General features: G+C 41.9%; 2 protein-coding genes and 2 long non-coding RNA genes across 8 annotated transcripts; 2 read left to right on the forward strand and 2 right to left on the reverse strand.

The window, feature by feature from the left end:
• Positions 1 to 16,293: 16,293 nt before the first annotated feature.
• LOC116423537 lies at positions 16,294 to 17,380 on the reverse strand. The gene is made up of 3 exons (XR_004234146.1): positions 17,031 to 17,380; positions 16,645 to 16,815; positions 16,294 to 16,505 (listed from the first exon to the last, which is right to left on the reverse strand). It is a non-coding gene; the product is annotated as an uncharacterized LOC116423537 (long non-coding RNA).
• Positions 17,381 to 18,028: 648 nt separating this feature from the next.
• Positions 18,029 to 52,738, forward strand: LOC100915694 (cytochrome c oxidase assembly factor 7). 5 transcript variants are annotated; one of them, XR_004234277.1, is made up of 8 exons: positions 18,029 to 18,171; positions 21,777 to 21,917; positions 23,799 to 24,248; positions 32,278 to 32,363; positions 34,175 to 34,445; positions 45,595 to 45,899; positions 52,054 to 52,182; positions 52,683 to 52,738. XR_004234277.1 is itself a non-coding variant. In XM_031969107.1 (3 exons), exons 1-3 carry the CDS (start codon positions 18,042 to 18,044, stop codon positions 24,245 to 24,247), a joined length of 720 nt encoding a protein of 239 aa, XP_031824967.1. In that variant the 5' UTR covers positions 18,030 to 18,041; the 3' UTR covers positions 24,248 to 25,049. The 5 variants fall into 5 exon arrangements, 1 of the variants encoding a protein (XP_031824967.1); XR_004234276.1 differs by lacking the exon at positions 52,683 to 52,738 and having other exon boundaries at positions 52,054 to 52,631; XR_004234278.1 differs by lacking the exons at positions 34,175 to 34,445; positions 52,683 to 52,738 and having other exon boundaries at positions 52,054 to 52,631.
• On the forward strand, positions 52,734 to 77,868 carry LOC116423754. The gene is made up of 3 exons (XR_004234280.1): positions 52,734 to 52,774; positions 76,725 to 76,817; positions 77,837 to 77,868. It is a non-coding gene; the product is annotated as an uncharacterized LOC116423754 (long non-coding RNA).
• A 9,253-nt stretch (positions 77,869 to 87,121) lies between these two features.
• SHISAL2A (shisa like 2A) lies at positions 87,122 to 104,102 on the reverse strand. The gene is made up of 3 exons (XM_031969109.1): positions 103,402 to 104,102; positions 90,443 to 90,582; positions 87,122 to 87,472 (listed from the first exon to the last, which is right to left on the reverse strand). Exons 1-3 carry the CDS (start codon positions 103,581 to 103,583, stop codon positions 87,285 to 87,287), a joined length of 510 nt encoding a protein of 169 aa, XP_031824969.1. The 5' UTR covers positions 103,584 to 104,102; the 3' UTR covers positions 87,122 to 87,284.
• Between the last annotated feature and the right edge of the window lie 33,956 nt (positions 104,103 to 138,058).

The raw sequence follows: 138,058 nt of genomic DNA on the forward strand, positions 1-138,058 counted from the left end.
GAGCGTATAGAGGCAGCAAAGCCTGAAGGTCAAGATTAACTTGAGAGAGAGGGAACCATTGCTTGAGATCTAACGTTTGCTTTTTCATTTCATGTTCAGTTTCAATTAAATGCTTTTGCTAACATTTCATTGTTTGCCTAGATATCTGTTGGTACAGAATAATTGAGCAGTAAATAATGAGTCAGTCAGCAGGTATGTATTTGTAAAGGAAGGAAACAAGCATTTATTAAGCATTTACTATATGTCAGGCATTGTCCTGAGAGCATTTTGCCAATATTATCTCATTTGGTCCTTGAAACAACCCTGGGAGGGAGGTGGTATTATTATTCCCTTTTTACAAATGAGGAAACTGAGGCAAACAGAGATCAAGTGACTTACTCAAGGTTGCATAGTGTCTGAGAATGATGGAATTTCTTGAATCCAGATCCAGCACATTTGCTATGTGCCAAGCAACGTGCTATGTCCTTGGGATATAAGTATATTTCCAATTAGTTTTTAATCAATTTTTCCCTGGCCCTTTATTGAATATAATTTTTTATTGTATTGTAATTCTGCAATACTATTTCTGGCTTTCTGCATTTGATTGTGAGGTTTTTATGCCTTAATACATGGTCAATTTTTATGCAGGTGCCATGTACCACTGAGAAAAAGGTACATTCCTTTCTATCCCCATTCACTTTTTCCTAGTGGTCTATCATATCTAAATTTTTTAAGATCCTATTAACTTCCCTAATTCTTTTCTTGTTTATTTTGTGGTTAGATTTATTTAATTCTAAGAGGGAGATATTGAGGGCACTGACTAATATAGTTTCGATATTCATTTCTTCTTGAAACTGGCTTAACTTCTCTAAGAATTTGGATGCTATACCACTTGTTTGGGCCATATATGTTTAGTAACATATTTTTTCTATATCTATGGTACCCTTTAAAAGTAGGTGGTTTCTTTCCTTATCTCTTTTAATTAAATCTATTTTTGCTTTTGCTTTGTCTGAGATCCGAATTGCTACCCCTGTTTTTTTTTGTTTCGGCTAAAACAAAATATATTTTGCTCTAGCCTTCTATGCTTACTCTGTGTGTAGCTCTGTTTCAAATGTGTTTCTTATAAACAATATATGATAGGATTCTGGTTTTAAATCTACTCTATCCACTTTGTGACAGTTCATCCCCTTCATAATCATAGTTATGATAACAGCTGTGTATTTCCTTCCATCCTATTTTCTCCCCTGTATATACTTTTGTTCTCTCTTTCCACCCTATATCTCCTTAGTGGTGTCATTTCTGACCACCCCCTTTCTCAACCTGCCCTCCCTTCTATCATCCCTCTTCCCTTCTTTTAGCCTTTTCTCTTTGTGTTTCAGCCTTCTCTTCTACTCAACCCCTCCATTTTCTTTCCCCTTTTCCCTCCTACTTACCTAAAGGTTAAGATAAACTTCTATACCCAACTGAGTGGATATGTTATTCCTCCTCTTTGAGCCAAAACTGATAGGATTAAACTTCAGGCATCATCAGACTCATCCCCATTCCCTTATTTCCCTCCATTGTAATAGGTCTTTTGTATCTTTTCATGTGATCTAATTTTCCCCATTTTGCCTCCCCTTTCTTCTTCTCCCAGTACAATCCTTTTCCACCCTTTAATATCTTTTTCTTTAATATCATCACATCAAAGTCAATTTATATCCATATCTCTCTAACTGCTCTAATAAAAGATACAGTTCTCAAGAGTTACAAGCATCATTTTCCCATGTAGGGATATAAACTATTTAACCTTTAAATTATGTGTGTGTGTGTGTGTGTGTGTGTGTGTGTGTGTGTGTGTGTGTATTTCCTTTTTTCCCGTTTACCTTTTTAAGCTTCTCCTGACAACTGTGTTTGTGGATCAAATTTTCTGTTTAGTTCTTGTCTTTTCTATAGAAATGATTGAAAGTCCCCTACTCCATTGAAAATCCACCTCTATCCCTGAAAGATGATGCTTAGTCTTTTTAGGTAGTTGATTCTTGGTTGTAATCCAATGTCATTTGCCTTCCAGAATATGGTATTTCAGGTCCTGCAATCCTTTATTGTTGATGCTGCCAAATCCTGGGTATCCTGATTGTGACTCCTTGATACCTGATTTTTTTTTTTTTCTCTTCTGGCTGCTTGTAGTAGTTATTCCTTGAGATTATACTTCTGGATTTTGAAACGAGTTTTCCTTGTGGGATCTTTTTCTAAATATGATAGATGATTCTTTCGATGATAATTTTGCCCTCTGGTTCTAGTATATCAGGGCAGTCTTCCTTAATGATCTCTTGAAAAATACTATTCAGGCTCTTAGTTTGGGGGGTGAACTTCAGGTAGACCAATAATTTTCATATTGTCTCTACTGGATCTATTTTCCAGGTCAGTTTTTTTTCCAGTGAGGTATTTTACATTTTCTTTCAATTTTTCCTTCTTTTCAGTTTGTTTGACTGATTCTTGATATCTCATAGTGTCATTAGCTTACATTTATCTGGTTCTAGTTTTTAATGTATGATTTTTTTCAGTTGGCTTTTATATCTCTTTTTTTAATTGATTAAGTCTACTTTTAAAGGTGGTGTTTTCTTCAATGGATTTTTTCTTTTGCATTTGATCAATTGTAGTTTTTAAGGAATTTTTTTTCAGTCAATTTTTGTCCTTCTTTTTCCAAGTTATTGACTCTCTCTTGCATACATCTCATTTCTTTTCCCATTTTTTCTTCTTCTTATTTGCCCTTTAAAATTCTTTATGAGCTCTTCCAAGAAGGCTCTTTGGACTTGAGACCAATTCATATTCCCAGGATAGAAGTATAAAGGATAAATGAAATAACCATTACTTAAAAAGAGCTTACATTCAAATGGAAAAGAGAAATACATAAACAAATATGCAGTATAAATATAAAGTGAATAATACCAGTAAATACAAAGTAGTTAATACAAGGGAATTAGGGAGGGCAAACACTAGTAGGAGCTCTGAGGATCAGGAATGACTTCATTCAGAGATAGTGCTTGAGTAGTGTCTTACTGAAAGGTAGAGACTCTGTGAGACTTCCAACTTGTGACTCCCAAGGTCAGACAAACATGCTTGTGAAGGAAAAGGGGACTCTAAAAGGCAGATGTAGGGGTTGTCTCCCAGGGCACAGTTAGTACTAAGGCCTGGGAACAGATAGAAGATGCAATATTGTGTGTAAGGAACAGAAAGAAGGTCAGTTGGACTTGTCATAGGGTATTGGAGGAGTGATGGCCAAGGAGCCTGGAAAGAGAGATGTGGGTGGCGGGCATACACTGAGACTTTCGGGACACCCCATATGAGGTGTTGTTGCCTCCTCCCTTGATTCATTCTGTTCCTTTTGAATGTGATATGTGCTTTCATCTTAATTACTTTAAAAAAATTATTTTACTTATTTTTGTTATATTTTGAGTTCTGAGTTATCTCCTTTCCCTTCCAATGATTCATTTTTTATACTTTTAAAATGACAAACAGTAATTATCCACAAAAGCAAAGATTTAATATACATTTAATATACAAAGAATGAAGAAGTTCATGAAACTGTGATTTTTAAAAAATATATTGATATCTTTCTGTTTTCTTTCTGAAATTAAGTTCTGAATATAGGGGTGTGTGTATATATACATACATTCATATATGTGTATATAAACATACATACCCATGTAAAAACATACAATATACTTATAGAATGAATACATATGCACACATGCATTTCTGTATATTCACACGTTTATACACATGTGCACATAAATGTGTATGTGTGTGTATAAACATATGTATATGAAAATACACATATTCATATATATATCTTCCTTTCCCTATCCATCCCTTGTAACAAAGAATAGAAAGAAAACAAACAAAAAATACAGCTTGGTAAAATTAATCAATACATGAATGTAATCTGAAAGCATAGACAATATTTGACATCTATAGTCCCTCAACTCTCCAAAGAGAAGAGAGCTACATTTTTTCTTCTCATGTCCAAGGGCCAAGAAACTAGATAGTGCCGTGTATAATGTGCTAGTCCTGGTGTTAGGGAGACCAGAGTTCAAATCCAGCCTTAGATACTTACTAGCTGTGTGATCCTAGATAGATCATTTGACCTCTAGGGCCTGCCTCAGTTTGTCTACTACAAAAATGGGGATGATAATAGCATCTACCTTCCAGTTGTTGTCAGGACCAAGTGGGACAAAATTAAAGCACTTGGTGCCATGCCTGACACTTAGTAGGTACTATATAATGTGATAGAGAAGACACTGACAAAGCACTCTCCTCTCTGGTACTTTTGCCAAGAAACCCCCAAATGGGGCGTCCGAGAAGCTTGAACTTCCACAGATGCGTTGTGAGCCATCACTGTTAATTACACAGTGTTCCGGCCTGTCTGGTCTCTCCGTGCACTTCATTGCAGTCAGTGTGTATCTAGGGAGGACTGAAGTGAAGCTTGCCCAAGGGAGTATGTTCCCTCACCCCTCCAATGCCCAGGGAGCCTTAGGAACAACTGTGACCAAGCCAGGAGGAAGCAGCTCCCTTTAAGGATGGACAGACGCTTGTCAGCGGCCTTTCCGGGTTATGTCATCTCGAAGCAGGGTGCTGGAGGGCAGCACTGGGCACTGGCCACTGGCAGGCACTAAACCTGGGTGGGGAGGGGTCCGGCTCCACTTGGCGAGTGAGGGGTGTTTACAGGTGACAGTGGTGGGATGGGAAGAGGAGAACAATCTGTTCCCAGGGCCCCGAAGGCGGCACTGTGGGGAGCGTGACCAGACACTGAAGACCTCCCAGGGCATCCTGGGCCAGTGCTTCTCCTTTTTGTTTTGTCCCTGGCCTTGGATGACTTTGGAAGAGAGAGCGGGGCTGACGATTTTGTGCAGCTCTGCCTTGCTGAAGTCCAAGCCATCCAATGATGACATCATTGGTTATCTTTGAAAACAAAGCCTGAGCCCCTCAGTGCTGAGTCACTTCCTTCACTAGAGTAGCCTGGAATCGCCATTTTCATTTCCATTGCCTGAGGGCCCAGGACCTCTCAGACTCACAAATAATTGCTTCCAAGGTTGCTCTTATGTCATAAAGATCTGTTGACTAATATAGGATCAGGTAAAGAAACCCCAAAAAGAGGTAGCCAGAGGCCCACATTCAAACTCACCTTGTTGAGGCTCATCCCCCTAGTTGTTGTGTGTCCAGGAGCTGCTATATAGACCCCCCTCTACCCCTACCCCATGGTTAGAGAAGAAAGGAGAATTAAAAAGTGATCTGAAGCTGGAAGAGAAGAGGGCAATTCAGGATAAGTTACTTCCTATTAAAAATACATAAAATCAGCTATTTTGGCTCAGTGGATAAAAAAAGCTTGCCTTTTTTTTTTTTTTTTTTTTTTTTTTTAATCTCCAAATTCAAGCCCTTCATTGCTGAGTCACATATGTCCCTGAAGGCCCTCAAAGTTTCCAAGGAAGTTAGTTCTAGCCCACAATCCCTGGTGTGCAACTTCCAATTCAGCCTCTACCATACTTATATGGTTTTCCCAGTTCTACCTTTTTTGTCTGTATCAGTTCATAAAGTTGTCTCATGATTCTCCGATCTGATCATTTTTATTTTTGTTTGTTTGTTTGTTTTTTACTGTGATTAATATTGTCTGTACTGTATGGGTATCGCTCCACTGAATGTGCAGTTTCTGTCTCATTGAATGCTTGGTTTCTTCCAGACATGACTTCCCTGAGTATACTATATCTGCCAATCACTGTCAGGTACCACTCCGACGAACATGTAATTGTGGAGAGACTTTCTATTTGCAGCTTTTTGACTTTAGGGAGAGTTCCTAGCTGGAACATTAGCTGTTCCCCAGGGGAAGAGTGGGCTCTGTCATGCTCCTTTAAAGTTGGAGGCTTTCCATGTTTGTTCCAGAGCAACAGCCCTTATTTAATGCATGTTACTTTGTGACCCGCTATGTATCTAGAGGAAAAAATTCTTTTTTTCTTTAGAAACCATCAATCATTTTTTCCTCTCAGATTCTTGGCTAGAACAGGTTTTTCATATCCCTCCATCAGGAGATTCCTTGCCCAGGGAGCCAAGGTTCAGCCAAATAGTCACCCCAATTAGTGCTTTGGGGCTTAAATCTCTCTTTGAAGTCTCTATTTCCTGGTCACCAAAGCTCAAATTCATTTCAATAGTATTTCTCTCTCTCTCTGTCTCTAGTAACTAGACCAGAGGTTTCAAACATAGCAGGGCAGCATGCAGCTCACAATATTCTCAAGTGTAGCCAAATCCCAAGTGTAGCCTTCCCATTTAGAGGAAGTGAGATGAAATAGGTAGGCAAATCAAAGCCAGGGGGTAGAGTCAACAGTATATTTTCCTGTCCTGTCTGCTTTTTTCAGATATTGTCAGTCAGCAAAGCCCTTCTTTGAACGTCCTTATGCCCAGAACTGGACATCGTGGTGATGGAGGGAGTACAGAAGCACCGGCCCTTCCTTTGCTCTCCCCGTTGGATGCAGCCTCAGATCCCATTCCCTGCTTCGGCAGCCACAAAGTCTTAACTCAGACCTAGATCATTTAGCAGGAAACATGAGCCCGGTGTCTGTCCCTGACCTTAGAGCTTGGCCCGGCCCTCTGGCTTCCCAATTTGTGCTGGGATAACCCTGGTCAGGGCATATGGGGATGATAGGAACGGATGTTTTCACTGTCCCACAAAAGTGTCACAATACCCTGCTCCAGTGGCTCCTGTCTACAGAGTATAAAGGTTCTTCAGGGAAGGGCAGGAAGGAGGGCTTAAAAAATATAAAGGGGGGCTAGTTTCTGACTTTAGGGAGGCTATGAGTTCTAAACAACCAGTTAACAGGGAGCAGTTGGGGGTGCTTTAAAGTAGGTGAAGCACTTTACAAATATCACCTCATTTAATCTTTACAACAACCTTAGGAGATAGGTGTAGTTATTATTCTCATTTTACAGCTGAGAAAACTGAGTTACACAGAAGTAAAATCACTTGTCCAGGGTCACAGCTAGTAAATATTTGAGGCTGGATTTGAACTTGGGCCTTCCTGATTTCAGGCCTAGAGCTCCCTATCCATCTAACTGCCTCGAGGACCACAGAATGTTAGAGCTATAAGGGCCTGAGATATCGTCTGGTTGAGGCCTCTCATTTTACACAAGAGAAAATGAGACTAGATACTGACACATCATCTTAGTGTCAGTGAGGACTTGAACCCAGATCTCCTGAGGACTAATACAGAGCTCTTCCAACTTCACTACCATTTCTTTGGCACAAAGGGCCAGGCAGAAAGTGCCATAGCATCTGTGAGCTTGGGATCCCTGATGATAAAACTGGAGCAATCTGGGCAGGGCCTGAGCTCCTCAATATCAAGACCTTAATTTTTTTTCCCTAAGGTTCTCAGTTAAAATGTCCATTCACTTCTACATTTCCTCCTCTGTGAAATGAGGTGTTAGATGATTTCCAAGGCCCCTGCCAGCCCTGACATCCCCTGTTCTAAGCCCCCTCCCAGGCCTGACATTCCCTGTCCTAAGCCCCTTCTTAGCACTGACATCCCCTATTCTAAGACTCTTCCCAGCCCTGATTTTCCCTGTTCTAAGCCCCCTCCTAAATCTGACCTTCTCTGTCCTAAACTGCCTCCCAGTTCTGACATCCTCCATTCTAGGTTCCCTACCAGCCCTGACATCCCCTGTTCTAAGACCCTCCCAGCTCTGACATCCCCTGTTCTCCAGCCCCTCCCAGCTCTGACATCCTAAGGGTTCCTTAGAATCCTAAGGGTTCTAAGACCCTCTTAGCTGATATTCTCTGTTCTAAGAGCCTCCCCAGTTCTAGCCTGCTACAGTTTATGATCCTAAATTGTTTGTTTGTTTTTTACTTAGCCGGTGTGCGCAGGCTTGCTTTTGCTAGTTTACACACTGAATACTGACAGCAGGCAGCCTGGAGAAGGGCCCTTCCTATTCCCACTGTAGAAGTGAAAGCTTTGGGATGGGCAGCTTTCAATAAGAGTAGCCTCTGTGTTCCAGGAGGGCTTTGATCAGGGTCTGGAAGAGCATTGTCTGGGGTGTGGGTCTGGGTTGGCCCGGATGACCTTCAAGGATCTTTGTATCTCTGAATCATCCCAGGGACCACTGCAGGTGCTGCCTTCTTGGACTGCTCTGTTTAGCCCTCAGCTATTTCTGCTGCTGCTGCTGCTGCTGTTATTGTGGCTCTTTCTAAGGTAAATTTCCTGCTGGCACTTTGCTGATCCCTCTCCTGTCCCCAAAGTGACCACAGAAGAAACCGAAATGACTCCTGCAGTCAGCATCCCTTTCACTGGGAAGGGGATCAATATGGCAAACAGCTTTGTGGTCAAACTAGAATGATCTCATCCTATGGAGTCTGAGAGCGCAATGGGGCTCCTCCATGGTACAGGTGAGTGAGTCAAGAACCAGAGATGGGTTGGTTGTCCATGATCACAGGATAGTAAAGTGTCAGGCTGTGTTTGAAATCAAGTCTGACTCCTGGGTCTGGTGGCATAGTGGGTAGAGCCCTTGGCTTGGGAAGAAAACCTGACCCTGGATATTGCCCAAGATACCTGCTGGCTGTTATGGGTCTGGGCGACTGACTGAGCCTGGGCAAGCCACTTAATTTTTATCAGTTTTCCCATCTGTGAAATGGGGAAATACTTGTGCTTTCCTCTTAGGGTTCTTGGGAGATAATATATACCAAGTGCTTTGCAAACCTTAAAGTGGGATTTCAGTGGTTGCTGGTATTAGAAAGCCATGTTACCTTTCCAAGATGATAAGACAAAATCACTTTGTTTTCGATAAACATTTTCAGAGGCTGAGTGGAGAGAACATGTGGCTAAGTGAGCACCCGGGCTCCCTGGAGAAGTATATGCATCCTGGGCTGGGGGTGGGGGCATTCTTGGTGTGAGAGCTGCTCATCCGCGCCCTATGTGTCCACGTGATAACCCCAGATGTGCCCCACGCCCCAGTTCTCACCCGGGGCTCTCATTGCACCAGGGCCACAGCTGGGTAAACCTCAGCAGAGGGGCCAATGCAGATGGAGGGTAGCTGACGTGTCTCATGTCTGCTCAGTGTGCCCACTGAAGCATATTTTTTCCCCTTCCCTTCAGAATATGGGTGATTGGAAATGTTTTGCATGATATAGACAAACAGTTCTCACTTTTTATAAAGGAATCCATCTGCTGACATCTAATTAAAGGATTTTTTTTTTAATAATGAAAATTTGCCCACTGAGGCAGGGAAAGGAGGGAGGGAGGCAGGTAGGAAGTGGGATACCAGCCAGTGGAGGGAGGCAGTGGGTGTACTTGGGCAGACATTGGGCCAGGCTAAACAGACAGGAGAGGATGGGCAGACATGGGAATCAAAGGATCCTCCAGGATCTCTCCTAGCATCCGTTCTGCTTCACTTGGAGGGCTGAAGTTTTTGGTTTTGTTTTTTTAGGATTTTGTTGTTTGGTTTTTGGTGATGTGGGGTGGGGGGGGGATGGAAGACCCCAGGACTGAATTGAAGACAGGAGGGGAGAGAGAACACCCAGATGTTGTGACACAGGAGCCACCTGACAGTGGTTACTGGAGTCCCAACCCAGAATGGGTCTCCTCTTGTGAGAGGATGACCCAAGGAGACTGAGAGGTCGTTGTGTTGTCTGACTTCTCTGACTGAGAGGCTATTGCATTGTCTGACCGCTCTCCTCTTCCCTCTGCCTCTAATTTGTCTCATTCCCGGTCCGCAACCCCTGTGTCAGCAAAGGCTGCCCCGCAGCTCCTTCAGATGCTCTGATCCACAGCTGTGGAGGCTCTTGGAGAACTGACCTGTCCCTTAACACTCAGAACTATTCAGTGAAGTTCTAGGTGTTTGGAATGAGGATTTCTTTCAGAATTCTTTACTCAGAGTTGAATTTGCAATGGGAATTTATATAAAAAAACTGACTACATATTTGTAATGGATTTTGTGTTGACTTCTCAATGGCTGGGCTTAGGGAGAGAATCTGGAACTGAAAACAGTTGCATCATAAAAATATAAAGTCAATTAACATAGACATACTAAGGTCATCATGGGCATGTGTATGTGTGTGTGTGTGTGTGTCTGTGTGTGTGTTTGTGTGTGAGTGTGTGTATGTGTGTGTGTGTGTGTGAGAGAGAGAGAGAGAGAGAGAGAGAGCGTGTGTGTCTGTGTGTGTCTATAGTCACATGATGGCTGGGTGGTGAACCAGGTGGAGTGATGAAAAAGGTTTAAACTCCAGGGATGGAGCTTTTCAAAGGTCCACTGCAGCAGTGACCAGTAAGGGGGTGTTTCCTCAAAATGAGGTTTCTGGGTTGTAGTTGGCAGAAGCAGCCAGAGACGTAAGATAAGGAGAAGGTGCATTTATCAGCACCCAGGAGGAAGGCCAGGGTCGGGGTCTAAGCTTTCAGTAGGAAGGAAGGCAGGAGTGGAAGTGACACGGTCTGAGCAGGAAGAAGAAGCCTTGAATGTTTTCTCCCTGGGAAGGGGGCATCCCCTGGGAAGTCTGCAGGGGGCTGGTGAAAACCTAGATTTGTGGGAGTGGAACCCAAAAATCCTCCACATCCCAGCCTGGTCTCCTTCCATCTCCTTCTGGTCCAAGCTTCCCCCCCCCCCCCCCGCCGAAATCAAAGGCTCAGTAGGGCTACTTGTGCCAGATCATCAATACCAAAGGAGCTGGGATGGGGGTAGGTGGCAGTAAATACTGGCAGCTGCCTTAAGAAGCCAGAGAAAAGACAGGTTGAACCAGACCAACTGTCAGTTCCTTGGCATCCCCCTCTGCCCTCCTGATTTAGCTCTGCCCTGAACATGCGCCAGGACTGGTTTTCCTTGGCATTCTTAAGCCCTTGATTTGTGGTACCCCGGTGCAAACCCGGCCTGGCTTTGCAGTTTATACTGGCTCTCTTCCCAGGAAGGAGGTGGCCTCCATGTCCCAGGCAGAAGCTGGGCTGGACGAGGCTCCTTGGCTTCCTTCTTGCCCAGGGGTCAGAACCTCTCTTACCTCCCCTGAACCTTAACCCTAAGCCATCCTCCTTTCCCCTGCCTTGAGACTGGTGCAGTCCTGGAAAGAACCTTCTAAGCCTCTGTCAGCCCTTCCTATGGACTAGGACTGCTAAGCTTGGGGACACAAACATAAGTGTGGTATCCCACAGTCCTCAGCTTCAAGAAGAAAGCAAGATCCTCCCAGACAATTCCTTTGCCAGGTGCGAACACCTTCTTGATAAGAGACAGAAACATTCAGAGGTGCAGGCGAGGGGGGAACAACCCCCAGATTCCTCAGTTGAAGCGGTCCACTTTTCCCTAGCCTATGTCTATAATGGTGAGATAGCATGTCCAAGGTTTTATGGTGTTTTTAAAACTAATTCTTTTTACTGTGTCATTTCAGTAAATACCTATTTTTAAATTAATTAACTCTGGATGATAAATTGATAATCAAGGGAGCTGAAGATCAATAGATCTAGAAAACCACTCGAGGTACCCCTAGAAAACTGAAGGAAGTCCATTGCCTTCGGAAGAATGAGCCAAGAGGAACTGCTACATAAAGAAAAAATATACAATTTTTGCCTTTTATGAGACTATATTCTAAAAGGGAGACAACATACAAATAAATAGCAGCTAGATGGTGCTGTGGATGGACTGTCCACCCTGGAATCAGAAGAATTTGAGTTCACATCTGACCTTTGATACTTCCTGTGTCACCTTGGCCGAGTCACTTAATCCTGTTTGCCTCAATTTCCTTATCTGTACAATGAGCTGGAGAAGGGCACGACACTGTTATTTCTGCTAAGAAAACTTCAAACGAGATCATGAAGAGCTGGACACAATTGGAAAATGGCTGCACAACAAACGCCATGAAATAATACAGAGCAAATATAAGATAATTGTTGAGGGGAAGGCACTTGCAGCCTGTCATGGACCAGGGATCACTTCTTGCTTCAGAAGTTTGTGTTTGAGCTGAAGTTAGAAGAAAACCAAGGAAACTGAGAGGCAGATGGAGAGAAAGCATTAGAGGCAGGGGTAACAACGAATGCAAAGGTATGGAAATGGGAGAGGGAGATCCATGTGCCAGGAACAAGATGGTCAGTCTGTAGGTCAGTGCTATGAAAGGAGATTGCACAGGTAGGAAGGACTTTGTTATTAAAGTAAAGGGGAAGGGCAAGCTGGTGAAAGAACATTGAATCCCAAGTCAGAATACCTGGTTTCCTACCATTTCTGGAAACTGCCCAGGTGGATCCCACCCAGGAGGCCAAGGGCTAGAAGTTGAGTCAGGAACTTGGGTCTGTGAGAATTAACTCCATTGGATTTGGGAGGAGTGAAATTAAAAGTCTTTAATTATACAACTGCAGAGGTGAGTATCCTATAGAACAGGAATATCTGGAATCAGTACTTTCCTCCCCTAGGTGCTATTTGATGTACCAGAGGTCACAACCTGGCAGGAGTCCTAATACCCTCATGTGAATGTGACTCTCCACCTCTCATTATTACTCCTTCCTTGGCAGTCACCTTAAGTGGATGTAGTTTAGTCCTTTTTCTGATTTCCTATTGGCTGAGTCCTATCATATTTGAAGTGTCTAGTTCCCCCATGTGAATTTAAGTCTTCTCAGATCACATCATTGCACCTGCCTCCCTCCCTTCCCCAAGTGGTCTCCACCTCTAGTTTTATTTAACAACAGATCTTCTTATTCTAAGTCTCCTTCTCTGATTGCATCTTAAAACAGTGTTTTTTATTCTAATTCTCCACCCCAGATTACATTCTCCTTTTCCTTTTAAATCTGAATCTCCCATCCCAGATTACTTTTTCCCTTTATTATTTTTTATTTCCTTGTTTAGAGTCCTAATTTCCATTTTCTTAGGTTTCAATATTATTTTTCTAATTTACTTTTATTTCTCTAATTCGATTTTTGTAACCTTGTGGAAACTAAATGCTCATCCAATTCTCACAGTGTCACATTCCAAATGGGACTCTCCACCTATTTGAATGAAGTCCACCTAGTTCTCCTTTCTGGGCTTCCATTTCCTCATCTATAAAATAACAGAATTATCTCTCAGGTTCAGTTTAGCTCTAAAAGCAGGGTCGTGTGTATTGAGTCTTATAGGGCCTTGATTCCCTTGACATGACGATGGATTGAAGCAACTGGAATGAAAGGTGGGTTGGGGAGGACATTATAGCTTGCAAAAGGAGAGACTGACTTTGTTCTGCCTGACTCAGAGAGAAGAACCAGGAGCCATAATTCCCTTTCTGACCCTTAAGTAATATTTTCAGGATTTATCTCCTGCCTCATATCTTATATCTTAAATCTGGAGATTCTTTGATCTGAAAGGCATAGAGCATTTGTAAGTGCTGGGATTATAGATACAAGTAAAAAAAGGACAATTCCTGCCCTCAAGGAGCTTCCATTCTAATATAATTTTTCAGCATTGACCACTGCAAAAGCTTTTGTTCCAATTTTTCCCTCCTTTCCCCTATCCCTTCCCCCAGATGGCAGGTTGACCAATACATGTTAAATATGTTGAAGTATATGTTAAATACAATATATGTATACATGTCCATACAGTTATTTTGCTGTACAAAAAGATTCGGACTTTGAAATAGTGTACAATTAGCCTGTGAAGGAAATCAAAGATTCAGATGGACAAAAATAGAGGGATTAGGAATTCTATGTAGTGGTTCATAGCCATCTCCCAGAGTTCTTTTGCTGGGTGTAGCTGGTTCAGTTCATTACTGCTCTATTGGAACTGATTTGGTTCATTTAATTGTTGAAGAGGGCCACGTCCATCAGAATTAATCATTGTATCATCTTGTTGTGAACAGAACCAGGAGAACAATGTACACAGCAAAAAGATTATATGACCATCAACTGTGATAGGCATGGGTCTTTTCAACAATGAGGTGATTCAAGGCAATTCCAATAGACTTGGGATGGAAAATGTCAATCACACCCATATAGACAATTAAGAAGACTGAATGTGGATCAGAAAGCATATATTTTAACTTTTTTTGTTTGTTTATTTTTTTCTTTCTTATGGGTTATTTTTTTCCTTTTGGTCTGATTTTTCTTGCACAGCATGACAAATATGAACATATGTTTAAAAGGATTGTACACATATAACCTATATGAGATTGCTTGTTATCTTGGGGACAGGGAGGTAAGAGAGGGAGGGAGAAAAATTTAGAGCCCAAAGTTTTACAAAAATGAATATTAAATGTATTTGGAAAATAAAATACTATAAAAAAATTTTTAAAGGATCTCAGCGGGTATCTCATCCAATCTCTTCATTTATAAAAGAGGAAACTGAACCCCAGAGAAGATGTGAATTGCCAGAGTATCAGAGCTGGAGTCATACTTCCCTTATTTTTATGTTAATTTGATTTGATTTATGCAATTTAAGACATTTTAATTTTCTTCTTCAGACTATTTCCAATTTTTTGACCTTAATTTTATTGTTTTCAATAAAGACTTTATGATATTAAAATTATTTCAAAAATTTTTTCAGTGCTACAAAAAGAGAATCCTCCCTTCCAAACATCATTTTCCTAACTTCCTGTCGCCATCTTGTGTTCACACGGCATATCTCACGGATAGAATTCACTTGTTAAAGCTGCAAGTGCCTTGGGTTTAGTCCAGTATTCTTTAATTGTTCAGCTAAGTTATGTGCATGTTTATTTTTTGTGCTGAGGCAATTGGGGTTAAGTGACTTGCCCAGGGTCACACAGCCAGGTAGTATTAAGTGTCTGATTTGATTTGAACTTGGATCCTCCTGACTTCAGGGCTGGTGCTCTCTCCACAGTGATCCTCAAAGTGTAGTCCAAAGAATTGTTGGGGTCTCTGAAATCCTTTCAGAGGGTCTACAAATTCAAAATAATTTTTTATTTCTAATATAGTAAATAGCTATAAATATAACCCACGTGAACAAAAACTCTTTGAACAGATCCTCGATAGTTTTTTTTTAACAACATGAAGATACTGAGAACAAAAGTTTGAGAACCACGGCCTATACCAACTAGCTGCCTCCCGTGTGTGTTTTTTTAAACAAACCTCATATTGTTGGTTAATAGGCACTAGAAATATTTTTATTTTCTCATCATTGTTCTGCCAAAGTTTTTATTAAACTGAAGACTTCTACTGTTCCGGAAAAGTTTGAGAGCCAAGTCTAGTCCAATCATGTCGATTTTGTAGATGAGAAAATAGCAGCACAGGGAACTGAGTGATCAGCCCAGTCACACATCTTGTTAGTGGCAAGATTAGGAATATAACTCAGACCTATTTGACTCCTAATTCAGTAGCCTTCTCATCAATCACATGCAGAAGCCAGTCAGAGCGCTGGCCTGGGGGGGGGGGGGGGGGGGGGGGTGTGAATCCCTTCCCGGATATAGTGGGATAGGACAATTTGCTTAATTTTTCTAAACCTCAGTTTCCTCTTCTGTCAAAGAGATGGTAATAACATCGTAAACTCCAGGGGCTTCCTCTATCAGGTAAACTCTTCTCTTTAGTTTCTAAAGCTCTTCCACTTTCCAGTCTAGCCATACTGGCCTCCACATGGCACTTCATCTCCTGCCTGTGTTCCTTTGTCTTGATTGTTCCTGAGCCTACAAGGCTCTTCCCCTTTCTCTGGGTCCCTTGGAATTTCCGATGATCCCTGAGATTCTGGCAAAAGCTATTTTTCCAGGAAGTGCTCCTCTCTGAGGTAATCTCCCCTGTAGGTGTCTACATGTGTCCCATGAACCCAAGACAGAGCCTTGAGAAAGGCGGCCGATGATGAGTCAGAAGTGGAGGAAGAAAAGCAGGTGAGCAGTACAGAAACCCAGAGAGAAAGCAGGAGGCGGAGGATTCTCACTGGTAGTGTTGAGGTCAGGAACCGAATGTTGAGGTGTAGACCACGTGTTGAGGTCTACATTTGGGGTACCTAAATGAAATTAGGGTTTAGTTAAGGTCTAGTGGCAGGTTTGGGGTATAGGGAGTCAAACAGAGTTCCCCTGCAACTCCCTTAGATTCAGCGCAAGGATACGACGGTATATGAGGTCTAGAAGCGGCGTGGATTCCCAATAAAAGCATTTATTAGCCCAGAGAGCTAGATTAATAAAAGAGGTTTATTATTGATTATTATTGAGTTTAGAAGTAGGAGATAGGTGAAGGTAGAGATAAGGAGGGCACTGAACAGAGGGTCCAGTGGACAGAGGGTCCTCACATGGTGACCATGTTTGGAATCTCTGCAAAGAGGGGTTCCCATTGTGGTCCTAAGTCGGAGACTTAGCTCGAGGGGCTTTGGGTGTAGCCCCAAAGTTGGCTCAGATCCGGGTGGGGCTGGGACAGGTCTGGACCTTCTATTGGAATTCAAAGGGACCAGGATTTGTGAGTCAAAGGGTAATTTACATTAGCTAGGGGGGTTGGGAATCAAAGATTGGAATCTTTCCCACATCAGTAGGAGGTAATGAAGTGCACAGAAGACACGTTCCTGAGTTCAAATCCAGCCTCAGGTACTTGGCGCCTGGCCGGTCACTTCACCCTGGTTGCTCCCAGTTTCCAGATCTGTAAAATGAGCCAAAGAAGGAAATGGTCAACCAGTATCTCTGCCAAGAAAACCCTAGCTAATCCCTCCAACCAGCCGTTCCATAAACATCTTTTGCATAGATCCCATCTTTCTTCCGCTTCCCCCCAGCTTTCCTACTGGCAATTTGGATGGTATCCTCGGCTCCTGTCACTGCCCACACTCTGCTAACATTCCCATGGAACACCTTCAGCATCTCACGCCTGGATGACCAAGCCACCTTCCAGCTTCCTTCAAGTTCCATCTTCTCCGACAAGCCTCTCCTGATGCCTTTTATTCCAGGATCGGCATCTATCGATGATCCCCAATTAACACTTACACATTTTGTGTACCCGATGTCTCCCCCCTCAGACTGGAGGCTCCAGGAGGGCAGGGAACATATTTTTCCTATCTTTGTATCCCCACGGCTTAGCATTGCGTCTGGCATACAGTAGGCGATTACTCATTGATGAATGCTTGGGACTTCCCCTCACTCCCAGACCCCCATTGGGAGCTAAGTTTCCTACCCTATTAAACAAGTTGTGCTGGGCCACAGGTGCTGCTGCTTCTACGTCTAAATGGTGGTGGATAGACTGGGGCTGGAGTCAGAGAGACCAGACTTCTGATTCTGGCCCAAGCATGAGCCTGGGCAAGTCACTTAACCTCTCTGTGCCTCAGTTTACTTATCTGTAAAAGGGGGATAAGAAGAACCCGGATCCCCTGGGACTGGTACAAGAAAACACAAAAATGCTCTGCGTGAACCACAGTGTGCCTGAGCAAAGCGCCAGCACACAATCGGGTGCTAAGTAGGTGTTTAATAAGTGCTCCACCATTCCTTTCTCCTCCCCTTCTTTCTGTTTCCTTCTTCTGTTCCTCCTTTTCCCCCCATCTTCCCTTTCCCTCCTCTCCCCTCTACTTCCTCCCCTTTTCCTTTCCTCTCCTCTTCCCCTTTCCTTTCCTCTCCTCTTCCCCTTTCCTTTCCTTTCCTCTTCCCCTTTCCTTTCCTTTCCTCTTCCCCTTTCCTTTCCTTTCCTCTTCCCCTTTCCTCTTCCCCTTTCCTTCCCTTTCCTTTCCCCTTCCCTTTCCCTTCCCCTTTCCTTTCCCCCCCTCCTGCCCTTCCTTTCTCCTTCCTTTTCCTTTCCCCTCCCCTTTCCCTTCCTTTCCTTTTCCTTCCCTTTCCTTTCCTTTCCTCTTCCCCTTTCCTTTCCTTTCCTCTTCCCCTTTCCTTTCCTTTCCTCTTCCCCTTTCCTCTTCCCCTTTCCTTCCCTTTCCTTTCCCCTTCCCTTTCCCTTCCCCTTTCCTTTCCCCTTCTTTCCCTTCCTTTCTCCTTCCTTTTCCTTTCCCCTCCCCTTCCCCTCCCCTTCCCTTCCCTTTTCTCTTCCCCTTCCCTTCCCTTCCCTCTCCCCCTTCCTTCTTTCCTCCTCCCCTCCTCCTTCCCCGCCCCCTTTCCGCGCGCGCAGCCTCAGTAGGATGCACGTCTTCACTCCAGATCACGTGTTCCCAGCGGCGCACGCTCAGACTAGCTAGCGCGGCGGCGCATGCGCGGAGGAGCGGCGGAGGTCATGGCGGGCCTGGTGGATTTTGAGGATGAGGAGCAGGTGGCCTCTTTCCTGGAGAACATGGAGGTGGAGTGTCACTACCAGTGCTACAAGGAGAAGGACCCGGACGGTGAGTCGGGGGCTCGGCCCGGCCCAGGGACGTCAGCCGGGATTCGTGGAGGGCAAACGAGAAGGGAGTGGAAGGAGAGGCCAGGCCAAGGCGACCCCCCCCCCCCCCCCCCCCCCCCCCCCCCCCCCCCCCCCCCCATGGAAGGAGAGGCCAGGCCAAGGCGACCCCTCCCCCCCCCTGCAGTCCTCCCCCCCCCTGCAGTCCTCCCCCCGCCCCCAACCCCGTCACTCTCCCCGGCACCCACCGAGAAGCCGCGTCCTGCCCCTGCTCTCCCCTCCCCCATTCTGACCCCATCACGACCCCTCCTGCTTTTAGGTATCCCATAATTCTCCCCGTGATTAAATGCAACGACCAGGAGCCTTTGCGGTGCGCTTCAGGGATGCGCTTCGGGATGCCCCGTAGTAGGCGCGTTCATGCGCTGGGCTCGGGGGCTGCAAAGCGCGAGAGGCCTCGTGCCCCCCGGAGCTCGCCATGCGGCGAAGAAGGTTCGGAGCAACTTTGTGCCCGCGGGCCGAGGGCCCACAGCCGAGCCCTCCTGGAGGAGGAGGCGCGGGTGTCACCGTTTGGTTCTTGGTGCTTCTGAGCCTCTTCCAGCCGCGCGCTGCTGGTTTTCCTTCCTTCTGAGGACTGTTCTCGGCATCCTGGGGTTATCTGTCTTCTGGGGAAAGGCGTGCGCGTGTGTGCGCTTGTGTGTGCGTGTTTTCTGCAGCACGCATTGGATGTGTATGGGCTAGTAAACCTTTATCCACGACATCTGGTAGCAAGTGCTTCCCCACCGCACCGCCGTCCTCCTGGATGCGCGGGTCGTCTGTGCAGAGCCCGCTCGGCGTCATGGCTCCCCCACCCGCCGTTTCTGTGATGGCCCGGTCCTTGGCAGTGTCGTCTCCTGCCCCGTACATTTTCTGGCAAGATATTTAATGTTCAGGCCACGCGTCTTCTAACTGGCTATAGCATCAGGGCACGCTGTGGGTCTGATGTCTTCCAACTTCAGCGCTCCGGCGTTATCTATGAAACAAGGAATTCTTTCCTAATTTGTGCTTTTAGGTTATTAAACGCTGGTTGTTGAGCTCCCTTAAAAAAAAGGTAGGGATTTATCTGGGACTTGAAGGAAGCCGGGAAGCAGAGGCGAGGAGAATGTTCCAGGTATGGGCACTTGGAGGGAAACTGCCCGGAGCCAGGAGCGGGGGCAGCAAGAAGGCCAGTGTAGAGTAAGTAGGAGCGAGAGCTGAGAAGACTAAAGGTGGAGACGGTGTCTGTGGCAGATTGTGAAAGACTCTGGAGGATAAACAGTTTTATATTCTTGGGGGTGATAGGGAGCCCCTGGAATTTGATGAAAAGGAGCAGGGTATGGTCAGACGGGTACTTGTAAATTCACAGCCAGTATGTGTCACAAATGGAGTTGAAGCGAGGTTTCCCAGACTCCGGTGACGAAGTATAAGCCACGGAAGCACAGAGTTGCCTGGAATGAATTCATGGACTCAAACTGACTTCCAGGTCAAGGGGCTGAGTGGGCCACGTTCCCCTGCAGAGCTTTGCAAGGGGGAGGGTGGGGCCTTTTATGAGGCTGCCCCCAGAGCAGGGATGCTAACTAAACTAGTAAACTGCATCTGTAAAGCAACAGTCCTGTTCGCACAAAAGTCTTGGGAGTTGACATCTGTGACTTACTCTCTGGGTTGTACAAGGTAGCTGCGGTCATCAGTACAGGGTAGCTCTGTCCATACAAGATAACTCCACTGGTCAGCTTGCTCCTCCAGCAGGAAGAGATAGCCTTCCTCACTGGGGCCCATTCAGAGCTGGGTTGCCGCCTGACATGGTCATTCCACAGAGTCTATTCACCCCATCACTAGACAGCTCCTTATTTACTTAGCCAAGCTGAGCTGCCTCTCCCTTGTTTGTTTTAAATTTGCTTCTCTGGGTACTCTCCTCTCCTCAAGAGAATATGCTTCTTAAAGACTCAGTTTACGATTATTTGTTTGTAATTCTAGTACTGAACACCTAGTAGGTACTTTAAAAGTACTTGTTGAATAAATGAATGAATGCTGAAAATAATTCTTTTGAGTAGTGTAAGCTCAGATCTCGCTTTCTCCCCCTTTCCCCCCCACGTCTAGGTCTTCCCCTTTGAGGTTCCCTCCATCTGCTTTGTCTTTTTGCTCCCGTCTCTCCCTTTCCCTCTCTTCACTTCTGACTCTTAAAATCTCTTACTTCAAGGCTCAGTTCATGTGTGAATTGTTAGTGCTCATTCCCTTCTCAACAAAAAGACTTTTTTTGTGTAGAAGCTGTTTTACCCCAGTACAATAAAAGCTTCTTGAAGAGTAGGGTCATGTTTTTTTCTTTTTTTCCCCCCGAACCCCTATAGTTATTTGGATTCTTTTACATCTAGAAAATTTTCAGTTTTTCTTTTTCAGTGTAACTGAGCCAAGAAAATGTTTCTTCATATGGTTACCTAGTGGTAATATAGTTGAGGTGGAAATTTCATTTTAGAGAATCCTCACATTTAGGTGACTGTTAATAAGTATTTATTTTCTGAGTAATGAAAAAGTCTTTTCAAAAATAAATCTGGACCAGATTTTGGGTTTAGTCATCATAGTAACTCACTTTTCTTTCATCTGTTAGGTTTAGAAAATGTTTCCCTCACAATTATCCTGTAATTGAAGTTAAATGTGATCACTTCCATTGTATGGAGAGAGAACTAGAGATAGGGGTAAGGAGTAAATTCGAGCCTACCCTAATTCCTGGCTACACTGCTCTGCCTGCTCTTGGTGTTGAGTGTAGGGGCTAGAGCCCAAACCTCAGTGTTGTGAGAATGTTCTGTTTCCATGTCTGAATTTTTAGGATTTAAAAAATGTCAAACAAAAAATAATTTTCCTGAATTTGACCCCTGGTTGAGATCAGCACTATGTTAGTGGAAGGGTATATTGGAGGCATAGGATACAGGGAGAGAGTAGCCACCTCTGAAACCCTGGCTTTCCTCCAGTTCCCAGTGGTTGGTCCAAACAGGAGCAGATATCCTTGGAGCCCTGGAAGCCATGGATGGGCGCTGTGCTGCAAGAGAACTGGACTGGGGATCAAGGCCCAGGGCTTTGGTGAGCCCTGTGGGACCCCAGAAAGTCATCTGAAGGCTCAGGACCCCCATCCTGGTTGATAAAATGCAGATGCTCTTTAAGATCCCTTTCCATTTTAAAATCTAATGTTTCTGTAGCCCAGTCAAGGACCTGATATTAGGTTGTGCCTCTTTTCTGGGGGATGCAGTGGGCAGAGTGTTGCACGGCAGTCAGGAACCTCAGAGTTGGCTTTCTGCTCAGGTGATGACGGCCTGGGTGACCCAGACAAGATGCTTCAACTCTCTTAGTCTCACTCTCCCTATCTGTGAAGTGGAATAGCTGCCAGCACCTGCCTCCCTGGGTGATAGGAGCCTCTGAGATGGCAAGGGAGCTGCTGGGCTCAGTCCCCTCTAACAGCTCTTCCTGCCATGAAGGGGAAAACCAAAGGGAACTCAGGAGGGTGGGGAGCAGCCAGGCCCCCCAGGGCTAAGGCAACCCCCTTCTGCCCTCTTCCAGTCTCCCTCCCCCCGGTATACTGAGGTCATTCTTTGCTTTCTGCCCTAGGTTGTTTCAGACTGGTAGACTTTCTAGAAGGGATCCAGAAGAACTTTGATGAAGCAGCCAAGGTGCTGAAGTTCACTTGTGAAGACTACCACCACAGCGACAGCTGCTACAAGCTGGGAGCCTACTATGTGACCGGGAAAGGTATGGCAGGGGTCATCCTATTTCCCCCCCCCCCCCCCCCCCCCCATCATCCAAGCTGTCTCTCCCCTCTCCAGCTCATCCTTCACTCAGCTAACAAAGGGACTTGGTTAAAGCTCAGAATTGATCATATCTCCATAGCCCAGTGCCAGTAGCTCTATCCAGTAACTCCATATTTGACTCTCTGTTTGACATTCGAAGCCTTTCATGACCTGGTCCCCTCCTGCTCCCCATTTTGTCTCCTTGACTGCCTCCCCATGTACTCTGCCTGCCCCCTGCTGAGGGTGCTTTCTTTGCTTGTTCCCTGGGTTTGGGGGCTCTCCTTTCTTCACCTCCACCTGCTGACTCCCCTACTTTCTTCAGGTCCCAGCTTGAGTCTCACCTCTCGGTGGCTCTAGATTCCTGTGCTTTCCCTCTGCTCCCTGTTTATCCTGGAGATGAGTTGTTTGTCCAGGTTTATTATCTCCCCCATTGATGTGGGCTGAGGACAGGGGTTGCCTTTTGCCTCTTTTTGTGTTCCCAGTGCTTAGTTTGCCTGGTACGCAGTGAGTGCTTGGTCAGTGTTGATCGATTGTGTTCTTGCTGTGTATTTGTGTCTACTCAGCATCATTAGAAATCATTTACACTTACATTCATAAATATTTATGGCTTGGTAATCTATTAATGACACAGCTCATTCAGCCACCAGTTTTTAGGCTGTTTGATTACTTCCTTAGTCCTGGCTCTGACTCTAACAGTCTGTGTGACTGCCCTCCCTCCCCCCCACCCACTGGGGCCTCCACTATTTTGCTCTGATTTCAGATGATGGCCTCCGAGTTCCCTTTCACTTCCTAGATTAAGTGTTACTCTGATTTCTGCTCTCAGATTGGTTTTTGATCATTACATAATTGGGTGCCTTTTGAAACCTAGTCCTACTATTTTGAACTTTATGATTTATATTAGTGTGTTAAGCCCCTGTTATTGGCACCAGGACTTGTCTTGCTCCCTTTTTATTAGTTGGTAGAATGCTTTCCTTTGAGGAAAACCTGGAGGACAGACATCTCAGGAGACTATTAATTAGATTAGGAAATAATCAATAAATTGATCTCTTGGTAACCAAAGACACAATCATGGAGATCTCTGAATGATTAAATACCTTTGGAGAAGAAGGTACCCTTGACAGATGAAATTAATGAACAATTAAGGCCTTTGTCATCTCCTGCTGAGAATATTCTTGTTGATGAGCCTCAGCTGCCTCTATCTCTCGGGTTAGAGGAATCCATCTCCACCCAATCTCTTCAAGAAACTATTTTATGGATTCTCTTTTTTTAACCCCTCTTTCATTCCCAGTGATCTATCCTCTCCCCCCAAAGAACCCTCCCTCATAACAAAGTTAAGCAAAACAAACCAGTACATTGGTCGTGTCGGAAAATGTCTGTTCCCTCATGCCTGCCTCTAGTCCACTGTCTCTGCTGGGTGGCTGATAGCTTGTTTCAAATCAATCAGCCTCCTGAAGTTACCATAGACCAAAGAGTTGACCAGAATTCTGGGCTTGCATTGCATGTTCGCCTTGATCTTGTTGGCTCTTGCTTCCCATTTCACTCTTGTATCAGTTCATACATAATTTCCCATAATTCTCTGAGTTCTCAGCCCTTCTTACTTTCCTCTCTAGCATCCTTTCCCCACTTCCCCAGCTTCAGTCAGACTTGATTACATATGATATAATTAATTTTCCAATCCTCATTTTGAGTTGTTATAATCCAGCCTTTTAGGAGAAAAATACTTCATGGGCTAAAAACTAAACTCATTATGTAATTTTGTTTTCTTCTAGGGTTTTGCCTGCACGGTTTTGTTCCAAGTATTAAATTCTGACATGGATTTCTTTTTTCCTTTTTTTGCCTATAGGAGGATTAGCCCCAAACTTGAAAAATGCTTATAATTGTTTTTTAAAGGCTTGTGAGAAACCTGGGAAGAAGTCAATAAATGCTTGTCACAATGTCGGACTACTGGACCAAGATGGGCGCCTCAATGACAACAAGCCTGACCTGATCCGAGCCCGAGACTACTACACAAGGGCTTGCGATGGCAACTATGCCCCCAGCTGCTTCAATCTCAGTACCATGTACCTCCAGGGATCCCCTAACATCCCTAAGGACATGAGCCTGGCTTTGAAATTCTCTCTGAAAGCCTGCGATCTGGGTCACGTCTGGGCCTGTGCCAATGCCAGCCGAATGTATAAACTGGGAGATGGGGTGGCAAAGGATGAAACCAAAGCCGAGTCCCTGAAGAACAAGGCCAAGCAGTTGCACAAAGAGCAGCAGAAAAGCGTCCAGCCCTTGGCATTTGGGGTGTGAGGTGATGAGCCTGTGTCCTCCCTCCCCTTGGAGATGGATTCCTTTACTTTGATACATTTTTGGTGATGAAATGTGGGGGCAGAAACGGTGTATTGGCCACTGGTATCACATGCTTTGTGTTGCCTGTGAAATAATGATTTTCTTTAAAATGTCCACATCAGTATGTACACCTGGGGGACTGGGCTCTAATGAGCTCCCTCAAAATAGAGGGACTGGAGAGCCCAGAGAGATGGGTATTGGGGAATTATGGAGGCATCTCGCATCACAGAGTGTGTGTTGGGGCAGGCGTGTGCATATGATGGGATGTGTGTGTCTGTCCCCAAGTTCCTGGATTTATATGGTTCATATGGTTCCATTTATATAGTTTCTTTTGGGAGAAATTTTGTTTGTGGGAACTTGGACACTCCTGAGGTGCTCATTATGACCTAAGAATGAGCCTTCTTTGTGCCCATCCATTTTCTGATGTCTGTCAGTTATTGCAGTTGTATCTGGTTTCACCTTTGAGAATTTGTGGGAAATGGTCTTGATATTCAGAAGTAATAATGCAGTCTAAAGAGTTACCTATCATTGTTACACAGGTTTGGGAATAAGGACAAAAATGTCCTGGCCATATGTTTCTCTGGAGAGGTCACACTGGCTGACAATAAGTGAGACTGACGTTCCAAATTGTCCGTTTGCCTTAAATGTCCACACCCTGCGTAATTGGGAGTGTAGAGAAATCCATGAAATGTTCAAAAGCAAATGATTGTAATGTTTGAACTGAGCCTTTCAAATTGTCCTGTGAATAAATTAATTTAATTTATTATTGATTTATTGTTTATTTAACTAGATTGTAATTGGCGGTTAAGGGAGATACAAATTTTTTTTCTGTTTTTCCAGTTAGCCCTTGCCTTAGCACTAGGGGGCAGTTGAGCACAATGGTATTAAGATTCTCCCTGTTCCATCTACCTCACAATTGCCATACATGGAGTAGAGCTTTCTCTGATTGTCTAAAAGTTCATATGGCAAATTGGACCACTTGCATACTTTTATACTGTATAATGAATTATTTTAAATTGTTTATATTCAAATTTATAATCAACCAGTTAGTAGGTTCTGTCCCAGAAGCAGAGAGGAACTTAAAATCATTGCTTTCAAAGCAGTTGTTAAAAACTGTTGTTAAAATATGTTAAAAACTTTTGTATTATGAAAGTTAATTCAAAAGACAAATTAATAAAAGTCTTGTCCTTTTTTAAAATCAGAGTTTTTTTAAATTCACTTTTGTTTTGAACTCATTGTTTTCTAAATCTTTGAGGGCTTTCTCTGTCCATTTATACTGGGAAAGGAGTTAACACTGAATCAGACTTTCTTTTCTCTATTGAGTAGCTCCTATGCCAGTTTCTTCTAAAACTATCAAATTCTCATGTCCAGCTCTTTCAATTTATGACTAGGCCAATAAAACAAGTTTTAAAATTCATAAATCACAAAATAATAAAGTTAATAATTAAAACCATAATGAAATAGAAATTTTCTTGGATAAGTCCATTTTATATCTCACTAGCTTTAATTTGGTGTAGGTGGTCAGGGGATAGTGTGGACGAAAAAACCTTTGCTTTTTTGTGGTGAGCAAGGGGTAGCTGGAAGAAAGATTTTTGTCCCTATCCTGTCTTGGTATTGTAAATTTATTTGATGCTATCTAGTATTTTATTTAGCAAGGAAAAAAAGGTGATATTTTATAATTATTTTAAATTCATTTGTATTCAGTTTTATAATCAACTAAATTCCATGTAATCCAAGAGGGCAGATCTAAGAGTAATGGATGGGAGTTTTAGCAGGATTGAGATTTCATGTTCTGTACAGGAAATTGCCTAATGTTTCGGGGTCTTGCCTGCTCAGAAGGGAGTAAACTCTCTTGCTGGGTGCGTTCAAGTAGAAACTGAGGAGCCACCATGAGTCTGCAGAGAAGATTCTTGCCTTGGGAGGGAGACGGGAGCAAAGGACCATGGAGATCCTTTTTCAGATTCTGAGATCCAAACAATTTCCATTCCTTACAAATAGAATATTTCTTGATCCTTCCTAGCTTAAAAACTTTTTTTCTCTCTGCTTTTGCTCTTTTCCAACGCCTTGGAATATATTCTTTGTTCAGTGTGCTTGGTCACCATGTCCCTGCTACCCCTCTAAGGTAAGCCCGGAATTGGCCAGGTGAACCAGGATGGCCTGAATTTGGTGAGTCTCCTTGCTTCCATTGGAGGGTGCCACAGTGCACAGATTATTTTCATTTCTTGTTTAGTACCTGTTATGTTCAGATGAACAGGTGTCCCCAGATGTTCCTCTTTGGAGAGCCCTGTGACTCTTGCACCAAGACTAAGATTAAGCATTTTTAAAGTTCCTGTCATGTGCAGGTTCTGTGCTAGGCACTGGAATTACAAAGGCAAAAAAATAGAAAGATTCCTGTCCTGAAGGAGCTTAACCTAAAGAGGGAGAGACTCAGAATTAATACAGGGTAATCTGGGGGCGGGGACTGGAAAGCTTTAGCAGCTGGAAGAAATAGGGGAAAGCAACAAAGGCAGCATTGGGGCATAGAAGGCAAGGAGGGGGTGCACTCGAGTTATAGGGACAGACAGTGCAGACTGGAGATGAAGGGCTGTGTGGAAGGCAGCATTGACCAGTTTGGCAAGGTGGTGTGTGAGAAGGGGAGAAATGTGAAACGCTGGAATGGTAGGTTGGGGCCGGGTTATAAAGGGATTTAAAAGCCAAATGGGAGTATCTTCTCTATTCTAAAGCAATAAAGAACCACTGGAACTTTGGTGATGTGGTCAGACTTGCTGTTTTGGGAGGATGGATTCCAGAGGAAAGATTGGAGGAGAACTGGTCTAACAAGAAGACCAGTTAGGAGGCTATTCCAGGTGAGAGCTGATGAGGATGGGAACTGGCTTTGAGTGGAGAGAAAGTCACAAGGAGAAATTGTGGTAGTAGAAATGACAAGGTTTGGAAGCTGTGAGGGAGAGGAGTTGTATCCAGGGGCAAACTCCAGTAACTGAAAGGAGGAAGTATGAAAGATGGGCGAGTTTGGAGAGAAAGAATCCAAACACGAAAAACTCAGTGGAAGAGTAGGAGCTAACTTTGGTGTTAGGAAATCATGGCTTTGAGTCCCACCTCTGACTCATTGGACAAGTCATCAAGTCCATCCCCTCATTTTACATATGAGGAAACCAAGACACAGAGATGTTAAATGTCATGACAAGTTAGTGTCTGAGGCAAGATTTGAACTTGGATTTCCCTGACAAGTCTTACTCTCACTAGGACTAGCTGTTATATAGCAATTCAGAAAGAATATTGCCTAAAAGTGGGCCTTAGGGCTATCAGAGGGCCTGAATAATTTACCCAGGGCAATCCAGCCCAGGCTCTTTCTCCTTTACAGCTCTCATTATGGTGAAGTAGCTCTATGGACTGTCCGTCCAACTGCATGTTATAGTCTGAACAATAGGCATTTTTCTTCTGCTCGGTTTTTCTTGTGTGGATAGTTAGACTAGATAATTTTGAATAATTATGTTTTCTGTTCAGCAGGCTTTTTATTGTCCTGTGACTTGGTGCAATCAATGCAGTATAATTCACAATCAGAAGAATCTTTGGTGTTGGTAAATGGCTTTGGCCAACACAGTTCCCTGTGTGACCAGAGGCAAATTATCTAACTTCTCAGTGTCTAGGGAATGCTCCAAAACTAAAGTTACAGATGAATTGCTGATCTATATGTCTGCAGGGAATTTTCACAATGGAAGTTCTACTAACTGATACATTCACAGGTCTGGACCAAGAAAAATATTGTACTCTTGTCACATCTCGTACCTCTCAACTCTCATTGGTATTTGTTGTACGATATATAATTGTAAGGTTACTGTGTAAGTCTATGAATCTTTTTGTCCCTCTTTTTCAGTATTCCTTAACCATGGATTCCAAAAAAAAATAATAATAACTAGCATTTGATATTCTTTCTCTGTCATCCCCATGTTGACTTTTTCACTGAAGATGATTAATAACATACTGATTTAATTTGGAGTGTTTTATTAAGTTCTTCATGGACTCTATTTCTCTTTTTTATTCCCTGCAATGGCTGTTAGCCCATAAGCTTTGGGATTATTTTTATTATGACTTTTGTGCAAAAACTTATCATAAGTATTGCCATTTGAAATGACCAAAGGTCTTGCAAAATGATGTTTTTTGTTGCCTCTGAACTCATGATAAAACCATCTCCACCAGCCAACTCCTTTCCTTGTTTCTCCAAGGAGAGCCCATGAACCATTTAGCACTTAGCACAATACATGGTACATAGTAAGGGTTTAATAAATGCTTGCTGATTGACTCGGTTGATTTAAGAGGAAGAGATTAGCCATCTGATCTTGGATCGCCTGCCCTAGGCCTGAGCTGCTCTGATGGGTGAGAGACCATTATAGCTAGCTATAATAGTTAAGACTCAATGTACCCAATCATGCTTACCCCTCCCCAACCCCATTTTCCTGCAATGTGTAAATTCTCCCCTCCTCTTCCCAACCTCTTGCCCTCCAAAAGTTGATTGGTTGATCTTCATCCTCGAGGAGGACCAAAATAATATCACTCTATTAGAGCCAAGTTATAGCGTGTCCAACTATGGATGATCAGACCAATACAAGCTCGGACAGTGCTTATGGAAATCTGGAGGGAATTCTCTAACTTTGTGCATCTCATGTTTCTTATGGGCTGATTCAATTCTGCTTTGCTCATAGAAGATGGTACCTTCTGAAGGGGGCAATTCATGCTGGATGGTCCTGTGCCATGTCAGGCAATTCTAAAGCTCTTAAGAGACAGCTTGAGAGCATTGCCCTGTGTGAGTTTTTCATAAAGTAGTCTTTTTGGCAAGCATACAAGACATTCGAAGTAGTTTTAAAATAATTCTGTCATGGCCTCTGGAAAGAGTTTAATGTCAATAATAGCCCATCCAGTGACTACATTCACTATGTCAGGACTTCTCAGAACAAAGCTCTCTTTCCTGGCTACCACTCCCAGAGATGGCATCTCTTTAGTATTTGTTTCCCTGTCTTTAGCATTGCTAAGTTAGTGTTCACTGGTCGTGTAAAAACTATGTGGCTCCTTGCCCACTCTACTACCATTGATGGAACTCTGTCCCCATGGTTGTAAATCAAAAGGTGGGGATCAGGGTCTGAGAGCCCCCATGGCCTAGGGCCATTTTGTATTTTTCATTGGCCATGGCACTCTGTGACCAAAGAATTCGCCTCCAAAGGGCTGGGGATGAGCCTCCCTGGTCCTTAGAAAGCCAAATCAGTATGTTACTGGAACTATACTCAAAGTTTTTGTAGCAAAGTAGAACCTACCGGATCTTGAACATTGCTGTCTTAGACTTCAAGGATCCAGGCTTGGTGGCGGACTTTGTGTAGGTTATGTGGGAGAGGGATGCAGTTTGGACCTATGATTTCATTGCTCTAGGGATTTCCCAGGTGAGGAAATTCCTTCTTTGTAGGCAGGTTAGCAGGAACTCTGTAACTCAGAGAATTTCCTAGAGCTCTAGGGTTAAAAATGATTTATCCAGGTTCATGGGCAGTAGAGAAAAGATCTGATCATGGCTTCCTGGCTCTGTGGGCAGCTCTTCCTATCCACTTGCTCCTCATGTTGCCCGGAGGTTGTATTTGGTCATAATTATGATAATTCACATTTTTATAGTACCTTAAAGTTTACAAAAACACTTTGATATGATAATCCTGTGAAGCAAGCAGTGCAAGAGTTGTCCCTTTTTTTTGCAGATAAAGTAACTGAGGCTAGAGGAGGTGTCTGGTGTGGTTTCCTGTGCTGCCTCTCAGTAGACAAAGATTCCATGTTTAAAGGACCCACAGGCTATGTTAATGATTATCGATTATTCTTAGCATCCTCTGTTCTTTTTCTTTCATTTCTGAAACTGGAAGTTTATTGTGTTGATGCCTTTTGTCTTTACATCACAATCATTTCTGGAAACTCTCCATCTCCCTAACCTTGTAATGAAGGGAAACAATGACTTCTGTTCCTTTTAAAACAATTTTCTCTGGGATATCTTGTTTTTGCCCATCACATTCCTTTTCAGTTAAACTCCCCCACTTCCAATTACTTATCCTCCCCCATAGCAGAGAAACAGCAGTCAAGGAAAATCAGCCGATATAGCAAGAGAAAAATAATGCCTGTGCCTGTTTCACTTATCTATTGTCATCTGACTCCTGGAGTCAATATTGATCATTGCAATTATTTTGAACATAGCTGCCTTTCTGTGGTGATTTAATTTACAGCATGTTAGACATTGTAGTGACCATGAGCAAGTTACATAAGTCTCCCTGGGCTTCACTACTAAAATATCTCTCCTCATTTATAAAATGGGGAGTTATATTATATATATATCATCTGGGCTTAGAAAGCACTTTGTAGTCATCAAATTCAAGAAAGCTCAGCTAACTTTATAGTAACTGACAAGTGGAGAAACAAAATGTTTTCCATGTCCTGCTACATGGTTGTTATCCTTTAACCCCGGTCCATTTGGTTTATTTAGGACCAAAATGACATCACTATGGTAGGGTAAGGTGCGATGTGAAAAATTGGCCAATCAGACCAGTATCAGCTTGGAAGGTTCTACCAGAAAGAGTCCAAGTGAATGTTTGGTGTCGAGAGGTCTCAAATATGCACATCTCACGTTTCTTTTGAGCTAATTCAGTTTGGTTTTGCTCATAGGGCACAGTACCTTCTTTGATGTGGCCATACCATGCTGGGCTGTCCTGTGCCAGCATCTCCCGGGTCTCACAATAGATTTCAAAGTTCTTTATTGTGACCCTGAGAGTGTTTCAGCTTTTGAGATTAGACTCCACTTTTTGAGATAAGAATTCAGTATTTGCCAAAAGCTGCTGGGAGGATTGGAAACTAGTATGACAGAAACTAGGCACTAACCCCCACCTAATACCATATACCAAGATAAGGTCGAAATGGGTTCATGATTTAGACATAAAAAGTTGAAGGGGATGTGCGAAAACTGGGACACTGATACATTGTTGGTGGAATTGTGAATGAATCTAGCCATTCTGGAGAGCATTTTGGAATTATGCTCAAAAATATGCATATCCTTTGACCCAGCAGTGTTTCTATTGGGCCTATATCCCAAAAAAATCTTAAAGGAGGGAAAGAGACCCACATGTGCAAAAAATGTTTGTGGCAGCCCTCTTTGTAGTGGCAAGAAACTGAAAACTGAGTGGAAGCCCATCAGTTGGAGAATGGCTGAATAAGTTATGGTATATGAATGTTATGAAATATTGTTGTTCTATAAGAAATGATGAGCAGGATGATTTTAGAGAGACCTGGAGAGACTTACATGAACTGATGTTGAGTGATTTGAGCAGAACCAGGAGATCAGTGTACACAGCAACAACAATATTATACAACAATTCTGATGGATGTGACTCTTTCCAACAATGAGATGCTTCAGGCCAATTCCAATGATCTTGTGATGAAGAGAGCCATCTACACCCAGAGAGACAGGACTGTGGAAATTGAGTGTGGATCACAATATAGCATTTTCACTCCTTTTGTTGTTGTTTGCTTGCATTTCATTTTCTTTCTCACTTTCTCCTTTTTGATCTGATTTTTCTTGTGCAGCAAGATAATTGCATAAATATGTATGCACACATTGGATTTAACATATATTTTAACATGTATAACATATATTGGATTACTTGCCATCTAGGGGAGGGGTGAGGGGAAGGAGGAAAAAATTTGGAGCACAAGGTTTTGCAAGGGTCAATGTTAAAAAATTATCTATGCATATGTTTTGAAAATAAAAAGCTTTGACAAAAAAAGGACTTTAGTGTGTGGTACCTTATCTTGCCAGGTTATCTTTAGAATCTTCCTAAGAAAATTCAAAAGGAAGTGATTCAGTTCCTGGCACGATCCTAGGCAGTCCAAGTTTCACAGGCATACAGGTCAGGGCAATGGTTCTATAGAATTTCAGTTTGGTAGTCAGTCTAATACCCCTTTTTTTCCTACACTTTCAGAGCCTCCTAAATACCGAGCTGGCTTTGGCAATGTGGGCTTCATCATCACCATTTATGTGTACATCCCTGGAAAATATACTGCCAAGGTAAGTGGATGTATTCACAGCATTCATAATTTTTCTACTTGCTCCAATTAATGGTTCTACATAGGGTATGGATGGTGTGGTCTTGGCTGGTGGAGAACTTATGTTTTCTTGGTGTTTTCTGTCAGGCCGAAATTAGTACAAATGGAGGAGAATCCCTCGACTTTAGAGGCTGCATTGAGTACAGTCATCTGCAGACAAAAAGTTGTACATCAGCTCTCCTTCCACTTTAGTCTTGGCTTGTAGCCTTTTCAAGTTAATTTACCACCAATTCATTCTACTTAAGTGTCTAATTATATTGCTGAAAACATCCTGCTAAAAACCATAGAAGCAGGTATTGTCCCTTATGCTGTTGTGAACTGTCCCATATTTGTGAACTTCTCTGGGCAACCAATTTTTTTCATGATCTTCCACAGGCCCTCATGAATAACAGTATGAAAAGCTTTGGTCAGACTGAAAAACATTGTGTATAGACTTATGTTATGCTTCTGCTATTTCTCTTGGAGTCATTGAACAGCAAAGAACAAATTGATTGTTTCTCAGCTCTTTGTGAAACCACACTGGCTCTCTGGTCGAAAACTGTCCTCCAGGTGAAGGATCAGCCTATTAAAGATGACTCTGGCAAGAATTTGTAGCTGACAAAGACTCTGCTGTGATTGTCACAAGACAACCTATTGATGTTTCCTTTATAGAGATGGACATGAGGCATCCTTGATCTCTTGGGGGATAACTGCCTCTTGTTTTGTAATAGCATTTTTCAATCAGTTTTTGTATGAGCAGTGGACTCCCTACATTATAAATTTCTACAGGGATAAAATCATCACGAGGTGCTTTGCCACACAAGAGGGACCTAATGACATCTAAAATCTCTTTTTTAATTGGAAGTTTAGCTAGAAAGAGTTCAGTCTGAGGTAGATGGTCAGTGCCTTTAGCACTGGTTGATAATGATCCATTGAGAACAGTATGGAAGTGCTCAGTCCATTTCTCAAGGATTATGTCCTTATCACTAATCAATGAAGCTCCATCAGCACTGAGTAGTTGAGTTTTGGCCCATAGTTTTCAGGGCATCGTAGAAGTGCTTTGGATTGTTGCTATCATTGTAAAACTGGATTTCATATGCCTTCTTATTGAGTCAAGAATCCTGCATCTCTTTAAGGTCCTCTTGCACTTTTATTGGAACTAAATGCTGCCTTTCTAGAGGTGGATGAATTGTCGTGCTGGTATACTCTATGTAGTTCTTGTTTTTCATTTAGCAGCTTCTGAATTTCCCCATCATTTTCATCAAATCATTCTTGATGTTTGTGAGTATTCTGGCCCAAGTGAGAAAATGCAGTGCTGTCCCCCAGACCTCTGAAAGCTGCCCATTCCTTTTCTGCTCCACTGCTGCCAACTGTGTGTTGACTTAACTTTCCCTCCATTTATCAATGAACTGTTCAAGCTTAGAGAAGTGCTCTAATCTGTTGACATTAAGGCTTCTGTAGTCATCTTGTCTGAGGGCCACAACTTTTGTTGAAGATGAATGTTTAGCTTGGGGAGGATAAGTCTGTGATCAGTCCAGCACTCTGCACCACACATCGCCTTTGTCACTCTCACTTCCTGTCTGTCTCTTCTCCTTACAATGATGTCGTCTATTAAATGCCAACATTGGATGCAGAGTTATGGCTACAATTCCTAATGTATCTGCACCATGCTGCCAGGAGACTTTGAGTATGAAAAAAAAAAGTAAAATAACATGGGTGATGTCTCCAGAGTCACATATAAATTGGATTTAAGTAAGAGTTACATGAAATTGGCAGCTTTACTGTTTCTTCCAGGGTCATCAGAGTCCAGCGGCAAGACAAAAGTCAAGATGACTCTAATGGCTGTGGATGCAGTGAATGAGCACGGTTTCTGAGTGCTCCATAGCATCTGCTTCTGCTGTTGGGACAAATTGTTCACGTCTCCCTATTCAGCTAGGAAAGTCTCCCGTGCTTGGGGTGGACACCCCCTAACTCAGTGAGTTTGAGACTCCTTGTGTAGTCCATCTGCCAAGAAAATTTACCGGATTGTGGCCACTGTGCATGCTACAGCTTCCTGGAGTCACAGGTGAGAATTGGGTGGTAGGTAGCCAACAAAGATGGATGAGCAGCCCGCATACCAGAAATCCTACTCTTCCCTGAATACCAGCACACCTTGTCCTTTCATATATGTCCATGCTGTCTGCCTCAACAGAAGGCAAAATCCTGGAGGGCAGGGGCTGTTTCACATTTGTCTCTGTATCCCCAGCACTCAGCATATAATGTCAGAGATACAATGGGTATTCAAAAGAAAGCTTATCAATTAACTGAGGACTTTGATATTCCTGGAACTTCATTTAAAATAGTCTGATACTTTTGTTCTTACCTTTAAACTCTGAAAATGAGATTGTGGTCCCCTGCTCCAAAACACTTTATCTACTGCCTATTGAATAAAGTCTAGACTCCTAAAGTAGATACTATTCTCCTCATTTTACAAATGGGAAACCATTTTATTGATGAGGTAGTTGGATAGTTCAGTGGATAGAGTACTGGAAGTCAGGAAGAGCTGATTCAAATCAGTTTCCTCGACTGTAAAATGGGGATCACAATTGTCTCTCCCTCCTACAGTTGTTGTGAGGACAAAATGAGATATATTTGTAAAGTGCTTGGTAAACCTTAAGGCTTTGTTTAAATACCAGCTATAATTAAGTGAGTTGCCCATGGTCAGTGCAGTGCCTTAGACAAGGTTCTCTGCGATTTGGTTACAACCCACCCTTTCAGACTTATTGCACAGCATTCTTGTTCATGTATTCTATATTACAGGCAATCTGGTCTCTTTGGGTGCCCTCTCTACGCCTTTAACCATGATGTTCATTATATATATATATATATATATAGAATGTTCACTGATTCCTTCCATGTTATACCTTTCTGCCTCCACCCCCCAAAGTTGAAACTTTGGTCATCTTCCAAGGCCCAGCACAAATGCTATCTTCTGCATGAAATCCTCCCCTGATTCTTTTGATTGAATGTGCTCTTCCCCTCCTCAAAGACTTTATAGCGTCTTCAAAATTCTTGTGATCAACTGTATTAAATGGCAGTTATGGGTATATTGCTTATTCCTGACAATGATTGTCTGTTCTTTTACTCCACTTCCTTGAAAATGGTGGGAAGAACCTACTGAGAAAAACCAAGTCTCTCTCTCTCTCTTTTTTAATTAAAGCTTTTTATTTTCAAAACATATTCATGGATAATTTTTCAACATTGATCCTTGTAAAACCTTGTGTTCCCATTTCCTATCTTCTCCCCATTCCCTCCCCTAGATGGCAGGTAGTCCAATATATGTTAAACATGTTAAAATATGTTGAATCCAATATAGGCATACATATTTATACAATTATGCTGCAAAAAAAAAAAATCAGATCAAAAAGGAAAAAAATGAGAAAGAAAATAAAATGCAAGGAAACAACAAAAAGAGTGAGAATGTTATGCTGTGGTCTATTCTCAGTTCCCACACTTCTCTCTCTGGGTGTAGATGGCTCTCATTGTTACAAGATCATTGGAACTGGTCTGAATCATCTCATTGTTGAAGAATCCATGTCCATCAGAATTGATCCTCGTATAATCTTGCTGTTGCCGTTGCCATGTACAATGATCTCCTGGTTCTGCTCACTTCCCTCAGCATCAGTTCATGTAAATCTCTCCAGACCTTTCTGAAATCATCCTGCTGCCCATTTCTTACAGAACAATAATATTCCATAATATTCATATCCCATCACTTCTTCAGCCATTCTTCAACTGATGGGCAGCCTCTAGAACCAAGTCTTTCATAGTTGGTCACTGCATATTCTTGCTGTTATTGTGTACAATGTATTCCTCTGCTGCTTGTTTTGCTCAGCATCTAACTGACTGATCTTGATGGGACCAAAACTTTATAGGAACTGAGCTAAGTTTTACGTCTGCTCCTTCAGAGATTGAGATGTTATGGAAAAGATTATATGCTAGTGGACAGAGCACCAGCCTTGGAGTCAAGAGACATGGAATTCATATCTGGTCTCAGACACTTACCGGTTATGTGACCCTGAGCATGTCACTTCACTCCAACGGTCTCAAAAAACAAAACAAAAGGGTATATCCCCGAGGTATTGGGGGAAATGTTTTTATATTTGTTTTTTCTGTATCTTTGAAGCAAATATTGCTTTTAATTAGTATTAAGTGATTAAGTGGACCCAGGGTTGCTGGTCGCTGGTCCAGGACAAATGGGGCAACACAAGCCAATGGTGTTAAATTGGGCCATTCTGGCCCTTGGGAAGAGGTGCTAAAACCCACACATTACAGTAGAATGGGTGGTAATGGGGAGAGTGGGCTGAGAGGAGAGAGACCCTGGGGCTGGTCAAAGCATTCCCTTAATGTTTTTTCCCATCTGCTGAGCCAGGAATAGCATCCCAGCAAAGGTGCTTGTTGATTTTGGACAAATGGCTGTTCATGAAACCGGCCTTTTGGCAGCCAGCAGTGGCAATTGGGCTGGGTCCCTGCAGGGCTCTTGGGTTGCCCTAGGCTCAAGGCAGAGAGCCAGAAGTGAACTTGATGCTGCCCACCGGGGAGGGGTCTGGGTAAGCAGTCTGGGGGAATAGTTCCCCCAGAAACTGGAGACCTTGCTGAGCTCGATTGGGTCCCGTTATAGCATCTGACTGCTCTGCCTCTTGAATGTCTTAGATCAGTTTCCAGCAGGGGCTGCGGGGCCCCAAGAGCAGGCCTGGGATTTGACTTTGAGGATGCCCTTGGAAGGGTGATGTTGGTCATGGAGAGCCCCTTCTATTGGTGCTTTATTAATACTCTTTCACCTTAGGTACACGATCGCCTGACAGAAATTTCTACCTCAATATTACAGGTAAAGAAGCTGCGACTCCAAGGTCTTAGTGATTTGCCCATGGTTCCTGTCGGAGGTGGGATTTGAAAAGAGCCGGTGTGATGTGCCAGGCTTTGTGTCAGGGAGACATGAATTCAAATCCTATCTTAGACACTTATTAGCTGGGTCATCCTCATTGAGCCTCAGTTTCCTTTTCTGTACAATTAGGGAGTTGGACATGGCGGCCCCTAATGTCCCTTCTACCTGAGAAGGAAATGGCAAATTGCTCCCATGTCTTTGCCAAGTTAATGCTTTGGATAGTACTGGTGTGCTATGATCCACAACAGAACGATGACAACAGTGTCCTTTCTAATTCTTAATATATGATCCTATGATCCTAAAATCTTATATCTCTTTCTGGACTTGAAGCTTAATGCTCTTTACACTATTCTTCCTTACCTGGTTAACTTTGGACAAGACACTTCCACTAACTGGACTTCAGTTTCCTTTTTTTGTAAAACAAGTGGCTGCACTAGAAGGCCTCTGGGGTCCCTCCCACCTCCAGACCTTTTGTCTTCAGTGACACTAAATTCTAAAAAGCTGGGAACAGGGAGGAGGCGGGAGAGGAGGAAGGGGATTTATAGGCCCAGAGGTGCCCAAGGAGATCCACAATCCCAGATTGTGCCAACTTCTAAAATTGAATTTATAAAATGTTAAAACTTCAAATCATCCTGCTTGACCCATATGTTTTACAATCAAGGAAACTAAAGAGGAAGGGAAGAAACATTTATATAGGTCTGACTATTTGCTGGGCACTATGCTAAGCACTTTATAAATATTATTTCTTTTGGTCCTTCCAACAACAGTGCTAAATCAGTTTTGTTATTATCCCCATTTTATAGCTAATAAAATAGAGTTTAAATGACTTGTCCAGGAAGACATGGCTGGCAATTATATAAGGCTGTATTTGAACTCAGGTCATCTCGACTATAGGTCTGGTTCTCTTTCCACTGAACCACTTAGCTGCTTAAAGGTTTTTGGTTTTTTTGGGGGGTAGGGGGAAGTGAGTTGCCCCAAATCCCAGTGAGTTAGTGACCAAATTGCGATTAGAAAATCCCTAGCCTGTCATCTCCGGTGTGTTGTAGCTCTCCCTTAGGATCACATCAGGACATGGTGTTCTCTCACACTTCCTAATAATAGCCCTTCTTTGGATCAGATAGAGAGATGGAGAGAGATCTGTCAGATTGCTTGTATTCCTGGAGAGCCATCACATGCATAGATTTCCTTGATGACTGTGCTAAATTGGTCCAGCAAATGCAGCCTTCCAGGCTCTCCTCCAATAAGGTATTCTCCTCATCTCTCCGGTACATCATCCTGCCTGAGTTGAGTTGTATTGGGGAAATTGTGCAGGGTTTTTGAAGGATCCTAAGCTGATCTTCAAAAACAAAAACTCATTTTTTACAACATGAATATTCTTCTAGTGATGTTCCATGATGGTTGTGACTCATCGGAGACCAATATCACCATAGAATCAAAATGGTGGGCTGCTCAAAGGAAATGGAGAGATGTGATGCACATGAAATAGTAACATGTTACCAGGGATGACTTGCTTGCCAGGAGCGCTTCCCCCATGAGCAGGTGACCAGAAAGGAGGCAGGCTAGACATTTAGAGAGTGGGAGCTTATAGATGGGCAGCCTGAGTGAAAGCCTCTACGGAGTTGGGTGGATCTTTTGTGGAAGGTTTAGGAAAAGATATCGACAAGGTAAGAATAAATAATCACCAAGCATTGATTAAATGCCTAGAATGCCAGGTATTGGGCCCGATACTGCTGGGGATCCAGAGAAAAAAAATCAAAAACAATCCCTGCTCTTAAGAAGTCTACATTCTAACAGCTGAGGGGAGAATGAGAGAGAAAGAGAAAGGGAGAGACACACAAAAAAATAGACAGAGACACAGAGAGACAAAGGCAGAGACAGAGAGATACACACCCAGAGAGACAGAAAAAGAGGAAAGGGTTTAATCTCAACTCTAATGTAAGATGGATTTCAGGCAGCCAGCATCAGCCCTTAATCAGGGAGATTGACATCACACAGGTGGGATCCAATGTTATCCATTGCTATGCCAGTCCCCAGGAAGGTGTGGAAACAAGTGACTCAAAATCCCAGTATCTCCGTGTTGGATGAGAGCACAGAGTTTGTTCGTTATAGTCTCCACTTACATCAGAATGATCTGGATTTATAACTTCTCTGACAAGTAGTCATCCAACCTCCCCTTACTTCTGTGATTGGGGGAACAGTGGAGAAATGAGGGGAACACATTGACAATCCCTTAGTCCTACTGGTTCTGTTTCTTCATCTCTAAGAGGAGGCGATAATATCTATATTTCCAAGTTCACAGAGTCAGGATAAGGAAAGCATTCTGTACTCCTTAGATCCTCAGATAAATGGAAGTTGTTATTATCTTCCAAGGTAGTTCCTATTTCTCTCCCAGAACCACACTAAGTTTGGGGAAGCCTTTTTTTTTTTTTTTTTTTTTTTTTGACATTCTCATCCTCAACCTTTCCCCATTGTTTTGTCTCAAGGGAACCGAGCAGAGGAAATAAGATTAACTTCCCAATGTTTGACATATAGGGAAGAAAGGCCATGGCTGCTGGAGCTGGATCTAGAATAGTTAAGTGCTGGAGGTGACAGTGAGGGGAGAACACAGGCGTTTGCACAGTAACTTAATGAACTTCTTTCTATTTTTGTTCTTCAGCTCATCAGCCAAGGCCATCAGGTTGCCAGAATGAGGGAGTGATAGTTTGGAAAGGGCTGACAGGACATTCTGGAATGAAGGCCAGGGAGCTAAGGCAGGGTGGGAAGATGCTCCTGTGCCCAAACCTGATCACAGTGTGGTGGAGAGAGCAAGGATGTCAGAAAAGGCTAAGTAGAGGAGAATCCTAGGAATATTAGAGCTCAGAGAGACCTTAGAACACAGGATTTCTGAGATCAGAGGGACCTTAGAAGATATATCTTTTCTTTTGTCCTTTAGTGTCACAGTTCCGACTAATCCAAGTAATGGTCTTATTTCATCTATCTTTGATTTTCCTTTTGCTCCCAATGCAATGACAGCCTTGGAAAAACCCCAAACCTAAAGTTTCTTATCTGTGACATTTCATGTTTTTTTTTAAGTAAATTTTTATTACTGTCTTCTGTTTCTTACATCATCATGGTTAATCCAGTATCTTCCTCCCACCCCTATCTCGCTGACAACCATTCCATATAACAAGTAATACTTTTTTAAAAGAGAAAAAACTCAGCATAACTGATTAATACATTGAAAATATCTGAATATGTGCCACATAGAATACTTCTGGACCTCCCACCTCCATAAATTTAGCTCTGTAATTATGTTAAAATTTTGGTTTGCTACAGTTCTTTCCATTTACATTGTTATAGACACCATGTATATTGTTTTCTTGGGTTTGCTTACTTCACTCTGTATCAGTTTATTGTAGATCTTTCCATGTTTCTTATAACACATGATTTCTTATAACAGTAATATTCCATTGCATTCATGAACCATAGTTTGTCTACCTATTTCCCAATTAATGGGCATCTATTTTGTTTCCAGTTCCTTTCTAACTTTCCACATTATAAGGTCTTTTTCTGATTCTATGATTGTTTAAAATGTCTTTGTTACAATTAATTGATTAGAAACTGATATTTTGCTTTTAACCCATAGCCAAAACAGGAAGAGACCTTCAATATTTAAAAGGGATACTTTTACACCATATTTTAAATATTTTTGGGAAGGAGATGGTGTTATTATGTAAAGGAATTGTTGCTGAAAACTTAACAGATAATCCCAGAAAAAGGGCAGTGAAATATTAAAATAACTCAAATATTATGCTATCAGATGATCTTTTATGAAATACAAATTAGTTCCTTGAGTGGATCAGAAAAGAAATAATAGTTATAGATTGAAGAATGACAAGCCATACTTCCAAGAGACTTAAAATTATGTTCCCTGAGTCTAAGAAAGAGAATCAGAGAGGCATCTAGCTCCTGCTAGGAAGCAAAACAGGGCGATAGAGAAAGAAATATGGAAGCCATGCTGGTTGGTGGAGAACCTGTGTATTCTTGGTGCTAATTGTCAGGCTAAAATTAGCACAAGTGGGAAGAATTGATCCATACTCTGTTGCATCTCACCTTGGAACCAACATTGGGTGCACAATCATCTGCAGACAAAGATACATACACTAACTCTCCCTCCACATTAGTCTTGACTTGAAGTCATTTCAAATTAAATAATTTATCATCAGTGTGGTAGCTGACCTTGATGCTGTTTTAATCCTTGTTGAAGGTGTAGGACAATATGCTAAAAAGCATGGGAACAAGCATATAATTGTGCTTCACTCCACTAATGATGGGAAAAGTACAAGAGCATTGTCCATTAACCAGAACCATTAACCAGCAAACGTGCACCATGAAATTGATGTACAATACTGGTGAACTTCTTTGGGCAACCAAATATCCATGATCTTCGCAGTCCCTCACAGATTATAGTATCAAAGATTTTTGTCAGATTGATGAATATTATATACAGACCTCTGTTGTGTTCTTAGCATTTCTCCTGGAGTTGTTGGGCACTAAACACCAAATTGACAATTATTTAGTTTTTCTGAAATCACACTGGCTCTTGAGTAGATGGTCTTCCTCTAGGTAAAGGATCAACCTATAAAGGAGGATTCTGGCAAGAATCTTGCTAGCATTGAGTAAGAGAGAGACTCCCCCCTGTGACTGTCACAATAAAATTTATTCCATTTTACATTTATAGAGCTAGACAATGGAGATGTCCTTGATCTCCTGGGGTAAATAACCTCCTCTTGCCTTGTAACCTGGAAGATTTCAGTCAGCTTTTGTTTGAGTGGTGGGCTCCCTGCCTTGTATATATTTGCTGGAATGGAATCAGCATCAGATACTTTACCACCTGAGAGGTACCTAATGGCATTCAAAACCTCTTCTTCAATTGGAAATTTGACTTGAGAGGAATTGACTTCAATGGTTCATGATGGTCTGTTAAGAACACTATAGAAGTGTTCAGCCCATCTCTCTAAGATCATGTCCTTATCACTAATCAGCACTAAGTAGATGAAATACACCAAACGCCTTATGCCTGTAAATAACCTTCAGGGCATCATAAAGGTGCTTTGGATTGTTACTGACAGTGTAAAACAGAATTTCCTTGATCTTCTTACTTATCCTGCATCTCTTTAAACTTCATTTGAACTTTACTTTTGATAGTGTTCAATATTGCCTTAATATATATAAAAGCTTTTTATTTTTCAAAATATATGCAAAGATAGTTTTCTTGTTTAATTAATTAATTAATGTTTAATATATATTGCTTTATGAATCACTTTAGGAGAGAAAAATCAGAACAAAAGGGAAAAACCATGGAAGAGAAAAAAAAACAGGAAAAAGAAGTGAACATAGCTTGTATTGATTTACATTCAATCTCCATAGTTCTTTTTTTCTGAATGCAGATGGCATGTTCTGTCCAAAGGTATTGGGATTGCTTTGGATCACTGAACTACTGAGAAGAATCAAATCTTTCACAGTTGCTCATCGCACAATCTTGCTGTAATTGTGTACAATGTATTCCTGGTTCTGCTTGTTTCTCTCAGCACGAGTTTGTGTAAATCTTTCCAGGCCTTTATAAGAGCAGCTTGTTCATCATTTTTTATAGAACAATAATATTCCATTCCCTTCATGTACCACAGCTTGTTTAGCCATTCCCCAATTGCTGGGCATCTACTCCTTTTCCACGTCTTTGCTACCACAAAAACAGCTGCTACAAACATTTTTGCACATGTGGGGTCTTTTCCCTCCTTCATGATTTCCTTGGGATACAGACCCAGTAGAGATACTGCTGGATCAAAGGGTATGTATGCACAGTTTGATAGCCCTTTGGGCATAGTTCCAGATTCCTCTTCAGAATGGTTGGATCATTTTATAAGTCCACTAACAATGCATTAGAGGCAAAGATAGTGTTCAACATTTACCCTTGCAAAGTTTTGTGTTCCAAATTTTTCTCCCTCCTCCTCCCTTCCCCCCTTTCCTAGACAGCAAGTAATCCAATATAAGTTAAACAAGTGCAATTCTTCTAAACATATTTTCACATTTATCACGCTGCACAAGAAAAATCAGATCAAAAAGAGAAAAATGAGAAAAAACAAGCAAGCAAGAAGACAACAACAATAAAAGTGAAAAAACTATGCTGTGATTCACATTCAGTCCCCACAGCCTCTCTCTGGATGCAGATGGCTCTCTCTATCACAAGACCATTGGAACTGGGCCTGAATCACCTCATTGTTGAAAAGAGCTAAGCCCAACACATAGATCATCACATAATCTCGTTGTTGCTGAAACACTGCCTTTTTAGATGAATTATCCTGCTGGCAGATTCTGTAGAGTTCTCATTTTTTCATTTAGTAACTTCTGGATTTCCCCATCTTCATCAAACCAACCGTAATGTTTATGAGTGTTCTAGCCCAGGTGAGTAAATGTAGTATTGTAAATCTCTGGAAGTTGCCCACTCCTTTTCTCCTCACTGTTGCCAGCTGTTGCCTCTGCTTTCCCTCCCAGTGAATTGCAAACTTTGCTGTGATAGTGCATCCTCTGAGTCTTATTGCATTTAAGTAAACTGAAGATTGTTCGTGCTGAGATCATGCGATGCACAAGTCTTCAGTAATAAGTAACCATTTCTGTTGCTGTTTCCGGCTCCATTCCTCCCGAGGACTCCCTTCTATTACTAATAATCTGTGTCTACTCTGGTGGTAAAGTCACCCAGAATTAGGTGGACACACCTTGATGATGAGTGTCTCCAGTTCATTAAATTTTTGTTTAACTTTATCAGGGTTTGTCATGATGATAGTGATGAGGCACTTTCCTGCAAGAGGCAATTGCATTATTATGAATTTGTTCATTCCCTCCTTTTGGGAGGCAGACAAGCTTGTTGACTAGATTAGATTTGATTGCCAAGTCTAGTCCAGTTTCATGGTGCTCCCTTTCACTCTAAGCACTCCAGAAAACCGCATATCCAATCCCAGCTTTGGTAAGCTGGCCTCCATTTTCTAGCCTTGTTTCACATCCTTTTTGGATGGGATACCTGCTGAGTTGTTTTGCAACAAAAGCTGTTCGTCTTTCAGATCTATTGAATTTTTTTGTTGTCCATAAACATAAACACATTTCATGTACCAATCATCTTCATGCAACTTTTTGTACATGTTGCAGGGTGCGATCTTGGCCTGCTGTAGCGAGCAGAGTAGGGATGGTTGAAGCAGATAATTTTTTAGAGCAATTTTTTTCTAGCCCCTTTCTGATGCCAGGAGGTTAGCAGTGCAGTCCTTAAAACAGATTGTTTAGATTTTGGAGCTATGTCCAAAGGGCTATAAAGCTGCATGCCCTTTGATCCAGAAAACCACAACTAGGTCTGCATTTCAAAGAAATTATAAAAAAGGGAAAAGGACTCATGTACAAAAACATTTATAGCAGTTCTTTTTGTGGCGGCAAGGAAGTAGAAATTGAGGGGATGCCCATCAATTGGGGGATGGCTGAATAAATTATAGTATATGAATGTAATGGAATCCTATTGTTTTATAAGAAATAATGAGCAGGTGGATTTCAGAAAAACATGGAAAAACTTACATGAACTGATACTGAGTGAAGTGAGCAGAACCAGGAGAACATTGTACATAGTGATAGCAGCATTATGCAGTGATCAACTATGAATGACTTAGCTCTTCTCAGTAATACAATGATCCAAGACAATTCCAAAAGACTCATGATAGAAAATGCTGTCTGTATCCAGAGAAAGAAGTATTGAGTTTGAGTGCAAATCAAAGTGTACAATTTTTACATTTTAAAATTTGTTTTTTTTTCTTATGGTTTTTCCCTTTTGTTCTGATTCTTCTTTCTTAACAAGACTAATATAGAAATATGTTTAAAAAGATTGTACATGTGTAGCTTTAAAAAAAGGCCGCTCAACCCATGAGGTTGCCAAATCCTACCACTGCTTCAGTCCAATGAGAAGATGACCCTGTGGCCTGGGCCACCTCTGTATAGGATTGTGACTGCAGCTCCAAGTGTATCTGCACGTGCTGCTTCATCTTTTGATCATCACCATAAGACTTTGAGGTGAGTAAAATAGTAAGGTAATAACACAGTAACATAGCAAACAATAAATAGTAAAATAGTTGAGTAATAAAAATGATAAAATTGTAAATTATTGAATAGTAAAATGAGAAAATAGTAAAATGATTTTGGTGGTGCCTTTTGACTCTCAAGTAAATTGGATTTAAGTGAGGCAGAGTTATGTGAAATCATCAATTTCATTCTCTTCCAGAGTCATCAAAGTCCAGTGACAAAAGTCAAGCTGGCTGGTGACGGCCCAGGATATAGGGGATAACCTTGGGATCTTTAATGTCTAAGCAAGATCTAAAGGCTCCATAGCACCTACTTCATCATGGTCTGTTGCAACAAAATGTTTACATCTGCCTCCTCCACTGGAGAAATCTTCACTACTTGGGGTAGACACTCCCCTAACTCATCAGTGGGTTACAGATCCCTTGGTTTTCCTCAACCTGGAAAGATGAAGATAATTTTCCACAGTATGGCCCCTGTACATGCTTCAACTTCTTGGAGACACAGGTAAAATTGGGATGGATATGAAGGGTGGGTGAGGAACCCTGAAAAGCCTAATTTCCTCCCTCCCTCCCTCTCTTCTTCTTTCCCTCTCTCCCTCCCTTCCTTTCTTCCTTCCTTCCTTCCTTTCTTTCTTTCTTCCTTCCTTCCTTCCTTCCATGCCCAAGCATGTAAAATCTGGCACTTTTTCCTTTCTTCTTCCTCTGTTTGCCAGGAAATGAATGACAAGACCAGTTGCTAAGTTCTTAGGTTCCCCACCACCACCACCACTACCACCAAGGTTAAGCTTCAAGTCAGCTTTTACACTCCTCTCTTTCACTCTTATCAAGAGGCCTCTTAATTCCTCTTCACTTTCTATCTTCTGAGTGGTATCTTCTTCATATCTGAGATTGTTGATATGTTTCCTGGCAACCTTAATTCCAGCTTTTGATTCCTCCAGCCTGACATTTCACATGATGTATTCCACATATAAGTTAAATAAGTAAGGTGACATATACAGCCTTGCATATACCTTTTCCAATCTTTAACTAATGATTTGTCCCAAGATTGATTCTAATTGTTGGTTCTTGGTCTCGGATCCAGCTTCTAACCTGTGAATAGCTGGAAATCAAACCAGAGCAGGCTAGAGATAGGAAAGTCAGGGCACAGAAGTTTAACTAATTTCAGAGTGAGAAAATGGGGAGTTTACTTCCTAAGAAAGAAGGCTTAATGCTGCTAAGGCTGGGGCTGGCTCACAGCACAGCTGTTCCTAGATGTTGAGTAGTTTTTCTGGTCAGCATTTCTAGGGACAATGTAGGTGTTTTGGGGGCCGTGAGAACAGAGCTTGTCTCAAGTTTTGGGGGATTGTGGCCACACTGTGGGGCACAAACCCAGAGTTCTATGACATGCACAGGAGTGTAGTCCCTGTCAGTGACAAGGAATAGGAATTGTGACCATGTAATGGACGGCTCTGAGAAACAAGGGAAGCTAAATTCCCTAGTGGACACCTCGTACTGGCCCAAGCAATGTACTTTGTCAGAGGGTGGTATCCTCCTGAGTGCAAAGGATTATGTGCCAAACCCAGGGTACAGCCCGCTTGCTAAGCCTTAGCTCTGGAAAACGGAGGAACTCCAAAGTATTTTGACAGTCTGCATACAGGTTCCTCAAGAGACAAGTAAGATGATTCCCTTTTCTTTGAGGACTTGCCACAATTTGTTATGATCCACACAGTCAAAGGCTTTAGTGGAGTCAATGAAGCAGAAATAGATGTTTTTTTCTGGAACTCCCCGTCTTTCTCCGTAATCCAACAAACATTGGCAGTTTGGTCTCTAGTTCCTCTGCTTCATTGAAAACCAGCTTGCTCTTCTGGTAATTCTTGGTTTACACATTGCTGAAACAGAGCTTGCAGAATCTTATGCATAACCTTTCTGGTGTGTTGAATAATTTGAACATTCCTTGGCATTTTTCTTTTTTAGTATTGGGATGTAAACTGATTTTTTTTATTTTAGCTTTTTATTTACAAAACATAGGCATGGGTAATTTTTCAATATTGACCCTTGTAAAACCTTGTGTTCCAAATTTTCCCCTCCTTCTCCCCACCCTCTCCCCTAGATGGCAGGTAGTCTAATACATGTTAAATTTGTTAAATCCAATATATGTATACATATTTATACATTTATCTTGCTGCACAAGAAAAATTGGATCAAGAAGAAAAAAAAAACCTGAGAAAGAAAACAAAATGCCAGCCAACAACAATAGAAAGAGTGAAAATGCTATGCTGTGGTACACACTCAGTTCCCACAGTTCTCTCTCTGGGTGTAAATGACTTTCTTCATCACTGAACAATTGGAATGGGTTTGAACCATCTCATTGTTGATGAGAACCATGTCCTTCAGAATGTACAATGATCTCTGGGTTCTGCTCATTTTACTCAGTATCAGTTCATGTAAATCTCTCCAGGCCTGTCTGAAATCATCCTGCTGATCGGTAAACTGATTTTTTCCCCCCAACTTAGTGGTCACAATGGTATTTTCCAAGTTTGCTGGCATAGTGAGTGCAGCCCTTTTAACAACATCATCTTTTGGGGTTTTAAATCTCAGCTGGAATTCTATCACTTTCACTTGTTCTTTATTCTTTATTCTTAGAATTCTTTATTCTTAGAAAGCTAAGGCCCACTTGACTTCATTCTCTTGGATTCTGGCTCTTGACAGCAACCGCACCATTGTGATTATCAATGATGTTAAAGTATTTCTTGTATAGTTCTTTGGTGTATTTTTGCCATCTCTTCTTTTCTACTTCCATTAGTTCCCCATCATTTTGGTCTTTTTCTCATGCCCATTTTTGCATGAAACTTTTCTTTGATATCTCCATTTATTTATTTTTAATACACATTGCTTTATGAATCATTCTGGGAGAGAAAAATCAGAACAAAAGGGAAAAACCTTGGGAGAAGGAAAAAAAAAACAGAAAAAAGAAGCGAACATAACTTGTTTTATATTCAAATTCCACAGTTCTTTTTCAGGATGTAGATGACATTTAATTTATTGGGATTGCCTTTGACCCTTGATATCTCTACCTTTCTTGAAGAGATCTTTCATCCTTCCCTTTTGATTTTTTTCCTATTTCTTTGGATTCTTCATTCAAGAAAACCTTCTTATCTCCTCTTGATAATCTTTGAAATTCTGTATTCAGTTGGCATCTTTCCCTTCTCCATTACTTTTACTTTTTGCCTTTCCTCAACAAATTTTTTTAATTAATTTTTTTTTTTTTTTTTTGGTGAGGCAATTGGGGTGAAGTGACTTGCTCAGGGTCACATACCTGTTAAGTGTTAAGTGTCTGAGGCCATATTTGAACTGAGGTTCTCCAGATTCCAGGGTTGGTACTTGTAGAGGGCTGAAATGATGATGATTGACTTAAACAAGGTGCTAACTTAGTAGAATTGATAAAACAGTGATTACCTAGTTTAGCATGGTGATTAATAATCCTCTAGTTCAATATGATTGAATTAATCTTACAACAAATAATGGTTCCCTAGTGATATAATGATTGGCTTATACTCAGTATAATGAATGGATTTAATTGTAATAGAGTATTTAAGAAGATCAGAGTCAGACCTAGAGGGGGATTGAATAAGGCTTGGAGATAGACTCAGAGAAGAGAGAGGACTAGAGGAGGGAGCTCAAGCTCTCGGAGCCAAGGAGAGACATTCAATCCATCTCCCACCTTTATGGTAGCTGGAGGCTGGAGCATAAGCCCTAGGATTCACAGACTTCAAGACAGAGGCTGTCGTGGTGGTCCTCCTACCTCCCCCATAGAAACTAAGACACATTCTGAAGGGCCTCCAGAAAGCTAGCCCAGGCCCCAGGCAAGGAGAACAGACCATGAAGGAAGTCATAAAGAATTTGGACTTTTATCCCTGACCATTCTCATGGCGATTTCTCTGCTGAAACGAAGACTGTTCCAAAGACCTCCAGAAAACCAACCAGAACACTACAGGTACTCTATCCACTGTGCTATCTAGCTGTCCCTTTTCCTCAACTATTTGTAAAGCCTCATTAGACAGTCACTTTTTTTTCTTGTTCTTTTTCTTTGAAAATTTTTTTTGTTGTTATTGCTATATTCTGTACAATATTACAAACCTTTGTCTGTAGCTCTTTAGGCATCTTTCTACCAGATCTACTCTCTTAAATTTATTCATCACTTCCACTTCATATTCATAAGGTATGCGTACATATATGGTCTGATGGTTTTCCCGCCTTTCTTCAATTTAAGTATGAATTTTGCAATAAGAACTCATAATATGAGCTAGTTAATTCCCAGTCTTGTTTAACTGACTATATAGAGCAGGGGTCCTCAAACTACAGCCATGGGCCAGATGCAGCAGCTGAGGACAATTATCCCCCTCACTCAGGGCTATGAAGTTTCTTTATTTAAAGGCCCACAAAACAAAGTTTTTGTTTTTACTGTAGTCCGACCCTCCAACAGTCTGAGGGACAGTGAACTGGCCTCCTATTTAAAAAGTTTGAGGACCCCTGATATAGAGCTTCTTTACCTTTGGCTGCAAATTATATAATCAGTCTGATTTCTTTATTGATCATCTGCTGACGTCTTATTTGCAGAGTCACCTTTTGGGTTGCTGAAAAAAAAATATTTGTTATGTCCAGTGCTTTGTCTTGACAAAATTATTTGTCTCTTCCTTAATACATTTGGGTCTCCAAGACCAAAACTGCTTTTTATTACAGTTATTTTTTGATTTCCTACTTTAGCATTCCAATTCTCTATGATGAAGACTTTCCTAGTCCCTCTTAATTCTGGCATCTCCTCTCTCTTATTTATTTCCTTTTTATCCTATATGTAGCTTGTTTGTACATAGTTGGAAATGCATGCAGACATATTGGAATAGGAGATAGATAGATTTGAGAATTATCAGGACAGAGATGGTAATTTAATTAATGGGACCTGATGAGATCATCAAGTGAGATAGGATAGAGAGAGAAGAAAAGAGACCCCAGGACAGAGCTCTAATCCATGGTTAGAAGTGTGATCTGGAAGAGGATATAGCCAAGGAGACAGAGAAGGAGTGGGCAAAGAGACAAGAGGAGAACCAGGAGAGAGTGATTTCCTGAAAACTCAGCAAGAAGAGAATATATAATTAACAGAATAAAAAGTTGCAAAGGAGTCAAGGAGAATGATAACTGAGAAAAGATCATTAGATCTGTCAATTAAGAGATTACTCACAAATTTGAAGAGAGAATTTTTAGTGGAATGATGAGGTTAGAAGCTAAATTGTTGGAGTTTAAAAAGAGAGTGAGAAGAGAGGATAGAGGTAACCTTTTTAAGGAATTTAGCAACAAAGATAGAAAAGATATATAGCAGGGATGGATCAAATGATCCTTTCTCAGGATGGGAGGGACATGAGCATGTTTGTAGATAGAAATGAATGAGTCAGTAGAGGAAAAGATTGAAAATAAGTGAAGTGGGGATGACAGAGGGGGCAACCCATTGGAGGAGACAGAATGGCATGAAATTTTTTTTTTAATTGAAGTTTTTTATTTTCAAAACATATGCATGGATAATTTTTCAACACTGACCCTTGAAAAAACTTGTGTTCCAATTTCCCCCCCTTCCTCCCCTAAATGGCAAGTAATCCAATATATGTTAAACATGGTAAAAATATGTTAAATCCAACATAGGCATACATATTTATACAATTATCTTGCTGCACAAGAAAAATCAGATCAAAAAGTTAAAAAAAATGAGAAAAATAATAAAATTCAAGCAAACCACAACAAAAAGAGTGAAAATTCTATGTTGTGATCCACCCTCAGCTCCCATAGTTCTCTGTCTGGGTGCAAGATGGCTCTCTTTATCACAAGATCATTGGAACTGGTCTGAATCATCTCATTGTTTAAAAGAGCCACGTCCATCAGAATTGATCATTGTATAATCCTGTTATTGCTGTGTATAATGATCTCCTGGCTCTGCTCATTTCACTTACCCTCAGTTCATGTAAGTCTTTCTAGGCTTCTCAGAAATGATCCTGTTGGTCATTTCTTACAGAACAATAATATTCTATAACATTTATATACCATCACTTATTCAGCCATTCCCCCATTGATGGGCATCCATTCAGTTTCCAGTTTCTTGCCACTACAAACAGGGCTACCACAAGCATTTTTGCACATACAGGTCCCTTTCCCTTCTTTATAATCTCTTTGGGATATAAGCCCAGTAGTAACACTGCTGGATCAAAGGGTGTGCAGAGTTTGATAACCCTTTGGGCATAGTTCCAAATTGCTCTCCAGAATGGTTGGATCCATTCACAATTCCACCAACAATGTGTTCCAGTTTTCCCACATCCCCGCCAACATTTGTCATTATCTATGAAATTTCTTGAACAAGCAGAGGATGCTTGGATAAGAAGCAAGACCACCTCTTCATGTGAGATAGGGTGAAGGGGAAGATATTGGCAGAAAGGATTAGAAAAGTGAGTATTTCCTCTTCAAAAAAGAAGGGAAGTGTTGATAGATTTTCTCAGGGAACAAAATAATCAGTTTAAAATTTACAGAAATTCTGTAGGAATTAAAAGATCTCACTTAGCAAAGCAAGAACAAGGGCTAACAAGAAGTATATAGCATTGGGGTTTGTTGGATGTAACTTAACTTTTTTTTTTTTTTTTTAGGAAGAATCACTTAAACAGTGCTCCATGGATGACATCCATATGAATTAACCCAACCTTATGTCAACAAAGAAATGTCGAATAAATGGCTAAGTCATGCAGATTTGTTAATAAAAATGGAAGAGGAGGACAGTTAAGTAACAATTCTGGATCAGACATTGCCACCAGAAATGTTAGAAATTTTATCCTTAAGGAACCCAGACTTATTGATTGGTACAGATTTACAGATTACAATGAAGTGGTGAAAACTATGAACTAAATTATAGCAGGCTGCAAAAATTTAGCATCGATCGAAAAGGCTCAATTGAGTGGCTACAATTATACACCATGAACTTTCTATCCTTGATAAAAGTAACAAATGACAAATCCCTGTCCTACAAATGTATCCACCCCTGCCCCAAATATCTTTAAAAATTCAGTGAACAAAATGTCCTGGTACAAAGCGTTATTATAAGCAGAACTGTGGTCAGTAATTTCTTGGATATAGCATCAACATATAAAAAGTTAGGAATGACATTTTTAAAAAGCTTTTTCTTTTCAAAACATACACATAGATAATTTTCAATATTCACCCTTCCAAAATCTTGTGTTCAATTTTTTTCTCCCACTCTTATCCCCCCACCCTCCTCTAGACAACAAGTAATCCAGTATCTACGCAAGAAAAATCGGATCAGAAAGGAAAAAATTAAGAAAGAAAACAAAATGCAAGCAAACAACAAAAAAGGTGAAAATGCTATGTTGTGATCCACACTCAGTCCCCATAATCCTCTCTCTGGGTACAGATGGTTCTATCACAAGACCATTGAAACTGATCTGAATCACCTCGCTGTTGAAAAGAGCCATGTGGGAATAATATTTTAAGAGATGTCACCACACTGAATATTCATAATATCTAAACCACATGGAATGAAAACAAATTTAAAATATAAAGACTTAGCAGAAGAAATTAAAACCATATGGGAACAGAATGAGAGATGTACCATAGCTAGTATTCTGATTGCTATTGGAGTTATTTTGAAGATATTTTCAGCAAAGTCTTTAAAAAATAATAGCTTTTTATTTTTCAAAATATATGCAAAGATAGTTTTCAATATTCACTCTTGCAAAACCTTGTGTTCCAAATTTTTTTCCCTTCCTCCCTACTTTCTCCTCCTCTAGACAGCAAGTAATCTTTTTTTAAAAATTTATTTATTTAATAGCTTTTTATTTACAGGTTATATGCATGGGTAACTTTACAGCATTAACAATTGCCAAACCTCTTGTTCCAATTTTTCACCTCTTACCCCCCCACCCCCTCCCCCAGATGGCAGGATGACCAGTAGATGTTAACTATATTAAAATATAAATTAGATACACAATAAGTATACATGACCAAAACGTTATTTTGCTGTACAAAAAGAATCAGACTCTGAAATATTGTACAATTAGCTTGTGAAGGAAATCAAAAATGCAGGTGTGCATAAATATAGGGATTGGGAATTCAATGTAATGGTTTTTAGTCATCTCCCAGAGTTCTTTCTCTGGGCGTAGCTGGTTCAGTTCATTACTGCTCCATTGGAAATGATTTGGTTGATCTCGTTGCTGAGGATGGCCTGGTCCATCAGAACTGGTCATCATATAGTATTGTTGTTGAAGTATATAATGATCTCCTGGTCCTGCTCATTTCACTCAGCATCAGTTCGTGTAAGTCTCTCCAGACCTTTCTGAAATCATCCTGTTGGTCATTTCTTACAGAACAATAATATTCCATAATATTCATATACCACAATTTATTCAGCCATTCTCCAACTGATGGGCATCCACTCAGTTTCTAGTTTCTAGCCACTACAAAGAGGGCTGCCACAAACATTCTTGCACATACAGGTCCCTTTCCCTTCTTTATAATCTCTTTGGGATATAAGCCCAGTAGTAACACTGACAGCAAGTAATCTAATATAGGTTAAACATGTGCAATTCTTCTAAATATATTTCCTCATTTATCATGGTGCACAAGAAAAATCAGATCAAAAAGGGGAAAAATGAGAAAGAAAAAAACAAGCAAGTAAACAACAACAAAAGTGAGAATACAATGTTGTGATCCACATTCAATCCCTATTGAAATCGGCCTGAATCACCTCATTGTTGAAAAGGGCCTCATCCATCAGAGTTTAACATCATTAACATCTTCTTGTTGCTGTGGACAGTGTTCTCTTTATTCTGCTTACTTCTTTTAGTATCAGTTCATGTAAGTTTCTGCCGTCCTTTTTGAAATCATCCTGCTGATCATTTCTTATGGAACAATAATATTCCATTACATTCTGTTTTTCTGTTATCTTAGCCAATCTAAGAGGTATGTATTAGTACCTAAATTGTCTTAGTTTGCATCTGTGATCAATAGTGATTTAGAGCATTTTTTCAAATGACTAAAAGTGGCTTTAATTTCTTCATCTGAAAATTGTCTGTTTATATACTCTGACCATTTGTCAATTGGGGAATGACTTGTATTCTTATAAATTTGAGTCAATTTTCTATATATTTTAGAAATGAGGCCTTTATCAGAAACCTTGGATGTAAAAAAGTTCCCCAGTTTTCTGCTTTCCTTCTAATCTTGGCTGCATTTGGTTTTGTTTGTACAAGCCCTTTTTAATTTAATAAAATCAAAATTACCCATTTTGCATTTCATCATGTTGTCTAGTTCTTCTTTGGCCATAAATTCTTTCCTTCTCCACAGATCTGAGAAGTAGATTATCCTTTATTCTCCTAATTTGCTTATAGTATCATCCTTTATATCTAAATCATGAACCTATTTCAAACTTATCTTGGTATAGGGTGTTAGGTGCTGGTCAATGCCTAGTTTCCGCCATACTATTTTCTAATTTTCTCAGAAATTTTTGTCAAATAGTGAATTCTTATCCCAGAAGTTGGAGTCTTTGGACACTAGATTACTATAGTCATTGATTTATTGTGTCTTGTGAACCTAATCTATTTCACCGATCCATTGCTCTATTTAACTAGTACCAAATGACTTTGATGACTGCTGCTTTATAATAGATTTTTAGGTCTGGTACAGCAAGGCTACTTACATTTTCATTTTTATTAATTCCTTTGAAATTTTTGACCTTTTGCTTTTCCAGATGAATTTTGTTATTATTTTTTCCTAAAGTAATTTTTTGGCAGTTTGATTAATATGGCACTGAATAAGTAGATTAATTTAGGTATAATTTTCATTTTTATTATATTAGCTTGGCCTACCCATGAGCACTTGATACTCTTCCAATTGTTTAGATCTAACTTTGTGTGAAAAGTCTTTTGTAATTGTGCTCATATACTTCCTGGCTTTCTTTTGGCAAGTAGACTCCCACATAATTTACATTAGCTATAGTTATGTTAAATGGAATTTCTCTTCCTATCTCTTGAAGCTGGACACTGTTGGTAATATATAGAAATGCCTGTGATTTATGTGGGTTTATTTTATATCCTGCCACTTTCAGCAAAGTCTATGAGAGACTAAGTAGATGAATGAATGAAAAATTATTTAAGTACTAAGCTTTAGGCACTGCACTATTGAGAATAAAAATACAAAAGCAAGATATTCCTTCCCTCAAAGGGCTTACACTTTAATAGGAGAGATAATGTCTATAGAGTAGTGGTGGTCAGGGAGGGGAATTATGGTCTGGGAAATTTCAGAAATGGTGAGTTTTTTGATTAACACCCATTTCTAGAAGTGAGATAATGTTGTTTTGATTTTAATTTCTACAGCAAGAGATGGGAAGTAAAGGTGAAACATGTATGGCAATAGTGAGGATAAAGAAGCAAAATGATTCAGTTTGGGCCTGGGAGTGGTGGTGAGTGCAGGGGTCTAGCCTCTGCAGGGGGTCCAGGGGATTGAGCAGGAGGAAAAGGGTCAGTGTCAAAGGAAGACAGAAGTCATGGGGTAGTTTAAGTGAGGAACTGAAGGAAGTGATGCTCCCACTCCTCTCAGGCTCCTTTGGGCTTTATTTTTATACTATATCATGATCATATACTTTTCTTTAGGTCAACATCGTCTTCAGATGTGTCTGACTTATTGACCTTTATATGTTACTACATTTGAGATTCAATATTTGAGTAAGTTTTTTGTGGTTAAATCTTAATTATTGATTACATTATGTGACACCAATAATGAAAGGTAAATGTTATACAAGGTTAAATGTCAGTGAATTTTATTAGTTTACTTATGTCTTCTTTGTCAATTCTATGGATTGTTTGATTCTTCTACTTTTCTGACTTGAAATCATATACATGGGCATTTAGGGCAATTCCTAGTTATACTTTAACCATCTTTTGGTTCTTAGACATACTGATCTTTTCTGAGTCTAAGTTGGTAAACACCATTATTTCTTGGACCTTTGAATTCTCTCCGATAATGACAATGCTTTCCATAGTATTCTCTCCTTTATCATTTGCCTCAGTGAGAGATTAGTTTTATTAGGACAGAATATGGATGTGGAATCATTTCTAGTGAACTTGCCCAAAATCCCCTTGTTACCAGATTTTTTAGATAATGTTTTAGTGCCAATCAAGCCAATTTTAAATAATATAGGAAATAGTAGTCCACTAATGAGAATAATAGAAGGAAATGTTGTTCCTGCATGGGTGCTGTGCACATCTTGTCTCAGTGCTGGGCTTTGCCAATCCGCTTAGAGATTGCGGCTCCCAACAGGTGAGGGGAGGGCTTTTACCAGTGAGAACAAGATGGCTGCAAGGTAAGAGTTCTGGTTGGAAGGTACAGTAGCTTCCACATGAATATTAAGATAACGAATAGTGGAGAGAGAAGCAGCCCCTTTTATTCTCCTGAACAATATTCCTCATGATAGGCTAATTTTCACTTATATCATGAGGAATATTGTTCCTAGCCCTAGAGCAGGGCTAGATCCAGTCAATCAATCAAGCATCCCACTCTGCTTACAGTAACTAGTTTAACCTGGTGGTAATGGGTTTGTTTAATCAACTGATCACTGAACCTAAGGCTGTGTTTGAGCAATCCAGGTGATCGATTTGGAAGAAATGAAGACTGAGGGATAAAAGGAAGTGAAGCTGGTCAGTGAGTATCTCGGTATTTGTTGCCAAGCCTCAGTCACTTCCTTTGGGTCTTTGGTAAAATCGCAAGCCAGTTGGAAGCCAAGCATAGGAGGGTCTGTTAGTTTAGAGGAGAGAGCAGTGCCAACCAGCCCCCTTTGAGTGAATCACTTGAAGCAGGGAGAAGAGCCCTTGTATCCACCCCACACTCCCCATCCCCATCCTCGACTGGGAGATGACCATGTTGGTGGACTCTGGGACTTTGGAGGATTTGAATGTCTTATTCTGGGACAGCTCCAGCTGGTCAGAGTGTTAACTTTCAGAGCAAAGGACAAACAAACTGTGCCGAGGAAAGGCAGGTTCAAGACTCCACAAGGATCTCAGAAAAGCTGCGTGGGCATCCCCCCCATGGCTAAGGAGAATTTCACGTGTACAAGTGGCAGAGTGTACCTCCCGTTCTGGGAGATGATTGTACTAAATATGTTTACTGTAGCACTTTAGTAAATACTTGTTTCTGAAAACTAATAAAGCCTGGTTGACTAATTGATATCAACTGATAATCACTGAGCGTAAGATGCTGATAAGTCATATCATGTGAACCTCCCCCTCCTAAATCAAGGCAACAAGTATTTATTAAGTATTTACTATATGCCAGATACTATGCTAAGCAAAGGCGACAAAGCAAAAAAGATCTCTTGCTTTCAAGAAGCTCAAAGTGTAAACCAGAAGACAACATGCAAATAATATAATTAATAAGATAATGTTGATATTGATAATTAGCATCCCTCAGTTCCACAAACTGGACCTTGAGGGATTGAGTAGCAGCTGTCCTCTGGGCCCCTAGCCTTTAGGTGTGAAGTGGATTAGGGAGTAATACCAGATCACCTGCTGCAGCAGAATATTGATTTGTCTTTTTTCTGTTTCTTTCTCAACCTCACCAAAAAAGCTGAAAAGACTGAGATGCTTGATAAAGAGGACAAGGACTAGCATTTATAAAGGGCCTTAACAAATTTCAAAGTGCTTTACATCTACAAGGTGTTTCTAATGTCTTTTTTTTTTTTTTTTTTTGCTAAAGCGATTGGGATTAAGTGACTTGCCAGGGTTACACTGCTAGGAAGTGTTAAGTGTCTGAGATCAGATTTGAACTCAGGTCCTCCTGACTTCAGGGCTGGTGCTGTGTCCACTGCGTTACCTAGCTGCTTCATGTCTTTTTTTTTATTTAAATTTAAATTTATTTTTAACACACATGGTGGGAGAGAAAAATCAGAGCAAAAGGGAAAGACCATGGGAGAGATAAAAAATAGAAAAAAAATAAATGAACATAACTTGTGTTGATTTATTTTCAGTCTTCTTAGTTCTTTTTCTGGATGCAGATGGCATTTTCTGTCCAAAGTCTATTGATATTGCTTTAAATCACTGAATCACCAAGAACAACCAAGTCTTTCATAGTTGATCATCGCCCAATCTTGCTATTACTGTGTACGATGTGTTCCTGGTTTTGCTTGTTTCACTCAGCATCAGTTTGTGTAAATCTTTCCAGGCCTTTCTAAAATCAGTTTGTTCATCATTTTTTTATAGAACAGTAGTATTCCATTATTTTCACATACCACAGCTTGTTCAGTCTTTCCCCCATTGGTGGGCAGCTACTCACTATCCAATTCTTTGCTACCACAAAAACAGCTGCTGCAAACACTTTTGCCCATGTGGGTCCTTTTTCTTCCTTTATGACTCCTTGGGATATAGACCCAGTAATAGCACTGCTGGGTCAAAGGATATACATAGTTCTGGATTGCTCTCCAGAATGGTTAGATCATTTCACAGTTCCATCAACAATGCATCAGTGTCCCGGTTTTCCCACATCCCCTCCATTATTTATCATTATCTTTTCCTGTCATCTTAGCCAACCTGAGAGGTGTGAGATGGTACCTCAGAGTTATTTTAATTTGCATTTCCTAATCAATAGTAATTTAGAACATTTTTTTCATATAATTATAGATGACTTTAATTTGAATCTGAAATTCTGTCTGAATCTGAAAATTGTTCATATCTTTTGACCGTTTATCAATTGGGAAATGACTTGTATTCTTATAAATTTGACACAGTTCTTTAAATATTTTAGAAATGAGGACTTTATCAGAAACACTGGCTGTAAAGATTTTTTCCCCAGTTTTGTGCTTTCCTTTTAATCTTGTTTCTGTTGTTTTTGTTTGTGTAAAACCTTTTTAATTTAATGTAATCAAAGTTGTTCATTTTACCTTTCATAATGTTCTTTAGTTCTTCTTTAGTCACAAATTCCTCCCTTCTCCAAAGATCTGATAGCTAAATTATGCTTTGTTCTTTTAATTTGTTTATAGAATCATCCTTTATGCCCAAATCATGTATTCATTTTGACCTTATTTTGGCATGTGGTGTGAGACGTAGGTCTATACTGAGTTTCTGACATATTATTTTCCAGTTTTCTCAGAAATTTTTGTCAAATAGTGAGTTCTTATCCTAGAAGTTGGAGTTTTTTGGGGGGTTATCAAATGTTAGATTGCTATAGGCCTTGCTTACCATGTTGTGTGTAAATCTATTCCATTGATTCACCACTCTATTTCTTGGCCAGTACTAAATGGTTTTGATGACTGCTGCTTTATAATATAGTTTTAGGTCTGGTACTGCTAAGCCACCATCCTTTGTAATTTTTTTTTCATTAATTCCCTTGATATTTTTCATATTTTGTTCTTCTAGATGAATTTTGTTCTTATTTTTTCTAGTTCCATAAAATAATGTTTTGGTAGTTTGGTTGGTATGGCACTGAACAGGTAGACCAATTTAGGTAGAATTGTCATTTTATTAGCTCAGCCTAGCCAGGAACAATTGACATTTTCCCAATTGTTTAGGTCTGGCTTTATTTGTGTGAGAAGTGTTTTGTAATTGTGTTCATATAGTTCTTGGGTTTGTCTTGGCAGGTAGACCCCCAGTATTTTATTTTGTAATTTTAATTAATAAATGTAATTTTATATATAATATGTGTGTACATATATAATGTATAATGTAATTTAAAATAGAATTTCTTTTCCTATCTCTTGCTGATGGACTTTGTTATAGAAATGCTGATGATTTGTGTGTTTATTTTATATCCTGTGTTCCTAATGTCTTAATACAGTTTTAAGATACTAAGGACACTTTGAGGACATTTGGTATATTATCTCATTTGAACCTCACAATCACCTATTAAGCTAAGTACTACTACATTATGGGCCCATTTTATAGATGAAAAGACTGAGACTGAGGTGAGGTGATTTGTTGGTGGTCACCAAACTACAATGTTAAATAAAGCTTTTACTACCTCATAATGGGCAGCTGGGGGTGCCTTAGTACACAGAGTGCTGGACCTGGAGTTAGGAAGACTCATCTTCCCGAGTTCAAATTTGATCTTAGATACTTTGTAACCATGTAAGCTGTGTAAGTTATTTAACCCTGTTTGCTACAGTTTCCTCATCTGTAAAATGGGCTAGAGAAGGAAATGACAAATCACTTCAGTATCTCTGAAGACCCCAGATGGGATCATGGACAGTTGAAAATGACTGAACAACAACTTGGTGATAGTCTGTCTTGATCACTTGTCTTTCTCCTTGTCCTATTTATATTAAATATGGATCCTGAGGTTGACAGAATTTTTCCTCCCCTCAGATAAGAGTGGGATTTGAGAATTACTCTTTTCCTCATTTCTTTGTTTAACTAAGGTTCACCTATGATGCCCAATTTTAAGAAAAATAACCATTTCTTGCCCCCTTCCTCTCCCCTCCCCTGTTTCCTTTATAAGAATTTCTTCCCACAAATTTCTCTCCCTCCCTTTCTTCCTCTTTCCCTTTTTTGCTCTTCCTCTCTCTCTCTCTCTCTCTCTCTCTCTCTCTCTCTCTCTCTCTCTCTCTTCTTGTCTCTCTCCCTCCCTTCCCCCTTTCTTGTATTTTCAATGCTCCCTTGTGTTACCCGTGGCTTAAAAGCCACAGTGGACATTTACCTTCTCAACACTGATTCATCCTTTTGGTGTATTACTCACTTTCAAGCCTATATTGCTTAGTTCAGTTTTTTGGCTTTATCAGTTTGTGTGTCGACAGCCCAGACAACCCAATGGTCGTGTCCGGCAAGAGCTGCTCATTTCATACCTATTCCAACCCTACCAAGAGGAAGGGATGTAGGTTTCACTATCTGTCCTCTGAGGAGAAGACTTTGAGGAGTCTGAGATCAAGCTGGCCATCACATCAATCAGTGACTCTCCTGTTCCCTTTTAATCCTGCCTTTTTTTTTCCTGAGGCAATTGGGGTTAAGTTGCCCAGGGTCACACTGCTAGGAAGTGTTAAGTATCTGAGGTCAAATTTGAACTCAGTTCCTTCTGACTTCAGGACTGGTGCTCTAGCCACTGCACCATCTAGCTACTCCTCCTGCTTTTCCTTCTTTCTTTCTTTCTTTCTTTCTTTCTTTCTTTCTTTCTTTCTTTCTTTCTTTCTTTCTTTCTTTCTTTCTTTCTTTCTTTCTTTCTTTCTTTCTTTCTTTCTTTCTTTCTGTTAAAGCTTTTTATTTACAAAACATGTGCATGGGTAATTTTTCAACATTGACCCTTGCAAAACCTTTTGTTCTAAATTTTCCTCTCCTTCTCCCCATCCCCTCTTCTAGTTGGCAGGTAGTCTAATACATATTAAATATGTTGAAATACATGTTAGATCCAAGATATGTATACATATTTATACAGTTTCTTTTTGCACAAGAAAAATCAGATCAAGAAGGAAGAAAAAACAACTGAAAAATAAAACAAAATGCTAGCAAATCATAACAGAAAGAGTGAGGGTGGTTACGTTGTGACCCACACTCAGTTCCCACAGTCCTCTCTCTGGGTGTGGATGGCTCTCTCCATCACAAGATCATTGGAATGGGCCTGAATCATCTCATTGTTGAAGAAAGCCACTGGACACAGAATTGATCATCATACAATCTTGTTGCCATGTACAATGATCTCCTGGTCCTGCTCATTTCACTCAGCTTCAGTTCATGTAAGTCTCTCCAGGTCTCTCTGAAATGCTGCTGGTCATTTTTTACAGAACAATAATATTCTATAACATTAATTGCACCATAACTTATTCAGCCATTCTCCAATTGATGGGCATCCACTTAGTTTCCAGGTTCTTGACACTACTTGCCACAGACATTTTTTTGCACATGTGTAAAATTTTCCCTCCTTTAAGATCCCTTTGGGATATAAGCCCAGTAGAAACTGCTTTTCTTTTTAATCCTTCTATTTTTTACCTCCTTGGGATACATACTCATTATTGAGTCCAAGGGTACCTTTAGTTCAGTTATCTCTTTACAAATATAGTTTCAAATTGTTTTCTAGAAATAGTTGTAACATTACTCTAAATGTGAATGATTTCATCCAGTGAAGCAAGTTATGAAGCAGACACCATGTAGCACTTAGAGGTTGGTCAGACATTGTCTGACAGGTCATAGTTGTCCACTGTATCCCAAGCCATTGAAAGGCATCTTTGTCTCACCACTGGACTCTGAGGACTCTGGAAGAAAGAGTAAGACTGATGACTTCATGTGACCCTGCCTCATTAAATCCAATTTATGTGTGAGTCAAAAGACATCACCCATACCATTTTTACCTACCTTGAACTCCTATGCCAATGGATAAGTTACAAAGCAACAGATACAGATGCACAGGGAGCTGTTGTCATAATCCAGCATATAGGAGGCCGAAGTCACAGGGTCATGTTACTGGACTGAAACAGCAGTGGGATTTGCTAGCCTACTGGATATCTGGGCAGCTTTTTTTCCCAATAGTATTTTATTTTTCCAAATACATGTAAATATAGTTTTCAACATTTATTTTTACAATACTTTGTGTTCCAAATTTTTCTCCCCCTTTTCTTTAACTTCTTCCCCAAAAAGCAAACAATTTGATATAGGTTAAAATGTGTAATTCTTTTAAACATATTTCCATATTTGTCACATTTGTGCAAGAAAAATCATATCAGAAGGTAAAAACAAACAAGCAACAACAAAAAGGTGTAAACACTATGCTTTGATTCACATTCAGTCTCCATAGTTCTCTCTCTGGATGTGGATGGCACTTTCCATCACAAGTCTATTGGAATTGCCTTGAATCACATCATTGTTGAAAAGAGTCAAGTCTATCACATAATCTTGCTGTTATTGTGTACAATGATCTCCTGGTTCTGCTCATTTCACTCAGTGTCAGTTCATGTAAGTCTTCCCAGGCTTTATTGAAATCAGCCTGCGCATCGTTTCTTATAGAACTATAATAATATTCCATCACATTGATTTAGTATAACTTATTTAGCCATTTCCCAACTAATGGGCATCCACTCAATTTTCTAATGAGGTCAAAGAAAAACTTTGTGATGATCTGAAGATGCTCATCATCAATAGGCCAAAGAGAAGAAGCTTATAATTCTGAATGACTTTAAGCAGACTAGGCAGGCAGAGACTATCAGTCATCACAGGAAGTCCTAGAGAGGAACGGAGTTGGAAACAGTAATACTTACCACTGGAGACTTGTGAGTCTCATGACCTCATCGTCAATAGTCTTTCATTGAATACAATGAAATTTCATGGATGCACCCTCGCAGCAAACACTGGCATGTTATAGAGTATGTGATTGTAAGAAAAAGAGACAATGGGCAGGATGTGAGTGACAAGATAGTGTGTGGCACAAAGTGCTGGGCAGATTATAGACTTATCCTCTCCAGGCTAAACATTCATATTCAACAAAAGCTGCAGCCCCAAGACAAGATGATTACCAGAAGACTCAACTTCTACAGATGAAAGTGTTTCTCCTAGTGAGACCAGTTCTTTTGCTAAGTTGGAGGAAAAGCTGAGTCAGCACACAGTGAAGAAAAGAAGTGGGCAACTTCCAGAGATTTGGGGTACAGCACTGCATTTGCTTGTCTGGATTAGAACACTTGGAAACTGGCTTGATGAAAATGATGGGGAAATTCAGAAGCCAATAAATGAAAAATGAGATCTCCACATAATAACCAGCAGGATAGTTTGTCCACTTCTAAGAAGGCAGCATTTAACTCCATGAAAAGTAAAATACAAATGAAGCTTAGAAGAGATTCAGGATTATTGATTCAGTAAGAAGGCAGGTGAAATTTAGTTTTATGCTAAGAGTACCAATCCAAAGCACTTTTATGATGCCCTTAAGGTTATTTATGGGCCAAATGCCTATGGTGCATCTCAATTACTCAGCACCAATTGATTAATGATAAGGACACAATCCTGGAGAGATGTCCTCAGCACTTCCATAGCACTCTCAACAGATTATCATCAACCCATGCTGAAGCTATGGTTAAGTTAATCACTCTCTAGCTGAAATTTCAGTTGAATAAGAGGTTTTGAATGCCATTAGACTTCTGTGGCAAAGTACCTAGTGCTGATTCTATTTCAAATGAGAATTACGAGGCAGGGACTCATACAAAAGCTGAGTAAAATCTTCTAGGTTATAAAGCAAGAGGAGGTATTCTTCAGGAGATCAAGATCAAATCTGCCAGGTTATAAAGCAAGAGGAGGTATTCTTCAGGAGATGTCTCTATTCATCTCTTAAAGGAAAAAGAAATAGATTGTTTTTATGACATATACAGGGGAATCTTTCTTTTGGTCAATGCTGACAAGATTCTTGCCAGAACCCTTCTTAAGCTGATCCTTCACCTGGAAGATGGTGATATACCTGAGAACCTGTGTGACTTCAGAAAGAGCCGAGGAACAGTCAATATGGTGTTGGCTACCTGATAACTCTAGGAGAAATGCTAGGAACAGAACACAAGTCTGCATACATTTGTTGATTGGACCAAAGCCTTTGATACCATCAGTTGGGAGAGCTTGTGGAAGATCATGGCAAAATTTGGCTGTCCAGAGAAGTTCATCAGAATTGTAGATTTTCACATTAACATGCGTGCAGAGACTGGATACGCTCTCATGCTTTTCCAATCACCAGTGGAGAGAACAAGGCTACGTGCTTGCTCCCTTGCTTTTTAGCATGTTTTCAGCATTGTTGTCAAAAGCCCTCATCAAGGATGAAAACGGCATCGATATCAGCTATTACACAGCACTACCCCAGCTACAAGCCAAGAAGGAGAATTGGTGAGAGACTTTTTGTTTGCACATGATTGTGTAATCAATGCAGCCTCTGAGGCTGCAGTACAACAGAGTAAGGGACCATTCTCTGCTATTTGTGCTCATTTTGGCTCGACCTGTGGAAGGACCATCAGTCACAGCCGGACACACTGTACCTTGACCCCAATGTTAATGATACTATTTGGGTCCTCTTTGAGTGTGAAGGACTCCCCCCAATTGGAGCTGGAATGGGCGAGGCTTTGTGAGATCTCAATAGAGGCAGGTAGTCTGTGTCAGTTTGCTACCAGTGAGACCCTGAGCAGTGACCTCTAGGATCCAGTACAGTATTAAATCAGACTCAGTTGCCAAGATTCAGCTTTCCAGAATAACTGCTGCATTCAGAGGGGAGCTTGCAGGGGACAAATGCTTTGTGTCAACTGCTGTATATTTGTAACAACTACTCTCTCCAGGGACTGAGATGAAGTGAATCCCTGGTTTGAGGGAATGAGATGGGCTTCTGTTCTTGCTATTTCTTCTCAATAAATCCCTTTGCAAAAGCTAATTGATATTGCTTGGTTAAATGAAACCAGTTGCTAATCGTGGGAAGGTATAGAGCACAGAAGGGAAATATTAACTGTAACTGGCAATTGAACTTGGGAAGAACATAATGGAATGGAGATGTAAGATGATGGCATTCGATGAAAACTCAGCTGTCACAAAGAGGAACCTTGAAGTGGGGAGAAATGTGACCAACCTGGCTCTAAAAGTTGGTTACAAAGTCCAGAGCTTTGCTATCTAATCTTTGGGGAAGTTCTAGAAGTCTAGCTATTCCATCATCTATGGGTAGAGTTGTTTCTGTTATGGTCTTGCTTTCCCAGCTCTTTTTTATCTCACATTGCTTAAGGTAATTGTGTTCCCCCCCATTTTTCTTACTCATTTCTTTGTTCTTTCTGTTTGTTTTCCTTTGAGATTTTCCTGTAAGAGCTCTTTTTCTTTTCTTTTTTTAAATAGGCATACATATTTATAGAATTAGCTTGCTGCCCAAGAAAAATCAGATCAAAAAAAATGAGAAAGAAAATAAAATTCAAGCAAACCACAACAAAAAGAGTGAAAATGCTATGTTGTGAACCACCCTCAGTTCCCATAGTCTCTCTCTCTTATCATCACAAGATCATTGGAACAACCCCAAATCACTCACTATTGAGAAGAGCCATGTCCATGAGAATTGATCATCGTATAGTCTTATGTTTCTGTGTACAATGATCTCCTGGTTCTGCTCATTTCACTCAGCATCAGTTCTGTAAGTGTCTCCAAGCCTCTCTGAAATCATCCTGTTGGTCATTTCTTACAGAACAACAATACTCCATAATCTTCATATACCACAACTTATTCAGCCATTCTCCAACTGATGGGCATCCACTCAGTTTCCAGTTTCTTGAAGGGCTCCTTTTCTTTTTCTTTTTTCTTTTTTTCCTGTTGTCATCCTTTTATTTTATTTGGAGCATTTGTCACCTCAGTCACCAGGTCTTTAGTGAGTCACTAGTTATTTATTGACTTACCATCTATTTCCTGACTGTTGCCAAAACCTATATCCTTGTTACTCTGGAGACAGAACAGGAACAAACTGATGCTTACCTTCCATCATCATAGGACCCTTGAGGGCAAAACAATTAGTCAAATTGTACTATAATAAGCAAACTCCCACCTTCTTCTTTTCTAATCTCTGTGATTCAGAATTGATGACTACCTGGGTAAAACTTACCCTTTCCACCAAGTCCAGATGAATTACACTAAGGGAACTGAAAGAGCTAGCTACTAAACTGTTGAGTTACTGGCATTGGGGTCTGAAAGTTCACGGAAGATGGGAGAAGTACTGAAATTAGAGAAGATTGAATATTGTCCCAATTTTTAAAAATTAAGGAAATGAATTTGGATTCCTGGAAAAATTCTAGAAGGTAATTTTTCACTTTATTTTTTAATTAAAAAGTTTAAATCAGCAGAATCTGTCTCCTAACCAGGCTTCTCAATGCTGGCAATGAAAGATAAACAAAACCCCTGTTATGAACATATATGGTCAAGCAAAACAAAATTCCACTTTGTCCATATCCAAAAATGTTTGTTCCATTTTGCATTATAAGACCTTTATCTCTTTATAGTAATTGAGTTATATATTTTATATTTGCCTTTTGGAGTAATGGTTAGTAATTATACTGATCAGAATTCCTCAGTTTCAAAAATTGTTTGCTTTCATGATATTACTGTCATTGTATAAATGGTTCTCCTGGTTCTGATCATTTGCACTGCATCAATTCATATGAAGTCTTTCTGAAACCATCTGAATTCATAATTTCCTATAGCAAATAGTATTCCATCCATTTATATACCAAGAACTTATCAAATCATTTTCTAATTTATGGAAAGATTCCCATTCTTTGCCATTTTAAAAAGGCTTTTTTTTGGGGGGGGGTACATCCTCAGAGTTTGTTTTGCTTAGAACTAATCTCTCTCCGTTAATCTACCCTCCCTCTAATTCCCCCTTCCTCCTTCTTTTCTTTCCCTTTTAAGAGCTATATATTTCTGTACCTAAATCAATGGGGTTGTGTTCTGCCTTCCTTTGACCAGTTTAAATGTGTGACGTTCAAGGGCCAGCAACTCCTCTCCACTCCGTCTTCCTTGTTCTTCTTTAGTTAAAGAGTACAATCTACTTGTACACCTTCATTATGTGAGGTAATTTTTCCTAATCTTCCTTTCCTTTTTAAGACCGAGGTCTCCCACTGCAAGCTAGTTCATTTCTAGTTGTCCTGATCTCTCTCTGGTCAATGGACGCAAATGGCTCTGGAGGAAAAAGTGAGACTGGTGACTTTGCACAACCCTCCCTCATTTCAATCCAATTCACTTGCATATGATGACATCCCTGATGTCATGGTCCTCCTCGAGAATGAAGGGCAAATCCTCCACTCTCTACTCAGTTTAGGAGCAGGCTTTCACTTTGTAAGATCAAAGAAGAGGTGGAATGACAACAGATATCAGATCAAGGAATTTCAGAATTCTTGAACATGGAAGTGATGCCTTTGTGTGAGAAAATTGAGGAACATGAAAGGAAGTTTGAGGGAGTATCACTTTTTACGTTAAAGTTCCCTACTTGCTATAGGAAAAAGTATAAAATTTGGGGAGATTGGGAGGAGAGAAAAACCTCTCCCCTCTCTCATCTCTGTCTCTCTTCCTTCAGGTCCTACTTAAAATTCCTCCATCTAATAGAAGCCTTTCCCCCATTCCCCTTACATATCTTCCCTCTATTGATGATTTCCTATTTCCGCCTCATATAATTGAACTTTTCAAAAGCAGAGATTATATTTTTCCTTTCTTGTCTCCAGTGCTTAGTACATAGGAGTGGGTGTTTAATGTTTATTGATTGACTGACTGAACCAAGAGCAGAACTCATTGAGGAAAGAAAGGAATGTCCTGGAGTTCAAGAGACAACAATCATAAGAATCAAGTGATTTGACAGCAATTCTGAGTGATATGTGTGTGTATGTGAGAAATGGCAGCCACGCTAAAAATGTAATGATAACCAAACTAAAACCTTATGTATCCTAATGAAATTTATTAAAGGGTGCATATATATATATATACACACATATATATATATATATATATATATATATATATATATATATATGTATGTATATATTCAACAGATGGAACCGTAGGAAGATTGAAGATTAGAATTGCTACAAGTGTTTGTGTACCAGGGAAATGTACACTCACTGGTTTGGAGACACAACTCTCGTCGGAAGGCAATGCTAAATGTGGCTTGCCAATGGTCTTTTTTATACCCTATAATTCCTCTCTTTGAATTTTCAAAAGGATGCTCCTTTAGCTGTTTAATTCCCGGGGATTCTGGGTCAGTGGTTGCTATATGGGGAAGGGACAGGGTGAAGAATAGAATTAGAATACTCATTTCCTTTATCTTTGCTCAAAAGACTTTGAGCAAAAGATTTAATATGATGATTCCCTAGTGTGTTATCTGTGATTCCCAGGAACTCAGATGCCATACAAGACTCCTCCATTTGTGTGGAGACGGACACATCTCTGCAACCTTCATTTTTAGAGGCAAGGGAAAGATCTCAGCTGTTTAGGAGTTTGAGGAAAAATAGTGAGAAGCAATGAAACTGTGGGAATCTGCACTTGACCCCTGCCAGGAAAATGACTTTGGGATAGATTCTTAGATGAGGAGAAAAAAGGCCTTTGATCAAGCAGGATGGCTTTGCCTTGGGGATCTATATATGAATAAGAGACATCCTACAAGATGGAGTTTCTTTAAAGGAAAAAAAAAATCTAAAATGAATTCTTTATCGGGTCATTGATTGGTAAGGACCTTAGTGGCTGTCAAGTCCAATGCTCTCATTTTACAAATGGAAACATTGAGGCAGAGAGATGAAGTGACTTGCTTAGAGTCACAAAGCTAGAAAGTCGCTAAGATAGGATTTGAATTCAGGTATCCCTACGGCTTAACAAAGTGTAGGACCATAGATTCTTAAATGTGAGCTCAATGACCGTCTCTCAACTTAAGTATTGGATGGGGATCTGTCCTGGGGAACTTGATCTCTAGTAAGAGGGGGCTCCCCTGTTTCCTGCTCTTTGGCTGTTTAGATTCCACACATTGTTATCCTGTGGATGACATTATTATACCTTATGTCTGAGGATATTACTCTGTGTATAATATGTCAAGTAGGGGACAGGTAATTTATTCCTATGTAGATAAGACATGCTAAGCATAGATGCTCATTCCCTTTTCTAGTGTCCAGAAAATATAGACATCAGAAAATTGACCTGACCTATTATTATAGCTAATTCTTGGGAGGTTGACCCTTATACTTCTTCCAAATAGACTTAATTAACAGGACTGTTAATTAAGCCCTCTCATCTTTAGCCAGGTACTATCTGAACAATTACCACTACATGTATCCTGGTAAAATAAGAGGCTGATCCTCTTATTATTAGCTATTCCCCCCAATCCAGAAGCCTTCCTCGATTGCTGCTGCTGAGCAGCCATCCCTTGATCTCACTGGACTGGGGACCTCTGGACGGCCACCCCCAATCCTGACTCTGCACAGTGTCTGTTTCTGGAGAGCTGCTTACTTGCCAAGGACAGGAATCACAGAAGGCTTTGGTTAGCGAAATCCCTTTGCTACCCAGAGCTTTTCAAGTACTGTCCCATAGCACTTTAAGGTTTACAAAATACTATATATCTGTTCTCTTATCCTCACAATCGCCCTGGCACAAATTAGGTTCCCGGTGCAGGAGATGAAAAGGAGAATGAGAGCTCTTCCGTTGTGGGTGGAACATTCATGGAGGAAATGTTAGCATGCGATCTGGGCCTTGAGGATGCCTTACCTCAGGTGCCAGAGCCCTGCTGGCTCCCGCCTCCCCTGATGAAGGGCATGGAAAGAAGCCGTTTTTCCCTGGGTTCCAAACCCCAGAGTTACGGCGCTAATTAATGGGCACAGGCTGTTTAGCACTGGGGTTCCTCGTGTTTGATGGTTAACAGTCTGATTGCCCTCAGACGCTCTACTGGGGTCCTTCAATTACCAGCCAGTTTAAGCCCATTTCAATCAATTCCATCTAGAGGGGATAACTGGCTCCGGGAGCAAGGAGATATTTTCCGGATTGATCTGGGGGAAGGGAGAAAGAGGCTGAGCAGTGGATAAAGTCAGATAAAACACTGTCTACTGAAATCTTCTCCGTCTCAGCAACTCCCACCTGGACGTTCAGCCAAAGGCCTGGGGGGGAGTGGCTGGTGGGAACTGCTGGGACCTCCGTTTCAAAGCTCTTAAATGCTGCTCATCCAACGATCTTGTTTATGGATAAGGAAATAGAGGCCACGGAAGTATTGACCTATTAATACATGGGAAAGAAAGATGATCCTTAAGATGAAGTTTGATAGTCCTTCTCAGCCTACGGGGTGCATTTGGTTTCGTGGTCCACCTCCTGCACCTGAATCCCCCCCTTTTCCTGTTTTTTTGGACACATGTCTCTTTTCTTCTCAGTTGCCTTTGCCAGCATTTCATTCTCACTCCTCCCTGTAACCGGGGATTCAATCTCAGGTCTCCTTATATCCCTGGCAATTCTTGCCAGGGCCTTGTCAGCTCTCATGGTTTTACCTGGCGACTTTGTGCTGGTCACTCCCAGATCTATGTTTCCAGAACCATTTTCTCACTGAGAGCTTCAGGGTTGGGTCACTGATTTCCCACGGGACATTTCCAGCTGAACACATCTCAGACCTAAGGTATGTACAACTGGGCTCATCTTTTCTCTCAAGCACTCCCTGCTTCCAGACTAGCTTATTTCTGTGCCACCAGTCTCCCCGGTTAATGATCTTGGCTTTCTCCTGGCCCCTCACTCTCTCTCACCCTATATACACAGAGTCAGCAGTCAAACCTACTTACTGCTCCACTATTCTGGTAGAAGATATCTAAATAGTTTAAGATAAGAAGAAGGGAAAAAGCAGGCAAATAACCTCAATTTCCCCCCATGAAATATGAGGCAAGATTTTTGGCTTACACGGTAAAGGAGGGGAAGCTATTAAAGGTTTGAGGAGGATTAAAAATGTTTGGAAGAACTGCTGTATTGAATGGGATAACAAGTCAATTAGGAGAGTATAAAAAGATTGCCTTGCTGCAGTGAAGGCCCAGTTGAAATGATGTATCATAAACTTATAGTGGATCCAGTTGGCGTGCTTTTGTGATTTGTCCGGTTTCATTCAGTAATATGTGAAAAGAAGCAAAGGCAGAAGATGGTAGGAGTAATTAAAAAACTGAGCTCGTCAGGGCAAAATCAGTGATAAAATCAAGAGGCCCAGGAACTAAGAGAAGACAATGTAGAGCTGGATTGGTTCCCTAAAGAGTCAAAATGAAGAAGGTGGGAGAATATAGCCAGGATAGGAATGATAGCCTGGAAAGGCAATAAGGGACAAGGAATTAAAGTTTCTGTGAGGATGAAGAACAGGATTAGTGGCTGTCAAGTCCAATGCTTTCATTTTACAAATGGAAACATTGAGGCAGAGAGGAAGGTTAATCTTCCTAACTCTAAGCACTATGGAGTTATAGTGGATCCAGTTGGCGTGCTTTTGTGATTTGTCCGGTTTCATTCAGTAATATGTGAAAAGAAAAGGCAGAAGATGGTAGGAGTAATTAAAAAACTGAGCTCGTCAGGGCAAAATCAGTGATAAAATCAAGAGGCCCAGGAACTAAGAGAAGACAATGTAGAGCTGGATTGGTTCACTAGAGAGTCAAAATGAAGAAGGTGGGAGAATATAGCCAGGATAGGAATGATATCCTGTAAAGGCAATAAGGGACAAGGAATTAAAGTTTCTGTGAAGATGAAGAACAGGATTTGGAACTGGATGGCACAGGGAGAAGTGGAATGACAAAGATTATGGATAGATAAGAGAATTTTAATGAGTTTCTAAACATCATTTATGGGTTATGAGGAGATCAAGGAACATGAGATAGGGTCTGAGACAGAGTACAGGAGCAGGTCATGTGAAATGAGTTAGTTTAGGAATTAGGGGAGGGATTAAGGAGTTTGAGGGAGTTTCAACATATATGTTGAAGTTCCCTACTATAAAGGAAGGCATTGAGGAAGAAAGAAACTGTAAGCTTGATATTGAACTCATTGAGAAAAGAAGGGAGATGGTTCAGAGGTCCATAGACAACAGTTAGTATAATCTTGATTGGGTATAGATGTGGTTTGAGTGAACCACAAAGGAGAACACATTACTAAGTGATAGAGTAAAGGGAGATCTTGGAAGTGGCAAGAAGAACAAGGAGCATTCCAAGTCACCCACCCCCACAGGTGAATTGACAGGAGGGAGTAATGGAAGGGGAGGTCAGTCATCAAGAGAGAGCAAGGGTTCAGTAAAATATAGAAGATGAAAGGAGAAGGAAAAGACAACCTGAAAGTCTAGTTGGTTACTTATAGAACAGGCATTCTAGAGGGCACAGTGGAAAGGATAGGATTTAGAAGACGTTGAACAGGTGGTTGGTTGGAGGGAATGTAGAGGAGGATTAGAGAGTGGACAGAATGGAGGATACAGAATGAGATTTGAATAAAGGCAGCCTGGTATTCAAAATCACTGGTAAAAAGAGGGTATGATCAAGTGGGAGTTTGTAAATCATTGCTGAATTGTTCAGGTGGATTATCAATATTATTAGAATTCCCTCTCAGGGTAGAGAAAGCAAGTGCTATGGAGTTCCATGCAGTGAAAGGACCAATTGGGTGGAACTGATGAAAACGTTATTTCTCCATCCCCCAATGGAAGAAAGAGGTTAGCAATAGTAAGCTGGCTACTCAGTGATGACGTAGCTATGACAACCTGTGAAATAAAGAACATTACAGCTTATTCTTCAGTGATGGTGGCATGAGATGCTGATTTAAACAGTATTTAAATCATCTATAAACTTGGCTGTTAATACTTTAAATCTGAGATTCTTATGTCCAGTGATCAAGTGATAAATTCCACGAATAATGAATTAAAACATCTTGATATTCTTGCTACAAATAAAGCCAGAAGAAATAAGTTATAACTTAATGAAAGGATAGTTCCCAGGTGTTCTTTGAAGACAGAAATAAAAGTTGGTAAAGTTGATTTGATTACACATCCAAATGTAAAAAAAAACTTCATTTTCTGCATCATCTGGTCATCTTGTGATAATCCTCTCATTAAATGCTTGAACAAAAATCATGAAAACATTTGAAACTTATGTACCAACATATGTTACAGAGAACAAAAAAGCAGAGAAATACTTTGGAGAAGTTGATGAGACTCTCCAAGTTAAATTAACATACATTTTAATTCTTGGTATTTTCAGTGCAAAGATGGAAATAGGTGAGGATGGTAAGAATTCTATTAAAAATGATGAGGAAAGAGAGATCAATGACTTTTTTCAAATTCAATTAAATTAATTTTGATTAATAGATATCTACTTTCTCTCTTCCTGATTTCATTGAAAAAGAAAAAGAAAAACCAAAACGCTTGTAACATATGTATAATTAAGCAAAACGAACTCCCTCATTGGCCATATCTATCTATCTGTCTGTCTGTCTATCTATCTATCTATCTATCTACACTCTGAGTCTATCACTTCTCTTTTAGGAGGTGAGTAGTATGCTTTATCATGAGTCTTCTGCAACTGTGTTTGGCACCTTGATTATAGTTCTCAAATTTTTCAAAGTTGTTTATCTTATAAATTGGTCTCCTGACTCTGCTCACTTCCCTCTGTCTCAGTTTATACAAATCTTCTAAGGTTTCTCTGAAACCATCTCCTTTATCATTTCTTACAGCACCATAGTATTCGATTTATCCGATTACACTCATATAGCATGATTTGAATAGCTATTCTGCAGTTGATGGGCAACCACCCCTCCTCTCCAAGACTTTTTGAGAATATAAAAGTCTTGAGCCTTTACAACATGAACATTTTCTTGGAGAAAAGGACCAGCAGACTCTAGATATGATAAACACCAAACAACAATTCAAAAAGACAGAAGAAGATTTATTATAGATTTGAGAGTTTTGCCCAAGTTAGCTGTTTTGAATTCAATCAGATCACTGACAGAACAAAGATAAGAATTTATATGAAGCTAGAAGGAAGAAAATTAATCAGAAAAATATATGGCATGCAATTGAAACAACTTAACTCTGATCTATTTAAATAAGCCTTGGCAGTAAAAAAAGGATGAAGACAGTAGAGATGATATTGACACTGATTAAAACAATTTTATACAGGTGTTTCACTGGAATAAATCAAAAGCCTAAAAAGTGCCCTAATCAGCAAACGTTTGATTTATTTGACAAGCAGGGAGAGATGGCCGGTAAAGGCAATATTGGTTTGAATTTAGGCCTATTTGTAAAATCTTACTTTAACCATCATGTGGTTGACTGAAAAATACATAGAATTGAGAACTGAAAATAGGTTAAAATTAGGGAGAAAATAAAATGTTAACAATGCAAATTAAATTTAAAAGCGATAAAACTTTTTTTTAAATAAAAAAATTAAAAGCAATAAAACAATTAATTGGATATATAGGTTGAGAGAATGAAGCATCAAGGATGATGTTGAGATTGTGAACTTGGGTGACCAGAAGGATTCCCTCTCAGTGGGAATAGGGAATTTTGGTAGTGGGGACTACTTTATAGGGAAAGATGATGAGTTCTGTTTTGGACATGCCATGTAAATGCTTTTATATTGAAGAAAATAGAAAATAAAATATAAATTTACTTTAAAATGTCACTGAATTCATAGGAGGCTTTTGTTATCAGTTTCTTATCAATGGCTATTTATAGTACAGTACATCTCGTGGGGATTCCCATCTTCATTGGTCCAGTTTACAAGTCTGGTTGTCACTTTCATTCCTGCTGTTTCTGATCATGTTGATGATTTTTTTTATGTCACCTCATATTTGAACCCATCTAGGGTGAGAGGCAACAGCCTATATTTACCAACCTACCCACTTGTCTCTGTCTCTCTTTGTGTCTCTATGTCTGTTCGTCTCTTTCTATCTCTGTCTCCCTCTGTTTCCATCTCTGTCTGGCTGTCTCTATCCTCTGTCCATCTCTATCTCTGTCTCTCTGTTTCTCTCCTTCCCTCCCTTCCTCCCTCCCTCTCTCTCCCTGTTTGTCTTTCTTTCTCTGTCTATCTTTATCTATATAACCCAGTCCATCTCTTTGTCTCTCTCTCCTTCCTTTTCTCTCTCTTTCTCTGTATCTCTATATCTATCTCTCCATCTCTGTCTTCTCTGTCTCTGTCTTTCTGCCTTTCTCTTCCTATGAATCATTAGCAGTTAGAATTCTGTAAGAATCAGACATGTTTAACATAGATTGGATTGCTTGTCTAGGAGAGGAGATGGAGAAAAGGGAGGGAGAAATATTTGGAACACAAGGTTTTATAAGGGTGAATGTTGAAAACTATCTTTGCATGTATTTGGAAAATAAAAAGCTATTAAAAATAAAATAAACCCTTTTTAAAAAAGAATTCTTCTGCAAAGATAAGGTTCAATGATTTGCAGACTGGAGAGTAGAGATGTCAAAGACCTATGGCAACAATGAGATAAAAAAAAATAATAAAAAGATAATCCAATAAATACACTGAGAGGAAAAAAAAGGTGGGATGGGGACAGAAGAAAATAATAATAAAAGTTAAAAGTTAGTCTTTAGTGCTTTAAGATTTGCCTAATTTTATTCTCATTGATACCCTGGAAGGAAGGTGTTATTTTTGTCTCCATTTGACAGATGACAAAACTAAGCCTGAGAAAGCAAAGTGTTAAATTAGGCCAGAATTGAATTTGTTTTTCTGATTTCGAGTCCCATATTGTATACCCTGAATTCTCTAGTTATTGCTTTGTTAAAGTGTATGTGTTTTCTTTTTCCTTGGAAAATTAGGAATTTATAGTTTTACTTGTGATTTTATTCCTGATTTGGTTTATTCCCTTATTTTTATTAATTTTTATAATGGCAGGATGGTGCAAAAGAAAGAAGGCTGAATGTGTTATAGCAAGATATGTTTGAACCCTGTGGCTTTGCCACTTATGCCCTGAATGATCGATCATAGGTGAGCCACCTAAACCTGTCTCAACTCCATTTTCCTTACTATGTAAGAAAAGTCCTTATGATTAAGGACTGGCAAAAAGCTCAGGCCTCATGAATATGCATGAGGTTGCCTCGACTAATGCAGCCCCTATGGGGACTTGAAAGTATATCCAGACAATCTTTAACTTCTCTTTGATTATTCTTTTATTTATCTATCTATCTATCATTGTATCTTTCTGTCTGTCTGTCTGTCTATCTATCCATTAATTCATTTATCTATATCCATCTATCTATCTATCTATCTATCTTTCCATTCATTCATTCATTCATTTACCTATCTATCTGTTTGTTTATTTATTTATCATTGATTATTCTTTTATTCTAGATGAAGGAGATTGGAGGTAGAGGTCTGAGAGTAAAGGCCAACTGGAGTTTTAAAAGCCAGATGTCTCGAGAATCAAGCAGTGGCCTTTGGGACCTTTGGGAACCCCAGCTCCTTTGGTAGTTGAGTTAGGGACAGAACCAGAGGCAAAGCAGCATTTAGACATTTACTTGGTGGGATCAATGTTATATAGAACTCAGAGCTCATTCTTCCGAAAGATCGAGGTGATATAAGGGAGAGTGTGTCCCCCAAGTCTCTGGGGAGAAATGGTTGTGCTTCTGCCCTTGCTGTATATTCACATCAAATATCCTATTGTTGATGCTAAAATATCTTAGTTAAATGGAGCTGGAATGTTATTTATTGTTCATTAGTAGTGGAGAAATCATACTGGATTGGAGGCTCGAGTGAATAATATCAGAGAAGAGATAGACTGACCAGCTAAGCTGCTTGGGAGGAGGTGGAAAAACTGTTACTTTTTTCAAGTCCCTTCAAGCAAACTGTGAATTCAGGAATCCACCAGACTGTTTTCCTTTTTGCTTGTATCCTTCGTACTTAGTACTGGCACACAGTAGGTACTTAATAAATTCTTGTGGTTCTGCCTTGCCTTGGCATTCATATTCAACTCCTTATGACCCCATTTGTTTTTGTTTCTTTGACAGAAATATTGGAGTGGTTGCCATTTCCTTCTCCAGCTCATTTTATGGATAAGGAAACTGTGAGTGACTTGCCCAGAGTCACACACCTCCAAAGTACCTGAGGCCAGATTTGAACTCAGGAAGGTTAATCTTCCTAACTCTAAGCACTATGGAGTCAGCTACAATAGCAATCTCCCAAGTGCAGCAATGGCTGAGAAGAAAAGCTTAGAAAGACTTGTATGAACTGATGCTAAGCGAAGCAAGCAAAACCAGGAAACCTTTGGATGTACAGCAACAGAAAGATGGTACGATGATCTACTATGATGACTTGGCTCTTCTCAACAATTTAGTGATCCAAGGCAATCCCACTAAACTTTGGATAGAAAATGTCATCCACATCCAAAGAGAAAATTTTGGAGACTGGCTGCAGATCACAGCATACTATTTTCACCTTTTGTTGCCGTCTTTTTTTCCCCCTCGTGATTTTTCTCCTTTTTTGTTCTAATTTTTCTCTCCCAACATGACTCGTGGCAATATGTAAAAAGTGAACAAACATATATGACCTAAAAAAATAAAAGATTAAAAAAAGAAGCTGAAATCCATTCAAGACAAACTTAGATATATCAAGAAAAGATGACATTAGGATTCTTCAAGGGCCAGGGAGTTCAACAGTTATATCAAAGAGGAATATTATGAGTTTTCTGTGAAAGAAGACCAGGAGTTCCAAGAAGCAGGATCTGTAAAGTGTACCTTTGCTGTGTGTTTTCTCTACACGTAGTCCCCATCATTTGTAGTTTAAGTTTGTTCCCTCTCTCTCTATGGTTCCAGTGAATATTTATGGGAGAAACTTCTTCAGACTTTTTGGTGATGGTTCTTCCTACCAACTGTTTGGCATTTCAATGACAACAGCTAGTTGAGGCTGTCTAGTAATCAATATGGGGGCTCATTGGTAAAAAGATTAGGAAACTCTGGCTACTCAAGATTACCCCTAGAATCCTATAGGGAGAAGAACCGACCTGCCAGCATCAGTGGGAGCAGGGACTCCTTTAGTGGTTCTAAAAGACACTTAACTTCTCAGGGCCTCTTTGTAAGGCTACAGACTATAGAACAGTTATTCGTCAGCATTGGTAGAAGGGGTTTCCACATTGTGAGCTCCCTACACCTAATGAAATCACAAATCTGGATAAAAAATTAAAAAATGTATTCACAGACAGAGCTATAGAAGCAACTATAGCACAGGGTGACGTCCAATTGGAGAGGGAGCATGGAACTTGGAATGTCAGAGCTGAAAGGGAGTTTAGAACACAAAATGTCCGCGTTGGGATGAGACCTTAGAATGGAATGTTAGAGTTAGGAGGGACTTTGGAACAAAAAAGTCAGAGCTGGGAGGAGCCTCGGAACAGGGAATGTCAAAGCTGAGAGGAGCCTCAGAACAGGGAATGTCAGGGCTAGGAGGAGCCTCAGAGGGAGGCTGGGAGGGACCTTAGAAGAGAGAGTGTTTGGGCTGAGAACGTCTTGGAATACAGAACATTATAACTATAAATTACTTTGGAAGATGGAGGATTGGAACACAGAATCTCTGGGCTAGGAAGCACATGAGAACCTAGAGTAAGTGTGGATTATAACCTCCATCCCCATTAATTTAATGACAGAGGGAAGATACTCTATCTGAATTGATTGACCTGTAATCTAAGTATTAAAGAATTTTCTTATCACTTCATCACAGCATTAACCATTTTCTCTGGGCCATTAGATTTAGTGCCACCAGATGAAAGGCAAATGACTGCATAAGGGGGGGGGGGTCAATAACAAGGAGTTGTTATTGGTTGAGAAAATCAAGTTCGATCTTTGAGCTGAGTATTAAAAATAGGGTGTTAATTGATACGAATGCAAGTTACTCCCCAATTGATAAATGGTCAAAGGATATAAACAGACAATTTTCACCTGAAGAAATTAAAGCTAGTTCTAGTCATATGAAAAAATGCTCTAAATCACTATTGATTAGAAGAATGCCATTTCACGCCTCTCAGATTGGCTAAGATGACAGGAAAAGAGAATGATAAATGTTGGAGGGGATGTGGGAAAACTAGGACACTAATACATTGTTGGTGAATTCAGTTCAGTTCTCAGACACTACCTGTGTGAGTTAACTCATTTGCCTCAGTTTCTTCATATGTAAAATGAGCTGGAAAAGGAAATGGCAAGCCATTCCAGTATCTTTGCTATGAAAATTCCAAATTCATGAAGTCACACAGGATTAAACAGCAATAAATAAAAGTTTACTTATTAGTAGCCCTAATTAGCACCTTTTAAAAAAATTTACATCATGTGGGAAAACGAGGACACTAATACATTGTTGGTGGAGTTGTGACTGATATTGATCTAACCATTCTGGAGAGCAATTTGGAACTATGCCCAAAGGACTATCAAACTGTGCATACCCTTTGATCCAACAGTATTTCTACTCAGTCTGTATCCCAAAGAAATCTTAAAGGAGAGAAAGGGACCCACATGTGCAAAAATGTTTGTGGCAGGTCTTTTTGTAGTGGCAAGAAACTGGAAATTGAGTGGGTGCCCCTCAGTTGGGGAATGGCTGAATAAGTTATAGTAAATGAATGTGATGGAATATTATTGTTCCATAAGAAATAGTTGGCAAGCAGATTGCAGAAAGCCTAGAGAGATTTACATGAACCAATGCTAAGTGAAGTGAGTAGGAACAAGAGAACATTGTCCACAGCAACAACAGGATTCATGTGATGATCAACTGTGATGGACGTGGCTCTTTTCAACAATGAAGTGACTCAGAGCAACTCCAATAGTCTTGTGATAGAGAGAGCCATCCACATTCAAAAAGAGGATAAGGGGGATTGAATGTGGATCACAACATAATATTCTCATCTCTTCTTGTTATTATTTGCTTGCTTGTTTTTTCTTTCTCACTTTCTCCCCTTTTGATCTGATTTTTTCTTGTACAGCATGAAAATGTGGAAATATGCCTAGAAGAATTGCACATATGTTGGATTACTTGCTACTTAGGGGAGATGGGAGGTGGGAAGGGAGGGAGAACAATTTAGAACACAAGGTTCTGCAAGGGTGAATGTAAAAACTACCTTTGCATGTATTTGGAAAAATAAAAAGCTATTATAATGAAAAATTGGGAATTAGCTGAGGATTTGAGATCCTTGAGAGGGAGTCACTTTTGGGGGAAGGATAGAGTTCCTCCCTTTCCCTTATCCCTAACCACCCATCCCATTGACCATGTTGTCAGAGAGACTGGACCAGTAGGAGACTTCTCCATCTGAGAACAGAAGGACATAACAAAAGGTTTGCAGAAAGTATTCTGGGAAAAGAGAAGCTGCACTTCTGTTCTCCCTCCTGTCTGGAAGGTGATGGGAAGGGAACGGGAAGAGGAGCATTGTAAGCATAGGGACTCTTCTCTTTATTGTGGTTGTTAATTCCTCATCTTAGGTACCAGGACAAGAGATGGGATCGATCAGCTTATAACTTTCTAAGCTTCACAATATTAAGAGATCTTGTGATTCTGGAAGCAGCGTTTACCACAACAGCCATGACTGGGTTAGGAGCCGATAGAAACACAGTGGGAACAGACTAGATCCTGGGGAAAGGATCCTTCAAGATTGAAAAAATACCGTCATACTCTAATGGCCCTCGCCTTGGGAACCCGAAGGGACCTTCATGAGAAGGAAAAAAGGACTTCCAAAATACAAGAGATATGAGATGTGCTCCTGCCATGGGTGATAGCTACATTGTGGGCCTCAATACTACTTTAAAATTTGAGTCCAGTTTTTCTAGGGACCTTGTGTATCCTTTCCCTTTCCCCGCATTTCTGTAATATGTATATCTGTGTGGTGTGAGGTGTGCGTGTGTGTGCATCCATGTATCATATTATTCCTTATATACCTTCTCAAAAAGCAAAACAAACCAACAAACCCAAAGCCAACCTTTAGAAAGAGCCAGCAAAGCCAGGATTTGTGGGGTCCTTTTACTGGAAGTCTTCAAGCAGAAACTACTTGATGATTACCAGGTATGTTCTAGTGGGGATTCCAGTGGGGTCAAAATCAAATAAAATTGAGGGAGGGTACCAACCATATATAAGGATCCCTGTGGGCTACATATTGACTTAGAACAAACAATATGTAACTTTGTCTATGATCTACTGTATTTTTTGGGTTGATATTTCCCAATTATACTCTGGTTATACTCACTAGATAACCTCCATTGTCCCCTCTACTTCTTAAATTCTGTGATTCTATGATCCTTTGAAGCTAAATCCTGGGTAACTAAAATGATCAAGCGTGGTCCCAAAGTAAAAACACCTTTCTAATTGTAGAGGCAGGGAACTGTGGCTGTGGAATTGACGGTATTGCCTGTTTTCCCAGCTTGCTTTTGAATGGCATCATTGGCATTTTGGGGCAGTTAGGTGGTGCAGTAGATGGAGCACCTCATCTGGAGTCAGGAAGACCCAAATTCAAATCTGGTTTCAGGCACCTACTGTGTGACCCTAGCCAAGTCATTTAACCCTATTTGCTTTGGTTTTCTCATCTGTAAAATGAGCTGGACAAGGAAATGGCAAACCACTGCCGTATTTTTGTCAAGCTAATCCTAGATAGGGTCAGGAAGAATTAGACAGAACTGAGATGATTGGATAACAACGACATAAACATTCTTCTCTAAGGACTGAATCCATCAGTTCTGGAGCCAGGAAGAGTGGAGACACTGTGTTCTCCCTTGGAGGGGCAGTTCATGCTCCCTCTGACAGGGACTGTCAATGGGATGGGTGGTTAGGGCTAAGAGAAAGGGAAGAGCTCTATCCTTCCCCCCAAAGTGACTCCCTCTCAAGAATCTCAAATCCTCAGCTAATTCCTTATTTTTTTAAAAATTGTAATAGCTTTTTATTTTTTAAAATAAATTTTAAAAAATACCACAAAGATAGTTTTTAATTCACCCTTGCAAAACCTTGTGTCCTAAAATTTTCTCCCTCCCTTCCCATCTCCCATCTTCCCTAGGTAGCAAGTAATGGGCAGAGATGCTGACGTAATCCCTGGCTCGTTCTGAGGGGAATCTGATTGCTGTCTGCCAGCTTCTGTAAGACTAGATACTCTAGTTAACCCCAGTGGGTCAAATTAGGATTATAAGAACGGCTGGAAAGGCTCCCCCCCAACCACCACCCTTTTTTTTTTTAACAGATGAGGAAACTGAGCCTCAGAGAATTTAAGGGACTTTTCCAAGTTCACACAAGAAGTAAATGGCAGAGGTGGGATTCTCAGACTAAGGGGGCAAGTTACAAGGGGGCAAATAGTCATTCCCTCTGATGGGCTAGATGGTTGCTCATCGGAGCTGTCCAGTACTGGGATGGTCTCTTTTCAGAGGCAATGAGCTCCTGACCAGAGAAGGATGGGATCTGGGCTAGAGATGGGACACTCAGAGATTTCAGAGCCAAGATCTCTCTTGGAGAGCAACAAATCAAATCCTTTTATTTCACAGGTGAGGAAACTGAGGCCCAAGGTGTCCTGATACATGGACTTTAATTTCGGAGGGTCTGGATTCAAATCCTGACTCTGTCACTCGCTACCTCTTTAGGAAAGTTTGTTCTCTTTTCCTGGGCTTCAGTTTCCTCAACTATAAAATGAGCAGCTTGAATGACATGATCTCTAAGGTGACTTCCGTCTCTAAATCTGTGATCCTAGACTTGTCCAAGGTCACAGGGTGACAAATAGCAGAGACTTGATCTGAAGACCCTAATCCCTGCTTCTCCCCTGTCCCAGGTCTTTAGTTTCCCGTTCGTAAATTGAAGTAGACTTAGTTGACCCCTAATGTCTTTTTGACCTTTAAGATGCTATAATTCTGAGATTCAGGGAAATCCTATTCAGTGATTTCTGAGAATCCAGAGTCTAAGATTTCAGGGTTCTCTGCCAGGGACCTTAGTGCAGTCTCCAGCCAGGGGACCCTGGGCTCAGTTGGGATATTCATGAGATGCCCAAGGGCTGATGAGATGTGGCCAGAAATAAAAACCAGCCAGGATCGTCTCTAAGCACTGGTGAGCAGAGGGGGCTCCCTTTGCAGCCAATCAGCTGCAACCTGTCCTTGTTGGCACTCTCTGGGGCACCGGGAAGGAGGGATATGTTACTTTGAGGGCACGGAGGGAGCGGAATTGACCTAGAGAAGGAGAAGAGCTCTTTCCAACTGGGGCCTCATTAGGACTAAACCTGAGGGGAGGAAAAGCAAGAGCAGCTGCTTCCTATTTTTGTCCTCTTCCTTAGGAAAAAAAAGCATCCAATTGCTGTCCTCAAATCATGTAAGAGAAAAAAACCCATGACAAAGGAGCACCTGGAATAAATAACCAGACCTGTAATAGTGATTTAAGCTTTGCAAAGTGCTTTATAAGTGTGAGCTCATTTGAGCTTCACAGTTCTGGGAATTGCTGTTATCGCTATTATTATCCTCTTTTGACAGATGAGGAAACTAAAGCAGAGAGAGAAAAAGTGACTTATTCATTTATTAAGTGTTTGAGGCCAGATTTAAAGTCAGGTTTCCCTGACTCCAAGGCTGACACACTATATAGGGAGAACAGTAGATAGGAGAGCTGGGATCAAATTAAGCTATTTCAGTTTCTTCCTACAATTACAAATAAAGAACTAGAAGGACCTTTAAGGTCATCTAGATTTGCCATTTTACAGATAAAGCCCAGGGAGGTTATGACTTGCCCAAGATCGCAAGCTAATAAGAGTGAATGAAAAAAGCGCCATGTGCCAAACACTGTGCTAAACCCTAGGGATGCTAATAGAAAAAATGAGACTCTCTGATCTGAAGGAATTCCTGGGGATTGTGAACTGGTCCAACCATTCTGGAGAACAACATGGAACTGTGACAAAAGGGCTCTCAAACTGTACAAACCTTAGGATCTAGCTGTGCCTCTACTGAGTCTGCATTCTAAAGAGATCATAAAAAAGGGAAAGGGACCCCCATGTGCAGAAATGTTTGTGGCAGCCCTTTGTGTAATGGCAAGGAACTGGAAACTGAGTGGATGCCCAGCAGCTGGAGAAAGGCTGAGTAAATTATGGTGTATGAAGATTATGGAATATTATTGTTCTGTAAGAAATGACCAGCAGGATGAATACAGGGAGGCCTGGAGAGACTTACAGGAACTGATGCTGAGGAAAGTGAGCAGGACCAGGAGATCCTGGGACACGGCATGATCAATTCTGCTGGATGTGGCTCTTTCCAACAATGAGATGATTCAGACCAGTTCCAATGATTTTGTGATGGAGAGAGCCATCTGCACTCAGAGAGAGAACTATGAGAACTAAGTATCTATCACAACATAGTATTTTTACTTTATTGTTGTTTGTTTTTGTTTTTGTTTTCTTTCTCATTTTTCCCTTTTGGATCTGATTTTTCTTGTGCAGCATGATAATTGTGGAACTAAGCATAGAAGAACTGCACATATTTAACCTATATTGGATTATTTGCCATCTAATGAAGGGTGGGGAGCATAAGGAATGGAGAAAAACATTTGGAACACAGGGTTTTGCAAATTATCTATGCTATGTTTTAAAAATAAAAAGCTTTAATTAAAAAAACAAAAACAAAACTTATTTTTAAAACTCAGCCAAAAACCCCAACCCAATAAACAAACAAAAACTGAAGAAGTTCACACACTAATTGGGGAACTAGCATGCAAAAGAAAGTTCAGCTCCAGAGTAAATGGAAAGGCCAGGGAGTTTCAAGGGCGTAGTTGACAATAGTTCAGTAATCTTTAGCTTGGATGACAATAGGATTTAGAAGGAATCAAACTGGTGACTCCATATAAGCCAAGTGGTGGAAGCTGTGAAGCTGCCTGGAGGGGTCTTGGACACACTGAGGTTGGGACTCCATAGCCACTGTTCCATCAATGTCTCCATTTGTATGATGGGAAGAATGATACTGAACTACTTACCTTGCAAGATTCCTGTGTAAGAGGAGCAGTTTGTAAGGAGAAACACTCTAGAATGAAAGGGTCAAAAGGCCCATAAAGGCTGGGATAAAATGAAATTTAATCATCACAAATGCTGATGGTCCCCAAACCCCAATGTCATAAGGGCTGGCGAGGCAATTGTGATTTTTCCAAAGGCTCTGAAAAAGATCTTGGACTGCAAGACTGCTAAAAGTTACCATGTGACACGGAACTCCTCCAAAGCTAATGTTGACCTCAGTTGCATCAAGAGAAACATGGTGTCTAGAATGGAGACGGCTGCTGGCCCTGCCTTGACCAGCCCAAGTCCGGCATGCTAACTTCAGTTCTGAGAGAATAAATTTAGGAAGAACTCTGAAAACCTGGAGAGCCTTCAGAGAAAGGCAGTTGGGATGGCAAGAGGATGGAGAGCGTCACATGGTGGAGGGACCCATGTGGGGATCTGAGGTGTCTAAACCCATACCCCTCTTGGAGGTCACCTAACTGTGACCCTTCTCTTGTTCTTCTCAAGGTGGAAGCTCAGTCTCGTAATGTCTCTTTGGGGAAGGGTAGATCAGACCTCCCATCTATGGGTGAACATGTTTACCTCACATGGGCACACACATCTAGACAGAATAGGGGAAGACAATGTCCGAGGGGAAGGCATGAGCAGCAGAGACACATGTATTAGTGCTGGTTTTGCCAGGATACTCGGTGTGATTTGTCCAGCTCACCTCACCTTTTTGGGCCTCAGTTTCCTGACTTGTAAAATTGGATGAATGCTTTGGATGGGTACTTTCTAAGGTCGCTTCCAAATCTAAGATGGGGTTGTTTCTATCTATCCTTTATTGGACTGAATTCTGTGGTTCTAACAATTCAAGCTTTTAAAGGCTTGTGATCTGGGATTCCCCGGACTGGTGCCTGGGTCAGGGCTCTGGGCAATGCCTCTGGCAGCTAGAATGCTGGATCACCGCAGGAAGAACTGGGTGTAGATCCTGCCTTTAACACTAACTGATTGTGTGCCAATGGGCAAATTGTGCAGCTTCTCTGCTCCTTAATCTCCTCATCTGTGAAACGGGGATAATAATGTAGTAGCCTTTTCACTGTCTTGTTTTGGGACTGAAACAGAAGTAAAAGGTTGTATAAATTATAATACACTGATACTGGTGGTTGTGTTGTTGTGTTGTTGTTACCTGGGAGTAGATGGACAGCTACTTGCTGGAGGGGCTGTAGGAGGAACTCCTTTTGAGCCTGAATGGGGATCGGAGAGACTCCTTACATTGTTAACGTTCAGTGCTTCTGTGACATGGGGCACAGTCTCCCAACCGGGGAAGCCCACAGTAGACTAGAGACACGTGGACAAACAGGGAATTTTATTGGAATCACAGTGGCCAGGAATGGGGTAGGGGTGTCTGGCCATCAGAGGCCATGACCCAGCAGCAGACTTTGGGTTGGATCGGCAGTATTGAGGCTATTGGGGGCAGGTGGTGAGAGAGGGGAGGTAGCCCCCCTGAACAGGACTCAGGGGAGGCCCTGGACATCTGCAGTGGTCACGGTAGCGATGAAGCACCTCTGAAAGAGGCGGTCAGGGTCTGTGGCCTGTGGGTCACAGTCTAGCCGGGGGCTCAAGAAGTGCCTTCGGAGGCTGTTGGGCCCCACGGCTCCCCTGCCGCTCCGGCTGGACTCTTCCAAAGATGGGGGCTCTGCATCTGAAAAACACAGCAAACCACATGCCGAGGTTACCCGGGGGGCAGGGCTCCATCCGTGGGATTTCGTGGGATCTCGGGCCCAGAGTGGAGAGTTCTGAACCGATCTACCACGGTACCCAGGAACTGTGGAGATTAAAATGATCCCGCCTACACTAAGAGAGACTGAGCCAGAGGTCCAAGCCAACGGCACTTTATTAAGGGTCCGTGATCCCTCTGATGGAGTGGACCTCAGATCTCCCTTATGATCTGAGACGCCTCCTCCTTCTGGGCCCCTATTTTTATAGGAATGGATGTCCAGTCATTTTGGAATAGCTTTAGAAAATACAGAATAATTCCATGGAATAAGCAAGATGCCAGCAGGGCCACCGGCTAGGTGAAGTGAGAAATATCTCCACACAAGATGGACAAGCTTCTTGTTAGGGATAGAAGGAGACGGTGTGAGCCATCACAGGCAATGCCCTCAGTGGTCATCCATTAGTCACCTGCTCCTGATGGATGAGCGCTCGATCGGGAGGCACAGAAATATTTTGGAGAACTTTCCGTGGAGCCGGGCTGTCCGCCATGCTGGATTTGGTCACCATCACCAGTTAAAACAAGTGAACTTAGAATCTGTAGCTCACAGCTTGGGGGCCTTATAGACAGGATTTTGATATGATTCTATCAAACTGATTAATATCGATTGTAATTAGAGTGGGGGTCTAAAATCAATGATTTCTCTCAGAGTTGTCCTTGGTCTTCATAATTTCCAGACCTCCCAGTCCAGGTGCTACTTCACCAACCTGCACAGCTACAATTGTACTTCCATGTCTGGAAAGGGGAGTATAATGGGATTCAAAACTAGCTCTCCAAGTCCAGTGCTCCCTCCCCATCAGGCTACCCTTCAGTTCTCCTTTAGCTCCCAAACCGACGATTTTCCCTTGGCACAGTCTGTTCCCAAATAATTCTTTCTCACACTGAGATAATTGGGCTTTTTCTTCATCCTCCATCTTTTTCTATGGGTTTGAAGCATCTTTCAGCTCAAGAGAAAGGTTGTGTACCAATCGAGCGATTATTCAATCAACCAACAGACACTTACAATGTACCAGGCCCAGTGCCTGGCACTGAGCATACAAAGCCCCAAATGAAACAATTCCTGCTCACAAGGAGCTTATATTTTGTGTGTGTGTGTGTGGGGGGGGGGACAACACAATGTATCTCCGTGCAACAGGAATGATCAGAGGAGGCCTCTGCTCTGTGGGAACTTCTCATGGTGCTAGACACGTGTACTTTGGCTCTGTGGGGATGGACATACCAAATAAATATCAAAAAATACAGGGTATTTTGAGGAGGGGGAGAGGGGGCCTACTGCACCCTGCTGCTTGTGGCTCTTTGCTTTATAAACAAGCCCAGGGATTTGTCCTTGGTCCTGTGACTTTTTACCAAAGATTTGGATGAAGGCAGAGATGGTTTGCTTATTAAAATTTCAGATTACACAAAACTGGGAAGGGAAAGCTCACATATCACTGATGGAATAATGATCCCCAAAGATATGGAATTGTGGTTCAAATTTAAAAGGTAGCTATAAAGGGTTCAAACTATATGCTGTTGTTGAATTGTTTCTCAATCATGTCTGACTCTTTGTGACCCTTTTTTGAAATTTCCTACACAGACATACTGGGCTGATTTTCCATTTCCTTCTCCGGTTCATTTTTCAGATGAGGAAACTAAGGCAAATAAGGCTAAATGACTTGCCTAACTTAGTGAATGTCTGAGGCTGGATTTGAACTCAGGAAAAGGAATTCTTCCTGCCTCCAAGCCCAGCACTCTATCTGCCCTTCAAACTGTACACTTTGATTAAAAAAAAAATGACATAAGTATATATAATGTGGCACATCATGTGAAAAAGATCTGGGGGTTTTCATGGGCCACAAGCATAACAGGAGTCAGTTGGGTGCTATGGAAGCTAAAAGAGCTCCTGAGATCTCGGATTGCTTGGAGAAAACTTGGATTGCTTGGAGGGATCCAGGATCCAGCGAGGGTAGCGGCAGTCCCTCTGTGCTTCGCACTGCTCTGGCCCCTCCAGAGTTTTCCGTTGAATTCTGGGCATCCCAGGTCATTGACAATCCGGAGTTGATCAAGAGGAGGGTGGGAAAGGATTGTGTCCCCATCGGAGAAGGGAGAGAACTGGGGAGAAGAGGAGTAAAGGCCGCAGGCCAGAAAAAGGATCCGCTTTGGCCCAAGATCAGATCAGAGGAGGGACGATGAGAAGCTACAAAAGGCCAGTTGGGATGGGAGGTCCGGACAGACCCCTTTGGGAGAAGCTGCCCCAGAGCTCTGGGAAGGGCTGCTCGGAGGGTGGGAGACGGGGTCTCCCTTCACTGGAACACCTGAGAGCCACAAGGCGGGGTGGGGTGGTGGTACTGGGGCTTCGTTGCGTGGGGGTTAAGGACGCTGGACACTGAGACTCATTTTCTGTGATCCTGAGGTAACACTGACATGATTTAACCCATTTATTGACATCCCAGGCTGAGGCAGCACGGACAGAGTGGCTGTGTATGCAGGTAGGTTTGGCGTGGTGTCCCCCTGACCAGGTCCCAGGACCCTGGACAGAGCCCCCGCTTCTTCTGTAAACGGAGCCGATTTGAAGATTTGTCCCACTTTGACATCCACCTCCCAGTGACCTCCTTGGGCTCCGGGTCCTCCTCGGAAAAATTCAGCAGTGAGTGCAGGGCAGAGCTCCTCAGCATTTCACCTTTTTGGTGACCCCCTCCCCTTCATCTCCCCTCCCCCCTAGGAGTCAATGTAGTTTCTCAGAACTGGGAGAGTTCCCAGGATGTGCCGCAGGGACACGGTTCCTAGAAGACACACAGGCATCTTACCCATTCCCATTTCTAGGGTTTTCTCACGGGGGCCGCTCCGCCCCCCCTCCCCAGCTCCTTCCCGGGATGCCAGTGGGAGCCTCCCCTCCCCGGGGCTGCCGGAGCCTCTTACCTGCTGCCTGCAGGCTTAAGCCCGTCTCCAGCTTGGCGGGGGGCTTGGACTTGACGAAGAGGTAACAGAGCACGCACACGGTGACGATGAATGCCAGGAGGACCACGGCTGCTACGGACAGGCCGATCAGGGCTCCGATGCTGGAGAAAGAGACCCCGGGGCCCAGTGAGAGGCCATGGCCCCAGCGGAGGCAGAGCCACCAGAGCCTCAGGCAGGGTTCTGGCCTCTTCAAACTGGGGGGGGGGGGTTTCCATCTCTTGACTCCACCCTCCTCCCTACCTGTCTCCCTCCCTGGAATGCTCTTCTTCCTCATCTCAACCCCTTGATTTCCAGGAGATTTTTTTTTTTTTTTGCTGAGGCAATCAATTGGGGTTAAGTGACTTGCCCAGGGTCACACAGCCAGGACGCGTTAAGTGTCTGAGATCAGATTTGAACTCAGGTCCTCCTGACTTCAGGGCTGGTGCTCTATCCACTGCTCCACCTAGCTGTCCCCAGGAGGTTTTCTTTTTTCCTAGAATATTGACTGACTGACTGACCCTGGGCGATTACTTCCATCCTTTGAGCTTCAGTTTCTTAAGCTGCCCTGGGCTAGAAAACGACTTATCCACTGGGTCTGGGGCATTTTCCAGATCGGTGTAGAGAGAAGGGAGAGTGGGAAGCTGGGAGCAATTGCTTCCTCTTCCTCCACCAACTTGTCTCTGCTTCAGGGCCTCAGTTGCCCCATCTGTAAAATAGTCTACCTGCTATTAAATATGAGCACATGGAAAGTTGGCGCCCAAAGCCCCGAGGTTCCCTCAGAGTCCCCAAAGTTCAGGATGACTGCGCATCCTTGCAGAATTCCGAGGAAAGCCTTCAAGGGCTAAATTAAAAGGGGAGCTGCCCATCCGTTCCTGGCTGTGTGACCTGGGTAGCTTCCTTGGGAAGTCCCCTTTAAGCCACATGGGTCCATGGTGGTGACCCTGGGTTCCTAAAGTCTCCAACAGTGGAACTCAATCTCTAGCAGCTCTAATCAACTGGCAAGGGCTCAGATAGAAACAGATCTGAGTGTCTACCTTCTAAGGAAGGGCAGAGACTAGCTGCCAGGAGAGAGCATGGATGATTTTTTTCAGCTTCTAAAAGATTTCAGGGGCCCTGGAGGGAGCGCTCCTGTAATGTCCGGGCTAGCTTTCTCGAGGATCTCACTGGAGTCTGGAGTCGGGAGCCTGAAATCTGGAGTCTGGAGTCTGAGCTTGAGCTGGAGCACACTCTCACTCAAGTCTCTCTTGAGTCTGCTTATTTCAAGTCCTCTCAGCCCTTATATATATATACCTTAGTACAATTACATCACTACAGCACACTGAGCATGTGCCAACTGTAAAACCGTGACATCACCATGCGAAGTACTAAGTATTTATGGGAACTAGAGAACCATGACATCACCATGCTAAATACTGAGTATATATGGGAACTAGAGAATCATCATCTCTTCAATCCCACTGAGTTAACTTCCTGCTGTAAATATCCTTGCTTCAAGTAGACTTTTCCCAGAGTTCCCCACTCTCTGTGGTCCTCTACACTCCCGCCAGGGAAATTCTTGTTCCCTGAAGTCTGCCAGCAGGCAAGCTTCTTTGTACTTTAGTTTCCCTTTCATGAACCAGAGATAAGACAGACCTACCTTATTCATTATGCTAACACCAAATCAATTGATCAATAAACATTTATCAAGTGTCTACCATGTGCCAAGTGCTAGGGATACAAAAAGAGCCTAACCCAGTCCCGATCTCTGCCCTTAAAGGACTCTTGGTCATTCTCTCCCGGCCATTTATCCAAGCAAGGCAAGTCACTTCATTTTGTCCCAGAACAGGGCTAAGATGATCAAAAAGACAATTAAGGCAATATCCCCATTTATTCTCTCCCTCCCAGCCCAGCAATCAGGACCACATTTCCTAGCGATGAAGGGCATCCACCACAATCTTCCTTCCCTTCCCCCTTTTCCCCCACAAGATTGGAAGTCTGGAGCAATGGGGTGCTACCCACTTCCCACTCCTGAAAAGCACCTTGGCCAATAAGAGTGGAGCTCCCTCCATCTGGAGGTGCTGAGTGCGCTTTCATTCACTCAGCCGGCGCCTAGCTTGGTTCCCTACACCAAGAAGGTCCCTGACTGGTACTGATTGAAAGCAACTGGGGAAAATGTCCCCTGGACTTGCTGTTTCTCCAGCCCTGCTCATTTCACTGTTTTGTGACCCTGGGCAAACCCCTCTAAAGTTTATTTTCCTTATCTGGCAGATAAAGATGATCCCACCTCCATTATCCACTTCTGGGACTTGTGGGGAGGAGCTAGGGGAGTAATGGAACCAAATGACTTCTTCCCGAAGTGCCATAATGGATGGCAGCTCTTTTGATGGCCTGGAGAAGAGCGAGTCCAGGATGATGGGTCAGTGCTCTGCTGGCCACTTAAAGCTTTTCACACCTGACCCTATCCTACTTTTCCTGCCTTAGGTCACACACATTACTCAACTCCTCGCTGTTCTTCCCATCTAGCTCTTCTCCATGTCTGGCATTCACTTTCTCACGATCTCAGAATTTCTAATTTCCTTCAAGGCTCATTCAAACGCCACCAGGGGTTGAAGCCAGAGCTGTATTCCCAAGAGCTGATTGTTAAATTTTCAGGGTGAAGTCAGCAAACACTGCAAATCGGGTCTTGATTTCTTGTTTTGTTGATGGTCAAGACTTAAAGAAAGTGATCGGAAAATGTTAATAAGGCAAATTAAACTTAAAAGTGTGTGATGTGCACATTTCCCTCCCTGACCACTAGAGCTGATTGTTAAACACATCCCAGTATACCACTGGATAAAGTCCTCCCTGATCTCCCCAACTGCTAGGACTCTTCCCCAACTCACTTGTATCCATTTTGAATAGACATGCTCACTACTAAACTCCTCCCCAAACCTCCCTTTATAGAAGGCACAAATTAGACTTCCAGCTTACTACCCTCTTCTTCTGCAATTGTATTTGCTCTCAACTCTGCAGAACAAGATGCCCCCACATCAGACAAGATACTCTGGTACTTCTGGCTTCCTTTTGTCTTTCGCAGTTAGATTGTAACACCACTGAAGGCAAGGCACCTTTTCTTTTTCTTATCTATAAGCCCAGTTCTTAGCACAGTGCCTGGCACATAGTAGGTACTTAATAAAGGTTCTGTCTCACTTGTCTTTGTATTTCTAGTACCTAGCACCCAGTAGGTGTATAATTAGTGCTTGTGGATTGCTGGCTTGATTTGGACCCAGAAGACCTGGTTTAAATCTCAGTTTTGCTGTTTACTGGGGGGGGGGGTTTGGCCCAGGAGTCCGATTTTCTCTTCTCTAATGTGAAGGGCTTTTCAGGTCCCTTCCAGCTCTGAATCCCTTGATTCCATGGTTCCTGAATGTGGTAGTCAGACATCAAACTCTGCGGGTAGAGTGGCTTGGATGTGGGAGGGGTGGGGAAGGGGGATGTTGAAAAGAGGGAAAAACCATTTGATTGAAGGGGGGGGCGACCCAAAGAGAACTTGGGCTGCTCAGTCTCCTTCAGCCTCTCTCCTGGAACCCAAGGAGGTCAGGTTGTACACTGGGAGTTGGAATGAGAATCTTGTGACTGACTGCATGTGGAACTCAGCAGTCTTTCTCCCCAGATGCAGATTGTTACAGTCTTAGAGAAGAAAGAACATGAGGCTTTTCCAAGAAACCTTTCTCCATCAGCCCCGTCTGCCTCTGCTGCTTGTGCCCTCCTGGCCAAAACTACCTTGCATTTATTTTGACTGAACTTATCGATACTTTCCTGTGCACATATTGACTCCCTGAGCTAGATGTAAGCTCCTGGAGGGCAGAAAGTATTTTACTAAATAAATGAAGGCTGAGTGAGTGAGTGGGAGCCAAGTAACCTGACCTAATGGCTCGCCTTGAAGATTTGGAAACTCTATTTCCTGGAAAAATAGATTCTGGGTGTGATTATGATTGTTGTATGGGCTTTGACTTAAGAAAAAAATCACAGGATATTTAAAACCTTAAAGGCCGTTGATTCCAACCCTGTCATTTGAGAGATGGGGAAACTGAGGTGCACAGAAAGGGTTTGATTCAGAGAGTTTTCTTGTGAGGTTCCCTCTTACTTAAATCGGCTACTGGCCAAGATCTGGACATGCCTTCATCCATAAGGCCATAAGCAGGTTCCAATTGAAGGAAGAAGGATTTCAGCTAGAGATAAGGAAGCCTTTCATTTTGGAGAAAAATGGCATGAGATATTTAACATGTATTGGCCAACCTGCCATCTAGGGTAGGGGGTAGGGAAGGAGGGGAAGATTTGGAACAGAAGGTTTTGCAAGTGTCAGTGCGGAAAATTACCCACGCATATGTTTTATCAATAAAAAGTTAATAAGAAAAAATGGCATGAGCTAACTAGATTGAATACAGGGTCATTTTCTCTAGAATTCCTTGAAAACAAGGCAGGATGATGTAATAATGGAACATGGGGTCAGGAAACTCTGAGTTCAAATTCAGCCTCAGATACTTACAAATTATATGACTTTACCTTGTCTCCCTCAGTTTCCTCATTTGTAAAATAAACCGGAGCAGGAAATGGCCAACCACTCCAGTACTTCCACCAAGAGAACCCCAAATAGAGTCACAGAGAGTCAGCTATGACTGAAATAACTAAAAATCAATGATGTAATGATACTTATTATGAATGAGATTTTGCAAAGCACTTGATATTATATTATCTCATCTGACTCACAACAACTTAGTGGTATAGATGTTGTTATTATCTATATTTTACAGATGGTGAAACTGAGGTCCGGAGAGGTCATGTGACTGGCCCAGCTATTAAAGATAGGAGGCAGGATTTGAATTCAGGTCCTCCAACTAATCTCCAAGGTTTTATCTTTGCTGTCAAAAGACCTGGGTTCAAATGCTTTGTGTAAGTCACAACCTCTCCAGAGCGTTAAGTGCTTGGCTGGTTCCTTGTTCAATGGTAGAAGGCGGCGTGAGTCCCTGAGGAGATCCTAATGCACACTTCCCTTGTAGGGAAGTAATGGATCTGGGAGAGACCATCTTCTAAGGATTTAGAATGAGCTTCACAGTCAAGTTTAATGCAGGACTGGGGACAGCATGCTCCAAACAGTAGCAAATGTTCCTGGCTTCGAGAACATTTGCTCGGGAGGAAGCAAGAAGGCCATTTAATTGCACAAGTCCCTAAAAGGAAGTGACAGACAATTAGAAGAGTCTCTCTCCCTTCTGTCTCTTTCCTCCTTTCCCCCCAACTTTCCTCAGAGCCATTCTTAGAAAGCCTGGCCACTTGTCAGCTAATCCCTTCCAAGGTATTTTTGTTCTAAACGTATCGGGATTTAAATAGAGACCTGGAAGAATGAGGTAAATAAGATGAGGAAAAGTGCATGGTTTTCTGGCTAATGCAGTCCTGACTATAATGAGAAACTGCACTAACTTTCCAGCATCATTGAACTGACACTGATTTGCTTATTTTAACTGTTAAAAGGGTTTAGATTGTAAGCTCTTTGAGGGCAGGGATTTCTTTTGCTAGTGCTTAGCACAGTCCCTGGCACACAGTAGGAGCTTCATAAATGTTTATCCATTGACTGAATTGGTCATAAAGAAAGATGGGAGGGGTTTTTTATGATAAAGTTAAGGGAAGGAGAAAAAGCATCTATATTAAAGTAAGTGGAGCTGGGGGGACAAAAAGACAGTAAAAGCTGTCAATTGTGGGAATGAAAAATCAGTCTTTCTTCCATCTGTAAGGGGAATGAGAATCCCTGAGTTAGTATTTACAATAAGCTAGAACATTGTACTCTGGTTGCAGGACTGATTATTCTAGAAAGCGTGAGATAGGTGGGGGGCAAAAGGGAGACTATTTGGGGGGGCTGAATGGTAGGACCCCAGGACTGTGATGTTCCCGAGTAATTTCCCCTTTGTTTTTGTGTTCCTGTTCCCCTACGTCGTGTGTCTCTGGGAAGCCTCATGTGCTGGAGGGAGCGCTCCTGTAATGTCCGGGCTAGCTTTCTCGAGGAAACTGACCCTCCTGACCGCTGCCTGAGGTCTCGGTTCCAGAGAGCACATTAAGGTTTGGGCATGGGCGCCTCTGGGGCAGGAAATCATCTTTTGGCATCCCTGATCCCTCCTTCTGAGTCCTCCCAGCTAGACATTTCAGAGATGATGGGCTGAACTTCCTCAGATCTTTTTATTTCAGTTGCGCATAGACCCTAAGTCTTTGGGGAAGCATGATTTGGTAGAAAGGGCATAGACCTAAATCTAGGAGATGCATTCTCTGGTCCTCCCTGTTTTCTGCCTCATTCAAAGAACCAGTGGAGTTCCCTGCTCTTCCTACCCCCCTCCAAATCCTGTATCCACACAAATTCTTACAACCTAACTTCTCACTACCCCAAATCTGGCCTCTGATACTCATGAGCTTTGTAAGTCCTGGAGAGTCATCTCTCCCCAAGCCTCAGTTTCCTCAGTAGGACACTGGAATAATCTCTGCACAATTCACTGGGGGGGGGGAGAACCCTAGCGAAGGGCAAACAGCTGAGCCCGGGAGACGGCGAGGGGCATAGCTGCTCACCCTGCTAAGCCCATCTGGGGCATGTTGAAGGGTCCAATGAGGTCCAAAGTGATCTCCAGCCCGGAGGAGATCTTTGTGCCTCTGATCTCTGGGCACAGAACAGGAGAGAGTGGGGGCCAGGAGGCATAGGCCGCCAGCCACACAGGGATGTGGTTGGGAAAGCATTGGTAAAACTTAGACTGAGGGGAGAGGGGCGGCCTGAGGAACTCCTCACCAAAGAAGCTGGCACCTTCTGTATAACTTTGGACACTCAGACCACACGACTTGCCCAAGATCACACAACCAAGGAAATGTCAAGGCTGGATTTGAATCTGGGTTTTCCCAGCTCTGGGGGCAGTTCTCTATTTACGGGCATTTTGCCATGAAATGCCCAGGCCTGAGAAATGGGAATAATGATCAATTAATTAATCATGATTAATTATTAATATTTTAATAACTAATCATGATTAATTAATAATAATTATTGGTCCCTGTTGGCTCAGTAAGGGCATTATCTAGGCTGTCTGGTGGTTTTCTCACGCAGACCTCCGGGCAGGCCTTGTTTAATGAACAATCCCTTGGTCTGCCAAACCTCCTCTGGTTTTCACCTGTTTTGAAACGTTAATGGAAAAGCCTCATCAGAGATCGTCAACTTTGAGCCGCAGAGGACCTTGGAATCATGCAGTCGAATCTTCTCATTTTTGACAGGGGAGGAAACTGAAGTCCACACCAGGGAGTCACACAGAGCCAAGGTTTCTTCTCAGTCCAAAGGCACCGTCCTTGGTTACAAGACAGACTGATCTCACCTCCTCCCCCTCCTCAGTCTGGCAGCCAGCCAGCTGAACTGCTTGCAGGCTCCGGTCTCCCACCTCCACACCTTTGCCCAAGCGGTCCTTTACACTTGGGATCCACCTCTTCCTCACCGCTACTTCTTTGAATGCTTAAGCTCCTTTTAAAGCTCAGTCCCAATAAACGTTACCTGCTATAAGAGACCCTTACTGCTCTCCCCGTCCCCAAATTTTTTGGTTTTTCTGCATGGTTTGTGTTTATTTAAGGGATACACATGGTAGCATCTCAGTAAAGTCTAAGTTCTTAGGGACAGAGACAAGTTAGTGCTCTTCCCACCCCGGAGCTTAGCACGTTGCCCGGCACATAATGCGTGGAATAAAGAACTGCCCATTAGTCTTGTTTCCCCAGAGTCCAGTCCAGTCCCGGGCACAAGCTTAACGAATGTCTGTGGAACTGAACTGACTAATTGAATGGAATTGATGTCCCTTTAAGCTAAATGCAGATTCTCCCTGACTGCTCTCCCTGAGGACCCAAGAGAAGGTTCATTTATGTCTCTGCAAAGAGCCCCTTCATAGAGTGTTTAGGACCAAGAGGGAAGGTGGGAGAAGCTGGCAGCTCGAGGAGAGCCCAGGCTGCAGCTTGAAGCCAAAAAAGCAACTCTGGACTTAACACTGATCAGTTTTCCCATCTGGAAAAGGGGCCATTGTGAGTTCAGTGATAGCAGTTGTTTCAATGCAATGGAAAATCCTGGAGCATGAAGGGTTGAGCAGGAACGAGCTTCCATAGCTTCCCTGGCAGGTGGTCCTGCAGCTCTAATGGGCACTCACTGTGTGATAAGACAGCCCATTCTGCTGTGGAGCAGCTCGGGGAGAGGCCCTCCTTATATCGATCGGACACAAGTCTCTTTGGGGTCACTTCTGCCCCTGGAAACAGCCATTCAATTTCAAGGATTACCCTTGCCCTAAAAATGAGCCCCAAATCCACAAGCCCAGACCCATTTCTGTCTCCTTTCATCCCTCACCTGCTGGATGTCCTACCCACATCCCAAACCCAGAATTCCACTTTTTATATTCCTGCCATAGCCCAGTACCTGGCATATAGTCGGTGCCTAAGAAGCGCTCTTTGGATCATTTAATGGTTGAAAATATTATTTAGAGTGTCCCCCTCTTGCCCCAAACCCTGATCCTCTCCTCCCAACTTCTCTGGTTCCTTCTCTTCGCACCCATCCCAGCCCCACGTCTTCCCCCCTCAGCTCTCATCCAGTCATTGCGGAGGCCTGCCTTTTCCAGTTCTATCAGCTCTGTCGCCTTTTCTTTCTTTGAGACTGGTTTAAGTCCTCATCACCTGGGTTATGGCCACAGCCTCTAACTCACCTCCCTGCCCCCAGTCTCTGTGTTCAGTTCATCCATCTCACAGCTCCCTAAATCATCCTTCTTTTAATCCAGATCCAACCATGGCATTTCCCCGTTCAAGAATTTTCAGCGGCTCCTTCTTGTTTATACGATTAAAAATATCAGTTCTTTAGCCGGCATTCAGCATTCTCCACAACCCATTCCAACATACCTTTCTAGCTTTATTTCTCTCCTCTCGTCTCCTCCAGACCATTCCCTGACCTTGTCATCTTGGCGATTTCATGGGGCCATCTCCCAGGGTTGGAGCATACTCCTTCCTCTTCTCTACCCTTCACAATCCTTCTTTCCCTTCAATTTCTGGCTCAGTAGCTCCTTCTTCTATGAAGGATTCCCTGATTTTCCTCACTGTGGACTCTTCCTCCTTCTTCAACTTTCCCTCAAGTCCCTTGTCTCGATTTTGTCCTTCCTCCTCATCATGGGGGAACCTGTAGGATTTTAGTCTGTAACATGGTATGCTGCACTATCCCTCTGCCAGCTCTGAGGGCAAAGACTCTGCCATTTTAAATCTTCCTGCCCTGGATCTAAGCCCCAGGGCCCAAGATTAATGAATTAATTAATCAATTAGTTAATCAATTAATGCCAGATTAATTCGTTCCTTCCTGAGTCTGAAGGATGGATATGGTAGGGGATGGGAAGGAAGTAACATGTGCTTCTCTCAGACTGCTCACGGCCCACTTTGCCTGGGATAGGTACCAGGCGGAGCTCTCAGAAAGACTCAGGAGGGATGATTTTCAGAGGTAAGAGGGGGTACTCTTTGGGGCCTGAGAGGGAGCGGGCTAAGGCATTTCCCTATTATTCCTGTGAAGCAGCTGCCTTTGCCCCCAACATGTGAAAGAGTCTTCAGTGGGTGATGGTTAAGGGTCATGGTGGGGGTGGGAGGGTTCCGTGGGGGAGCGTTAGGGAGGAGGATGATCAAGAGGGAGACATAAGAAAGGAAATCGATGTATAATATGACTCAGTTAATAGATTGACAAGACTGACAGGGACTTGCCAGATGCTCTTCTCAGACAACACCATCGCCCCAATGATGGATCTGTCTGTCCCTTCTGTAATCCCTCCTGCACAAGGGCCAACGTCATCTCCCCATCCTGGAGTGGGATGACTGCCTTGGGAGGCAGGACATTCTCCATCCCTGGAGCTCCACCTGGAGGTGACCACTCATCAGGAGTGTTACGGGGAGGACTCTTGTCCAGACCCAGGTCAGATTAGACAGCTTGCAGGGTCCCTTTTGATTCTAAGGTTCTGTGATCTGTGTTTATTCTTGTGAACTTGGATTCCCTGGCCTTGAATTTCCCACGACTATCTCAACTCTCTACCTCTGAAGGACCTTGTTGCGAGTTATTGTTATTATCCCTACTTTACAGACGAAGAAACTGAGGTCCAGAGAGGGAAGCGGCTTGCTCAAGGTCACACAAGTAAGTAGTAAGTGGTTGAGTTAGAATGGCTGCTCCATACTCAATACTCTTTCTCCTACCTCAAGCTGGACACAATCAGGCCTCATGACATTTTCACTTCATTCACAAGTTCTAGGTCGTTCGGGCTGAAATTAAGAGGCTGCTGAGATCTCTCCCCACTCTGAGATCTGGGATCGTGGGTTTCCTAAGGTCTGAACATGCAGCTCCTCGGCTCCACAGCGGGGAAAACCAGCAGGATCCTCGTTAGCCATCTATCTCATCCAACCTGTGACTAAGCAGGAAGCTGATCCAACCCAGAAGCACATAATCTCCCAGCTGGGAGGGAAGAAGGGAAGGAGGGAAAGAGGAAAAAGGAGGGAGAAGAAGAGGGAAAGGAAGGATAGGAGAAGGAGGGCAGAAAGAAGGGAAGGAGGGCGGAAGGACTGGAAGAACAGAGGGAAGAAGGGAAAGGGCAGCACCTGAATTTACAGTCCCCCAAAAGAGATCAGCCACCTTTTCCTGAAGACTTTTAAGGATGGGGACCCTTTTCCCCACCCCCTCCTGAAATCCATCAAACCCTGTTCAGCTCAAGCTGTCAGGAACCCTGGCCTAAGGCTCAGCCCCCCAGAAAGCCCAGCTCACCTGGAGCTCCCATTGTCAGGAACCACTCTCCCTTCATCCCCTTCCCTCTGCCCACCCTGAGGCAGAATAGTCCTGATGTTAAGCCTCAGTTGGCTGCCTCCCATGTCCCTGACTTTGTTTCTGGGGCCAAGAAGAACTAAGGCTGAGCCCTCTCCCATGTGGCAGCCTTCCAGGTATCTGGAGGCGACTTCCACGCTCCCCCAGGACTTGATTTTCTCAGTTAAACGTCCCTGAATCCTTCAACAATCCCCAGATGTCACAAAGCCACTAGTCTAGTTAGCTCCTTTGGTTATTCGCCAGTCTAGCAAAGCTTTCCCTAAATGTGATACTCGAAACTAAGAGGACAAGGTCAGAGGGTTGGACTTCGAGTCAGAAAGACTCCTGACACTTAACTAGCAGGATGACTGGGGACAAGTCCATTTGAGCCTCAGTTTCTTTATCTGTAAAATGGGATAATAATATCTGTAACCCTGACCTTCTAGAGTCTTTGTGAAACTCCAATGAAATAATGGATATACATTTTTTAAAACAGGTATTAAAACACTAAGTGGTGGAGTGGATAAAGCACCAGCCCTAGAATTAGGAATCCAAATTTGGCTTCGGACACTTTACTATGTGATTCTAATCAAGTCACTTAATCCTGCCTGCCTCAATTTCCTCCTCTGTAAAAATGATCTAGAGAAGGAAATGACAGACCATTCCAGTATCTTTGCCAAGAAAATCATAGAGAGTAGGACATAATGAGATAACTCAAGAACAAGATGTCCCCAAAGTTCTAATTTGGTTTTAAACTTTAACAGTCTAAAATTTCACTGATACTTTCAGGACACACTGTACAACTGTCAGGGTTGGGGGAAAGGGAAGGAAGAAAACAGGGGTCTAGGGAAGAAGGGAGGAAAAAAGGAAGGTAGGTGAGTTAAGAAGGGGAAGAAAGGAAGGAAGGAAAAAAGAGTGAAGGGAAAGAGGAGATAGTGAATGGAAGGAAGGAAGGGGAAAAAACAGGATAAAAAGAAAAGAGGGAAAAGAGAGGGAAGGAGAAAGGGAAGAAAGGATTGGGAAATGGGAAGAAAGGCAGGGAAGGAGGGCATAAAAGGGAAGAAAGATGGTAAAAGAAGGAGAGAAAGAACACAGAGAGGAACAGGAAAGGGAAGAAAGAGGGAAGGGAAGGATGAAAGGAAGAGGGTGAGGAGGGAGGGAGGAAAAGGAGGAAGAACAGGAGATAAAGAAGAGATAAGGAAGGAGGGCAGAAAGGAGGGAAGAAGGAAGGAGGGCAGAAAGAAGGATAACAGGAATGGAAAGATGGAGGGAAGAAGGGAAGGAAGGAAAAAGGAAAAGGAGGGAGAAGAAGAGGGAAAGGAGAGATGAGGAAAAGGAGGGAGAAGAAGAGGGAAAGGAAGAATAAGAGGAGGGCAGAAAGAAGGAAAGGAGGATTTTTGGACTGGTAGGGAAGAAGGGAAAGAGGAGAAGAGGAAAAGGAGGGAGAAGAAGGAAAGGAGGGATAAGGAAAGGAGGGCAAGAAGAAAGAAAGGAGCTTAGGTAGGAATGGAAAGATGGAGGGAAGAAGGGAAGGAAGGAAAGAGGAAAAAGAGGGATAATGGAAGAAGAGCAGAAAGAAAGGAAGGAGGGTAGTAGGAATGGAAAGATAGAGGGAAGAAGGGAAAAAGGGAAAGAGGAAAAGAAGGGAGAAGAAGAGGGAAAGAAGGAAGAAGGGAAGAAGGGCAAGAAGAAGGAAAAGAGTTGTAGTACAGATGGAAAGATGAAAGGAAGGAGGGAAAAAGAAAAAGGAGGGATAAGGGAAGGAGAGTAGAAAGAAGGGAAGGGGGCAGTCGAAATGGAAAGATGGGGGAAGGAGGGAAGGAGGGAAAGAAGGGAGAAGAAGAGGAAAAGGAGGGATAGGGGAAGAAGGGCAGGAAGAAGGAAAGGAGCTGTAGTAGGAATGCAAAGATGGAGGGAAGAAGGGAAGGAGGGCAAGAGGAAAAGAAGGGAGAAAAAGAGGGAAAGGAGGGATAGGAGAAGGAGGGCAGGAAGAAGGGAAGGGGCAGGAGGAATGGAAAGAAGGAGAGGAGGAAGCCGAGGAGGGAGGGCAGAAGGGAAGGCAGGGCGCGAGGGCAGGGGCCGGGAGGGGCAGGAGGGGGCGCGGCCGGGCCTCGGGCCTCACCTGAGCCACCACATGTAGCGGTGCTCGTAGGGGAAGAAGCTGTGCGGGTCGTCGCAGCAGTAGCGGTGGTCCTGGAAGCCGCAGCAGTAGACGGCGGCCGCCTCGCCGCCGGGCCCGGGGCAGGGGAAGCCGCTCACCAGCTCCTTGGCGGCGTTCAGGTAGCTGCTGCACGAGCTGCTCATTGCGCACAGCCCTGCGCTCGGCCGCCGGGGCCGGAGCAACGGGAGGCAGGCCGGGAGGATGGACGCGCCCGGCGGTCGGCCGGCCGCTGGTCCGCTGCGCCCCGGGAGGCCCCGGAGGGCTCGGAGGAAGCGGCCGGACCCGTGGGACCCGGGCCGGAGGGGGCCCTGGTGGAGCGAGGGCTTCCCGAGGCTGACCTGGGGCTCGGGCTCCGGGGCCTCGGGGCGCCGGCTGCTCCGCCTCCGGGCCCCTTTCCCCAGCCGGACTCGCCGGTTCTCCGGCCCCCGGGGTCCCGCCTCCAGCCCCGGGGCTCCAAGCTCAGGACGGCCCCGGCTCAGCGCATCAGGCTCCGGGAAGGTGGGGGAGAGAGCGCTGACCCAGGCAGAGCGCAGCCGACTCCTGCGGAGGAGAAGGAAGGAGGAAAATGGGAGGGAGGAGAGGAAGAGGGAGGGAGCGGAGATGACCTGGGATAATGGGGCAGCCGCGGGGAGAGAGAGCAGAGGAGGGAGTGGAAGCAGGGAATGGGAGAGCTGGCTTACCGGGGAGGGGGGGGGGGAACTTTAGAATGATCCCTCATTTTCCTGAAAAAGAAACTGAGGCTGAGAGAGAGAAGGGGATGGGGAAGGGCAAAGGGCAAGAACTGGGACCCAAATCCTGGACTCCCACTCCCAGTGAATGGGGGGAAAAGGGGGAGAATAAACCACATAGATAATTGAGAGAAGAAAGAAGCCAAAAGAAAGGAAGGAGGGGGTGGGGATGAGGAGGGCGTTCAATTCTGCCTCCCTTCATTAAGGGTCTGCTATTGTACATTCAAGGCCATGTGCCAGGTACTGGGGTTGGAAAGATGAAGTAGCTCCTTCCCAGCCTCCCTCTCACCCCCTCCATGCCTACCCACAGCTCCCAGTCCTATAGTCTAACAGTGGAAAAAGACATGTATGTACCCGGGCAACATGGCAACCCCGGGGGTTGGGGGGTGAGTAAGAGAATGTCAAAGCAGCCTGAAGGATCATGGGAGGGACATAGAGAGAATCTTAGAGCGGAGGAAACTGAGGCAGCAGAGAAGGCATTGGCAAGGATCCCTCAGCCAGAAAGTAGCAGAACAGGGATGAGAAGTCAAGTCTTTGGGCCCTTTCTTCAAGACTGGGGCTCCCAGGGAGAAGAGACAGCAGGGAGGGAGTTCTGCCCCACTCTCATGGTTTCAGCTGGCTTATTTCGGTTCCTTGACTGAGATCAGTAAAGGGGCTTCATCTTTTTTTCTCCCTCGTCCATTTTACTCTCCTGCCACCTGCCACCTCGTTGCTTCTGACAGCACCCAGATCGCTTTTGTTCCCCTGCTGGAACCTTGACATGTTCTTACAACCAGCTCCCTACTGAGATGCCGAGCCTCCTGTTCCGCTATGGGGAAGATCCCCCTTCGAATGGAACTCCCCTCTAAAACCAGACTGTCCTGAAGCTTCACTAAATAAGAGAATCATAAAAGACCAGAGTTGGAAGGGATCTCGGCACAAATAGTGAGAGGCTGGGAGGACCCTCGGAATGGAAAATATCGGAGCGGGGGGGACCTGAGAACATCGGGAGAGTCTTTCGAATGGAAAATGTCAGCCTGACGAGGAACTGAGAACATGGGATGGTAGAGCTGGAAAGGATCTAAGAATATAGGATATCAGAGCTGGGGGATATGGAAAGTCACTTAACCTAACCTCATTTTAGAGATAAAGAAGAGAGGGAAAGGGGGCGATATGGAGGAAGAAGGTGAAAAGAAAAAAGGAGAGGAGTGGGGAGGAAGAAGAGGCAGAGCGAATTTTGAAAGAAGATAGGGCTTTCTTCATTCAGTTAAGGGCATTTCTTGAACACGGGGAGCAGGGTCTTGTGCTCAGCCCTGGACAGATTACAGAGAAGACACTATTCCTTTCCTCAGAGCTGATGGTAAAGGGCTGGAGGAGGGGAGGTAAGCTGCAAACCATTTATTTGACCAAATATTCCCCATATACGGTTAATGGGACACTGAATGTATCAGATGGGTAACATGGAATAATGAAAAGCACTCTGGACTTGGAGTCAAAAGACTCCGGTTCGGTTACTACCTTGCTACTAGTGTAATGTTTGAGAAAGCCACAATCTTTTTTGTGCCTCGGATTTCCCATCTGTCAAATGGGGTGAGGTGGACTAAATGACCTACGTTCCTTTCAGATCAAAAAAAAAAAAGGAGTAGGCTGCCTCAAGAAGTAGTGAGCTCCTACGTATTAGAAGGATTCAAGCAGAGGATGGATGCTTTATTTGTTGGAAGATAAATATCAACAAGAATCTATCAGATATTTACCATGTCAGTGGAATAAGCAAATAAATAAATAAAAACCTACAGTCGTCCCTGTCCTCCGGAGCTTATACTCTAATGGGGAAGAAAGCATGTATATATATTGTCACACCCAAGATCTATACAAAGGAGATTTGAGGTAACAGTAAAAGAACTAACAGATGGAGTTCCTGGGGAAGACTTCTGGCATAAGGTGGATTTTAACTGCGTCTTGATGGAAGCTACAGATTCTAGAAGGTGAAGGTGAGGACTGAGGCGTTCTAGGCCTGGAGAAGAGCCAGGGCAAAGGCACAGAGGTGGGAGATGGGATGTCTTAGCCAGTACAGCTGGACCTGGGCTGGTTGGAGGGGAGAAAGTATGAGAAGACTGGAGAGGTGAGAAGGGGCCAGGCTGGAGAGTTTCCAGTGCTCTAACCAAGGAGCTTCTATTCTATCCTCGAGATAATAGGGAGCCACTGAAGCTCACATGGTCAGAGCTCTGAGCTATCAATAGGATCAAATACCTCAGAGAGTCAAGAAGAAGTGAGGAAAGGCCTTAGATTTGGTAACACAGAGTGAGGGTGTCAGAAAGCACAGAGCAGGAGGGACTGGGGCTCTGAGACCAAGATCTTTTACAATGAGTTTAGCTTAGAAGGGGAGGAGGGATAGGGGAGGGGATGGAAGGACAGAAGGAGGTTTTTAATCAAGATGCAGGATAGGAGCAGGGAGAGAGTGAGGGGAGAGACAGACAGAGACAGAGACAAACACAGAGAGTGACAGAAATAGACACACACAGAGATACATAGAGAATGACAGAGACATAGAGAGAGAGAGAGAGAGAGAGAGAGAGAGAGAGAGAGAGAGAGAGAAAAGGATAATGGAGGCAACCTGCTGGATAAAATGGGGAGGGATGAGACCAAGGCTACATGTGGACTGCTTACCTTAGCAAGAAGAAGGGTCACTTTTTCCATCAAAGATGGAATAAAAGAGGAAATAGGGGAAGATGCTAGAGGCATGTGAAACAAGGAAAAAGGAAAAAGAAGTACATGGTGAATAATCTCAGTATTTTTTTCTAAAGGGAAGTATGAGACAAGGTGAAAAGATGGGGGTCTATGGGATGGTTGAAGAGAGAAGAGAAGGTTTGGACCCACCACTCTGGAGAGTGTTCTAGAGAATCAGTTAGTATAAAATAAAAGGGCTGGTAGAGATTGGTTGGCATATACTTGCATTGGACCCAATCATCATGATCTCCTGACTTCCTCTAGCTCTATTCAGCAGGACATAAGTATGGATGAAGGAGGCAGATGGAGGGAATAATCCATTCCTCCGAAATAATAATAATAATTTTATTGTAGTTTCCTAGTGTGAAGATAGGAATTGGGGTGAAGAGGAAGACTGTGAGCTAGGCATTAAACTCACTGGGGAAGGAGGAAGATTGTCCTGAGCCTAAAGGGAGGCAACTCAGTGGTACAGTGAATAAGGCACCGGAGGCAGGAAGATTTGAGGTCAAATCTGGTTTCAGACACTAAGTAGCTGGGTGACTCTGAGCAACTCATTTAACCTCTGCCTGCCTCAGTTTCCTCGATTGTGAAATGCGAACAATGATTGTACCCATCTCCCACGGTTGCTGTGACCGAATGAGATATCCATTAAGGGCTCACTCCATAACCGAGACACAGCTGGTACTTAATAAATGCTTGTTCCCTTCCCCCCGATAGATAATAGCCACCAGAGTCTGGATTGGGTGCTGAATTTGGACATTGTGAACCTCAAAGGAAGAGAAATTATCAAGCAATGGTAATAGAGTGAAAATCTGGAAGAGCAATGTTGCTATTGAAGTATTTTACAATACCTCAGCAAGAAGTATCGACTTCCCCTTGGGGATCAGTGAGTCAGGGGAGAAGAGAGAAAGTACAACAAGTGCTGAAAAGGACACCCAAGCTTATGTAATGCAATCCAAAGGGAACTGCCTGGTCTCAGTGACGGCCAGAATATGGAAAGACTTGGGGAGGAACAAGTTAGAAATGATGGAAGTTTATTAATTACGTAATCAAAGTTTTCCACTTTGCATTTTATAATGTTGTCTAGTTCTTCTTTGGTCATAAATCCCTCTCTTCCCCAAAGATCTGAGAGGTAAACTCTCCCTTGCTCTTCTAATTTGCTTTTTTTATGCCCATCATGTACCCATTTTGACCTCATTTTGGCATGGGATATGAGATGTAGGTCTCTGCTGAGTTTCTGACATATTATTTTCCAGTTTTCCCAGCAATGTTTTGGCAATAGTGAGTTTTTATCCCAGAAGCTGGAGTTTGGGGGCTTATCAAATACTAGATTGACTGGTAGTCAATGACTAAAATGACTATAGCTAGGGTTATTATTTGACTGATCTGCCACTCTCTTTCTTAGCCAGGACCAAATGGTTCTGATGCCTGCTGCTTTATAATACAGTTTTAGTTCTGGTATAGCTAGGCCACCATACTTTGTATTTTCTCATTAATTCTCTTGATTTTATTGACCTTTTGTTCTTCCAGATGAATTTTGTTCTTATTTTTCCAGTTCTATAAAATAATCTTTTAGTAGTTTGATTGGTACGGCACTGAACAAATAGACCAATTTAGGTGGAATTGTTATTTTATTATTATATTCGCTCGGCCTCGCCATGAGCAATTGCTATTTTTCCATTTGTTTAGATCTGATTTTATTTGTGTGAGAAGTGTTTTCTAATTGTATTCATATAGTTCCTGGGTTTGTCTTGGCAGGTAGACACCCAAATATTTTATTTTGTCTACAGTTATTTTAAATAGAATTTCTTTTTCTATCTTTTGCTGCTGTGCTTTGTCAGTAATATATGGAAATGTTGATGATTTGTGTGGGTTTATTTTATACCCTGCAACTTTGTGAAAGCTGTTAATTATTTCCAGTAGGTTTTTGGATGATTCTTTAGGATTCTCCAAGTATAGCATCACATCATCTGCAAAGAGTGATAGTTTTATTTTCTCACTGCCTATTATTTATTCCTTTAATTTATTTTTGTCTTTTCTTATTGCTAGAGCCAATATTTCTAGTACAATATTGAATAATAGTGGTGATGATGCGCATCTTTGTTTCTCCCCTGGAAGTTTACTGATTGTAGAAGAGGAGTTCCAGAGGACACAGTGGAAGGGGACAGGTTTGCAGTGGGACATAGTGTGTGGAGGAGGTGAGTTATTGTTGCTGTCGTTTGTCCATCATTCTTGAAGAGGTCCTTGGAATCTGGATGGTGATGTCATGACATGCAAGTGAATTGGACTGAAGTAAGGGAAGACTGTGTAAAGTCTTACTTTTTCCTCCAGAACCATCTGGGTCCAGTGGCAGGACATAAACCATAGCTTTTTTTTTTTTTTTTTTTTTTACATTCAATCTATGTTTTTTTTTTTTTTTATTTACAGGATATATGCATGGGTAACTTTACAGCATTAACAATTGCCAAACCTCTTGTTCCAATTTTTCACCTCTTACCCCCCCACCCCCTCCCCTAGATGGCAGGATGACCAGTAGATGTTAAATATATTAAAATATAAATTAGATACACAATAAGTATACCTGACCAAAACGTTATTTTGCTGTACAAAAAGAATCAGACTCTGAAATATTGTACAATTAGCTTGTGAAGGAAATCAAAAATGCAGGTGGGCATAAATATAGGGATTGGGAATTCAATGTAATGGATAAACCATAGCTTCTTAAAACTGAGTCAGCACTCCATCTCGTAACTGAATACAGGAGTCGCAAAATCATGGATTAAAAAAAGTGAAATAATCATTACCTTCAGCAAACTTACATTTTACAAAGATATTCTATTAAGGGACAGAGGAAGAAGTAATGGTAGTCGGTGAGTGACTCCCCATGGAAGGCATCTGAGGCAACTATTTGCCAACTTCCCTATATTTTAAAGGCCAATTTGCCCTCATAAACAATGAGATGCGGTGGGATTAGGGTTGGATTTGGAGCCCTGACTCTGCTACTCACTACCTGTGTGACCTTAAGCAGTCACTCAATCAGGGCCTCAGTCTTCTCATTTATAAAATGGAGGCATTGGACTAGGATATGGCCTTGAGGCTCTATGATCTTTGATCCTATGAAAGTCATGATTGGAATATTCCTCTGGGCGGTTATACTTTAATCAGAAGGAATAGATTAGCATGGGAGTGAAAAGCTCAGGCTGTAAAGTTAAAGATCTGGGTTCAAATCTCATATCTAAGGTTTGCTACCTTTGGGACCTTTATCTCCCAAAGTTTCCCCATCTACAAAGTCAGTGGGTTGGACTAGATGGGCGGAGGTGCAGATAAATGGAGGGGGAAGCATTTTAGAAAGCATTTGACTAAAGGCTATTTGAGGTTAAAAAAAAAAAAAAGCAATAATAATCTTATCAGAGTTATGACAAGCAACCATTCATCAAGGATTTATTAAGAGAAGCATGATACAGTGGAGGAGGAGGGCTTCAGTAGTAGAGACACCTTCTGGTAATCCCTTGGGCCCAAAACAGAGAAGAAAAATTAACTTCCTTCTTCCATGGGCAAAGGAACTATTTAGGGTAACTGCTATGTCATCTAGAGACCACTAGGTAGTGCAATGACTAAGAGCCTAGGTCCTTAAGCTAAGAACAGAATTCAAATGTGGTCCCAGACTGTAAGATCACTGTAAGATCTTGGGCAAGTCACTTACCCTTTGTCTGCCTTGATTTCCTCAGCTGTAAAATAGGGATAAAAATAGCTCCTCCCTCCAAGAGTAGTTTTAAGGATCAAATGAGATATGTGGAAATATGCCCAGCAAAGAGCAGACATTAATAAGTTAAAGAAATAAATTAAATATAGTAGCATTAACAAATGTTTGTTTCCATCCTTCCTATCCGGATCTGATTTCTTAGATGATAAGCTCTTGAGCAGAGATGAACGGCTCCATCTTGGAATCGGTGACGAAGGAGATGAAACCGAACAAAATCTGTTGTACATTTTAAAGAGCTTAGAGAAAGGATAGGTTGAAACCCCTAGTTTCTAATTCTCCTGGAGAAGACACTCTAGGAGGGAGAGGAAACACTCAAGAATGGATTCTGAAGACACAGAGAAAATTCTCATGATGAGTCAAAAAGAGACCATGCAAATGCATATGGAACTCGCTGCCCAATTTAGATTTCAAAAAGGCAAATACAGAAGGTGGAAGTCAAGGGCAAGAAATGAAGGGATGAATAGAAAAATATGGCGTGTCCCCATAAGATTTTCAAGGGTTAACCTTGATTGTTTCAATTTACATATCTGCAAAATGGGGATAATAATAGCACCCAGTTCTCAGGCTGGGAAATGAAAATGAGATAATATTTTAAAGTCCTCTGCAAACCTTAAAGCGCTATGTAAATGTTAATTATGGTCATTATCACCACCATCATCATTATGAGTTCCAAAATGTCAGCATGAATGAGACTGCTGAAGAAGGCTCAGGAACATAAGACAAAAAATATCGGGAATATAAGAGTATAGCGGAATAGGCCGTAGGACATGGAATCCGACTATCCGGGGAAGGCCTGAATTGAAATTTCTCCTCAGATACTTATTAGCACCGTGATTTTGGGCAAGTCATGACCTTTCTGAATCTGTAAAATGAAGGGTGAGAGTCTCTGACCACCACCCCCAGGTCACTGCCATTTCTAAATCTGTGATTTTTTAAAATAAGGAAAAGTTTCAAAGGATAGGAGGGCTGATGGGTGAGATATGATAAAAAGAAGACAGAATTGTGCTCACTTATTATTGTCGGTGATGACTGAAGGATAATGGAGAATGAAGGAGGCATTTCAGGGTTGGAAAAGGGCAAATGCCCTGATTTTCCAAAAAGGGGGAGAGGATGGAATCTGTAAGCTGGAGGCCAGTGAGCTGGATCATTTTTTAAAAAAGTGATTAGTATGGGAGAGCTAGGGGTGCAGTGGATAGAGCACCAGTCCTGAAGTCAGGAGGACCTGAGTTCAAATCTGCTCTCAGACACTTAAGACTTCCTACCTGTATTACCCTGGGCAAGTCACTTAACCCCAATTGCCTCAGGAGAGAAAAAAATGATTAGTATTTTTAAAAGGAAGTAGGATCCCAGAGATATAGCTTGGTTTCATCAAGAATGGGTCATATCAGACTACCCATTTTTTTTTGACAGGATTACTAAATAGATGAGGGGAGTGCTGTGAATATGTCTTACCTAGGTTTCTGGCAGGTTATTATTTTTTAAAATTTTATTTATTTTAGAGATCTTAAAGAAAGGAAAGGAACCTACATATGCAAAAACGTTGGTGGCAGCCCTTTTTGTGTGGCAAGAAACTGGAAATTGTGGGGATGCCCATCAGTTGGAGAATGGCTGAATAAATTGTGGTATGTGAATATTATATAATATAATGTTCTGTAAGAAATGACCAGCAGGGTGATTTCCGAGAGGCCTGGAGAGACTTACATGAACTGATGCTGAGGGAAGTGAGCAGGACCTGTCAGGATCTTTTACACGGCAACAACAAGACTGTGGCTCTCTTCAACAATGAGATGATTGAGCTCAGTTCCAATGATTTTGTGATGAAGAGAGCCATCTGCACCCAGAGAGAGGACTGTGGGAACTGAGTGTGGATCAGAACATGATATTTTCACCTTTTTTGTTGTTGTTCACTTGCATTTTTTTCTTACTCATTTTTTTCCTTTTTGATAGGATTTTTCTTGGGCAACAAGAGAATCGTATAAATATGATTACATGTATTGGATCTAACACGTATTTTAACATGTATAACATATATTGGATTATTTGTCATCTGGGGAGAGATTAGGGGGAAGGAGAGGAAAATTTGGAACACAGAATTTTGCAAGAGTCAGTGTTGAAAAATTATCCATCCACATATTTTGAAAATAAAAGTTTTAATTAAAATTATTTTTAATACACATTGCTTTATGAATCATGTTGGGAGAGAAAAATCAGAGCAAAAGGGGAAAAACATGGGAGAGGAAAAAAAACAGAAAAAAAATGAACATAGTATGTGTTGATTTACTTTCAATCTTCTTAGTTTTTTTTTTCTTCTTTTTTTTCTGGATGTAGATGTCATTTTCTGTCCAAAGTCTATTGGGATTGCCTCGGATCACTGAACCACTGAGAAGAACCGAGGCTCTCATAGTTGATCATGGTACAGTCTTGCTGTAATTATATACAATGTATTCTTGGTTCTGCTTGTTTCACCCAGCATTAGTTCATGTAAATCTTTCCAGGCCTTTCTAAGATCAACCTGTTCATCATTTTTTATGAAACAATAATATTCCATTACCCTCATATAGGGTATGGTTTGTCCAGCCATTCCCCAATTGATGGGCACCTACTCATTTTCCAGTTCTTTGCTACCACAAAAAGAGCTGCGATAAACATTTTTGCACATGTGGGGCCTTTTCCCTCCTTTATGAGTTCCTTAAAATACAGACCAAATAGTAGTATTGTCTAGCAGATTATTTGATAAAGAGTCTCACGATATTTTTTTCTGGAAAATATGGACTTATGTGGACTAGAGTAGAGCATATCTACACATATCTACATGTTGGAACTCGATTAAACAAATAGCTATTAATGGCCTGATGTCAACTTGACAGGAAGTCTCTCGTGAAGTGCCTCAGGGATCTATGCTAGGTTCTATGATGTTTAACATTTGTATCACTGCCTTGATTAAAGGAATAGAGGGCATGCAGATCCAACTTACAAATGACACAAACCTGGGAAGGATTGACAGGGACTTGGTAAAGTCAGAATCCAAAAAGATCCTGACAGGTTAGAAAACTGGGCTAAATCTCAATAAGATGAAATTTCATAAATTTTAATATTTTTAATTTTAAATTTAATTTAATAAATAAAATAATATAATAAATATTATTAAATATTTAATAAATTAAATAAATAAATGGAATAAATTTTAATAGAAATAAAGACTTACACTTGAGTTCAAGAAACTGACTTCACTAGAACAAATCAAGCAAAGGAGAGCAGTTTGTCCAAAAAACTGCTGGGTATTTTAATGGCAATTTGATTGAGAAATGGAATGTGTTGTGCAAAAAAGGGTAACTGGGGCTTGTGTTTCATGAAGAGGGCCACAGAGCCTATAAATAAGGAGGTGATGGTCTGTGTCCTCCTCTCTGCTCAGACCACATTGACAGCATTGGGTCGAGCTCTATGAGCCACATTTTAAGAAGTATGTTGACAATCTGGAGAACGTCCAGGGAAAAATAACCAAGATGGGGAAGAGCTTTGCGATTCTGTTGAGTGGATCGTTGATAGAACTAGGAATATTTAGCCTGGAAAAGAGAAAATTTAGTGGGAAACATGAAAACTAGCCTCAAACATTAAAAAAATGTTTCCCCCTCTCTTGGGGGAGAGGGATTAGCTGCTTCTTCTTCTTCTTCTTCTTCTTCTTCTTCTTCTTCTTCTTCTTCTTCTTCTTCTTCTTCTTCTTCTTCTTCTTCTTCTTCTTCTTCTTCTTCTTCTTCTTCTTCTTCTTCTTCTTCTTCCAGAGTAGGTAGAAGTTGCAAATCTGGGTTGGTAAATTTAGACCAAAAGTCAAGAAAAAAACTTGATAAGAATTAGAATTCTCTGAAAGTGGAATGGATTGCCTGGGGAGGCCTTGGCGTTTCTTTCACCGAAGGCCTTCAGTGGAAAGCCAGAGGACCACTTGGGTATGTTGCAGAGGGGAATCCTTGTCCAAATGGACAAGGCACCAAATGGAAAACACACCTTTAACAACAAGGTGTCTATGATGGCATTTGAGATCCCTTTAACTCAAAGATTCTGGATTCCAGAGAACCAGTAGTCCTTCATCATATTCCAATCTTAGCTTCTTTACTTTTAAATAATGCCTGTAACATCTATCCTAAAGAGTTATTCATAGGATCAAATGAAATAATGTTTGCAAATCTTTCCCTCTCCCCTGATTTTTAATTAATTAATTAGTTGTTTCCCCCAGTTGCATTCAAAACAATTTTTTATGTTTGTTTTTTAAGATTTTTGAGTCCTAGGTTCTCTGCCTTTTCCCCACCCACAATTAAGAAACCACAGGTTAAAGTCACTCAAAACATTTCCATAAAAGTCAAGTTGTGAAAGAAATGTCTGCAAATCTCGAAAAGCCTATTGAGTGTCACATCATTATTCCCAAGTCTGCCCTCACTATCTGTGCAGTGTTAGGTAAGTCACTTCCCCTCTCTGTGCCTCCTCCCAAAAGCCTCTCATGATCCCCCTTTTCCCTTATATATCACACACAGCCCTTGCATTGGACCTTCCTGGTCCAATGAGTTTCTTCCTTGGCCCGAAACAGGGGGTCCTGCACAAAGCACCTGCTGGTGAAAGGACATTGGTCAATGAATGATCCAAAGGACGTCGGGCAATCCATGATCGATCTGGAAGGGGAGAAAGGAACCCAGAGTTATGGAAGTTTCTACCACCAGGTGGCGCCCCGAAGAAAGGAAAAGACATCAGCCTGCTCTTTTAAACTCCGGGAGGGCTTCTTGCTTCCCATTTTCACTTTTTAAGCGATGGTTATGGCCTTATCCCCTACCCCGAGGCTTGTTCGGTGGTCTCCACTCGTCAGGGAAGAAAAAAAAGCCTTGTATTTGGAACCAGGAGGGCTTGAATCAAGCCCGGCTCTTCCATGAAGTGAAGAGAGTCAGATGTGCATCAAGTGGAGAGAGGATCTTTCTGAGAGTCAGGAAGATTTGAGTTCAAGCCCCTCTTCTAACCCTTATTCAGTGAGTGACCAGGGACCAATTATTTAAGGGTCTTTAACTTGGGGGCTTAGATTTCAACAAAGTACACCTTTGCTTTCAGTAAACCTTGACTATAATTTTTTCATTTACTTCAATTATGAACTAAAAAATATGACTTCGGTTTCACCAGATGGCCAGAGGGTCCAAGACAGACAAAAGAGCAAGAAACTCTGAAAAAATCACAGATTATAAAGACTGATCTACACCAGGAGAGGGAATTCCTGCTCCTGCACAGGTCATGCTCCCTCCCTCCTAAAAAAAAAAAAGACATGATTTAACACACTTCAGAATCTAGAAGATCCAGAGCTCTCAGTAGGAGAAATCAGGCTAGATTTGGAAGCAAGCGGGCAATTAGTTGGTCAACAAGCGCTTATTAGGCACTAACCATGTGTCAGATATTGTGCTAAGCACTGGGGATACAAAGAAAGGTAGAAAGGAGTGAGTTCAAATTTTGCTTCAGCTAGCTGTGAGATCTGGGGAAAGTCAGCACTCTCTGAGCTTCAGTTTCCTCTCAGTAAAAAAAGAATAAAATACAGCACTCTCCACTTCATAGCACGGTTGTGAGGAAAGCATTTTGGAAGCCTTAAAGCAGAGGAGAAATGGATATTGTTCTTTTTTTTTTTTTTTAACCAATTGATGTTAAGTGATTTGTCCAGGGTCCCACAGCTAGTAGTAAGTTTCTGAGGCAGAATTTGAACTCAGGTGCTCCTGACTTCAGGGCTGATGCTCTACTGACTTTGCCACCCAGCTGTCCCCAAACGGGTATTATTCTAAAGATAGTAGAGACAGAGACGTGGTTTTGTATCCCAGCTCTGTGGCTTATCAGCTTCCTTCGGGTGGTCAGCTTCTTTTATAAAATAGGACTTACTCTCTGTACATCACAGAGTGGAAGTGAGGACAGTGTTTTGAAAAACCTTGATTCAGTCTTCTAGGCCTTTAACAAGCACCTACTCTGTGCCAGCTGCAGTGTTCATCTTTGTCTCATAGAAACTCAATATGGTGTCTTGCTTGTAGAAGGTGTTTACAAATGCCAAATGAACATAGGAATGAATGAGTAAAAACACATAAATAAGTGTCCTCGAGGACTATATTTTGTTAGGAGAATACAATTCACACACAGATAAGTAAATCTACAACACATCTATAGACAATAAATATGAAGGTGTTTCGATTAAAGCACTATAGAATGTGAATTGTTTTTATTACTCCATTTCCTGTTATCATGATTAATTCCAGCCAGGTACCTGAATGATCCGGGTAAAAGGTCAATAAGTTCTCTTCTTCTTCCCAGCAGGACTGGGGGGGCCAGATTTTAAGCTCTGACTCCGGTGCACAGCCCTGGGCCAGCCACAGGTGGGGGCCTTCAGAGATGGCTTTGGAAACTGATGTCTTCAGCAGAGTCCCTGTGGATACCGACAGGTGGCCTAGTTACTGTCAGATGCCCAATCCCAGTCTAACACCGACCGCTGCTGGTGACGTGCTCAGTTGCTGCACAGGATGAGGGAGAAATAATCAGTCTTTGACTGTTCGGCACAGCTGCCTCAGACTAGCCAATTATCTCAGTTTCCAACCCAGCCAGTGCCCGGAGCCAACAGGTGCTGTTCCTGGCCATCTCCCCAGGTTCCTAGGGTCAGCGTGATCATTGGGAAATGGATCGAGAGGGAGTTTGATGTTGAAAGTGTGCGGAATCAGGACTCGAGTCCTGGACTATGTCTGATATGAAACTCGGTTTTGCCCTTTGTAAAAGCAGAGTTCAGACTGGATGTTCTCTCTAAGGTTCTTCCTAATTCTAACATTTTGTTTCCACCTCATTCACCACAGTGCCTTCTCTGCTTGGACAGGGTACATGCTCCACACCATTTCCTGGCCTGTTCCAAGTCTCACACCCTTTATATTCCCTCTGTAAATGTCTGAGGACAGGGATTGTCTCTTTTTTTACTTGTGTTTGTAGTTCCATTACTTTACACAATACCTAGCATTAGCAAAAGGGCTTACTAAATGATCTATCTTTCTATCTACTGTCTAGATTCTAAGGTCACTCCACACTCTAGCCTCCTAAGCTATGGTACTTGGTCCCTTCCAGAACTAACATTTTCTCTTCTAAAGTCCTTCCCAGTCCTGCCATTCTGTGCTCTAAAATCTCTCCCAGCTCTTATCCTTTGTATTCCAAGGGCCCATTCAGCTGGTCCCTTCCTTGAATGGGGACTTAGAAGCGAACACCTTTCACAGAAGGCCTCATAAGCTTCCTGCTTCACTTGATTTCAAGAGAACTAGGAAAATCTCAGTGAGGAAAAACCTGCTCACTCCTAACCTGCTGTGCCAAACCAAGGACCTCAGTCTCCTGTGAAAGAAAAGGCTATTAGCTCTTGAAAGAATGAACCCAGTGACTTCCCATCCTTCAGTAATTCAGTGCAGGGGGGGGGTCCCAGCACAGTGGAGAGGGCAGGCATACAAGAGGACTGGCTACGTGCTACGTAGTCTCTCCTTCGTAACCCCCTTATGGCGAGCATCTGCTCTCCACCAGGCTTGGAGAATGCAGCCTCCTCCCGGGCGGGAACAATTTAAGAAGCTTGGGGCCAACAGCTTTCTTGGAATAGCCTGGCTGTGCTCCCGCTCTGATCCTGGGGAAAGCCAGCGGGATGAAATCAGAAGAAGACCTGGATGGGAGGTCATCTTCTATCTCTTCCTAAATTGGGCAACAGCTCTCAATTACACGGTACTGTACAATTTACAAAGCACTTTTCTCATCATGACCATGTGAGAGCGGGGAGTGTAAGGATTATTTCCATTTTATAAAGGGAGAAAGCTAAACTTTAGAGGTTTAAGGAGAGATTCTGTGGTGCCCCAATTAGATAATGGACGTAAAGTACTTTGCCAACTTTTAAAACACTATATAAATGCCAGCTATCGTTGCTGCTGCTATTGTTATTAACCTACAGACACCAGGCCTCCAATTTGGTGATGACTTCATTCTCTCTTCTTTCTTAACCTGGCTTTCTATTGTATCCTGCTGAGTTCAAGCAATATGTCTAGATTAGTACCTGGGTATGCTGGTAAAAGTTTAACAACCATGCTTTCTGGGAGAGGAAAAAGGAGGCACATTTACTTTTCTTTTTTTTGAGGCAATCAGGGTTAAATGACTTTCCCGGGGTCTCATGTCCAGTAAGTGTCCAAGGTCACATCTGAACTCAGGTTCTCCTGATTCTAGGAGCCAGTGCTCTACCCACTGCACCATCTAGCTGCCCCTTTCATGTTTAAGCTGCATTAATAATACTTTCTTAAGTCAAGACAGTAATAAAAACCAATTAAATCAAGACTGCTATTTTCTAAAGTGTAAATAAATATTAGATCAGAATGTTTAATTAGAAAGTCAGTTGGATCTGGCTCCAGAATACCTCTGGGTAAGTTGTCCTGAGGTCTTGAGTTTATCTGGGGAGACTGGATTCCCCATCATTGAAAGTCTTCAAGTGGAAGCATCACTTCTCACAGATGCTATAGAGAGGATTCCTGTTTAGAAATAGATTGGACTAGAAGCCACTGAGGATGGAGAGTCTTTGATTCTATGCCTTGGCCAAAGTCATATAACTAGCATGTGTCAGAGGTTCAAACCTCTAAACCAAGTTTTCTGAATCAAATGTTCTTTCTACCTCTCTGGAAATGAGAGGCTCATTCTTTAAGGTCCTTTTCAGTTCTAATGGTCTATGATTTTGCTTTGAGGTCATACATCAGGCATAGATCAGTCAGTCAAATGGATCATTTTTTTCTACTAGTCTAATGATAATAATAGCTTGAATTTATATTGGGACTTATACATTATTTCATTTGGGCTTCCCTAAAACATGATGAAGTCAGTATTTACCACCCCCAGAAGAAACTGAGAGGCTTAAAGAGGTTAAGTTATTTGCTGGGGGTGTTACTTGGAAAATTTTGCCAGTTAGTAAGTCAATCAACCAACAATTTATCAAGTCTTTATTATGTACCAGACATTAGAATATAAATAAAGTGAGACAGTCTCCTGTGTCAAAGAATTTATATTGTAACAAATGACTCATTGACCACATTCTGGACTTTCCTGTTTCCCTTCCTTTGTTCATAAAGTTCTTCATACCTAGAATACTTTCCCCACCAGGAGTGGCCCTGTTCTACCTAAAGATCCAGCTCAGACGGACACAGTATATGGAGTCATCTCAGATCTCAGCTTCCTTTCCACACCTTGAATGAGTACTCTGGTTTGGAACCAGAAGATCTGGTATTGCATCCTAGATCTTCTTTATATTTGTTGGTCATGTAACCTTGAATATGTTACTTTAATTTTTTGGGCCTCAGTTTCCCCTTATGTAAAATCAGGGGGCTATACTAGATCATAGCATCATAGATTTAAAGATAGAAAGGGAATTTAGTTCAAACCCTCTGTTTCAGCTTTTAAAAAATAGTGTTTTGTTAGCATATAAACTGATCTTTAACATAAAAATAACATATAAATGTAACCACAAAAAAATCTACCATATTGCTAATATCAGTGGGTTTATTTTTTGGTGCAAAGTTTCTCCAAATGAGATATCCTAAATGACATTTCTTCTTATAATTCCTTTTCAATTCTTTTTTCTTTTCCTTTCATAATCCGTCCCTCCTAACTAGCTAAGCACCTCATTTTAGAGACATCTAAGGTCTCCTTTTGGCTGTAAACTACAGGAGCCTCTCATAGCCCTTATCACACACTGATAGCCTATCATATAGAGGATATTGGTGTCTCGTCTTACCCTTCTACTGAACTGTTAGCTCCTTGGGGGCAAAGAACGTGTCTTCATATAAGTATCGGAGTTCGTGCTGCGAGCAGGGTCCCGTTGACAGGAGGAGCCGAGAACCGTGTTAGTGACTCCGATCAGCACCTCGGACAGCTCCAAAGCCAGCGCGGCTTCAGGGAGCTGTCTGCTGCCGTTAGTTATGACTCTTTAAACGTGAGAAGCTGTCACTCACTTCTTACCCGGGTCTCTTACCCCTGTCTCATACCCTCTCCTCACTCCTCAGCCCACCCCCCACCCCCTCACGCCTCCCAAAGCGGCCAGATTTTTTTTGGTCTTAAAGGGCTAGAGCTAACTGTCTCTTTCTCCCTTTACGATCTCACTGACCTGCTGAAACACATCAAGGTTTCCCAGCGGACTCTGGGGGCAGAAAGCACATCCAGAGTCTCCTTCCCTGGTCCATCAAGGCCTCGTATTGACCAACGCAGACCTGGAAAGGCGGTGTATTGTAGAAGTTAATTCATCTTCTCTCCCTAACACTAATTCATGTCCTGAGCAGATGCACGATTCTCTAGCGAGCTCAGCGGTCGTGGAAAGGACTTAGCACCGAATATGGCAGAAGGGGCATTTACTGACATCATTTCAGAGGGGAGAGGGGGCTCTCCAGGAAAGCCTGTACTTGAAGAAGCCATGCTGGTTCTCTGTCTACATGTTCAAACTCTGTCCTATTAATAATATAGTCTAAAATTGTATGAAATATTATTATGTTCCAGTCTTCATTCCAGAGGAGTACTATGACCTGGCAGAAAAGGTCACTAATTTTAAAATATTGACCAGTCAACAAGCATTTGTTTAGTGCCTAGAGGCACTGGGGAGATTCACAGACAAAAAATGAAAGTTTCTGTCCCCTAAGAACTTACACTTGATAGGAAAACTCTCATTTTTAAATTTTTTTTCCTGGAACACAAATATTTTATATTATATTTATATAATATATATCATATTTATATTATTATATATTATTTATATAATATTATTATAACACATTATATTATAATATATAATAATACACAGTATACAATATAAATAATATATATTATAATAATATATATATAATATTTTATATGAGCAAATACAATCCAAAATGCACATTCTTTGCCAAATATAGAATGGGTTCTATAAGATTTGTAAAGTAAATTTCTGCATTATTTTCCTCTGATTATAATAAAAAACAGTTAACTTTAAGTTTTGCAAGCAAACAAAAAATAACAGCATTCTAAAATCTTGCCAAGAGATAAAGGCAAGTTCATTATTGAAGAACCTACTGTCTTCCTCTTTTTAGAAATCAAATCATTTGCTCTCTTTAAGTCTGTGGCACATCTTCCACCTTCTGAGCTTTTCCAGAAATCACAGGGATCAGCTCAGCAAATAACACCTGATTGTCCTTTTATTACCTTGGGTTATACGGTACTAAAAGGCATTATTATAAAAGACAGAAAGGTATGACTAGGAATCCTTGCTCTCTTTGGGAGAATAGAGAAGAGTTGCTATTTGGAAGACTCAGACAAATAGTCTTCCTCATACAAAAGAAATAGAAAGTAGAAGACTCTCATCAGTGCATTCTCAGAGTTCCTAGTTTGTGGTCATAAATGCAGAGCTGGAAACCACCTTAGAAGTCACTTAGTCTAATCCTTTCATTTTGGAGCAGAGGAAACTGAGGACTAAGAGAGCTTAGATAGACTTGTCCAAAGTCACATGGGTAGCAAATGGCAGAGCTAAGATTAAAAGATCACAGAACTAGAAGGAACTTAGGGGACATATAAGTTCTTTTTTAGGGAGTCATCTAAGGAAACAGAGGCATAGAGATGTCTTGATCTAGGTCACACGTAGTAAGTATTAGAGCAGGGATTTGAACAGAGATTCTCCAACTTCAAAGTCAGAATTCTGGAACCCATCATTTCTGTATGATGACTTTGCTCACAACTATTTTCTTTTTATTATGATAACCAGGTCTTCATTACTGCTCTGGATCGCCAGTCTTCTGGGTGGGATGGGCAGTGGCCTATATTTTCTATTTTTAGGCAAAAGATGTACTTGAAGGTTTACTGAGGTTTTAATATCTGCTATCAGTGACAAGAGCAATCCTATCTCCTCAAGTTGACAGGGCTAAGGATCTCAGGAAAGCCCTAACCACTAGTGCCCAGGAGAACCAACTATCAGGACAAAGAGCTAGAGAGAAAGGGAATTCTTAGACATTGATATAGAGGGGAAAGCTGTTTAGATGGTTGATTTTTCCACAGCTCAATGAACAAGTATTGATTAAGCCTGGCACTAGCATATGTGCCAGGCACTGCTCTGAGCTCTGGAGCTTCAAAGACAGAAGTGAAATAGTCCCTACCCTCAAGGACCTTCCATTCTAGATACATACAGACAGAAAACATGTGTGAATGCATACAAGATAGCTAGAGAGGGAGACAAAGAAAGTAGCCGGGGGAATAAGCAAAGGCTTCACATGAAAGGTGGAACTTGAGCTGAGTCTTGAAGGAAAAGAGGAATTTGGAATAGTGGAAGTGAAAAGGGAGTATGTTTTCTCCATCACCAGGAAACCAACTAAGTTTCACAGGGGATATTAAATTTCATTCCTTTCAATGTGTGGTTATTAATGGCAATATAAGGGAATGAATTTACAAAGCATGGAACTAGGTTAAGTCTTGAAATACAAAGACAAAATTGAAACAGCCCCTGCCCTGAGTGAGCATATAGTTTACTGGGGGCAAACAATGTGGACATGGATGAATCAACGCAATATATTTATTTTATTATAACTTTTTATTGACAGTACATATGCCTGGGTAATTTTTTAAAACATTAATCCTAGCGGGAAAACTGGGACATTGATGCATTGTTGGTGGAGTTGTGAATGAATCCAACCATTCTGGAGAGTATTTTGGAACTATGCTCAAAAAGTTATCAAACTGTGCATACCCTTTGATCCAGCAGTGTTACTACTGGGCTTATATCCCAAAGAGATCATAAAGAAGGGAAAGGGACCTGTATGTGCACGAATGTTTGTGGCAGCCCTTTTTGTAGTGGCTAGAAACTGGAAACTGAATGGATGCCCATCAGTTGGAGAATAGCTGAATAAATTGTGGTATATGAATATTATGGAATATTATTGTTCTGTAAGAAATGACCAACAGGATGATTTCAGAAAGGCCTGGAGAGACTTACACGAACTGATGCTGAGTGAAATGAGCAGGACCAGGAGATCATTATATACTTCAACAACAATACTATATGATGACCAGTTCTGATGGACCAGGCCATCCTCAGCAACGAGATCAACCAAATCATTTCCAATGGAGCAGGAATGAACTGAACCAGCTACGCCCAGAGAAAGAATTCTGGGAGATGACTAACAACCATTACATTGAATTCCCAATCCCTATATTTATGCCCACCTGCATTTTTGATTTCCTTCACAAGCTAATTGTACAATATTTCAGAGTCTGATTCTTTTTTGTACAGCAAAATAACGGTTTGGTCATGTATACTTATTGTGTATCTAATTTATATTTTAATATATTTAACATCTACTGGTCATCCTGCCATCTGGGGGAGGGGGTGGGGGGTAAGAGGTGAAAAATTGGAACAAGAGGTTTGGTAATTGTTAATGCTGTAAAGTTACCCATACATATAACCTGTAAATAAAAGGCTATTAAAAAAAAACATTAATCCTTGCACTCACTTCTGTTCTGACTTTTCCCTTCCCTCTCTCCACCCCCTCCCCTAGATGGCATGTAGTCTCATACATGTTAAATATGTTATAGTATATCCTAGATACAATATATGGAATCAACACAATATATTGGCCCAATCAATCAATTAGCATTTATTAAGGGCCTACCCTGACCTAAGCCCTTAATAAATTTGTTATAATCCTTTTGTTATAATCCTTTTGGCAAGAAATACCATTTCCTCCATTTGGCAGCTAAGAAAATTGTGGCTCATTGGAATCAGATGCTTTGGCCAAGGTTACACAAGTACTAAACGATGGAGCTGGCATTTGTAGTGGATTACTGGAGATGAGAATGCGTTGGCACCCTCCAGATCCACACCTAAAACTAACTGGTGGAAGGGCACCTGAAGGGTGACTCCCCTCCTTCCCTATGGGGAACACTACTTTGCAGATCTTAAGTCACGGTATCAATGTTACTATTATTACCCTTATTACTAATATTACTTTTTACAAATATATAATATATAATAATATTACCATATTATTATCATTGTTACTTATTGTTGTTGTTGACATTAATAATGTGTATTTGCTTGTAGATTTTTATAGCAAGTCATATTGTTTCATTTATATTCTCCCCGGAGAAAGGTTGGTATTTGACATCACAAAATGCTCAAAGTCATAAAATGTACATAGTATAAGAAGAAGTCTTAGAAGCCCCAGGTTAGACACCATTAAATTAATCATGGTAACCCCAGCATATTAGACCCTACAGAAGTAACTGCACAGGGGGACTTGGAAGATAGTGTGAGCTCTGTGCCTTCTGCCCCTTGGGGGGAGTCAGTGCTGTTCCCTCAGAGCCTGCCCAAGTATGGGAAAGTCCCAGGATCAGGTCCCCAGCTCTATTGCCCCCAGAAGAGTAGGGATTTGGGGTTAAGATCCTGTTTGGTCTGGAGAGATAGTCAAACAGGACCCCAAATTCAGAGTTGATAGGGACCTCACAGGCCATCAAGTCCAACATGCTCATCTGTAAAATGAGGATGAGAGAGATTACATGACTTTCGGGGGGTGATGGAGCTCCCCAAGTGTCTGAGGTAGGATTTGAAATTCCGAGCTCTGCCCACTACCATCTAGCCTCAGTAAATCAAATTAAGAGAACATATTCCTTTCCTGGCCTCAGATGAGACTGGTGGTACCCCTGAGTCTTTAAAGTCTGAAACAACATGGTTACAATGAAAATAAGCTGAATTTAGAGTCAGGAAATCTGAGTTTAATTCATTGTTCTTCTAACCACTTGTGTGGCCTTAGGCAAATCACTTAGTACTAGAAAGACATCAATTGATTAAGTAGTGTAGTTTTTTTTTTTTTAATCCATAGGGCAACTAAAATAGAGATAGTAGGATGAAAATTTTATTTCCACATTTGCTTTTAATTCTTTGTATTTAAAACACATTTACATAGATAGGAGAAAGAAAATATTCATTATCAAATACATTTCCTTGTAATTGCTTATTTAAGAATTGCATTTTGCACATTTTTAGTCGTGCTTTGTTGCTTTTTGCAAATGAAACATACATCTATGGTCCCATTCCAATCCTTTGTAGAGCCAAAGTGCTGCATGAACTTACCTTCAATCAATTACTGCCATACCTTCCAATTTGGCCTTGGACAATGTCCAGTAAGCTCGTCTCTCATCTTTTTAGATATATTTTCAACAGCTCAAGTTTGAAACACAAATTTTTGAAATATATTTAAATATATATCCAGCTGTGGGTTTTTTTTTTTTGTTTGTTTTTGTTTTTGCTGAGGCAATTGGGGTTAAGTGACTTGCCCAGGGTCACACAGCTAGCAAGTGTTTCGTTTCTAAAATCAGATTTGAACTCAGGTCCTTCTGACTTCAGGGCTAGGGCTCTACTCTATCTACTGTGTCACCTAATTGCCCAATATCCACCTGTTGATTATCTATCTATCTATATCTAGAATATTGCAGAAATACACATTAACCATCTCCTAGTTGTTGCTTTCATCAAATAAGCACCTTGCCATTTGGATATAAAAAGGATAGTATCTGGCTTTTGCTTTTGGTTGTGTTTTACTTGAGCCTGAACATCTGGAAGAAGGGTACACATGATAGTTATAGACTCAAATCTCACCCACTAGTATAAGGTCCCTTTAGGCTTTTCTCTAGACTCTAAAACCAGAATTTCACACATTTCATGGCCTCTTAATTCTAGAAGTTCTCTATGGTTCTGACAGGGAGTCCCAATTATGCTTCACCTTTGCTTTGCAGATCTTAGGAAAGATCAAGAAATGTAAAGTAATTGCTGCAGATTATCTTTAATCTTTACAAAATGAGGTTTTTATGAGCTTCAACACTACATCTGTAGGTAACCTAGTAGCATTGCTTCTAGTATCATCTTTAAAGAAGTTTTTTTAATTAAAGAGATAGCTAGGTAGTGCAGTGGATAGAGCACAGATTCGGACACTTACTACCTGTGTGATTGTGCAAAGTAAAAATGGGGGATTATAATAAAATAGGGATAAGAACAGTATCTACTCACTTCCCAAAGTGAGGCTCAAGTGAAATGTTTGTAAGACACTTAGCGCAGCGCCTGGCATACCATCCATGCTTAATAAATGCTTCTTCCCTTCCCAACTAAGGGAATCTGTTAAACCAGCGTTTGTTTTCAGTATCCATTGCCAACCCAAATTTCCAGGCCAAATTTGTCTGGCTTATTTGATATATAGCGAATAAATTTACAGTGTGTCGTACGAGGCAGCGACAGCTCTTTTTGACATATATATGTATATGACAGGAATAAATGCCTTCTGAAAAATTTCAATAAAAACTCTGTTATTATGACAACCAAACTGTAAATTCTGAAAATCTGAAAAATCAGAAAATAAAAAAATTAATAAAATAGGAGAAACTACATGCAAAGATAAATTTTTATTTTACTCTATAAATATATTATTCACAAAGTTTTATAAATGTTTGATGAATTCTTCTGCCACTCCAAGAGGGAAAGACTAATAGAGACAAAGAAATGACTCATTAGAAATAAATGTAGGAGAACTTCCTCTTATTTACAACAAAAGTATAAAGTGTTTAAGCATATGCATCATTTGTTACATCTGGTCCTTAGAGGTAGAACCACATATTTTATTTCTCTCATTATTTGAATATATTTTTTGTAGAATGCTAAGGGATGTTGGTAACGGACAAATAGAAAAAGATCATAAAGTAGAAATACCCAAGCCAAGCCTTGTCAAGTTGCAAGTGCCTACAAAAATTTTTGTGTCAATTGACTCACTCGGTCCTTCTCGTTAGCTTCCCTGGGCCTTAGTTTCCTCCTCTGTAAAATGAGGCGGTTGGATTGGTAGCACTTGGGATCCCTTTGGAGGGGATCTAGGAGAGGATCTAGTTGGAGATCTAGAACTTTGGACACACCACTTAGCTTTTCTGGGCCTCCGCTTTTTCCTGCCATTGGATGGTATTGGAAGATCCTCCTAACTCTTCATCTGCTGTCTTATGATCCAGGGCAGAGTATGGAGAAGGAGAAAAATTCTTTGAAAAAGTAAGATCCTCCAATCAAGCCAATTCAATTTTTAATATTTTAAAATATTATTTTTATGGTATCTTTTACTCCCAGGTCACTTTTGTTTCTTAACATATCTTTCTCCTGCAAAAGAGTCAACATCTGTCTTAAAGAATTAGAAAAATCCATTCAGGAAGAGCGAGAAATACTTCAATCAAGTCTGAGAGCATACGCAGTGTGCCTTACCCTCTGCAGGGAAGTGAGAGCGTGTGTATTTTCTCATCTCTTCAGCTTAAGGAGAGGGAAATTTTGACATTATCTTTACACAAGTGAGGAGAAGGGGACAGATACTTGAGATGCGGTAACTGTAGAAACGACAAGATTTGGCGACACATTGGATATATGGATGGAGGAAGGAGAATGAAGAGTCAGGATGACATCAAGGTTTTAAACCTAAATGTAATTTCTAAAGTGGAGTGGATTTGGTAGGAAAGAGGATGTGTTTAATTTTAAACAGCTTGAGTTTAACATGTCTGTGGAACATCCACTTTGAAATCTCCAATGGGTAGTTGGTAATAGGGCACTGGTGCTCAAGGAGAGACAGGAGGACTGGACATAGAGAGCTAGGAATTGTCCGCTGAGATGTATAGAAAGAGAAGGTTCACTACAGAAGCTCAGAGGATGTTAGAGAGTGTCAGATGGATGATAATTTAGCAAAAGACACAGAGGAATGGAGAGACAGATAGAAGGAGAAGCAGGAGAGAGCATGTCATGAAAACCCAGAGGAGAGAGCATCCAGAACAGGATGGTTAATAGTGCTCAATTCAGCAGGGAGGTTGTGAAAGATGAGGAGTGAGGAAAGGAAGTTAGATTTGGCCTTTGGATTTCATTGGTGACTTTGGAGAGACCAGTTTGGGTGGAGTGATAAGGTCAGATACCGGGTACCAAAAGGGCCGAGCAATAAGGGAGAGGACAGACAGTGGAGACATCTTTTTTTTCCCTAGGAATTGGCTGAGAGAAGGAAGAGAGACAGGAGATAGTTTAAGGACATGATAGGGTTTAATGAGGGCTTTTCCAATGCAGAAGGAGCTTGGGCAGCAGGGGAGGAGCCGGCAGTTGAGGAAGGGAAAGGAACAAGTGTTTATTAAGACCTCCTACATGCTAGGTACTGTGGTAAATGCTTTACATATATTATCTCATTTAATCCTCAGGAGAACTCTTCGAGGTATTCTTCTCATTTTACAGTTAAGGAAACTGAGGCAAGCCCAGGGTCACACAGCTAGTAAATGTTTGGAGTTGGATTTGAACTCAGAACTTCCTGACTCCAAGTCACTGATTCTATTCACTGTGCCTAATCAGCAAAGAGTAGGGTTGGGATTAGTGGGAAGTCAGTAAAATGGCATAGTGGGTGAAGTGCCAGGAAAATTCATCTTCATGAGTTCAAATCTGGTCTCGGACATTTATTAGCTGTGTGACCATGGGCAGATCCCTTCCCCTTGTTTGTCTCAGTTTCCGAATTTGTAAAACGAGCTGGAGAAGGACATAACAAACCCAAGAAAACCCCAAATGGGGTCGGGAAGAGTTGAAAATGGTGAGAGAGAAGCGTGATCTGTCGGAGTATATGGGAGAGAGAGGGTCAAAGACCTCAGGGAAGAGTCTCCAGGTCAGCAGGGGGTCTCTCCAAAGTCACCAATGAAGGAGGAGAGGATAGAGGATGATTGTGAAATACAGGGAAAAGGAGAGGAGAAAAGACTTAACAAATGCCTTCTATTTGTTCCTCCAGGCCAGAGGTGAGGGCTTCAGCTGTGAGGGGGTGTTGTGGGGGAGGAGGTTTAAGGTGAGAAGAAAAGGTCAGCAAGAACCACTCTATTGAATGGGGTAATCAATTAGGGAGAAATGAAAGGATTGTTTTGTTTTACTGAGGACCGGGTTGAGATTAGATAACAAATTGGTGGTGGATGCACTCAGTTCAATTGAGGAGCTTTCTTTTCAGCAACATGTGAATAGAGGTGGAGGTGGTGGATGATGGGAGTAATTCAGGGCTGGGGTTTAGCTGGGGATTAGTACATTAGCAAGGGATTCAAGAGCAGAGGAAAGTTGAGCCAGTTAACTAAAGGGTGAAGATTGAAAAGGGAGAAATGTGATGCTCCAGGAGGGATAATGAGCCCAGGACTTACTCAGCTGTAAGATGAGGGCTTGTACCGGCTGATCTCGGAGGCACTTTCAAGTTCTCCATACTAACAAAATGAATCCCATTCATTTTGGTAAATCTCCTGCCGTAGTGCAAAGGGACTTACGGGAGGAAAGGCTGAATTCTGAGTCTGAGGCTGTGTGAGCAGGGGCAGGTCACTGTGGGTCTCAGTTTCCCCCTTTATTAAGTGAGGAGGTTGGACTTTGCAGCTCTCCATTCGCGAGGAGACAAACGTTTACCTGGCACCTTTGCGCCTCGCCCAGCAGGTTCCCTTTGCGCCCCGCTGGGGAGTCAGATGAGATGCTGTGAGTGACGTTGCTCTGCGAGCTCTCCACTTAGCCATCTGGGAATTATTGTGTAAGGACCATCCTATTCAGCCTCGGCAGATGCTGGCCGCTAACAGGAGATTTGCATTTCATTGTGAAACTGGAACATGATGTCCTTAGCTTCAGTCCCTGGCGGAGGGCCAGGTGAGGATGGAAGCCTAGCACAGGCCAGGCACTTGCAGCCACTAAGCAGACAGCAATAATAGAGATAATCCCTCACGTGTGTACAGCTCTTTACAGGTTGGAAAAAGCTGAGCCACCAAAAGGACATTTCTGAAAGGATTTTGACTAAAATAGAGCATCAGACCTAAAAGGGCCCTTAGAACACAAGATGGATAACATCAGAGCAGGGAGGGAACCTTGGGAGATAGAACATCAGACCTAAAAGGACCCTTAGCATATGGGACATAAAATGGCAGAACTGAGAGGGACCCGAGAACAATAAACACAGATTGTTAGATCTTGGAAAGACCTTAGAATGGAAAATGTCCATGCTGGGAAGAATTTCAGAGCCGGGATGGAGCTTAGAACTAGATTTCATTGGTTTTATTTTATTTTTTACAAAATATATTTTTAAATGTAGAAATAAAATAAATATAACTTAAATATGATAAAATAAACTTTTGCATTACCTACATTTCTCACAGAATTCCTCCTGTTATTGTCCTAGCGAGCCTTCCTTTATAAGATCTTTAAAAGAAGAAAGAAAATATTTTCTTTTTTTAATTTTTACTTAAACTTTTTATTTTTCAAAATATCTGTGTAGACAATTCAAGAAAATATTTTCTAAAAAAACCAACTAAGCAATATATGCAAGAAGTCTAACTTCATAGATAATATTCCACACTATGGATCTGTTTCTCTGTAAAGTATTAGGAGAGGTATCTTCTCATATCTCTTGGAAACCAAGCTCAGTCATTATCATTTCAGAACATTCTTTTGGTTTTAAATTATTTTTGTTCTTTCCATTTTACCTTGTTGGAGTCATTGTGTATACTGTGTAATAGTACCAATAGTCTACAGTGTTTCCTGCTAGCAGCGCTTAGGCCCACCCCTCCTGTTTTCCCCCTATGACAGAGATCCTTTAAGTTTCCCCTAAAAGGAGATAAAATGGGCCAAGCACCTGATTGGCCCTCGTTTCTCCGGCACAACCTCTTGGTACCCAAAGGGCATCAAAAAATCCCAGCCATCTGCGGGCGGAACCCCTCCACTTTGGTGGATTTCTGGAGAACACCATGTTCTGCAGCCATAGCCCTGCCCTGATGCCCACCTTCCCACGTGGAGATGAGGGGGATGTGTATCCAGAGAAGGTAGGTGTCCATGGGTCCTTGCTAGGTTAGGGCAAAGTGTACCTCCTTTGGGTAACTGTCCAGTGCCTTCCAAGTGTCTCATTTGTTCTCACTATGAAGCCTGAACTAAGAGTGTTCTGGTGCTAGAGCTCTCTCCCCTTCTGTATTCATCATATTTGTCCTTTCTTCCAGCACTGTATAGTCTGTTATATTCACGTACTACATTTGTTTAGTCATCCCCCAAACACTGAACTCTTATTTTGTTGTCAATTCTTTGCTAAAACAACAATTGCTGCTCTTAAATGTTTGTGTGACTGTGGGATCTTTTTGCCATTTACATCTTTGGGATTAGAATATAGGATGGTAAACTAGAAAGATCCTAGAACCCAGAATATCAGTGCTGGTGAGGATGTTAGAACCTAGAATGTCAGAGTTGAAAGGGACTCTGGAACACAGAATGTCAGAGCTGGAAAACAGAATATCAGATATGAGATGGGCCTTAGAACACAGAGATGGAACATCACTCAGGAAACAGCTCCCAGGCCAGTCTGACTAGAACGGGGAGTGTGGGAAGGTTACAAAAGGAAATTCAGCTAGAGAGATGAGGGGGAAACAGAGGGGCAGCTGAGCGGCCCAGTGGGAAGAATTGCGAGAGCCAAGTTTAGGAATTTGTTTCTTACTTTAGGGGAAAGAGGGGAAATGGGCGATTTTTGAGTCAGTAGTGACAAGTAGGAGATGGGGTTAGGAGTGTTCCTTCTAAAGCTAGGAGGAGGCTATGTCGGAGAGGGGAGAACCAAAAGTGAGACCCCTCAGAAGGTATTAGCGATGCTCCCGGCAAGAAGCAAGGAGGTAGAGGCTGTGTGAGTGGTTAGAGAGGGGCCCATACGAGCCATATTGTGCTGGTAAAAGCCACAAGATTTGGCAATTGGTCGGATATATGGGATGAGGGAGAATGAGGAGCTAAAGATGATCCTGAGGTTGCAAAACTAGATGACTGGTTTGGAATACATGCCAACAGTGACACTATGGCCCCCATCAATCTCCCCCTTCTCTTACACAGTTCAGCTTTCCTTTCTTTTCATCCATTACCTTTTTGCTGTGGCTCTTCTCTCTCTACCTTCTTTTCCTCTCTTCTCCCCTTCTCTCCTCTTTCTCCTCTTTCCTCTCCTCCTCTCCTCTTTTTTCATCTCCTCTTCCCTCCCCTCTTCTGCTCTCCTGTCCTTTTCTCTTCTCCCCTTCTTCCCCCCTTTTCCCCCCCTCTCTCTTTCTCTCTCTCTCTCTTTTTCCATCTCTCCTCTCCTTTACTTTTCTCTCTTCTCTTCTCCTCTCCTTTCCTCTCTTCTCCTCTCCTCTCCACTTCCTTCCTCTTTTCTTTTTTTCTTTTTTCCCATTACCCTTATTCCGTGGCTCGTATTTCTGCTGCTCCTTAAGGCATGTACCCTCCTTCTCAATATGCTCTCTTGCAAATTGTGTATGTCTTTTTCAAGACTCCTGGGTACAATTCAATTTGCCTTCATGCTCAAAGATCACCATCGTCTAAATTGCTTTCAGGGATGATAGAGAATGCTTGTCCTTCTGAACTTCAAATTTCCAAATGCTACTCAGTTCTCAAAATCCTTTTACAAGAGGATAATAGATTTAAATATATAAATCAACCCAAAGATCATCTAGACCACCTCTCTCATCATATAGATGAGGAAACTGAGACACATAGGTGATAGATGATAGGGTTGGGATGAGAGAGAGAGAGAGAGACAGAGAGAAACAGAGAGACAAAGAGAGGCAGGGACACACACACATATAGACAGAGACAGAGATAGAGGCAGAGACAGAGACAGATAAAGACAGAGAGACATAGAAAGAAGACAGGGGAAGAGGGGAAGAAAGGGGAGGGGAGGAGAACGGAAGAGAAAAGAAAGAAAGGGAAGTGAAGACACAATGGAGAAGGAGATGATGTTGATCTAGCACAAAAGACTGAAAAGGAGTGGGCAGAGAAAAGAAAGAGCAAACTATTATAGAAGCAAAAGAAAAAGAGAAGTTCTTGGAAGAGGGATTGACTAATAGTGTCCAAAGCTGCAGAAGTCAGGAAAATGAATATTGAGAAAAGGACGCTAGATTTTGCAGTTAAGAGACTATAGGTAACCTTACAAGGATTGGGTTTGGGCCAAGTGTGATTGGCCAGAATTCATTTATTAGACCATAATCTTTTATCCTTCTGTCTTTCCCTGAATCTCATCACACTAAGCCTTTGTCTTCACCATAGTCTCCTTCCTTCCATCCCTCAGTTCTGTCCACACCAGATTCACTCCTTTCTCTTCCTCACTTTTACCCTTTGGTGAACCAATTCAACTCTATAATACCCTCTATTCTCAAATCCCTTGCCCCCTTGCACTGTCCCTTCTCATGCCTTGCCAACCCCAACTAGGGATTTTTCGACATTTTCCTTCTTTGATACTATTCATTTGCTGCTGAATGGAGCTAGAGGGAATCGGGAAACCGTGCTGATCGAGTCCGTTACAAATTTGTTATCTGATCTTCACTGCATCCTCACAGCAGAAAGGCAGCTTTTCTACTCCTTCCAAATCAATTCCTTTTCCCCTCATCGCCTCACACCTGGACCATTACAATAGATGACTGGTTGGTGCGTCTGCCTCCAGAGTCTCCTCGCTCCCCTTCATCTTCTCCTCAGCTCTCAAAGGGATCTTTCTAAAGCAGAGATCTGACCACAATAAATTCCAATGACTGTCATCTACAGGATCAAAAGTAAAATCAACTATGGCTTTGAAAGCCTTTCGTATCCTGGCCCTTTCCCACCTTTCTTGTCTTCTTATACTTTTTCTTCCTCTGCATATTCTGCAATCCATCCATACCAGCCTTGCAGTTCCTAGCATTTGATGTCTTTTCCCTGACTGTCCTCCCAGGCCAGATCATCTCCTAGAATTGTCCCCCTTCACCTCCATCTTGTAAGTTTCTTCAAGACTCAGCTCAAGTCCCAACAGTTGCAGAAGGATTTTCTCAGCATCCCCAGTACCTTCCTTCTGGGATTACCTCCTATCTACACTATGTATTTTGTATACATATATTTGTTTGCATGTTGTCTCTTTCTATTCAGATGAAGCTCCTTGGGTCCAGGGACATTTGGGGGGAGTTAAATTTAATTTTAGTTTTGCTAAAGCTAAAGTCCCACCTTCTACCGGATGCCCTTTCTGATGATTCCCCAAATCTCTCATGCCTTCCCTATTATTAGCTCCGGTTTATCCTGTACATGGCTTGTTGTGTTGTCTCCCCTATTTTAGACCGAGAGTTCCTGAAGAGCCGGAAATGTGTTTGCAGTTCTTTATATCTCTAGTACTTAGCACAGTACCTGGCACACAGTTGGCAATTAATAAATGTTTATTGGCTAATTAATTGAAGGCTTAGCCAGGGACATGGTGTCTCCTGGGGACAACCAGGTTCCCATCAGTACAAGAGGACAGAAAGGGTGTGGAAGGAAACAGTCCAGCAAAGTCTAGTTTCTCAGCAACAGAGCAGAACATGATGCAAAGGGAGGTCAGAGGAGGCCACGATTGGGGTAAGGTAGGGCTGAGTTGGACAGGAGCGGGAGAGCAGAGAGAAAGATGAGAAGGGGGGGTGGTTTTCACCTCAGCAGAGGTGATGTTGGCTTGGAAACATGCAGATGAGGGTAGTGGGAACTAAGGACTTCTCTGTCACAAGATAATGACTAACTGGTAGCATCCACATCCCCCCTTCCCAGCCAATGTTCTTGTCACAATAGTGATCACAGATCCCACGCTTAGATTCTCAGAGTCTCAGGAACTCTTACAAGCTGAGACCCCTGCAGCGTGAGAAGAGTAAGATAGTGTTTAGGTCCAGCTCAGCTGGTTACTTTCTGCTGACGAGGCACTCCACAATAGGGAAGCTAAGTGCTTAGACTGGATAAAGGACAAGAAATCCTGAGTTCAAATCCAGCCTCAAACACTTACCAGCTATGTGACCTTGGGCAAGTTGAAGAAGAAAGAAGGAGAAGAAGAAGAAATCAGCAGCAAATAAATTCCATTCTGAGCCCCAGCCCCAATACTTGGTGTGTGACTTTGAACAAGTACCTTTCTTTCTCAGAGTTTTGGTGGCCTTATCTTTATGAGGATAATAACCCCTGCCTTCCTGACAGGGACAAAGGAAAAAGATTTTTTGAAAGCTATAAAGTCTAAGGGAGATGCAAGTTTTGCTAAGGTTTACCCAGTCCCCAAGGGCTCTTCTAGGTCGTGTGGTTCACACAGCTGAATGTGTGGAGGGATGGTGGAGGAGGGATGCTGGAAACCCAGTCTAAGAGTTGAGCACAGGTCCCTAGACCCATGAGGTGCTTCCATGGTGAGGAGCATTTTTCTCCATCATCTCAATTGCACTTGAGGATCAGCCCTTCCAGCAGGGATGGAGGCAAGCCAGGTAGCACTGGAGCTGAAGCTTGGACTCCCTGAGCTGGAGAGGTCATGTTCAGTTTGTGCCTGACTGAGCATTCTTAACATGTGACCCTCCAGCTCTCCCTTGTAGACCCCAAGGAGAGTCCACAAGACACTCCATCCTCTGTGGGGGTGGCTCCAAGTACAAGAAGTTTTTCCTTTTATTTACCTAAAATCTGCCTCTTCCACTTCACCCCCATTGGTACTGGTTCTTCTCTCTGGAGTAAAGTAGAAAAATTTAGCTCCTTTCTCACAAACCAACCCTTTAGATCCTCAACAAGAGCAACGGTGTCCCACTCCCAGACCCAACACCTAGACTGCATCACCTCCCTTACCTGTCCTCACCTCTACACCACAATCTATGTTCCATTCAGTCACCAAGGTGATTTTTCTGAAATATAGATCTGACCGTGTCATGTTCTCATTCAGCAAATTCTGGTGGCTCCATAATTCCTTCAAGTCTTCTGTTTGATTGTAAAGCTCTTCATGACACAGGCCCTCCCCTCCACAAACTCTCCTTGCAGTTCTTCAAACAAGAAACGCTAACTCTTGTCGCTGTGCCCGGGCCCTGGCTGTTCCCCATGTTCCCTCCTCATTTCTATCCCTGAGTCTCCCAAGATTGTTTTCAAGGCTCAGGTCAAATCTCATTTTCTATAGGAAGCCTTTTGTGGTCCCTGCACCAGCTGATGCCTTCCTTCCAGAAATTGTTTTTCCTTTTTTCTGTCTACATGTATTTGGGGCTGCTGCTTGAAGTTACCTGTTCCCCATTAGACTGGAAGCTCCTTGGGGGTAGGGACAGTACTTTTACTTTTTTTGTATCTCCAGTACTTAAGCCTCTTACATAGTAGATGCTTAAATACATTTGTTGATTTGTTGACATAGAGGGTATTTGAGGAGCTGTCACATTGTGTGTGTGTGTGTGTGTGTGTGTGTGTGTGTGTCTATGATTAAACTTGCTTTGCTTGACTCTAAAGGGTAAATGAGAATGAAGGGAGAATTACAAAAAAAAGATAAATTTAAGCATTATCAGAAAGGACATTGTAAACAATAAAAACTTTCTAAAAGTGGAATTGGCCATCTCGGGAGGGAGTGGCTTCTCCCTCTCTGAAATTCTCCAAGCAGAAGTTATTTCTTGGGCATGTTAGAGTAGAGTTACCTTTGGGCTACATACATTGGCTAGTGAATTTGATTCTACACTTGTGTGAGCATGGGCAAGTCACTTGATCTACCTTTTAAGATGGATGACCTTCCAGCTCCCACTCAGTTCCAAGATACTTCAGATCATGAGTGGAAAAAGTTTAAGAAACTCTGTTTGTTGAGGCAATTGGGGTTAAGTGATTTGCCCAGGGTCACACAGCTAGGAAGTGTTGTGTCCGAGGCCAGATTTGAACTCAGGTCCTCCTGACTTCACGTGCTCTATCCACTGCACCACCTAGCTACCCCCTTTCTTTTTCTAAAGCCTGAAGTGGTGAAAAGGAAGAAAAGAATGGAGCCCCACATATCAGAGGGTAAATTCACATATTTGTGATAATAATTTTTGAAGTAAATATTCCTTTATAAAAGTTAATCTCTTAGTGATTAAATGGAACTTTACATTTGGGGGAAATACATTGGTAGGGGCTTAGACACAACTCAGACGCCCTTAATGGAGAACTCTTGGAGGAGGGCTGAAATGTAACCTACCTGACCTTCAGAAGGGGAAGGAGGGTAATCCAGTGTTACACTAAAAGAGTGATTGTATTTTATTCAGTCAGGAGTCTTGTCCCATTGTGTTCTGTGCCAGCATCCTACGGATCTGAGCAACATCCCCCTGTCTACCTCTCCTCAACCCAATACATAACAAAACCCAAGAAGGGACCTCTAAAGCATCAGCAAAGTATCCACTCCCAATCCTAACATCACATCTCATATCCAGAGATTTTCTGAGATTTTGTAGGTCTCTTCCTGCGCCATACCAAGGGTCACTTCTCAAGGTGGAGACACTTCAGCTTGTCCCCAGGGTGAAGTGCTTTGAGAAAAATGGGACAGCACAGTCTTATACCATACTAACTGTAAGTCCTCTGCCTTGTTCACAAGGGTTTTGGCAGCAATCGGGGCTGTCCTCTGGCACAGTG

Source organism: Sarcophilus harrisii, chromosome 4 (assembly GCF_902635505.1).
Source record: "Sarcophilus harrisii chromosome 4, mSarHar1.11, whole genome shotgun sequence".
Lineage (NCBI taxonomy): Eukaryota > Metazoa > Chordata > Mammalia > Dasyuromorphia > Dasyuridae > Sarcophilus > Sarcophilus harrisii.

Coding starts and splice junctions, on each gene's coding strand:
- SHISAL2A (XM_031969109.1), bottom strand. CDS start 103,583: ATGAGCAGCTCGTGCAGCAGCTACCTGAACGCCGCCAAGGAGCTGGTG. Junction 90,583..103,401: donor CGCTACATGTGGTGGCTCAG/GTGAGGCCCGAG, acceptor CTCTTTCTCCAG/CATCGGAGCCCTGATCGGCC. Junction 87,473..90,442: donor CTTAAGCCTGCAGGCAGCAG/GTAAGAGGCTCC, acceptor TGTGTTTTTCAG/ATGCAGAGCCCCCATCTTTG.
- LOC100915694 (XM_031969107.1), top strand. CDS start 18,042: ATGCGCGGAGGAGCGGCGGAGGTCATGGCGGGCCTGGTGGATTTTGAG. Junction 18,172..21,776: donor CAAGGAGAAGGACCCGGACG/GTGAGTCGGGGG, acceptor TTTCTGCCCTAG/GTTGTTTCAGACTGGTAGAC. Junction 21,918..23,798: donor CTACTATGTGACCGGGAAAG/GTATGGCAGGGG, acceptor TTTTGCCTATAG/GAGGATTAGCCCCAAACTTG.